The sequence below is a fragment of the Chlamydotis macqueenii genome, chromosome 1, assembly GCF_036417535.1.
Source record: "Chlamydotis macqueenii isolate bChlMac1 chromosome 1, bChlMac1.mat, whole genome shotgun sequence".
Taxonomy (NCBI): Eukaryota; Metazoa; Chordata; class Aves; order Otidiformes; family Otididae; genus Chlamydotis; species Chlamydotis macqueenii.
The window spans coordinates 204,345,493-204,464,739 of NC_141556.1; the positions used below are offsets into that span (position 1 = coordinate 204,345,493).

The following is a 119,247-nucleotide window of genomic DNA, read 5'->3' on the forward strand; positions in this document are numbered from 1 at the left end:
TGCACTGTAATGCTGAAATTTAGATGAGATGAATCATACCCAGAGCATGTTCCTGATGCTTGATAATGTATCTTTCCTCTCGCAAGCCGGGCTTATGACAATATCCAGTGTCTGGAAGTTAAAACTAGACAAATTCAGACTACAAACGAGGCTCAGCTTTTTAAATGTAAGATCCATTAAACATTAGAACAATTTGCCAAGGATTGAGGTGCATTCTACATCACTGAAAATGCTACAGTGAAACTGGAAGATTTTCTGAAATTTATCCTCTGTTTTAAGGAGGAATTCATTCAGGAGAGGTCTAGGATATGTGATGCCCAGCCCAAAGTTCAGGCTGGCAAACCCAAGTGATGTCTTCTGTTCCTCATTTCTCCCAGTCCTGCCGGAGGTGGGCAATCAGGTAGCATTCGGGTAGCCACTACCACTTTTAGCTTAATGCCAACAAATGCTCAGAACCCTGCTTGGTACTCTCAAGCTCCAACAATGGAGAAGAAGTCAAGCCCACAGTATAACTTGGATTTTTAAATCTAAACTGGGTCCTGTATCAGCAGACCCTGTATACTCGACCCCAGGCTGTCTGTATGAAGACAAGGGAAGAGAGTGTGATTATTACAGAAGAAAGTAGAATTAAAAAATGAAACATATTTACAAGTCTGGAATTGCTGCTATGCAACTGCAAGCTGTGACACTTGCACTGTGTTGCAGCAAGGGCATGACACGATTTTCTTTAATATAAATGTGGGATTTATTTTCTCCCAGAGTTCAGGTACGCTCTTAATTCAGGAATAACAGGCTTTGACATAATTACAGGATTGGAGAGAAATCTCATACAGTCGGACTAAAGCAAAATGAAAAACTTCCAACTTTTACACATTTACAATTTGGGTGCACTGTGCAATGTTGTGTTGCACATCACATAACACAGCTCTGGCCAGGGCTCAGGTCACAGCGTGATGAGCACAGGCTGAGGACTGATACGCAGCAGAACTGAACAGGACAGCTTGAAACAATGCCTGGCAGAGATTAATTCCCCTGCACATCCCTCAATCATACTAAGTTTTCAAGCCTAACTAGGATAATTAATTACAAAGATTAACTATCTAATTGATGATTATCGTATTAGATGGAATTGGGAGGAACAGGTAGGGAGCCCTTCCAGTTTGAAAGTGTTTGTTGGTATGGGCAAGGAAACAAGAGGGAAGAGCAGAAGAGCCACAGGGAAGAAGAGAAACACACAGGAAATGGAATTGAGGAGCATAGCGCAGGAGAGTCATATGGTGCTGGAGGTGAGAGTATTCTCTCCTACGGGGAAACATCCCCTCCTGGAGGATGCTTCAAGTGACAAGATACTGAACAATGCCCAGAAGCTCAGCAACTAGTGACATCCACCTTCACCCGAACCTGCCTTTGAGATCAGAAAAAGGACTGTGTTGCATAAATTTACCCCATTGTACCATATCATCATTAACTAAAGGAAATCTGTGATGCAGCAGCAGAAAGTTTATGAATGGTAAAGGGGAACCTTGAGGATACGCTTTCCCAAGTAATATTCTTCTCAGCTAGATACCACACACACTGGACCTTGAATATCAGGAACTATGCAGTTGTCATCATTTCATTGGGTGATAAAACAGAGATAAAGAAAAAGGAGCCCATTTAGGTACTGAAAGAACATTTTAAAATTTTTAATTTCTTGCCCTCACTGCTCAATTACTAGTTGTAAGTGCAAGAAGCACTTTATGGACAGGGAATTATACACTGGACATAAACCAGAGACATTTCGTTTCCAGAAACAAGATCTTTTATGCACCACTGGCGTGTAGGTTCTCCTTGGATGGATGTTGCTGGTTAGAGAGAGGCTTTCGTATCGCTGCTCTGAACTCAAGAAGAACAGATATGGAAAGCAATTGGGTCTGTAGCAAGAATGTAGCCAGGCTGTATTAACTGTGCCCTCTCTGAGATGCTCTGATAACTGCAAATAACACATTACTCTGAAAATGAAGTCCTCAATGTCTACGAGGACTGGTGATCACCTGAGCACTGGTGGCCACCTAAATGGCAGAGCATAAATGAAAAAATGTCCTTTAACTGCACTGCAGTCGCCAGAGGCCATGCAGATGTTGTGTCCTGACATAATTCAAGGAAATTAATCATAGAACCATATGCCACCTTATCATTAATTCATGCTAACTTGCATGCAATCTATGAAAGATTACTGCTTAATCCCATCAAGGGAGATCTAAGACCAACCTCGCTGAAGCTGCTTTGGCTATATAACACGCTTGTCAGGAGGAAAGTCACCTTTGCAAACATCAGTCTGGGAATAAGACTGTGAAAAAAAAGTGGAAATGAGGCAGAAATCAAACTTGCAATGTCTGTCCTGTGGCTCCTTCAGTTCAGCAAATTAAAATACAGGTCTTCCACAGGCTTGCAAGAGGTTTTCCCCAAAGTAAGAATCAAACTTCAAACAATTAATGAGGATCACAGATGAAAATAGATTGAATATCAAACTTTTTCCCTCAGTTGCTCTATTGATGTTGTTACACCAATTCATTAAGAGACCACCTTTCCAAAGCCCTTCCAGGTTCAGAGAACTGTTTAGATATTTAAAATAGAAATCTGGGATACAGAATTGTACAGTTAAACTTAAATTTGCAGAAAACACTAAAATCACAGAACTAAAAGGCCTCTTAGAAAAGTAAAAGCTACAGAAAAAAAAAATGCTGTAGATGAAGGCTGGGCAAGCCTTTCAAGAGCACTAGGTGAACTGCCCCTGCTTGCTGTGCTTAGGATCAAGCACTTCTTTTGATTCCATATGCAATTTAATTTACGGGAGTGCTCGCATTTGCTTCGTGATGAGGATTCATATCTAGGAAACACAACACAAACTAAGGCCATGGCTCTGCTGTGGTCTCTGCATGTGAGGGTTAGTGCACACACATGAAGCTCCAGGAGACCCTGGGACTTTGGACGAGGCTCTGTGCTGATCAGCTGCACGTGCTGCTGTGTAGCCCCTTCTTGGAAATGCAAAACAAACCCCACAGGGTGGCAAGACCACAGCTGGGGAAGGGTGTAGAAAAGGCAAGGGGCTACAGCTTGCAATATGGAACATAGGTTGGGTCATGTTAGGCTTTGCTTTTAACTTTGCAGTGGACATAATGTCTGTCAGATTGGCACACTACTGTTACAACCAACAGTAAAACTTCAAACTGGCTAGCTGGACATAACACCAGGAACTTCTAGCTGTACTTCCACCGTGGAGTCCAACATCATCATACACTGGCCCTGTTGCAATGAAGGATCAGATTCTAGCTCACCAGGACTATAAAACACCCAATAGGGAAAGGATGTTCACCTTCAACAGGTGAATGTGACAATGAAACTCACTCAGGCTCCAAATTCCTGCAGGCAGATTCAATAAGGAGAAGCCCCGTTGTGTTCTGCCAAAGATGAACACGACCCTACCCAATCCTCTTCTCCCCTGCACGACTTGCAGGGCAATGCAGACCCCTGTTGCCAATCCTGATTTGCATGGCAAGAAAAAAGAAAGGGGTTTCTTAGGAAGCTGGAAGAAATAGGACCAGCAGGAGAGGTAGGATAAAGGCTGCGCTCGCCGCTTCCCCAGCCATGCTATTGCAGGCGAGAGAATGCATAAGCCACTGTTTGGTTTTTGAATTTTTATTTGGACTGTATCCCTCTAAATATCCCTCTGGTGGGAATGTCAGGGAAGCATTCTGTCACTGGATAAAACTGGAGGGTCTCCTGTTCTTCAAATCAAGTTTCGAGAAAGTACTAAAATGCGAAGACAATTTAAGATTCCTTTTCCACAAACACTGCAGCCCTGGAGTGTCCTGTGTGATGTGCCTTACTGGGCAGTGTTGAGTCCACCCCATCACCGTTCTTCACAAGATGTTTTAGGGACAAATGTCACCGAATTCCTCATGTGGACACTCAAATTGCAGAGAGGCTTTAAATATTTACTCTCTAGCACCACCTACACGCAGCCTCAAGTAACACAAACCAGAGCTTGCCTTTCCCTGCTCCCTGAATGTGGTTCTCCCAGTATCACCAGAATTGTCCTCACTAGGAGATGCAGATTGCCACCAAGCACCATCACCTACCACTCGCCAGTCAGATGTAAACCTTCCCAAGTGGCCGGTGGCCTTTGGGCCCTGGCAAGGCACCCACAGCCCATCCAAGGTCACCATGCACTGGGTGCCCCTGTGAAGGCTGTCAGGAGGTCTTCTGCAGTCAGTGATGGTGCTGCATGGCCTCTTCCACCAGCCACCTACTCACACTGCACTCCTGCAAACTAGAGGCAAAAAATAAATGAAGTTTCCATCTCTGATGTGCTTGGAGCAGTTCCCAAGTCCTCTCCACACACAGGCTGAGGCGAGGAGTGGGGCCAAGCCTATAATTGATGTTGTGATGTCTGTGGGGCTCCATGAGGAAATCACCCACGGTGCACATGCAAGGGTCTGAGCTGTGACTGCCCTGAGTTACCCACACTTGCTTCCACAGGAGACACCGTAATTATGCCACTGTTGCTCAATCATGGTCATTATTTGAAAGGCAACATGCCTAACATGCTTCAGCAGTCATTCTGCAGGGCTGGATGGGCTTGACTTGATTTGCTTCGGTGAGGCGTATTCCCAGCTGCCCTGTGGGTGCTGTGTCCAGACATGGGAGCCAACACGGGCTCCTGCAGCAAGAAGCATCAAGGCTGGCTCTCTGGAGAGACCTTGTGGGCAGCCCCTGCTCAGCCCTTCTGCAAACCCAGAGCGAGCCTAAATCAGCGGTAGAAAAAGAGGGGTTTGGTTTCAGCAGCTCAGTTAGACCATGTGAGGGCATGGCTGTGATGATCAGGCAGGTCAAAGTAAATTCTTTGCACCAAATTTATGCCAAATGAAAGGAAGAGGTGCTCAGGTGATCCACATAAAAAGAGCTGTTGAGACGAAAGTGTAGATATTTAAATGATCTATTTCAAATAGACCAGCTTAATCATGTTTAATTATTGCTTTGCTTAATTACTACTCATGCTTAATTCTATTTAAGTTCTCACCCGATCTGTACATATCACTATTTCAGCATCTTAGGACAGTGACCAAATTGGAGATCGGAGACAAGCTTGAGCACCTGAGAAGTCCCAAGATTTGAGATGACAAAAGCTTGTGCTATTGTGGTAATGGCGAGGATAGAATTGAAACTCGCAGGATAACGAGGGCAGACACAAGAGTCCCTTTTGTATTTGCCCCTTTTTGAGACTATTTTTGTTCTGCACACAGTACACCGATGTGCCATTTGCTTTGCTGAGATCTGTAATTGAAAATACTCCCGCTGCTAATGATCAACAACCAACAGTACCATGGGTCAGCAAAGTAGAAATAGAGTACCTTGGAAAATGCTCAGATGATTCTTACATGTGATAAAAGCTCCTTTTATGTTTTCTTTGTATGGTGTAACACCCTTTTCTACACAACCAGCAATAACTTCAGACACTGATGTGAGGTGAAGGGTTATATGACTGACTGGCCTTCTGATGTCCTGGCCAAAATGGAACATAAATATTTTTATTTAATCAGAAGTGTATTATTATTTTGCTATTATTTTTGCCGCAACGCGTAGTCCAAGGACAATCAAAGGAGACTTCAGGGCCTTGGGATGGTTGGTAAGGGAATCTGGAGCATAGGTTATTTTTGCTTCTCTTTCCTTCCAGTTGCAGGCAGCAACTCTGGAAGAAACAGATGGACTCAGCCTGTTAATACATGGCTCTGTGGTTGGTGTTACTGCCACAGTTTTGGGGTTTTTTTTATAAGAAGATGGCTGACACGGAATCTGGCTTGCTGGCGTCAGATGGGATTCACCTTTCCCAAAAGGGGAAGAGGGTCTTTGCTCACGAGCTAGCAGGGTTCGTTGACAGACCTTTAAAGCCCCCTGAAGGGGAAGAGGGATAATATCAGGCTGCCCGTGACAAGTTGTGGGATGACACACTAAGGTCAAAGGGAGGGGATGCTAGTGAGGGCTCCCAGCCCACTACTCTGAGATGTGTTGGCTACAATGAAGCACACCTGAACTCTTACAGAAATGAGCCAGGGGCTCCTGAGGCAATAGGAGCCAACAGGGAAACACCAGTAAAATACACCAAATGAATTAAAGGCTGTTCCTCTAAGAAGATGCTTACTTTGTGCTGCAAGGCTAACATTTCAGGGTAAAAGAAATGGGCATCCAGTTATTCCCCTTCATCCCAGCTCCCCAGAAGTGTCCACATTTGACCTGGGTCTCCCATTTCTTGGGTGAGAGCTTCTACCCCTGAGCTGTTGAATACAAGGCAAGAGGAGAAAGACAGTAAAAGCTGCTCATGGGCTTTTGGACTTTAGCCCAGGAAAAGAATCGTGAAAATATTCAGCAAAATGGATTCAAATTCTTGAGCAGCTTTAGATGAACCAAAACAAGTTTTTGAGAATAGATTTACCTACTGGTTGATGCTTGGGATTCTTTAAGCCTCTCACATTTATAGAGCTGGACTATGAAATCTGAGAAACAAGCCTTCGAGTGACACACATACAGCTTTCTGGGAGAGCCAGCCTGCCTATGTCACCAGACACAGCATCTCCAAGGTCCCCAGAGCCATGGATCAGCTGTGCCATGCTGGAAATCCCAGCCCAGCAGCTGTAGTAAAGTGAGGCATGGATGTTGCCATTACCTTCCTTTGGTGTCTGGGAAGATCCTGGTGGCACAGCCATACCGGAAAGCCTTTGTAGCCAACTCCTACAAGATTCACTTTTAATTTTGCAGTATTTGAGCATGTTTTCATGGCAGTCACACCTGCCCTGATAGGTGCCATAGCTGCTTCTCTGAGTCAAGCTGCTTTTCTTGGCATTGCTTGTGGCACAAGAATTGGAGGTAGGTTGATAATCAATGCCCCATGTCTTAGGTATCATCTGCAGGCAGGTGAATTGAGCATGATGAACTGGACAAAGAAGGAGGAGGGAAGACAGAGAGAGAGAAATATGCCAATGAAGACCTCAACGAATTGCAGTGGTCGTATAATGTGTCCTGCTACCGTAGTGCAAGCCTGCAGGCACTGTCCCTGTGCTGGCTGTGCCCTGTGCTCTTGCCACTGTCTGGAAGGGATAAAGGCCCCCTCAGAGACTCAAGAATTGAGGCTTTTTTCTCTCTGTTTTGCCATACACTTCCTAGAAAAAAGCAACTTCGTGCTTTGGTTTCCCGTTGAAAGAACATGGGGGTATTGCACTCTCTGTAAATACAGAAGGAGGATGTGACATTCTGAAGAGTTTTAATGCCACAGCAAAAGTCTGTTTAATTTCTGACACTGAACAGTGCCTTGTGGGCGAATGCAATCACCCGGCTATCCCCACTCCCACTTGTGAAAAGCTGTTTCCAAATGTCTCCCTTCTGCTAAGCATCTGTGCGTCCTCAGATGTCCATTTCTGCAGCTTTCAAGGTTGAGTTTCACTTCATTTCATTTTTTCCTGTTTTCCTAACCCCCAAAACCACGGACCAAACCACAGAAAGATTCGGGCAATCTAGCTACCTTAAAAAGTGGAGGAGTGCTGACGGACCAGGACTGCCCACGGTCTCTCCTCTTACAGCTATTGATTGATTTGGGGCAAGAGAAGGGCTTCCTCTGTGCCTCTGCCAGAAAAATAAAAGGTAAAAAGAAACCACTGACAAACAAAGTGCAGATTTGGCCAGGTTCTACTTCAGATGCCGAAAAATACTTTTTGTCATCTTATGTGGGTGGAAGGAATGTTTTTACACACCGAGACCTCCCAATGAATGTTCTTCTCACTTCCAAAAGACCAGAATAAGGTAAGCCTGGACCATCAACTTCATGTGAAAGAGGAGGGTCCAGCAGGATGTCACCTATGTTTTCCTCTATACCCGTGCCTGGTGCATATTTCTGTTCCCATCGACAAAAAGCATCTCAAGGCAGCGGTGAGCAGCCTCCGCAGCCCCCTGACCGGGCAGATGCAATGCCCTACAGTCCCCATTAACATTTCTTTGCTGAATTTTCTCCCATGGTTTCTCACAGGATGAAATGATCTCTAAATTGCTAATGCAGGTCTGGAATCTCTGTGAATTTTTAACTCTGGTGGTTTTTATCTTGTCTTCAGCAAAAGACAAGGTCAAGCATTTTGTCGAGTCCAAAAAGACATCAAAGGAAAAGGGCGAGAAAAAAAAAAACAACAAACCTTCTGTATAAAGCACTTCAGAGTACTCATGCAGCATATTAGAGAGCAAAAGGAGCTTTCTGGCTCCTATCTGGCTGTTGTTGCAATTGTTAATGTGGTTTTGTTCCATTATTAATGACACCAGAAAGAGAAATCAGGCCTTCCAGACAAACTTGAGAGACTCTCAGACGGCAAAGAGAAGGTAAAAAAAAATCCTTAAAATAATGGAAATAAGAAAGAGAAGGGGAAAGGAAATTTAAAACACTGAGCATGTAGCAATAAAAATCTGCAGATGTCTATAGCAGTGTAGGGATGGTGAACTGAATCTTTTGCAAAGCTTGTAAATGACTCCCAGAGCCAGTTAGTTTAAGGGTGCTTTGTAATTAAACAAGGAAAAACTAATTTCGTATAGCCTGTACTATATTCCTTGATACATTCATGTTTCCTAGAACTGCCGTTTGACAAGCAGAGAAAAATAAAACCAGAAAAGCAAGATTAATGGGTGAAATGTCTATAACCCGGAGTGGCTTATCATTACCCTCATCTGAATGTGGTTGGACAGGATTTCAATAAAAAGCTTTGTTAGGAAAATACATCACGAATATGCCAAGGTAACTAATCTCAGGATTAACACTCCAATCTGGCTTTCCTGTAAATGCGCTCCGAGTTAGCTACTGAATCAGCATCCCTGCAGAAGAGCCGGGCAGGATGCACCCCTTTGCCCCTACTCAGCAGAAACAGCTCCACTGCTGAAGCCTCGCACCAATGGCCAAGCGCCAAAGCCCATGACCCACCACCAGTTCATCAGCAGCATCCTCTTCAAACCCCATCCCAACAGCAGGAGAGAGCTTCTGAAGCTCATCCCCCATTGCATATGGGGTGCCGGGAGGCAGGCAGATGCTGGGGGGTGAGACTCAGAGGGGCCAAGCATCAAGGTTAAATTTGGTTAGACTGGCTGCTAATCAGCCACACATCTATCATCAGTACTCCTTGAAGCCAAGTGATTCGCTCTGCAGTCACTTGTTGATGGGGCTGCACATCACGGTCCCAGGTACCAGTCCCTATGGTGCTGCTCGCCACAGCCACGCTCCTCCCTAGGCTGCTAGCGGGGGGCCTGCCCCGAAAATCCCCCCTGCCCTCCACTTGCCCACCAACGGGTTCCCACCCTGCCCGAAGTGCTCGCCCGCTGCTGCCATTTCGCACCTAGCTGCATTTCTGCAGGCCTCCTCCTCGCAGAGGGGACGTTTGCAGCACAGCGGGAGAAAGCGTTGGTGGCAATGGGCTCTCAAGGAGAGAGGAACCAGTTGGCTTTCAGATAAATAGAGTTTATAAAAATCTGATCAAACGCTTTCTTAATACTGGGCATTTTGTCCTATGTGGCACTGTATTTCTTGAGGTGCAGTTTGTATTTAAAAAACCCCGACCTCTAGATACTTTATAGTTTTCCCTTTAAAAAGAAGGAATCTGAAAGTTCTTTGCTGTTAATTATTGATGCTGAAAACAAACACTTATTTCTTATTCCAAGACTGAACTTTGATCTATACTGCAAAGCTGAAACTGCCAATATTTGGGAAGAACTCCAGATCTGGATTTCAATTGTGTGACTAACACCTGTCTTTCCAATAGAGGGGATTAAATCAATGCAACTAGTGTGATACATTTGAAATTACTCAAAGTCCAATTCACTTTATATAAGCGTATGCCCCGTATGTTGTGCTGGCAAAATAAGTCACTGGGCCAAGAGCTCAAAAAGAATTTAAAGGTTTAAGGAAACAAAAAAGGAAAATGACATAAATTTACATTGCCATGAGACCTTCTTTAATACTTTGAGGAATAAAACTGCCGTGAAGTGATGGGATCAGGAAGAAGCTTTGCCAGTGGGGATCTCTCCCAAGAGAAGGGCTCCTCTATTTTCTCCTGTAATCTCGTTTTCAGCAGGGACACCCAGACACAATCGTGGCCTGATGCAGCAGAGGGACTTTGGCAAAGCACAAGAGCCGCTCAGACAGATGGGGTGGAAGGGAAGCACTTTGCAGCTGCCTCTCCAGCTGAAGTGCAACCACACTTTCAAGCACCCCCTGCACCACGGCATGCTGCAAAACCTACCTGAGAACAGATATTTGGGCAGTATGTCATCACTGACCTCTCTCTCCCTGTCCCTTCATCTGACTTGCATTGCTGAAGCTTCAAGAGATGCACCAGAAGTCAGAGAAGCTGGAGATTTTGTCACACCCTGAATAACAGACGGGCCCTGGGGTCCGTGCAGCTCGCACCCTCTCTTGCCAAGGCCTGACCTAAGTCTTAAAGCCCCTCATGAAGTGTGCGAGTAGGAAATTCCAATGTCACACAGAGGCTTTCCAGCGTCACCCTTGTTTTCCTGCCCCAGTGGGAGCAGGTCCCCTGCAGCCGAGCCCCAAGCAAGCCCAGCCCCGCTCCTGCCCGGCTCCTGCCCGGACCTGTGCTCCGGTCCCCCGGACCCCGCGGGGCTCACTTCGCACCCTCACAGACAACCGGTACGGAGGGAAACCCGCACCAGCCCGCACAGCGCAGTGGGAGAGGTGGCTGCCCGGGGCAGGGGGCTCCGGCAGATCCCAGCCGACCATCCCAGCGTGGGCAGCTGCCCTTTCCTCCCTCCTGCCCTGAGAAGCCTCTTTTATCCACACCCTGCTAAAGGAAACGGGAGGAGAGGGAAACACCGGGGGCGGGGGGGGGGGGTGGAAGGTCTGCAAAAGGGGGACCCTGGTGTGTAGCTCTTCCCTGAGCGGGTCTCCCGGGGGTGCATATGGTTTCGGAGAGCACCCGCCCCTGAGTGAGGATGAATTTTCAGGAGTGGGGCACTGGAATGTTTTCTCATCGTGTTTCCACCTAACTCATGCTGTCCCATGGTTTCTGAAAGGAGAGCAAGCGCTTCTGGGGACTTCTCCTCTGAAGGGAGAGAGGAGCACCCAGCGCTTGTACTGGGTGGGGTGGGATGGGAATCGGGCTCATTCTCCTGCGTGGCCATCCCAGATGGGGACACGGAGATGCTGCTGCCCCGCCACCTCCCTGCAGCATCACCAGCTCCTCGGGGCAATACAGTTGTTTTTAACACCGCGAAGAGAAATTTCCCTTGATGGGAAGAAAAGAAAAAAAAAAAAAAAAAAAAAGGCAAGCAGCATCCCCGGCGGGTGTCCCGACCCTGGCTGGGTCCCTCCCCGTGGGCGCTCATTTCCTGGCCGGGGCGATGGCGGGCGGCCGGGCAGCGCTTGCCCTTCCTCAGCCAATTGCATCTTCGGTCCGGACCGCGGGGAGCGAGGCGCGGGAGAGCCCGGGGGCCGGTGCGGCAGGAAGGGGAGGAAGAGGAGGGAGAGGAGCGAGGAAGACGAGGCCTGGGGCGGGCAGCCCCCGGGGTCGGGCCGCGTAAATGCAAACCCCTCCGGTACCGGATTCTCTCTGATGAGGTCGCTCCGGGGCTGCCGGGGACGGGGAGCCGTCGTGGGGACTGTCACCCTCTGCCTGGCCGCCGGCTGGGCTCTGCAGAGTAAGTGTCCTTTTCTCCCCTCCCCCCGGCCCCTTCCTCCTCCTCCTCCTCCTCCTCGCCCACCGGACCCCGCGCTGCCGCCAGCTTTTCCTCGCCCGCTCTTAACCGGGAGGGGATGGGGAGGGGGCTGGGGGGGAGGGGGCATGGCTGCTCTTTGTGGGCTGGAAACGCTCGTGGAGGGCTCGTCCCGGCTCCTCCTGGGGGAAAGTGGGGAGAACTGAGGTGGGACGACCCCCACGCCCACTCCCCGAGCAGCTGCCGTGCCCCCGTCTCTCAGCCCCACCGCTGCTTTCCCGACACAGACGGAACAAGGCGAGGAGGAAGAGGAAGAGGAGGAGGAAACAAATCCCGGTTAACGAGCCCGACGGGCTTCGGGTGTCGCTGGGAAAGGCAGCGGTGGGGAGGGAAGGTGGGCTTGAACCCGGTCCACGGGGGTCGGGCAGCGCGCAGAGAGGCGGCCGGGCCCCCCCGAGCGAGGGCTGTGAGGGGCTGCAGCCGGGCCCCACGCCGGGGAGCTCGAGTGGGCAGTGCCACCGGTGGGTTTGGTTCGAAGCTGTCAATGCCGTCTTCTTCATCAGCAAGGTGACGTGCAAGCTAAGGAAGAAATTCTTCACTGTGAGGGTGGTGGAACACTGGCACAGGTTGCCCAGGGAGGTGGTTGATGCCCCATCCCTGGAAACATTCAAGGCCAGGTTGGATGAGGCTCTGAGCAACCTGATCTGGTTGGAGATGTCCCTGCTCCTTGCAGAGGGGCTGGACTAGATGACCTTTGAAGGTTCCCTCCTGCCCAAACCATTTTATGATGCTATGACACCGAAGGGTGGAGGAACTGTCCCCAGAGTTTCAGAGCTCCAATTTAGAGCTGTCCCACTCATTTTAGAGCTCCTGTGTGGGGGCTCCCGGCTGCCAGCCATTTCCCACCCACTCCCCAGCATGCTGCAGGCCCAGCTGCATTCCTACGGCCGGCTCTGGTGTACACGGAGCTGCGCTTCCAGCTTTGGCTCTCGGCCAGGCCAGTACTTCGGAGTGCAGCAGGAACAGGAAAGTCACCACACTTCGGGCAGCACCAGTACCCTCCTGTCCTCCGTGCATGTTTTACTGGGCCTGAAGGGTCTGGTTTCACAAGCAGCCGAGCACAGGGCGCTGCGGGTGGGTGTGACGTTTGCTCTCAAGGCTGCTGCAGCTCTGTTTGGATTAGACCGGTCCAGGTCATCTAGGCAGATTGCATATTAAAAAATATTTCTGGAAGGTTATTGCGTTGCCTTTTTTGGCTTTGTGTGCTGGTTGGGACAGAACATGTTTGCAAACAATTTAATGGAAGGATTATTAATTTTTTTAACATTAACCCTGCAATCACATATCCAAAACAAAGCCATGCCTTTATCAAAACAGAAAAGTGTCACTATGGAGAGACACTCAGCTCCTGTCTAGTCAGAAACAGAGCAAAAGGCCTTTAAATAAACACACGGAGCAGAAAACAATTAGAACAATTTGCAGCGATTACCAAGGTTTCCGTCTGTTCTGTTTCTCTAGCTGCCACAAGCCCCTTTTCCACAGCTCTGGTTCGTCTCTCCCGCACACAGCCTGAACGGCAGCCCGCAGCTTGGCTCAGGATGCGCCGGGCTACCCAGCTTTCCGTAGTGTCTCTGCCAGGGGACCCGACAGCACAAGCTTGACAAGATGTCCATGAAGGGGGAATCCCAGGAATCTTATCTGGAAAAAGCCTAGATCTCATCTGATTAATTTACCCATCTCTCCCCATTTGTGGCTGGGGTTTTGCTGGCCATGGCAGGGTTCTTATCTTTTAATAAGATTTTTAAAAATAATTTCTTTCCCTTGAAGACTTTTTTTTTTCTTTGCCTTTTTAACCATTCTTTTCCCTGAAGTCTCTGGAGAAACTCCAGGAGCATCCCCAGGGATCCTGCTTTGCACTCCTTCAGCGTAGCTGAGGGTCCCGTCCTCCCTCCGTGCTGGGTCAGAGCCATTTCCCGCTCAGCGTGATTTTTTCAGTTCTGCTGTTGCAGCCAGGCTGCTCCCACAGTACGAGGAGAGCAGGTGAGCTGTGCCAAGCCAAACCAGGAAAAGGCATTCAGCAGTGAGGCTGACTCTGTGCTTTATCTGCCTTTTGCCTAGTTTGATTTTTGCAGGCAGATAACAGGATTTCAGTCTCTAGCCAAGTGTCCCAAACATGCCACCAATTAGAAAAAAAATATACATATGCCAACTGAAACTGGGATGTTTGGGGTTCATCCAAATCTTCATGCAGAAACGCTCACACACGTGCAGAAATTATTGCAGTTACACATTAAACAAAATGGTTAGTGCAGTTTCACAGTGGTATGAACAGCTTCATAATCACATCCGTGGGAACTGGGTGAGAATGAAATTTTTTTGTGTGTGCATTTTTGCCTGGAAATCATCAGGAACATGAAGTCCCTGACTTTGCATGAGACTGGGCGCCATTGCTTACATGCAATTTATCTGCACTGGCATATAAGAGAGTAGATTTAGATTAGATATAAAGAAGAAATTCCTTACTGTGAGGGTGCTGAGGCACTGGAACAGGTTGCCCAGAGATGCTGTGGATGCCCCATCCCTGGAAGTGTTCAAGGCCAGGTTGGATGGGGCTTTGAGCGACCTGGTCTAGTGGAAGGTGTCCCTGCCCAGGGCAGGGGGGTTGGAACTGGATGATCTTTAAGGTCCCTTCCAACCCAAACCATTCTATGATTCTATGATACCTGCCTTTTTGAAGCTGTTGTCTCAAACGTTGATTTTGCATCCTGAAAACATGATGAAGTCCTTGCCAAATCTTCACATACTTAAGCCTGCTACAGTTCTTGCTTTTAGGGGATAGTAATTAATTAATATAATGGGTTACCTTTGCCATGGCAATTAAACTTCCCATTTAAATGCAGAATTTTAAAGGAAAGCCAGTTACTGATGAATACAAAAGCATTGCTGAGAGTTTTCAGAAAATGTTACGCTTCCTTTCCCGAAAAGACATGTCCAAATTCTCTCCTTATGGATACTGAAACACTGAAACACATGCAATTACTTGTCCTGAATGGTGGAACTGTTTCTCCTGACTATCACCAATTTAAAATGTGTATTCAGTCTTTAATTTAAGTATGTATGCTCCTTTTATGGTCAGCAGAAGGAGAAACTGCAGAGCATAATCCATCCTGTCCTAAAAGAGACCACCGAATCACCCCCCAGAGGTCCCATCCAGGATAGTTGGTGCAGCACCACCTCCACACTCATTGCCCTCCTTTGTCTTTCAGCTCCTGGAGGAGTATCGTTAGTTGTCCCACAACCCAACATCAACGCAACAGTGGCACAAAACATCTTGCTGTCCGTTGAATACTCTTGCAGAGGTGTCGCCACCATTGAATGGAAGCATGTGTCCAGCTGGGGCACCACCAAAATTGTTGAGTGGAAAAGTGGGAATTATGTCAACATATCCACGGTATACAAGGACAGAGTGACTACTTTCGAAAATGGCTCTATACAGCTTCTGAACGTGGGCATGAGAGATGCCGGCTACTATTTTATCACTGTAACAGAGGAGTACGGAACCAACACCTACGGCACCATCATAGTCAACATTTACGGTATGAATTAGATGGGAGTTCTTGGCTTTACCCTATGTTTAAACATTAATCTGCTCATAATCAATTTTATAATATTATTTTTTTTCTGTCCTCCTTGCAGAGATTATCTATGAAGATTTACATTTTGTAGCAGTTCTCTTTGCGTTTCTCGCGGCAGTATCTGCCATTTTGATCTGCTTCATGTGGCTGTGTAACAAATCTCTGCATCTGTTCCAGAAGAAGACGACACACAAATTAACAAGTATGTCTCTAAGAATGCAGTCAAGGTGTAGGGTTTTCAAGTCTGAATTTTGAGCCTAAAATTCCCTTGTGATTTGAGCCATAAAGGTGCTAAGCAGGGACACTGAGAAACAAGACTGGAAGGGCTCAGCTCAGTTATCCTGTTCAACACTTTACTAGTACAGGCAGCCGAATAATAGGTATTTGGTTGCAGAACAATTCACAGGACATCTACCTTATACACTTTGCATCAGAAATGAGAAAACACTTACCAGCACTGCTAACTACAAAACTTAGAGAGAAAAGGCCAGAGCTGCAATACCCCCTCCACATCAGAGGCACGAGTCAAAGTCAAGAGCATCAGCAGCGCTCTCGGGGTCTGCACCAGAAGGGTATCTCCTAGGGGAAAATACTCAAATGGCCTTTGGGAGCGGCTCCCACCTCACTTCACAGAGGACTGCACCTCTTCTTCTCTCAGACCCCCCTTTCACCTGTCCTCACGTTTGATCCTCTTGCAGACTTCAACAAACACTGACTAATATCAAAAGCAGACTCCCAACGTGCACCAAAGATACCAGTCATGAAAAGCAGGTCAAGGGAACATTCACCTACTGGAGAAGAAACTTGCAAGCCACAGCCAGGGACGTACAGCCTAGGCAGCAAGAGAAGGTGCCACACTACGGGCACCGGCTCAGGCTCCGGGCACATCCTCAGAACAGGTGGTTTCTTTTGCCACTTCAAAACATTTCAGGTGTTTACCTCCCTTCTCTGTAAGTGCAGATCCACTAGTGGTTTCTTGCCCTGTAGGTAAAACGTTTGTATCTCTTCTCTAGTAAGTGCTGATTAAGCTGTTAAATTACAACAAGCGGTCAAAGTATCAATATTTTACTAGACCAACGCAATCCTAAGCCTCATGGCCCAGACTTCGTGTCAACTCTGCAAAACCTGATACAAGAGGAGATTAATTTGGCTCAAGCTCTCTCCTCCTTTCTGCTGCTCACCAGCTCTAAGGGCTGTTGCTCTTTTTCATGGTGCACACAGCTCACAAGCTTCTGTAGCTACTGAAAATTTTCTTTTCATGCCAGAATATACAGGTTTTTGTTTGGATAAAGCCTCTCCTTCCTCCCGTAAAGCCAGTCTTCCTACAGAAGTGAATCAAATACAGTTATTAGGCAGAGTTCAGGAAAACCACAGTTCTGGAGACTTGCTCCATCATCCCCTGGAACATGATCCAGAGCACGGATCTGCCCAGATTCCACCCTAGAGGAGTCCTCCTTTCCAAAGTCACAAAGAAAGGTGTAAGGTGTAAGGATGGGCCTTACAGACTTTAGTTTTCATAGCGTCTTCAGTCTTCTACTTGAAGAAACCAGTGTCACTTTACAGATAGTGAGACACTTTTAATGCAGTTAAATATTTTGAAAAGATGTATTTAAAACCTAACTGTAGATGAGTAAGCTTGAGCTAATATTAAAAAGTTCAGAACGTCTTGGCTATTAACACAGCGTTGTTAATTTTGGAACGCTGGCCTTCCAATGCACTTCCCAATCAATAATAATATCCTTTTATTTGCAGCAAGTACAACTGAAGAGATTGAACTGGAAACCATTGAGTGTTAGCCTGGGACTGTCTCATAACAAAAATAACAATTCTACCTCAGGAGAAAGTACTGGCAAGGAAAGCAAGAGGAAACCTAACAGGTAAAAATGTTTGTGACTACTGTAGAACCATCTTGACTTGCAAAGCTAATTAGACCTGAAATCAGCAGTGTCTGATGGAGTTGTTTTGACCTGTTAAGATTTCGGGTCTGCTAGCCAAGGTCAAAGTGAAAAAGAGTATGCATTCATGCTGAGCACGAACACATTTTTGTGGCTAATTAATAAAACCTGCAGCCTCTACCATTGCTAAAACCACCAACCAACCGTGCCTCTAACATCAGCCCATAAAGGAAATGATCATGGTCTTGAACGACGCCTGTGTTTTGGCTACAGCAAGTCTCCTATTACAGACAGAGCAGCCATTAGCATCCTTCAACATATTACATTTAATGTCTAATTACAGAATTACATTTAAAAGTTAATTGCAAGGATTGAATCCTGTTTATTGCGTATATGCTGCTACTTTTGGACATAAGGAATTTCCCAAACCTCTGAAGACAAACTGTAATTCTTCATAAGACAAAACTGACTTTGAAACAACGCTGAGCTGGTCAAAGTTCCCCCATTTATGTTTCCAATTGTTTACACTGCCCCAGGTTATTAACACACATTTTATGACATTTCTAGAGAAGGTTGTTAAACAAGGAACTGTGCACAGGCACGGAAGAAAACACTGTCTGTAATGATTAGAGCGGTCAGATAAAATACTGACACACCACACCAGTGGGCTGGCAAAACACTGAACAGTTTCATTGTGAAAGATGTCGAGTCCTTTGCAAACTTAGCCCACCAACAAATAATCTATCTGGGAAGAAAAGTTAAAATAGCATTACTTTGAAATGTAATATTTAAAAATACAGTTCTGAAATTGGTCTTGTTGAGAAGAAACTTTTGCTTTCTTATGCTGTATGAAAACATGACGTGCTCTAACTAGTATTTTCTGGAATGTGCATATTGCACTTACATTTTCCACCTGCAAATCTGTCGGGTGGAATAACATTTGCTTTTTTGAGTGAAAATACGCTAAACTGACCGAGCTTCAAATTAGCATGTTTTGCTTTTGTAAAGAGAGTAATTTTGCAGTGTGAAATAAACTTTGAAAATGTAAGAGACTATGCACTAGTCTGTGTCTGCAGATTGCCATGTGACTTCTGGAGCCAAACAGCTGCTACCGCCTCTCACACTTCAGCTCACGTGTTTGCATGAGGCTTTTAGATGACAGGCTGACAGAGTTTCCCCTCCACTCAGGGGCTATGATGCTCAGGTGCAGAGGTACCACAGGTTAGATCTGGAACAACAAGGAATTTCTCACCAAGCGCCTAACAATGCGAACAGGCTTTTGCTAAAGCAGCCTGTACCCAATACCTTTAAAAACTCATCCCCGGATTGAATTGGCCGTTAGTTGTACAAAGGGCCTCTCACTCACTCATAAAATCGGGTACTAGTTTTATCTGGTTGCTCCTTCCTGCATCTAGGAGAGGTCAAAAAAGGTGATAGACTGTAAAAAAAAAACCCAACAACCCAGCTGCAGCACAGCTTAGCAAAGGAACAATTTGTTCCAATTCTTCACTTTAAGTATGTACGGCCAGTCTTTTGTGTCTTTGAGTGAATCAAGCTTTGATGACACAGAAGTTTTAAGTGCATCTCTTTTAATCACCAAGCTTGAAGTATTTTGTAAAGTATCCACATAGCATAGGGAAAACATTATTAAATATATTGGGGTTTTTTTTTGCAGTTTACCTATTTCAGATTTTTTTTTTAATCCCTAAATTTTAGAACTTGAATGTGAAGTTACTCATTAGGCTGAGCTGAGGATATAGGAGGTGCTCTGCCAGACTTACAAAGTATGAAAGATGCAGCTTATGGGTAACACCATTATTGCCTGCTAACATTGGCCTGAATACTGCAATTGCCACAGGAGAAGTCAGGACGTGTGTACAGACATGAATGACCATTTGAATGCACTGCTGTAATTGCAGAGATCACTTACACTTCTAAATTACAATATCTGAAAGCTGGGATGAAAGTAGGAAATGACCACTTACAGTTCTTCAAACCGTAACAGCAGTAAGAAGTTTCCAGCCAGCCCAGTCGTTCTGCCTCTCTCAGCTTGGCTGAAGACACAGCAACTTCAGGCACCCACTCTCGGCCACAGATGCTGGTGCCAGCCTCGCTTTTAGGTGGCAATATCCTCGATAAACAACAGGGATTCAAATAACATTCAGAGGACATACAGTACGGTAGCCTATGTACTGCCTTTCTTATCGACAAGAATTTTCTTACAGACAATAAGATTTTTTTCATCCACAAATTTTACCCAGAATTTAACACTCTTACTGTGTAGGTAGGGTCACTTATCAAATATTCACATTTTCTCAAACTGATGTTTGTCAATATGCATTATTAACGTCAATAGTATTTGATATACAGAATGTGAGGCTGAGCTGTCTGCAGCAGCTTCTTGCTACAGCAGAGGTGCCCACGGGATCTGAAGTCTTACGGCAAGCTGTTAAAGCAGAAGTTAAGAAACTAAGAGCTATTCTTGCTCCATTTGTAAACTCTATGCAGAACAGCAGCAAATTTAATATTTAGAGCATTCCAAGTGATCAAAGGGATAAAGGCATTTTGCATTTAAACTTTAATTAAAGAGATGGCCAAGTTCACAAGATTGCTTTGGCAATCAATTGTAAAGGTCTTAATTATCCACTAATGTCTTCATTTCATGTTCAAAGATGCACTACCAAGAACTTAAAGACTGTCCCTCTGTTAGACACCTAATCAGACTGTTTTCCCTTAAAATTAGGAATCCCTACGTATTCAACACTAAAAGACAGACTCTCCAGGTCCCTAATAATTCTTTTAATTTTTTTCTTTTTTTTTTTTTGCAGCTAAGCCTGAAGTCTTGACAAATGTCTTCACTGCTAATGTGCAGTACTTGTACTTTTGCAACACAAGAGAAGTCCTCTTGCATCCATTGTTTCTTTTCAGAAGTGGACAAATCTGTCAGCTATGAGATCCTAACAGCTCCACAGTGATCCTGTTACGTGCTAATGCAGAGCTTATTTGACAAGAAGGCCATCACTACATGCAGACCTGTCAATTTAGGTTAGGAACAATGAAGTATAAAGACACATAGACACGTTTAAGCGTCATATACTCATCTTCTAATTATTAGTAAGAGATTTGTTGTGTTGCCAGGAGTCAAAACAGCCTCACATACTCAGAGAGTTGCATCAGGCCAGTGGCTGGACTGTTCACCGAGGAACGAAATCCCTCTCTGCCTGTAATCATACAGTGTCTGCTAGCCACGCAACACGGGACCTGGCATCGCAGGTGTTGCATAAGTCACCCATCTTTCAAGAAGATAAAGAGACTATTTTCATTGTCATAAGTTGTCCTGGGTAACTCATCAGAACCTGAAAGGAAAATTCTTTCTCTCTTGTAGTTCAGTTGCACAGAAGCAGGTACTCCAAGGAACCGAGAGAACAAGATGTTCCATGCTGGCAAGCACCAACGTAAGTGCAATAGCTGCTCTGGATACACTGAGCAGGAGCTTGCCGCAAGCAGTTGCTTAATATGTATTTCCTACAACTATTCTTTATTGCTCAAGAATACAGCAAAATAACAACTGTCACCACAGAAGTATGATGTTGAATTCGAACATGTTCTATGTGCGAGAAGTTCTCATATATATACACACCTCATAACACACAATATGGGCATACTGAACCGGTTCATACAGACAGGTTTCAAAAAGATCTTTAGCAATTAATCATCACACAAAAGAAAAGCTTTGTGCAACACCTTACTAGAAGCTTCAAGAAAGCTACAATTACAGCCAAAAAGACAAAAACATGACTATTTTTATTTTAGAACTTAAAAGAGCTGATCTTCAGGATGTTATTATTGTTTCCCTGGATGATAATCAATAATCAGTACCAGTGGGAAAAAAAAAAACAAACAAAACCAAAACACCACCATGAGTGTGGAGATCCAAGATCTACTGCACAAGTTACCTGCTTCTATCCAGACATGAATTTACACAACTCATCCACAAACTCAAATTATCATGAGAATTTTGCAAGCAGAGTAAGAGCCTGTCCTCTACGTGCTTGCAAAACACAAGGACAGAAAACACAAGCAAAGTAACTGACACCACACAGGCTCCTCATCTGTAGCCAGAGAGGAAAGACATTTGCCACAAGCTGTGACTTTGTAACACTCTCAGTTTAAACAAAAAGCCACATCAATGCGGCTCCAACAAACTCCATCTTCGGAACATCATGCAGTGAAGACTGTTCCTTAATTCTTAAGTTTTGTTTAGCCTTAATTCTTGACAAGGGAGCTCTGCTTCTCCTCTGCTGTCCCACTTCTCATAAAGTAAGTCCATTGGCTTCCACAACGACAGCCCTTCTCTGTAGTATGAGCCACTTATCAATAGGACAACTCAATTCTAGTAATTTTCTTCTTTCAGAAATACTTGCAAAGATCCACTGAGAAAAGGTAGGGGCATAGAGGGAAAGGGAATAACTCTGAGCAGAGAGCTTTCACGCAGGAGAGACTACTGAATTTCATTTTATAAAAGAAAAATACATTAATTACTCAGCTATGTTACTCTAGATAGAGCAATCTGCAAAGATACAGCTGAAAGGAACTTTTTGAGGAAGTTGTATTTTATATGTCATTGAAAAAAGTTTTATTACAAACACTACAATGGACATATCTGTACAGGAAGGAAATTTGGTTTTACTTTGTGTTGCCCCACAGGTTCCATTTCCCTTTGCTGCACGGGCAGTGATCGTTCGCAGCACAGCGATGACTCAAAGCCCCCCGTGGAGAGGCTGACAGATCATCAGCATGGAGTTAGGGCGGCCATGAGGAGTTCCATTTTATACACAAAGTTACGCCCTTCCATTTTATTCCACTGAACTTCCTTGAACGGCCCTCGAAGATGATTCCACTTGTTGTCTTGCAGGACATCGCCTTTAGGGAGATCCTTGCACTGACTCCGTGGAAACTGAACCATAACTTTGCTGCCACTTTCCGGACCATTGCGTACTGTGATGAAGAGAGATTCTGATGAGCATTTTTACACTGTAGGAATTTCTCATGTTAAATACCATTCCTCAGGTATGCTATACATTACTCCTACTCAATTCCAAACATGCTGAAAGCAAACAAGGGAAATTATTTATTTTATTATTTTTTTAAAAAGAAGTCTTTCCCTTTGAATTTTCTCTCTCATCTCCCACTTATTATTTCGTTGCTTTAGCACTGCATGTTCTTGGGTAGAGCAAACAAGAGAAACATTTGACGAAAACACAGCCACACACTCCTCCTTACAAATGCATTTAATTTTCCCTAATGATTCCATGACGGTCAAGACGTTTTTTAGCCAATTCTTACCTTGGATATATTCTCTACCATTCTGTTGAAAAAAGTGATCAAAAAAGATTTTTTTTTCTAGTGGATTTATCTCAAACGGACAGGAATGAAGTCACTCAGGATAGCTGTTGCTTTTAATCACAAAATCCTGCAAGACTGGTAGAGGGGTGCTGGTTTTTTGTTTGTTTTTTTTTTTAAATAAGCAGTTAGGGAGATTACACTTTCCCCTCACTTACCAAGCCAGTCTTCTACAAAGAGATGATTATCAGGCTGATTGAATTGTAATTTCTCCTTCATAAATCGATGCTGACTATTTCCCATCACCACCTTCTCCTTAATATGTTTGGAAACTGCTCCTGGGGACTGTTTTTTTTGCCTCATCTTCCCAGTAACTGCAATGGGGCTGACCAGACTTGTAGTTCCCCAGATTCTCCTTCTTGAATACTGGATGTGACATCTGCCTTCTTCCAGTCCTCAGGAACCCTTCCTGATCACCATGCTCTTTCAAAGATGATCAAGAATGGCCTTACAATGAGATCAATCAGCTCCCTCAGCACTCATGGATACATCCCACCTGGTCCTGTGAACTTGTGTATGTCTAGTTTGTTCAAAGGTTCTCTAACTCAATCTTCCTCTCCTGAGGGTAAGTGTTGCTCCAAAATTTCCCACGAGTCTCAGGGACTTGGGATTCCTGAAGGCCAGCCTTAAGACCAAAGCAAAGAAGGCACTGAGTACCTTGGCCTTCTCCATGTCCTGTGCCTCCAGGACCTTTCCTCATTTGACAACAGGCCCATGTTTTCCCTAGTCTTCCTTTTGCTGCTGACATACCTGGTGAAGCTCTTCGTGTTGCCCTGTATGTCCCTCACTAGATACAACTCTAGATGGGCTTTAGCTTTCCTATCCCCATCAGTCTATCTTCCTCCCAGGTCAACTGATCCTGCTTACAATCTCTTACAGCTTCCTTTTTACGTGATGAGTTCAGCCATGAGCTCCCTGTTCATCCACATAGATGATCTGTCACCTTTGCACAATTTTCTGCACATAGGAGTGACCATTCTTGAGCTTGAAAGAGGTGATAGTTGAAAAAAAAAAAAAAAAAAAAAAAATCAACCAAGTCTCTTGGACTCCTTTTCTCTCCATCCCATAGGATTCTTCCAAGAAGATCCCTGAGGAGACCAAACTCTGTTCTCATTAAGTTCAGAGTTATGATCCTGTTGTTTGCCTTGTTCCTTTCTCTCAGGATCTTGATGGGTTTCTGTAATTTATTTTTTCTATGTTAATTCTAAGAAATATTTTCAAGTCTATGTAAATTAAATCAGGTTTACATTAAGTGGCTTACTGGACAAAGTACTGATTCTATTTAGGTGTCAATTCTATACACAAAAGATTGTTTCTAGAATATTTTGCTATAAATTCACATTATCCTACAAAAGTCTAGAGACTATCTCAGAAAGAGACTTAAAGCCTGTAGAATTCCCTTAAGAACTGTAAGATTTTCCATACGTTTGCAACAGAAAACACTACCTGAAATGGCATAGTCTCCATTTGGTGATGCTACAGTTATTGCTGATGCATTGCCAATGCTCTCCACTGGCCCCAGACCAACATGATTACTGAAACTCAGCACGTGCCATCCCATAACTTTTGCAAGCTGCTGAACTGCATGTACTTGGTGCTGTGACATCTGAAAGATAACAAAAGGTTCGTCTTGTTTAATATTTGCACACCACAGAAAGAATTGGTTACTGGTTTTACCAAGTTTTTTTTCTTCTGCCATACAACAGTTATTTATAAAAGTGACTTTGTCTTGTAAATTCTCTAGTTTCAGAGGAACATTGTTTTTTTTTAAACACGTATGCTATGTAAGTGCTAGTAGAGCTTTGTGTCATTGGAATTTAAACTAGTTTATTTGCAGACAGAGAAGATCACTGCATGAAATACACTACGTATTTAGATGGATTTTTCAAGGGTATATGGGCTTATGCATTTCATTTAAGTATTGTTTTTAATTTACAAAAACCTTTGTTTATGTCTCAAGAACTTATTCAAGTGACAGGGACAGGATTTTGAAAGAATCCTTTCTTTGAATGGCAATGAGACTTCTGCTGTAAGAGACATAAAATCAGTGAGACTATTATCAGAGCAAACTCAGAAAAAAAAAAAACAAAAAAACCTTGAGGTTCTCAGATGCATGATTATCTCCATTAATGCTCAAGTGTAAGCATGGAGTTTTAACAGCTTAAAAGTTGAAATGCTAATGTTTTCCCGTATCACAACTTAACACTTGTAACAAGGAAGTATCTAGCACTGTGCAGTAGTTCTCTGTGAACCAGTCTGAAAACACTTGACCAAAAAGACATAACCTCAGCAGAATCTGTTTCAGCTTGTTTTCTGTGTCACGGAGTTTCGTATAGCTGCACCAGGCCAACCCCTGTTATTAAAGATTTGTAATTTGATTATAATGCATAGTAGGGAGACTGTCACTTCTGAATAAAACCAGCAGCTTACTCTAAGCAATTAAGAAAACACAGTTCATTTAAGTATCAGCTGATTTAGTAATGGCTGGTGCAAAGTGAACGTTACAAGACAATGTTGAAATGACAGTAATTGTGGGCTTATTAAGATCTCTGCTCTAGACAGTACTTGGTTACAGTGAGTTTCATATACTGAGTACCTTATTGTCTGCTGTGACTTTCAATGACTTCTTCTGAAGTAAGCAAAAATCTTAGTGCTCCCATAACGAGCAGCACATAGAAATGTATTTTAAATAGGAAGGAAAAAAATTATTATTACTATTGACCGTAGTAAAAACTGGCATTATATTTTAGTAACAGTTCCTAAAGTCGCTGTACAAACATAGTGAATAATTCAGTCATCTACCTTCCTATTTCCACTGCCATTATTTGAAGTTTTTTAATATTTTCTACATAGATGAAGGTGATATTCTAATTTCTTGTTTCCCAAACACTACAAGAAAGGGAAGAATAATGTATATGAGTCTACCTGAGATAAAAGGAAATCCTGCAGTTCTTGCTCTTGATGGGACAACGTAATAACTCTTCCATCTCTATGCACAACTCTGATCTGTTCAACTCCGATGTTCAGCTGTAGTTGAATGGATCTTTGAAGATAAGATGCATTTTGTTCAAAATGTATTACAACACTTAAGAAAACAGGAAACTAAGAACAGAGAACCCCTCACATTCATTGAAAAGAACTCCAAGATGAGGATGGTGCAAAGCCTGTGGAATACGACAGCAGCTCCAGACATTTCAGTTTCATCACTTACCACAACAGCTCCCTCTGTACTGCAGGGGACGTATTCTGTGGCATGTTCCCAGACTTGGTCCACTGCTTGTCAGGTCAATGAACCTCCTGAGGTGCCTCACAGCTCCCTGCCTGCCACTGTGCCCCAGCTTCCTTCCAGAAGTGCAAGGGAAAATAGTGTGTACTCAGGGCCTGCTCTATCCCACAGCCAAGACCTGGGCAGCACGTGTTCTCTGGAACTGAGACTGCAAACTGCACCAAGGACCACAGTCTGCTCCACGCTGTGGACACAGCCACAGAGGACTGCTCAAAAATGAAAAAAGCAAGTAGTTCATCCACTGTCAACACATTAGTTAATTCTCTGCTGGTCAGACATTAATTTCATGCAGACATTCACTTCTGGAACATGAAATGTCATATTTCGATGACAGTGTGGATAACTAATAGCATGAATTACGTGAGTTCCACATTTCAGTACCTAGGCAGCCAAGCTAGGACTGAGCACTGACTACTCTCCATGAACAGACTGGAAGTTTAGAGTCTAGCACATATGAAGATACTATATATTCAGCTATCTCTATACAAAGTAAATTCCCCCCTAAACATCCACTTTCACCTTCAATTCCTTATTTCAAAGGAAACTCTGCTAGTCTTAGTCTTACTTAGTTTCTTCATTAAAGTGTAAAGTGGGTGAAGAGTTTTCTTAGGGTGGCTGTTCCTCCCACAACTCAGAAAAAACAAATACTCGCACACAAATAACGGGCTCCTACTTGTCAGTCTGAAGAGAATCTAAACCTGTAAAACACAACCTGAATACACTCTGCCATTGTTGCACACACTGGAAAGTTACATGCATTTTCATACTTACTTGCATATCTGTTCATATCCTTGAGAAGTTATTAGAACTTTAACACTGGATTCATAAACATCGTTTATATTGGACCAGTGGGCCTGAATCTGAGGATCCTCAATACGACTAGCCAGGCTGTCAATGGTTCGAGCAGTTCTGGAAGATAAAGACATACTCCAGCCACAATAATCTAGACAGTTTGTGCTGCTACCTTGTGTAAGGAAAATGAGTTGGTTATAGGTTTGGGAGGCTTTTTTGTGGCACACGGTTCTTAGTACTTAGCAGACTATTTTAACAATGAAGGAAGAAGTAGTTACTGTTCAGAACACTGAAAAAAGATCAACTGTATTCTACATAATGGTCCATTTTATTGTAACTTTAACAAGAATAGCTTGTGACCTACCTGCGTCTCAAAAAGATATGTTTTGCTTGCTTTATTATCTTTTCCAGAAGTCCTTCATTCGACTGTAAAGAACTGATATCATTTTTATCAAAAGCCTGGGGTCCTGCAAGTCGCATTCTCTTATGGCCAAAAGGCGCACTGGCTGGATGTGGCATCACTGTTGAGCTCAGGGTTTGCTTATGACACTGTAACAAGAACACAGATGTTGTAAAAAAAATGACCAAATAATATAGCTGCAAGAAATAACATGTATACTAAATATGCTGCTTCACATCAAGCTTTTTAAGTGTACATTCTTTCAAAAAGTGCAACTTTTTATCAACTTGACAGCACTTTAAAGCCAGCTTTACACTCATACTTTGCCTCCCCTGTTTATGCAGGCCTTTCAAACCTTATGGAAAGTGATTTTTTTTTTTTTTTTTTTTAAAAAGTGCTAGCTAACAAAATTTGGTAGGATGGCAGTAGTGCCTACTATCAAGTCTGCCTGGTATACATCTCTGGAGACAGAGTGGTCAAACAAAAATAAAGGAAGCATTTTAGAGAGAAAAATTGAGGTACAAAAAGATTTAGTCATCTGTTCAAAGTCAAGAAAGGAAATTCACAACAGAGCTCTGTACCGAGCCAAAGCTTCAGGAAACCTAGTTCAGTGTTTAAACACTGGACTATTCCACACAACTGCATGACTTGCAAAGCCATAGGAGGTAAACATTCTCTGGAACACAGTTTCACAATGGCTTAGACATCTAAAATTATGCTCCTTTCCTTCTACCATCAACCTTCTATCCCAGGTCCTTCTGCTAGATTATATGGGAAGCTAAAACACTGAAGCGGAGAAGGGGACCTCAAAAGAAGATAAGTTATTACAGTAATCGATTGTTCTTTCTTCGTGGGAGCATGATCTGAACAGATGCTCACTTAAAGTACTTGACAAACACTAATTAGACACAAAGGAAAAAGGGAGACTGATGAGCTGTACTGGAAAAACCTCACATTGCTTTTCTGAAGTGGGCAGCCAGGCCTCAGGTTAAGTAACGAACTACCAGCATTCTTTACTCAGTAAGGAACCCCCTAAGCACCCATACGTACTAAAACTGAACGGTAGGTTGCCTTACACAAATGGATAGAAAGTGACTGGCCTCTAGCGGCACTCTGTTGTTAAAACAGCGCCGCACACTACGTAGAAGTCTGAACAAAAGCCCCAAAACTCTTCAGTACTTGACCATAAACACATTACCTCTCTGATAAGTTGATGCAAGTTATGTTCCAGAACATAAAGATGATCCTCGGGATTCTGTTTTTCAGAAGCAGACTTTTGTGATTTTTTGTCATTGGAAGAGTGACACAGAGAAATAGACAACTGCAAACCTGTATAAAGCAGATTTAAAAAAAAAAAAAATTAAAAAAAAAAAAAAGAAGACACTGACAATTTTCAAGCAAGCTACTGAGAGCTGCTTTTTCTTAACGTTTTATAGCCAGTAGTTTTACAACAAGTATTCACTGTTATCAGAGAAAAATCAATGGTGCTGGAGAGCACAGCACCAAAGGTAAGTAAGACTTGCTACTCACTGCAGTTTTGACAGGCCAACTATTAACTCACTAGGTGCACTGCACACCAATTTCTATGACTCAATCCCATGCCAAAAAAAGAGTCCCCAGGACCCTATTCCTTCCTCAAAGAAGGAATGATTTATCATCATATAAATTTTAAGCAATCCAGAAACATATTCTTCACATGATATAATCAGTTGTGTACTCCTTGGAAGAACAGAGGACTCATTAGCCGACTCTGAGTCACCCTCATGCTGTTTAATTATCCTCACTGAAGAGCATTAGCCTCTGCTCTTCTAAAGATCCATTAACTCAAGACTTAAATTTCACCTGCATGCAATCCAGGAGCAATGACTTACACTCAGCTCCAAACTGCAATGTGCGCATGGCACTACAGTTGACAGCTTTAAATGCTGCTGACAAAAAAAAACAAACAATCACAAAGAAAAACAATCCAAAACCCATACAATAAAATATGAGTAAATGAGAAACTAAAGTGTATTCTATTTTTCTGTAATTAGCAAGAAAAATTCAAATTCTGGGAAATGTTTTCAAAACTTTTGAAAATCAAGGAGATTACTTTCCCCTCTGCCCTGAATTTCAGTTCATTTTTAAGCAAATAATTGTAGGTTAAGAAATCTAAAAGCTTCCTACCTGGGAAAGGCTGGGAAATTATCTGATTTTTCACAACAATGTGAGGAATTTGTGATTTAATTTGAACAGCTTCTCGTGACAGCTGGGCAAAAATTTCTTTACATAAAAGAACATTCTGTGCAGTCTCCAACTTTGTCTGCCAGTGTGGAGAACCTGAAAAATAGAAATCAATGTTTGCGGAAGGAAAGACTAAAGAGAAGCTACAAAGGGAGCTCCAGATACTAGACACTGTGCAGTAGCTATAACCAATTGCTATGATCAGGTAGTCAGTGTCTTCTATCCAAGTTGAGTATTTTCATCTCATCTCAGTAATTTTATCTCAGTTAAGCAAGCACTTTAACATAACACTACTGCATTTTACTTCGATTTTACACGTATGTATGTTGTGAACTGCACCTCCCTTCTGGCACTGCCTATGACATTCCCAGCCCTCTTGTGAGCTCTGCTTATGAACTCCTACTTCTAAAGTTGCTATTTACTTTCAATGATACTTCTCGTTTTATTAAACTCACTCTACAATGAGCCAGCACACAATGTTTAATTCATGCACGTGCTTTCACAGGATTTATAGGCCAAAAATTACTGGAAGATTCTGGCCTGAGGAAGTACACAAGCTCTGTACTGTACCCTGAATGCCATATGAAACATCTGCTTAATACAACATCCTGTCTATGTCCAAGACAGCATAAACATCTGTGCCACAGATCACTGTGAAATAAAATCCTGCCAGTTCTTTTTTAATCCTAAGGAGCTAAGGATGAATTTTTAATCCCAAAGTTTTACACCTTCAGATACCATCACATATCAAATGAATTAAGCTACTATCTGCTAGGTGAGCTGTTGGTAATTAATGCACGTGCTGCAAGCACACTTTCAGATTCACAGAAAACATACAAGCCACAGAAACAAATGATGTATTTTGGGCAAAGTTAAGAGTGAACAGACATTTAGTCCGGTTGAGCCAAAATACCTTGGTTTGCTCTGGGTTATGTGCTCAAACACTTAATGACTAACAAAAGGTGCTCCAGAAAACCTAAAACACAATCCTTGTAATTTTATTTCAGGAATTGAGTAAACACATATGAAAAGCTGAAGGAATACACTTGGAAAGCATCATCTTTCCAAAGCCCAAGGAGCACCTACACTGAAAATTTCAGTTTAAATAAGAATATTCTTGTTCACTCTTCTTTCAAGCTAGAATTTTCAAATAAATATCAGATGTAAACCCATTTCTTGAGAACGTGCTCATAAAACAACACACAGCTAGTTATACCTGGTTTTGATTTTGGCATGGGTCTTTTAAAAAGATTGACTGTCCCAAGATCACCAATGTCTGGAGCTTGTTTCTGAATGGAAACCTAGGCAAAAGAGAACGTGTTTGTTCCAAGCATACAAATAACAAAACCAAACCCAGGCTGTATTATTAAAGTTTCTCTGACAAACCTTTATATAGGCTGATCCTTCTAAATCACTCGGAATTTGAACATCCAAAGGACAGTAATCCTCGGGTATCTTTTTATCCAGGTCAATGTCAGTGTTCTTTATCACCTCAAACGTGCCATGATGAAGAAAAAGGGAGCCTAAGAAAGGAATGACAAAGACACACATACTACATATAAAGCGTCTTCTGCAAATAATGAAGCTCATGCCTCTGTTTTGGAAGAATACGTATTTCTAAGTCTCTAAACCTCCATAGTTGCACTTGACTCAAATTTCTTAATGACTTCTTAAAAACAGGTAAATTAGAAAGCTCATTTCAGCACATCACCATCCTAGTCCTCCAGTGTGTGATGTGTAAGATTTTACAGTAAGTTAGCAAGCAGAATTTAATAATTATGGGACAAAACCAACAGTGTTTCAAAATGGTGTCAGTGGAGCAATGGTGGTGGATGCAGTGAAGGAGAAAAAAAAAAAAAAAAAAAGGATTTAGTTAAAATAAGACAAAAAGTTAACTGCCTGAAGTTTTGCAAGCAAGTAGTTTAAGGCACAACAGTTCTACTAATTTAAAGGAATGCCAATGATGTTTGGCTTGCAATCTTAAATTACGACAATGTTCTGTCTACAAAAAACAACTGTACCGCCAGCCATTCAAGTGAGATTGATAAAAGCAGATGCCCACATCTGTCCCAGCTGCATCCCTTTTATATCCAGAGCACGGTTCATCTACTTTAGGACAAAACATTTAAAAAGAGACATATCCTGGGTTACATCCTTTACGTACACAAGATGAATAACCCTAAATTTGTCCTTCCCCTCCTTTGCTGATGGCAGCAGGAGCCCAACATAACCAGTTCAGATGCCCACTTTGTACCTACATCTTAAGTTTAGTGAGATTCTGTATTTACTCCTTCACTCCATAACTGGCTCTAGAACTATGAGATGGTTACCCTCACTCATTGTAATCCACGAAACCAAGCTGTCTGGTGCGGTCGACATGCTGGAGGGAAGGGATGCCATCCAGAGGGACCCTGACAGGCTGGAGAGCTGGGCCTGTGTGAACCTCACGAAATTCAACAAGGCCAAGTGCAAGGTCCTGCACACAGGTCGAGGTAATCCCAAGCTGAGCGGAGAACAGATTAATCACTTTCTAGGTTGAGGATGGCAGGATATTTTCCCTGATAATTAAAGAAGTTTCCTCCTTGTCCCATAACTATACTAATATTTTATCTGATATTGTTATTAAAAATATTCCAGCTGCTTTTCCAGTTACAAAAAAAAAATTGTAAAATATAAATATCCATTCTTGAGAAAAACAAAAGACCCTACTGCCTACCTGCACTTCTGTAGCTCAGATCACCAAGAATTTTGTCTCCTACTTTTCTCAGCTTCCAGTGTTGTCTCAGTCTTAGCAGTTCAGAGTTGAAATCTCTTTGTCGCTTATTTTCCTGGTTTTCTGCAACCGATTTGGATAACCTTTCTGCACCTTTCAACAGGATTTGAGCTGCTCCAGCTAATGACTTCTTTTTTGAAATCAACTGTAGAAACTGAGGATTCTAGTAAAAAATAAACACAAAAACTTACTGTATCTTAATTCTCAAAAAATTATTATTAATGGAACTAACTGACAGTGACTGATAACTTAGTTTTGTTGGATGTTCAGTAACTTATTCAGAGTAACTTTCATGACAATATTATATAGCCACAAGCAGCATTTTGACTTACAGCTTCAGCAAAGAGGCCTTTGAAAGCAGCCTCACCTTCCATTCTCAGCCTTTCCTTGACCCATAAAGCACTCCACCAGCACATCGCAAGGAACATTTTACTAAATCTTGTATGTATCATACATTAAGAACTCCAGTGAAATGAAGTGTTTGGAATCAAGTCATAAAAACTACACAACTAGGGATATTATACCTGTTTTGGAGGAAGGGGATCCTGCACAACCGGATCTAGAGTCATGAACTTTTTATCCTTGACAATGCTAAGAACATCATACAACACACACATCTCAGTCAAGGCGCTTCTTAAGTTGTTCCTCACTGAATCCCAAGGCCACAGGGATGGCTGAAACTTCACCAACCCTAAAAAATAAAACAAAAGAAAAGAAAGCAAAAGATTGACAGGGTCAGGCTCATTCTTAAACCAGAGATCGTAAGGGCATGAAACGCAACATAACCGCATGGTATCTGGATCTATCCTTTTCCGCTCTACCACTGCGGTTCGCTGGGACTCGGTCCCGAATATCCCGCCCTGATCCACGGCCAACCGCGGCAACCCACGGGGGAAGGCAAGCCAGGCCCAAGCGCCTGTGGGGCTGCAGGCCGGGCACCACCACAGCTCGGCAGGCCTCCGTCAGCTGCAGCCTGGCGAGAGAGCTCAGGCTCTGGGCCCAGCCGCCCCTCACCTTCCTCATCCTCCGTCTCGCTCGGCTCGGCCCAGGCGCGGCCCGCCGAACCCGGCTCGTCCTCCTCGGAGCCAGAGCCCTGGCTGAAGTCGATGCGCTGCGCCAGGCGCGCCAGGTTCTGGGACATGGAGAGCGGCTGGAGGTAGGTCTCGCTGCCATCCAGCCCCACCTCCTGCACCTGCTTCTCGCACGCCGACTCGATGCTGATGCGCACCGCCGGCACCCCCGCCATCTTGGAGCGACCTCTCACCGCGCCTGCCCTGAGTTCCGCGTCAACTCCGCGACGGCTATGGGTGCCGGACGGGGGCGGGGCCAGCGTCGGGCGGGCTCGGCTGCCTCCGGAGGGCGCTCGGGCGGGGGCGGGGCCAGCCCCGGGTGAGCTCGGCTGCTTCCGGAGGGCGCTCGGGAGGGGGCGGGGCCAGCCCCGGGTGAGCTCGGCTGCCTCCGGAGGGCGCTCGGGAGGGGGCGGGGCCAGCCCCGGGTGAGCTCGGCTGCCTCCGGAGGGCGCTCGGGAGGGGGCGGGGCCGGCCGGGGAGCGGCGGAGGGCCCCGGGGCGGTGGCAGTGGCAGCGGAGTGGGAACCCACAGTGGCACTGGCGGGGACGTTTCCGTGGCCGGTTACAATACACGGCCGCTTCCCTTCGCCCTCTCACCTCGCAGGCAACCTCCAGCCGGGTTTTCTCCTCAGAGGCAGCCGCGCAGCTCTGAACTGCTGCCGTTTTCTTGTACAGCATTATTTTGGACCAGAAATTGGTTTAATTCTCCGTTCTAAACATAAATTCACTTCTGGTTCCCCATCATCAGCTACGACCACACAGGAAGCCCAACCAAGAGCAAAAAACCACACCATTAATGATATGACAATGGAATTACTGTTTGAATTCAGTCAGAACAATTTCAATTCCACGTACGCTCTGGAATTTCTCGCTCTAACAACATAGAATCACAGAATGGTTTGGGTTGGAAGGGACTTTCAAAGGCCATCCAGTGCAACCCCCCTGCAAGGAGCAGGGACATCTCCAACCAGATCAGGTTGCTCTGAGCCCCATCCAGCCTGGCCTTGAATGTTTCCAGGGGTGGGGCATCCACCACCTCTCTGGGCAACCTGTGCCAGTGTCCCACCACCCTCACTGAAAAAAAAATTTTTCCTAATAGCTAATCTGAATCTACCTCCCTCTATTTTAAAACCATTACCCCTGGTTTTATTACAACAGGCTCTGCTGAAGAGTTTTTCCCCATCTTTCCTGTAGGCCCCCTTGAGGTACTGGAAGGCCACTATAAGGTCTCCCTGGAGCCTCCTCTTCTTCAGGCTGAACAACCCCAACTCTCTCAGCCTGTCCTCATAGGAGACATGAAGAAGTCGTCAGTTTAGTGCTCTCATGTTTATTCTTGGCTTTGATAAGTGTGCATCATTAAAAGCATTAGAAAAATCAGCATGTGTATTTTAGAAAGATGAAAAGGCTACACCTTCCCCAGCGCCTTCCTGTCTCAGTCTCTCCCGATGAGGTGCGTCTCCCGGGGCCGGTCGATGCGGAAGAGCAGCTCAGCGGGCAGGAGGTACCCCAGGTACTGCACACTGTCTGGGCTGGTGTCCTGGTGGTAGTGCCCTCCTTCCCCGTGGTGGCTGAAGCAGTGGGTATGCTCCACACGCAGGTCAAAGCCCTGTCACCGGAGAAACGCCCGTGAACACGTGTTCATGTGAACAGTATTTGAAAGTCCTAGGATAGTCTCTCCTTTATACAGTGTATTCCCACACATCTCTCCAAACACTAAGCTGCAAAAACTTGTGCAGTTTTGCAATACTCTTGTGAAATTGATAAGACAAAAGAGGAGGAGCTGTACAACGCTTTACCATAGGACATTAGAGACAAAATAATTTAGAAACTCTGACAGACCCCAACTTTTGGTGTTAGTCTCCCAGATATTTCCTTTATTTCCCCTCTTTTTTTTCTGTTGGGATTAAATAAAGCAGTCACACCAAGGAACCTCTACTGGAAATCAGAACCCATTCGCACGGAATGCCACAGACCCATGTGATAAAGGGACAATCTCTATTCCAATTCTGAGCGCCAGCTTAGATCAAAATGGGAAGAATAGCGAATAAAATAACAAACTAGCATGCTAAACTGTGCAATCACCCCTACCAGTTTTATATGTCATAGAATCATGGAATGGTTTGAGTTGGAAGGGACCTTAAGACGACCTAGTCCAACTCCTCTGCCCTGGGCCGGGACACCTTCCACTGGACCAGGTTGCTCAAAGCCCCATCCAACCTGGCCTTGAACACTTCCAGGGATGGGGCATCCACAACTTCTCTGGGCAACCTGTGCGAGGGCCTCAGCACCCTCATAGTGAAGAATTTCTTCCTTATGTCCAGTCTAGATCTACCCTCTTTCAGTTTAAAACCATTGCTCTTGTCCTGTCACTACATGCCTCGGTGAAAAGTCTCTCTCCGTTTTTCTTGAAAGCCCCTTTATATATTGAAAGGCTACAATAAGGTCTCCTGGAGCCTTCTCTTCTCCAGGCTGAACAGCTCCATCTCTCTAAGACTTTCTTCATAGGAGAGGTGCTCCAGACCCTTAACCATTTTCATGGCCCCCTCTGGACTTGCTCCAACAGGTCCGTGTCTTTCTTGGGGCTCGAGAGCTGGATGCAGCACTCCGTGCGGGGTCTCATGAGCGGGAGAATCACTTCCCTTGACCTGCTTGCCATGCTTCTTTATATGCAGCCCAGGATACGATTGGTTTTCTGGGCTGCAAGAGGATACTGATGAGAAATGCTACGGCATCTGAATGCCAGCTTCTACTCCTGTCTCTGTACTGACACTCGAACATTTCCAAAGCCATAGGCTCAGCTGAGTGCTGCTGAGGTTGCAGTGGATACAGATGGGAATAACCCAGCTGCATCCACTACACAAGTTGCATTGGTTCTGAATGGAGCAGCTGTCGATGGCTGTTTTCCAAGTACTTCTGCTTTCCAAGCAGACTCTGGGAAGATGCAAACAATTTAGCTTTAGGTCAAAGGCTGAAACATAATGACACAATAGAGCTACATTCTGGAACACATTCAAGCCTACAGCATGACTCATTTAACTCTGGAAAAGTATTTTTGATATTACTTATGACTGCATTGTTATTTATAAAAATAGTAATTTTCAGCTATGGTTTTCTGGTTACTTTTAAATGAATAGTCTTCCTAATGATGAGCATCTTAATGGCTTTTGAAACCAGATTGTTTTTTTTTTTTTCCTGAATTATTTACTGTTGAATTTAGTGCTTGTGAAAGATGCTAGGTGACTTTATAGCATGAGGCTTTGCAGACTTCAATTTGCATCAGCAATTATGAGACACATGCTTCACGTATTTCGACAGCATTAGCAGAGACAGTTCTTATGAAAGTGAACTACACAAAAATATGGCTGAACAAGCTTCCATGCTTTTGACATTTCTCCTGCTGTGGCCAGCAGTGAATGCAAACGGTGCTGTTGGCTTTTGGACAAAAACACTTGCACACTTGCAATTGGAACTGAACCATTAAGTTCGCTATGAACAGCCACGAGGTTTCAGAACAGATTGACCTAGCCTCACTTCAAACCAGTGACAGAAATGAGAAGCTTCTACTTCATTATACCACCTCTGGAAGCACGTAACATAATATATACATACTCCTGTTCTTAAAATGAAAATCACATGCGAGACAAAATTCATTACAAGTCTCAGTTTACACTTAGATATCAGAAAGACACTCACTGGATCTCTGGAAACTAATACTGTCTGACAAATCAGTGGAGCCTTCATTTCAAAGAACTTCAGCCAGTTATTCACCTCCTCATCAGTGTTCAGAGGACAGGCAGAAAATTCTGGAGGCTACAGCAAAAGTAAAAGCTTTATAAGTGAAAGGAAGACACTTGTATCAAGACACGTGTTCTCTAGCAACTTTCCTTCACTTTTCCCCTCCCTACTAGTCTGTTCACATTCCTTCTTGCCCAAAAGAAGCCCACCAGTGCCCATTACTGCATTTCTGCCAGAAATAGAAGCAACCAGAATATTGCTTCTTTTATTGCACAGGTAGTGGGAGAACTACTGAAATGAGGATTTCTTCCTGGTATATTCTAGAAGCTCAGTTATTTTTTTAAAAGTCTATTGCTTCTTATAGTTATCATCTCAGTTCATGTATTTCATTTCAATTCATTTTACAATAGCTCTACAGTTCTTTAGCTGCCTGCATATTTCAAAAGAAAAGATGACAGTATTCAGGTCAAGTAATACAGCATCACTAGTTTTGTAACATCAGTTTTGTAATGTCAGCTCCTTACTTTAATACACTGCTTATCCTAACCGTCTAGGCATACATTTAAAAGTACAAAACAAAGTCAAGGCACTAAGATGTTACACCCTGATTTATACTTCTGTTTTCAGAAAGATGAAGAAAGTTAAATGAATTGAGAACTTACCATAATGTGAATCTTTGCTTTCCCCTTCTGAATGACAAACGTACCACCCATCCCAACTGGCTTTTCTCCATAGTGTTTCTCTAAAATTTGTCTCAGACAAGACACAAAGTTAAGTTCCCCAGTTCGTCCATTGGCTTTCACTTCAATGACCTGGAGAATAAAGTTAGTTTGTCACTGCTGTCTCCTGCTGTAACAGTCTGCAAAAGTCTGTGGAAGCTGCTCTGAAATTCTCCCAAGCTTATAACTCAAGATTACTTTTTGAAAATGTGAGCTTCCCTTGCATCCTTGCAACCTGACCAACACTCCTGACTTTCTGTTCAATGCTAGCTTTGCCTGAGAAGGGTGCTGGGCAGCAAGTCATTTACTCACACATGAGACAATGGTATAAGCAACCCCTTTCTGGGGTCCACTAGCTGGCTTCAACTCTGTTCTGAAGAAACTCCTGGAAGTAGAGAAGATTGCTCAGTTTCCATGCAGTAGTCAGATTTTTGACTGCTCTGCCAACACCTCTTTGCGCTGCCTGTGTTTGGGGAAGCACTTCTACAAATACTAGACAAGTGCCCAGGCCTGATTTACACAAGTACATTGTACAACCATTATCCTAAATCACTGCTAGTTTGGTCTGGATGATTTATAATGGAAAAGTTTTAGTAAACTAATACTTATCCCTCAAAAATTCAAATGCCTCTCCGTTTCCACCAATTCTTCCCCTCGTAAACAAGCATCAGGTCCTTATGTTTGGATATTTCTTTAATGGAATCACTACTTTACTATTACCACAGAAAACTGACAGGAGAACACTGAAACATGGGTTTCCCTTCAGCCACAAAGCTCTGCAAGCAAAGTCACCTTTGATCCAAGTACGTACCTTACCAGGTTGGCCCTCACTGGCATAAAGGTTGGCCAACAGCCCAAACTCACAGTCAGTATATTTACTGCTGTACTTCTCTAGAAGGCACCCTTTATCTGCAGGATTTATCTGAGCAATGTAGCTCCCATTGACAGCAGGCTTTTTTTCACTCTTAGTTTGAACAATAGGGATAAGCTGAGAAAAAGAACATGTAAGAATAAGTCAAGTAAGTAATTAAGAACATCTCAGAGTCAGTCAAATGAATAGAACTCACATAAATGCAAATTAAGCTTTGGACCATGATGCCAATAAATAATTCCCTTTGTTACACAGCTCTATCTCTCAGGACGAGGTCTGTACTGGTAAGAAAAATGTACTAATATTGTAATGTAATTGAAAACTCCAGAAAACAGTTTTACGTTTTCCAGAGGGTTAAATTTAATGTTCTGTGAAGATGAATGCTAGTTTTTTTCTTTTTTAAAAGTCTAACCATTGAGATCTGAGGCCTGCATGCAAGTATTGGAATTCTGTGTAATCCTTTCTCAGTCTACCGTAACAACCACTATGGTAGTAGTCCAAATGTAATGCCGAGATGGACTATCTCATCTGCCAATAAATATATCAAAAGGAGATGGCAAGACCAGGGATTTATGCTTGAAAAGACTCTCACCAACCAAAGCCTCCATAGGCAGTAGTTGTCATCTTCTGCCTCTCCTGCAGCTGATCATTTTGTATGTGGCATCTTTAAAAGTCAGGTAAGGACTAAAGGTAAAGAAGGCAAAAGGCAGGGAGCATTTCAAAGGCATGTACCAGTAACTTTGACAGACATTTCTTAATCTAGTCATTAAAACCTCTGGTCAGGTCTTTGGCAATCAGTTTGAAAAAATCATGTTTCTTGCAGGCTTCAAAGCAATCGCATGCTTCCTGCAGAATTACATGTTAAAAATTAATCTCTATTATCTCAGCAGTACGCACCTCATTGGATGAACCCTCATCTGAATTCCTTCTAATGTATTTTATGTGCTTTTGGCATGAAAGGTGTTTATTAAATGTATTGTTTTAAATGGGAAATACCCAGCATGACATTGCTCTACTATTATGATACTTCCATGAACTCATTGAGAAACATCACACTTATTTACTGACCTCAGCATTTACTCCAACAACCTTAGATGAGGCAGCTCCAGCTCCAAGAATGAAAGCTCCAGGCAGCTCTATGTCTTTTGCAACTGTATTTAGATCATAAACCTGCAAAAGATAAATAATCCTTTGGTTTTGGTGTGGTGCTCTGATTTGGAATTGTCATTCTGTTCACTGTAACCTCTGGATGAATTTAATTCCCAACACCCTCATTACTATTTCAGATAATTAGGTTGAACATAGTTTCTGAACTACAATATTTGGTAGTAACAAATTGGGTACATGTCCATCTTTCTTCTGAAAGGCAGAGTCTGCCTTTATGTTCCCCTGTCATTTTACCCCCAAAACTGAATTATTGTTCTTATTGAAAATTATATGTGTAAAATAAAAAATGGAAGGGAATATCATATAGAGGCAGATGGGGTGAGATGTCAGAAAGGAGGCATGATGTTCCTGGAAAAGAACAGTAATGTGAATCCAGTGTTGGCCTGAAAATGCAAATACTGCTAGTTTTTAGAGAGAGGCATGGCTGTGACTTGAAATCACAGACATGCAGCAAGCCATATATAAACATGCAGACAAGTCCCTTGTTTAGTAGTTCCTTCCATGGCTCCTGTCACAGATGGCACGTTTCCAAAACTATCTTGTATTAGAGGGCAGGAGAAGATGAACCATCAACCATTATATGCTATTTTTGCTATGATGTGTAAGATTTCCTGACAGAGTCTGTGTTTAACGCATATCAGAATCGATCTCATAAAACACTGAAAAGTCAGTCTCTTTCACAAGTGGAATCTTATAGTATCTGTTAGTCCTTAGTTTTTTTCATATTTCAACAATATATTGCTTTTCTTTTAACAAACATATTCAATCCCACAGTTACAGAAAAAAAAAACTCACTTTTTCTTTCTGTACAACAGGTATGAGGTAGGGAACACCTCCCACATCTGCTATTCTAGGCTTTCCGCAGATTCCTGGAACAATACAGCCAGTTAGCTTGGCAAAATATTTTTTCCTAATAATCTTAAATGAGCATGTCATCTAACCCACTGAAGAACTGGTTCCTCAAACTTCTAAAACACTTTGAGAACACTATTTGCCTAGCATGCTTAGATAAAGTGTAGCACTATTAAGAAGTCCAAGGAGAGTGGATTCCCAGTAGGATTCACAGTAGGATTTAATGCTAGGCAACCTGCTGTAAAATTAACATTCTCTAGGCACAAAAAAATATTACCGTGAGCAACAGCTGCCATTTGCCAGTTGTCCAGTAAGATGCTCTCACCACACAGTGGATACACCCACTGGGATTCCACTTGCAAAATTTCAGCAAAGCTGGATGCCCAAGTCTCAGGACAATTCATCACACTTATTTGGACATGTATTTTAAGAAAGGATGAATCACCTTCTGGAGGTGAGTAGCACAGGGGAGTAGCACAGATGATACGTCTGTCTTCCAGACAGCTAATGTCAAAGAACATGAATCGCACTCAGAATAAGACAGTTTCACTTCGCCAACATACACAAATGGCAGGAATTTAAAAAGAAGCACAGCTCCTTAGGTTCAGACAGTGATTGGCATGGATCTAAAAAATTTCTCTATCTAGAAGATAACTTATTTTCAAAACCTTTTCAGTACACTAAATAAAGCTTATGAAATAAGTATTGCAATCATAGGTTAAGAAAAAGAATACAAGTACTTGGTAATGACTTGTCCTTGTTCATACATCAACTAGGAAGCAAATCCAGGATTAAAAATGAAGGTTTCCTCTCATGCATATTCTCTACCTGAAAAAACAATTTAAGCTCTCCCAACATCTTTAGAAGATCAAAGCCAGTAGGATCAGGTAGAAAGAACTGGAGAAGTCTTAGTGGAAGACGGGAATGCTAGGTTACCTTTAGCAGGAAAGTTGAAGGGTTCCTGAGTCAGATCAGGACAGTCTACAACAGACACTTGAGCATCAGCAAAGTTTTCTTTAAGCCCTTTCTGCAAAACTATGATAAAAAATAACAGCAAAGTTATTTGCAATGAAAAATTACCAAGAGTTTGACAAGTTACTAACAACAATAAATATATTTGCTTAGGCTTTATTTCAGCAAGATACATTAAAGGATTTATGCTTACTCTAAGTAACTCCGTTGATTTTAATGTTACTGTCTGTAAGCACTTGTTTACTGAGTCAGAGCTTCAGAGAAGAACAAAATCTTGTTCAGATAATTGTTAGCTATATTCATTCACTTTTAGAATTCTAAAAACTTTTTAATTGAAATACAATAACTGATTGTTCCTAGTAGCACTAGGAACGGCACAATGTGAAGTAACATGGGTAAACTTAAACCACATCCAGCAGTGGTTTTGCTTCACGAAAGCAGACAATTATGATCACGGTCAAACACCATGTGAGAGCAAAGGAAGAAGAAAGTTTTAGCTGAAGTGAGAATAATTTCTTTAAATATAACTAGACTGTTTGCAAGTGCTTAATTATAATCTCAAACTGTCTCTGCTGTCTGGAAACTTCTGCTGTCTCAGGATATCGCCTGTCACCTGGAGATTTTCCAGCAAGTGCCATGTCACTACAAGATAGATAATGAATGGTGCTGATAGTAATGAACAGCCCCAAATCTAAACTTTTGGTTTTGCTTCATATCCATGTTTTTAGGCTCAGAACCTGCAACGTCACTCAAATAACAAGAAGGATTCTGACTGAAACAAGTTCATTGTTCGGAAACAACTTGCAAACCTTAATTGAGGGCATGATTGCCTTCACATACACTGCTTCAAATACTGTGTTAAAAGGTCAAAGTTCTTTCATGCCCGGGGGTCTGGTTTGACAGATGTCTCAAACTAAAGAATAGAAAATCCAGTCTGTGATCTCAAATCAGGTAGTTCCTTATTTACTTTGAGGGTACTGCTGGGACCATACTTTCTTAAAGCATAGAAAAATCAAACTGACACAGATTTGGAAGACTGGCAGACTGAACTTGAGGACCACTCTGAAAGGGAAAAAAACCCACCCTTAATATATCTACTGCAGGAGACAGACTAGCAGAAGGAATAATGCCTTTCTACTAGGGCAAGGAAAGAAGCTCATGAGCAGATGGGTTGGACCAAATCACCTCCAGAGGTCTCTTCCAATCTCAACCTTTCTGTTATTCTGAGCACCTTTTGTGAAGGCTTTGGAAAGAAACAAACTAAATAAAATGTTTCCTGTAGCCTGGTTCGAAGGCAATCACCAAAAGAGGAGCCAACTAGGTTCAAGCAAGAGGACCTGCCATGCTATACTGCATCCTGTCAGCTGTGTTTTGAGTAGTCCTGAAAGAAAGAAATACTGGAGGGCAGAGGAGGACAGATGATCCCGTATGTGTAAGTAAGTTTGGCCTGTAGTTGTCAAACTTTCACAACCGTTGCACAAATCTGCAAATGCAGCAGACTGTTTTAAAGGGTTTGAGAGCCTGTTTATGTGCTTAAATATCACTTGGGGGTTGGGGGAGGAGTCATTGTTTGTTTTAAAGAAATAATAGCATATAGAAAAAGAGTGCTTTTCTTTACATCTCAGCATGCTAAGAGCAGGAACTTTATGTATGTATTACCTATACAAAGGTTTTGATAAGATCTTTAAGATAAGTTATAAGAGTACATTATAAGTATGTAAGAAGTTACACGCTGCATGACTTACCCCCAGCAAGCTCCTCCAGACTTGGAACGTGAAAAGCAAACCTTTCAACTTTGGCCATTTCCTAATTGGCGCTGGTTTCTTCAGGGAAGAAATTACAACGCACCACGCTGTAGGAGTGACTGATCTGTCAACAAGGATAATAGTTTAACGATTAAAAGAGGCTTTTAAAAATTTGTTACTTATTTTTCAATTTCACTCAAGAATACATAGACAACAATAGAATTGTAGTTCTACTGTCAAACAAAAGACTAACAGCTTCAATACTAATGTCAATTTTCTTACGTGCTTTGGAAGAAGATGTGTCTGTCAACTCTATAGCTGGCTCAGAGCATTACATATGCCAGTCCTCAAGTTTACAACTGGGTGTAGGCAAAACATATCCCACACTGTCCTTTGTAAGTCTGGAGTCATAATTTATTTTTGAAAGAAAGCTGGGCTTTTCTGAGCACATTAGCTGCCTCCTCAGGTCTTCTCTCCCTTAATGTTTACTATTCCAGCATTGGCTACGGTGGACTTTCAACCTCAGCTGTGACATGGTTTCCAATTGATTCTGGGCATGCATTTTCCATTCCAGGGGGGAACAAGCTAGCAGCAAAACAGAAAACAACAGCAGCAAGTTCTGCAGTATCAGGTTCTGTATGGGTACAGAGCCCGTAACAAAAAGTTTTGTTTGAATGTAAGTTTAAGAACACCTTTACAAATGAACTATATTTCAGTCAGCTTTGCAACAGTGAAGTCAACTACTAGGGTAAAGGACTAGCTCAGAGCAGAAAAAGCTGATTATGTGCTATCTCTAAATCAGCCACAGCAATCATTAACTCCTTAGACACATGACTGCTGCACACAGCAGAAAAATAAAATGGGTCCCACTCATCCAGATCTCAGGCCTCAGAGGAAAAAGCCAAAAACTTAATTACATTTCCAGACCTGACAGAGCTTTTGTTAGGAAGGACTATGATGTGAGCTAGTTGTTTATGTATACTCTTAGCTTCTATTTTTAAAATTTCCTAGCTTTTATGATTGTTGAAAATCCTAACTGTCCTTATACCATAGGCCTCTCGAGTCTGCATAAAGGAAAAAAAAACAGTGGAAAAAAGAAATAAAGAGTTGCGAGATCACAGCAGGCACCTTACTGAACTGTTAGAGCTCAAAGTGCTGTAGCAAGCAGTAGAGAAAGGGAAAAAGACAGCTACCTGTGTTTAGTAATTCTCAGTCTTATCCACCTCCACAAGTGACTCCCTCCCTCCTCTGGCCGTGGAGGAGAAAGTAACAGGCTGGGTTTGGTGTCTCTAATAGAAGCCTACTATCAGATGGAGTAGATCAGACTCCAAGACTGTAAGTGTGCACCAAACACTAAAAGCGAGTAATTCAGAGAAAGAACGTGGGAAGATGGCTTTGGCAGCATTGTTTTAGATCATCCTCATGCCCTCAAGAACCCTTTGCCATCTCCAGAAGAAGGCTGTGCCAGTACTCAAGACACCAGTTGAAGAAGTCCTGAGGCAGACTGAGAAGACAGGCTAGAACTGCTGTTGTGGAAAAGGCAGAGGCAAGACTTGGACACCGTTTAAATAAGTAGGCTCAGATATAACACCTAGACCATAATCTGCTGTTTAAAGTACACCAATCAGCTTCTCACAATCAAGAAAGGAGGGAAAGACAGTGGCAAAAGCCTGATGTACCATAATAGCCCTGCTCTGATTGCTAGGCAGTAGTCCTTAGCAGAAAGGAAGCAAAAGAGAAGTAGATCCCTGAGTTGCCACCAGACAGAAGAGTATTCACAGGGGAGTTTGTGTGGTGTGGGAGAGGGAAAACCTGAAAGGAGACAACAACAGACAATTAAGTTCCATCATGGAGGGGTGGAGTGACACGGAATGACTACAGAAGACTTTCAAAGAAAGAAAAAAAATGCCAAAGGGATAATAAGATTACTAGGAGGATATCTGGGATGGTGCAACAATAATGGAGAGAACAAGCATTTAAAAATACTTTAAAAGTCTATCTTTTCCAAACAGGGAGGAAATATCAGAGAGTGATTGAGGACCAGGAGAATGCAGATTAAATGGTAGCCCTTCTATTAATGGGGTAGGGATCTAGTATCAAAATCTGAATTAAAACTAGTTCGGATGACAGAAGCCAGAAAGGAAAGGTTACAGGTGGGCTAGATGGGTCAGGGTCGGGGGAAAGAAATATCAGGGAAAAATTGAAGATGGCAGTCAGTGAGAGAAGAGAAATTTAGCAATGGCACCAAGAAGAGCAAATCATCTACAGCTGTGTCCGCAGAGGTTGCATTGCTCAGCCGGGGCGATGCAAGGAGATCCCGTACCTGGCCGAGGAAGGCGGCAGGACAGCAGCGACACCTGCTCGAGCGGCGGGGATTTGGGGAGGGGTGGCTGATAGCAGGGCAAGAGCAAAGCGGGCCAGGCGGGACTGCCATCGCCAGGGGGAGCATCCAGGCAGTGAAAGGCAGCAGAGCGCCGGAGCGAAGAAATCTTAAAGCTGAGACCGGAGTCAGCATGGCTGCGAGAGGAAAGCGGGGATTTATCCAGGCTGGAGCCGCAGGCTCGGGGGAGGGCGGGCGGCAGAGAGAAGGAGGGGCAGGACAGCAGTAACGAGAGGCCGACCGGTGCAACGAGCAGCGCCTCGGAGCCTCACACCGGGCGGGAAGCGCTGGAGCTGCGCCCTGAAGGGAAGCCCGGACCCTCCGGGCGGGACGGGGAGCGGCCGAAGAGGAGAGACAGCCGGGAGCTGCCCTGCACTGCCAAAGCACCAGCGGACGATCCCCGGCCCCCTTAGCGCCCAGCTGCACGTACCTTCCCCGCCGCCCGGGCTGCACGACAACAGTGCCCGCCCCTACCGCGGGCCGGCCCCGGGGACCGCCCACCCCGCCACCACCAACATGGCGGCACGGCCTTTCCCCCTCCCCTCCCGTCAACCCGCGCGCCTCTCGCGAGCGCCCCCCCCCCCGGTGCTATTTAAACTCTCGGGCGGCCATTTTGTGTCCTTTGTAGCGGCAACGGGAGAGGCGGGAGGCAGGCGGTAAGGGCGCCCTCAGCATCCGCTGCCATCCGCGGCGCTGGGGCGACAGGAGCCAGGCACCCGGGTGAGGTGGGAGAGTCGCGGCGGTGTCGAGTCATGCCCGCTCGCCGAGCGCCTCCGCCGGGGAGCCTGTCTGCGGGGAAGGGCCCGGGGCAGGCTGGCGGCCCGCCCCGGCTTGCTCCAGCGGGAGGTGTCCTCGGGAGCGGTGCCGGCGGGGCGTCCCCGAGCGCCGTAACGCGGGGGTGCTCACGTACAAAATGTCTGCCGCGGCCTCACGGCGCTGCTGGCAGCCAAGCTCGGCGAGTTTGGGGGGGCGGGGGGGGCGAGTGATGTGTCCAGCGCCTTTTCAGATGTTGTCGGAGCAATGAATGGCTCTTTTGGGAGGATAGAAGTTTGTGTGAATTAATCAGCCAGTTTAATCTTGTTGTTTTTTCTTCCCTAGGAGATCTGGCTGGCTGTTAGGACCAGAGCAGCGGCAGAGGCGGTGAATGATGCTGAGCTGCCAAACCGTGAGTACCAGCCTCAACCGGTGTAGTTAGCAGTGCCGTTATTGCATGTGTTGGTGCTTTGGTGCTAGGCTGTTCTGATACCAGACTGAAAAAGCAAATTGTTCACAGATGCTCTTCTCTGTAGAGGTAGTGCAGAGATAAGTTCAATAGTTACTGAGCTTAACTAGATAACAGATGGATTTGTTTTTTTTTTTAAATAAGTGGCTTCTTGCTCAAGGGCTGAGCAAGGAAGATAGTGGTTTTGAACCCGTTTGGGCCAGTGGATATTTGGCAACAGGCTTGTGCCTGGGATTGCCCAGCATCTTAAATACAGGCTGGGCGGAGAATGGATTGAGAGCACCCCTGAGGAGAAGGACTTCAGAGTGCTGGTGGACGAGAAGCTCAACATGGGCTGGCAATGCATGCTTGCAGCCCAGAAAGCCAACTACATCCTGGGCTGCATAAGCGTAGCCAGCAGGTCGAAGGAGGTGATTCTACCCCTCTGCTCTGCTCTGGTGAGACCCCACCTGCAGTACTGCGTCCAGCTCTGGCGTCCCCAGCATAAGAAGGACATGGACCAGTTGGAGCAAGTCCAGAGGAGGCTCACAGTTGATGAGAGGGCTGGAGCACCTCTCCTATGAGGACAGGCTGAGAGAGTTGGGGCTGTTCAGCCTGGACAAGAGGAGGCTCCAGGGAGACCTTATAACAGTCTTCCAGTACCTAAAGGGGGCCTACAGAAGAGACAGGGAGAAACTCTTTAGCAACTCTGTTGTGATAGGATAAGGGGTGGTGGTTTCAAAATAGAGCGAGGTAGGTTCAGATTAGATATTGGGAAAATTTTTTTTGCAGTGAGAGTTGTAGAACATTGGCACAGGTTGCCCAGAGAGGTGGTGGAGGCCCCATCCCTGGAAACATTCAAGGCCAGGTTGGATGAGACTCTGAGCAACCTGATCTAGTGGAAGATATCCCTGCTGCTTGCAGGGGATTGGACTGGATGGCCTTTGAAGGCCCTTTCCAACCCAAACCATTCTATGATTCTGTCTATATTGAGCACGCGCCAGCAAAGAGTTCAGCTAAAGACGACCAACTTTTGGGGGCCTGCGACCACTAGAGACCCCAGAGGACCTCTGATCCATTTTACTACGCACGCACAAAGGACATTTAAATATGCTAAATAGTTCCAGGAAATGTGATTAATATACTAATGATATCTTGGAAAACTAATGAATATGTATGTATAACCTCTATACGTATTCTTTGTTTTTGGACAAAGGCACACACGTTTGGGCGGAGCTATCCCCATGTGTCCCCAGTGCTGCAATAAAGAATGCCTACTTTCTAAAACTCGGAATTGAGTCTCAGGGAGTTTCTTTAGGCTGGTGTTATGGTATCAGTTCTGTTTCTGGACGTTGTGTTTGTCAGATCTTGGGTGAACTGATGTTGGCTGTGTGCCTGCAGTTTGTTCAGGGTATAGGTGCAGATTGCTGTCAAAAATCACCTTCCTCACAGTGAAGGGCAGATTAAACTCCTGTGCTGCTGTTTTAAGTGCATTAGGATGAGTTTAAGGTATAGTGTACTTCTGAGCCTGTATTTAATGCATATTTGGGATGAAATAGTTTCATTTTGAAAAATGCAACGGGGTGGGTTCTGCCCTGAAACAGTTAGATCATGCAAAAAGTCATCTAAATGTGGACTGCTTAAAAATCAGTCACTGATGTATGGCTGCAGCAGATTTGTGATACTTTTATCCTCTTTGTTCTGAAAAAAAACTTTAAGGTCACTGTAGCTGAGAGGTTAGAGAGGAAATGGAGTTTCAGATTGTGAGGAGTCATAGTTATTCGTGTTCTGTAGCCATTTGTTCTGACCTGCTGTTCTTAATTTTTTACTGCTAGTCTGTATATCTACTGTAATTTCAGACTTCTTCATTTGCTGTTGCATACCTTTGTCTTCCTATGCTATTGGGAAGTTTTCTTCCTGAGTCTGTGCAGTAATCTGTGGTCTGAAACATGAAATTGTTATCCAGGCAATAGCAGGTTATCTGAGGACATTAGATGAGTTCTGCTGTAGTGTCCTCACATGTTAAAATGCGTGTAACTACATTTGAAATACTAATGGGTATGAGGAGAGGTTTGTGAAACTGTAAAAAGCACGGTAAAATTGCAAAGATAGAGATCTACAAGACTAGTAAATGACTAAAGAGCAAGTAAAATAACTCGAGGCTATTACATAGGAAGGACAGGTTCCTCTGCTGCATCTTTCAGTCCCTGTTGTATAGACCTGAGAAGCTGAAGGGGTGGATTGAGTTGCCTTGCAGGTTCAACTGAAAATTAGCATTTTGTTAGTGGGACTAGTCTCCAGTGAACAAAGGGTTGATAGTTAGAGCAAGAGGCTTTTGGTATCATGTAGTTAGCAAAAGAGAAGAGGGCAGATAGCATTACTTCTCATGAAGTAATGACACTGGATTAGTTTAAAAGGTTGTAAACCACAGTGAAGGTAGGTATTTGTGTATGACTTAAAACTACAACATCCTTGCAAGTATAAAAAACTAATGGCTACGTGTATATGTGCTTAAATAAGGGCTAACGTATTCCTAGTAGGGAGAGGGTTGAAACAGTCATAACTCATATCAACAAGTTTCTGAACATCTGATGAAACTTTGAAGTTAACTTTGCTTTGAGCAGGAGTTGCGCTGAAAGAGCTGTAAAAATCCCTTCTGACCCTTGCACTATCGATATCTCGAGATAACTGGCTGCAACTTAGCTGTTACTCTGAAGGTTAATACATTTGCTCACGGTTTGTAGGAGAATCTATGTTAAAGTTTACTCACAGATTGTTCTTGTAAGTTTACCTTGTAAGGTGGAGTGGTGGAAGGCTTGTTACCTGATTAACATAGAATTTTCTTTAATTTCTTGAATTCTCAGTGATTTTTATGGCAAACTGAAACATGAGTGATACAGATGAACCTCAGGCTTGTAGCTCTGATTACCCTGATGGCCAAGAGCTGATATGCAGCCAACAGAAAGAACCATATAAGGAACGTGCATGTGAAACAAATACAAGAACGGAGTGTTCATGTTCAAGGCAGAAGAATGCTGCTCCTGAGGAGCCTTCAGATAAGCTTAACAGTATACATAAATCATCAGCTGCTTCAGTTGAGGTTCTACTGGACAGTAGTGATTCAGAAATGTGAGTTTTTGTCTCTAGTTTAGAATTTTTCATGTGAAGAATCTGTGTCATGTATCATAAAAGTATACATTCTTTTGAAAGTAAATATTTTCATTTTTTCTTCAATGATCTCTCTGCTGCTAGTGACAATGAGTACCATCCTAAGTGCTCCATCACACCTTCAAAGCAAAGAAGATCCGTGTCTTCACGGCAACAAGCTAAATCAATTGCGGGAATGCCTGACAGCGAAAGCTCTTCAGATTCTTCTCTATCCCCTCAAAGTCCAGTGAAATCATTGGGAACTTCCGGGAAGCAGAAGTCGAAACTCAATTTGAAAGCAATTTTTGCCTACCACTTCAGGGGAAAGAAGTTTAAGGCTGCTGCACACAGAAGATATAGCGGTGGCTCAGGCAAGAAGAAGATGAAGAAGCATGAGAGCACACAAATGCCTAAGAGGAGGCCACCACCGACAGCCTCACCTCGAGAGCGAAAGAGAAGGCTTCTAGACAGAGGTTTTCAATTCCCTTTTGTTGAAAAACATTATGGGAAGAAGGATATTCCCTTAAAGATGGTTCTTGGCTATGAGGTGAGTCCTCTATTTTCTGGGATAAATGCTTTCTTTTTATATTTATTTATTCTGAAAACAGTGAGTTCAAATTGCATATGTTGTGCTTCTATCTGATGTAAAACAGTAAGAACAGTGAAACAGTTTTACTTCTGTTAAATAGGACACTTGATGTTGTCTCTTTAATACCTTTATGATAGACACAGCTAAAATACAGGTGTCAATATAATAATACAGTTCAGTTCATGAGGAAGACATTTTTTACACTGAGGATGGTGGGACACTGGCACAGGTTGCCCAGAGAAGTGGTTGATGCCCCATCCCTGGAAATGTTCAAGGCCAGGTTGGACGGGGCTCTGAGCAACCTGATCTTGTTGGAGATGTCTCGGCTCCTTGCAGGAGGATTGGACTAGATGGCCTTTAAAGGTCCCTTCCAACCCAAACCATTCTATGATACAAATGTTTTATTGTGCTGTTTTTAAGATCTCACCTGATGCATTTTTGTTTAGCAAGCAGCTGCGAAGGGATATTTCCAGTACATTGAGGTGCTTAAATATGAAGAACATCTTAAAAAAGCTTTAAAAGATCTTCAGGCTAGTGAAGATTTAGAAAAAGAATGTCTGGTGGTACGGAAACATAAATATTTAGATGATGAAGGCCCCATTTCCCCTATTCAGGAGACAAAGTAAGTTCCTCTTTATATTTTCAGGTGGTATAAAACTTGCTGTTTAATTTTTAACTAAAATGTAAGTTTGTGCCTCCAGCCTGTTTGCTGTCGTGGGGAGGGCATCACCACTATTTTAGTTGCAAATCCAAAACAGCACTATGCAGGCTGCTGTGAGGAAAGCTAACTCTGTCCCAGGGAGACCTGTACGATCTGCTGCTGTTACAGTTGAGGAATTCAGGAGGTAGTACAGTTGCTTGTAGTAGCATGTGATTTTGTGGCAGTTGAAGGTGTGTCAGGTTCAGTTCCTATGCTGTGCTTTTAGCCGATTATCAGCATTGCATAATCTGAATATGAGTGTCTGCTTATGAAAGCATTGTTTATTTTGGGAACAAAACATTGAGCCTGTGCTTGTAAATGTGACTTGGAACTTACTGTAGAATGAGATGTTTTTAATCTAAAGACTGATCATTGTTTCAAGTCGTGATCTGTACTGTCTCATTAAAATGACGTGGTAGAAATGTTTAAAGAAAGTATTTATTGAAATTTCTTCCTCTATAGTTACCCCACATAAAGATGTGGAGTGTTTTATGGCAAAGACTAAAGGATAGTTTTAAATTTTTTTCACTTTTTTTAAGCATTGAGTATTTCTTTATGGTCACTTAGCTTAAATGCAATAAAGGGGTCAGTAAATAAGCAAGATAATTAATGTTGTAAATATACTCAGCCCCTTAAAAGTAGAAAGCCTAAAAGACAGCGTAAAGGTACAAAGCTGTCTTTCAGTTATTGTTCACTTAAGTGATCACTCACAATGCTAACTTATGCAAGTTGAAGTATTAGGGTGAGCCTATAAAATGAGTAACAGTCATTAGCTTGTTCTTTTAAAAAAGAACCAAAGAAACAAAATTCTGTAAATAAATGGAAGCCAGCTCATCCAGACACTCAATTCTTTATATAAAATAAGTACTAGAAGACTTTTGAGGTTTTGGAACCAGTCCTTCTGGTGCCACTTGTTGAAACTGTAGTACTAAAATGGCTTAATCTCTTTCTGGTAGTTCTTTCTGTCTTGAGAGAAAAACCTGTGTATGACAGTGGAATTTCATGGCAGTATGGAGATAATATTTCTCAATTGTATTATCAGTACTCTTGTTAGCTGAGGCCTGTCCTCTTACTTTCTTTGTTGTATTGTGTTTGTTTTCTAACTTGCTGACTTTCTAGCTTGTTTGGCAGTGTAATCCTAAATATTTCAATACTGCTATTGATGTCTACTTCTAAATCTTTATTCTCCCACTAAACATTGCTTCCATCCTGACAGTGTTGCTAGTTGGGATGTAATTCTGTGATCAGAAACTGTAATTTGAGAACAGCCTTGTGTAGAAGTAGTATTATCTTACACCTACAGGCTGTAGCACTTCCATATGCATGAAGAGAAACCAGGGGTTGTGGTAGGAAAATAGTTTATGCATTTTAAGCTGCTATAAACGTACAGAGCTGGATTTGCGTTTTTATATTTCAGTGATGATGATGACAGCTTGAATTCTGATAATCAAGACGACCTTGATGCCAGAGTAGTGGTGAGTAAATATTCCTTAACTTCAGAAATTCTCTAACCTTCTCTCTCTTCTGAGGTTAAAGAATTAGTAGATAATGTTTTGAGTACTTAATTATTGAGCTTAGATCCAGACTTGATGGTATGATGCCTATGAATCCTGATCTGTAATGTAGAAGGAAGTTGTTTGAGAATCCATGCTTTCCTCTTTGGAAATAATGCTGGAATGCATAGGAATTCTGGAGTTCTCTCTTAGAGTCTGCAGAGTTACTACCAAAACCTTAACTTTTTACGGTATTTCAAAATTAGACTTGTGAACTGTCTTCTGTTTTCTTAGGAGAACAGCTCTTTCATTATAAGCAGCAAAATTCCCAGTAAGAAAAAATCAAAGCCAGAAAAAAAACATGTGAAATCAACTGAAGTGATTGAAATAGAGGAGGAAGATGACTGTACTGCTGAGAACTCCGGGATTCTGCAAGATTCACCTCAGTGAACAGAAAACTAACAAATGGTGGCAGTGGTTGCTCTTCAGATATTTCATGGCCTGAAGTCAATGTCCAGCTGTCAACCAAGCAACCTAGTCATGTTTGGCTTAGGGTGAGTGTATTTGGCTTGTGTCCGAGGCTATCGGAAAACAAATATAATGTGTCTTTTTGCTAAGTTTATAAGTGTCTTCTGTGCTGTCCTCTATCAACTGTATAATAGCCTTGATGCAGTGGCTGATAATCCTGCTGAAATGCTAGCTTCTGCAGCTTGACTTCTGTTAACCAGTGGATCATAGGATTTATGTAATTAAAAATAGGAAAATAAGTTCCAAATATTGTAACATAGCAGCAGCACAGTGTAGAAAAGTGTATGCATTTGCATACTTGTATATATATACTCACATTACAAAGGGCAATTTAGACCTCTTTCTCTGACTTTTTTGTGACTGGTACTTGAAGGATTATTTTTCTGTATCTTAAGGAAATGCAGGTTATGTTTTTGAGAGCTGAGTAAGGGTGAAGACAGAATTTAAGCTTAATGCAAGTGTTTGTGCCAACATTAAAAATGCAAAAGTGGTTAGTCAGCTTGGACAAAAGTCTGTTGCAAAATATGGTTAATACATTCAAATGATGATAAAATCAATTTGTATTATTGAGATTGTCTATTCCATGCAGAATAACTTTTCAGTAAACTAATTCTCTGCTCCTGAATCTTAATACAATAATCTGAAGTTATACATTATCGCAAAAATAACTGTAGCAGCATAGCAAGTCTTAGATTAAAGGATTCTTTTCCCCCTCTTGCCTCTCTGTCCAGGATGGGATCTGATGTGAACATGACTAAGCTGAAAGGGAAAGCTCTTTATGATGGCAGTACTTCACAAGCATTGTCCCAGTTGCAAATACCTTTCTCAGAGGTGTTGGAAACACGACTAGTGAATGTTTAGAAATGGTTTGAGTGTGGCTAACTCTTAGATGACAAGGCTGGTAGAAATTTGTTTGAAAAGTTTACCTGTGAATCGATAGATGTAAATAACCAAAGGGTGATCTGTCTCACTCAAATACTTGAGTAACCAAATCTGTCAGCAACAAACTAACAGCTCTTCAGATAAAAGTAGCCTGTGCTGAACAGGGATGTTGTCAGAAAAAGACCTAAGATCTGCTGGCTTAATTTCCTTCAAAATGTAATTGATGATCTGAGACTAAACATAGGTGCTGTACACATAATGAGAGCAGGTCAAGTTGCATTCCTTATATGCTTGAATTAATCTTTGTAAAGGAAGTTTGGGGTTTCTCAGCTGCAGCTTGGTAGCTCTAGGGAGTAGGACTGCAAAAATTACTCTTCATTAGTTGCAGATTACAATACTGGTCCAAAATTCATGGCTAAATGTGACTCTTCTAGGCACCTACCTGAGAAGTACTCTAGCTTGAAAGACTCCTCCTGGATCTAGAAGTGGGACTTCTTCCTTGGTAAGGCATAGCGAGGTGGTGCGTGGAGTCTTGCTCATTCTGCAGTTCGTGTGATGAATCTTTCTGTTCAACTGCTGAGTGACTCAGAAATGAACTAAATTTCAATTCTGATTAGAACTGGGTAAATAAACATGAAATTCAAGCTTATTACAACTGTTAAACGGAGTGCTGCAACTTAGCTTTTGTCTTCAGGAACCTTCAGTTATTTAACCATATCTGATAGCTCTTACTACTTTTTTTCTTGTAGTTTGTTACTTTTGGAAGATGAAATACTGCTCAATTTTCTTGATGTGCAAGGTAAGCTGTTATTTGGTTCACAGTTCCTATTTTCTTCAGGTAGCTTTTTTTTTGCTGTGCTTCACAAAATGTTTTGGAAAAACAGTATTCCATGATTTGAGTATGAATGCGTTAGTGTTTCATAACTGTGCAGCTTCTGTGTGAAGCTTCCAAGGTATTGAGTTCTGTGCAACATCTCTTTTGTCAATCAGTCTGACCAAAATGAAGAGCTTGTAGCCTCTGCTTGAATGAAAAGTAAAACTTAAGAGTTCTTGAATACTTATAAGTGCAGTTTTTGTTAGAAGTTGTATATAAAAATGCTTTGGTTTCACTTGATGCTGAACGCTGCAGGGAAACTTAATCTGTCTGATCTGGTTTGGACACTACCTGGGATCTTCTCTGCTGAAGATGCTGGAGAACTACTGCACACTTGGTCTCCTGGTGGTGCCCCACCCACACTTTCTGTACTGGGGTGTGTCGTAGAGCTGAAGCTTCTGATCGTTTCCCTGTGGTAAAATTTCCATGCAAGAACAGTGGAGATAGTAGAAAGAAGCTGGTTTCTTGCATGTATCGCTAAAGCTGTGAAACTTCTTACTGTAGGGTGTTACCAAGTTTGTGTGGCTTCAGGAGAGTCTAGGAAGTAGCATGGAAGAAAACGCTGTGTAAGATTACTGGAGAGGAAAACATCCTTAACATGGGAAGCCCTGAGCTGAAGCTAGGCAAGTAATGAAACCTTACAAGAATGTACTTAGTAAGAGGACAGGAGTAGGGCATGTAGTAAGGATGCTGGACTAGATAACATACCAGTTTGACACAGTATAAATTGTTCTTGTGACAGCATGTCTGGTATTGAACTTTCTTGCCACAGTTACCTTAGTCCAAAGTACACCTGTCTCTAAAAATAGAAGAGACAGTTGTGGAAGGTGACAGTTTAGTGGTAAGTATATAGTAAACTGAGAAATAGCTTCAAATGCTGTTTTAAAAATAGTGGAGAAATGAAAGCTGATGCATTCAGATCTCTTACAGCACGTGTTCAGTTTTTGTCTGTTGCTGTAGACAAAAACCTGGAACCTAGTGCTTAGAAAAAACCCTTCTTTTGCAACCCACAGCTGATGAACGTATTAGCTGTGTTACTTATATGAAGGGATAATATTCAGACAGCAGTTCTTTCAAATACTGATGAATTCAGGGCATGAGTTTCATGTTCCAGATTTGCAGAAGTGTAGTTCAGTTCTATCTATTTATTTCCAGACTTTGCAGATGCATGCACCATCTCTGCAGCACTGGGCAGTTGTAACTTCTTTGGACTACTTGAATTCTAATGGCTGTTTGCTGGCCTTCTGATGTACAAATTCATTACTTCGGTGGACTTTTGTGGAACACATTAGTGAAAGGTAAGCTTTGTGTTTCTGCGTTTCAGCATGAGAGCAGTGATTTCTTTACTTCCTGTGGAAATAGTACTACTTTAACCAGACTCACTTGTGCACTGTATGGTATCTGCACCCAGCAGTATCTTCCTGACAGGGTGTTCAAAAAGCAGTGCTACAGTATTTCAGCAGCTGGCATTGTTGGTTTTCATGCACATGTGCTGGTTAAACTTGGTATTTCTGTTGAAACAAGTAGATAGAAAGTTTCTTATTGGGAAGCTTGTCAAATACAACACTGAAGAACTGTTGAATTGTTTGTGATAAAAGTATATTTAAATCAATGACCTTGTTCCCAAATACTTCTCTTCTTACAGGGACATTTCTGTGATGTCTGGAACACATTGGAAAGTTTCCACCTAAGGGTAAGTATTGAGGAAATAGTTGTTTTTTCCTAGGTGGAGGTAGTTGTATGAGGATTGTAAAAGTTCAAGTCTTTAGCTTTTTGGTTGCCTTTTACATAGAAGCAGGATTTTATTTTGAAACACAAATCAGTACCTGATGGCAGCTAGTGACCTCTTTCTTTTAGAGTTAACTGGCTAGGCTTCAGAAACAGAAGCTATTCTGCAGGCATTGTGGAGAGTTAATTGTTATGCCTCGTTATTCTGCAAATAGACACAACTCGCTGTGTGTCTGAATTGAAAAACGTGGCTAGAAGAGTAACAGGTTGTGCTTTCCTCACTGTAAAGTTGATTGCAGTGGTGACAATGAGGCCTGTAACAGGTTTACTTAGTGGGACAATTATGCAAACATAGTTCAAAATGCAGCTACTGTAAAATCCCCAGGATTAGCTTGTTTTGGTGTTTTTGAATTGTGCATCCTGCCTACTAAAGGAAGTAGAACTAGCGGGTAGAGGAATACACGCAATGCTGCATTCTTGTAGATGGTTTATTAGAGCATATTTGCAAGCTTTCTTAAAATGGTATATCATATGTGTTTTCTTTACATCACAGTACCAGCTGACTGTTGGGTAACACCCTTCGTTGTATCTTCTGTGACATGGTCCTCCTGTTCCTTAAATTGCAGATAGATTTTGTTGTAGATGTGTGAGAGACTGGGCCATGGCTCTGATCTCAAAATACATGATTTGTTCTGGCATTAGCATTTGGACAGTGTAACTGGACTATACTCTGCCTGCTTCATATTCAGTAGAAAAGTGCCGAAGTGTTAATAAATTACTAAATGCTGAAGCAACTTAGAACTATTACTGAGACACAATAATTTACTCTTTTTAGGATGTCCACGGGATAGTGTGTCTGAACTCGCATGTTGGTAAGTCAGTGTGACAGATTGTTTTCCAACCCTTGCCTGTTGCAAGTTAGCGGCATCTCTTTACCTTGGTGAGCTTGCTGTTACATTGCTGTTTTTTCTTGCTGAGAAGATGTAATGTTGCTTTAGAAAATGTAAGAGCTTATCTTCCCCTAAACTTGAGAATGCTGTGAGAAAATTGTTGTGATGATTGGCAAAATGTTCAACTGCTCTGAAAAGAGTGAGTGAGAATAGCCTTTCTGAACAAATCTACATGTGTGTCCTTCTCGTGTGACTCACTGTAGGCATCCATTCTGAGTATTGAACAAGCAGTGGTTTGTATCAGTGAGCAAAGTTTGTGACTCTGACTTTCCTGAAAAATAAACAGGAAATTAAGAGCTGTCAAATTAGGTAGGGTTAGTATTCAGACATTATAGTAGCTTTAAGTGTGATGCCAAATAGAGGCTATTGGGAATGTCTGTGGTTGTTAGAACCACTTAAGTGCTGCTTTAGGTTCTGCTAGTTTGTATGCACATACATGTCCGTTTGTAACCTGATCTGGCTTTTTTTCAGGTGCTACGTAATTAGAGAAGATGAGAAGAGATGCAGGATGGCACTTCACAGAAATCTGAAGCCCCTTCTAGGGTTAGTATGACATCTGAGGTTGTGTATATTCCTTAATGTTTGAAGGGCTCTGCTTTTCAGTGGCTGGAAGTTTATATAATACCAAGCTTACTGACTTGTGGAGGGTTTCAGGGACTTGTTTCAGCGTTACGTTACCGTATTTTAATGTGGGGTTCACTATAAGGGAGGAATTTCTTTTAACTTTGATTTGTCCAAAGAACACTCATACAAATTTCTCAGTTAAAAAGGAGGTGATCAGCTTGACTGCTTAAATTGGTAGTTTTACTTCTAAAAGTAATTTACACTTAGCAGGAAAGTTACAGAAAGGATTGTGTTAAAAAGACACTTAGTAGGATCTGTACGAGATACCTTTCCAGTCTGGTTGATTTTGATCTGTTGTGTTATAGTATCAGAAATGTTGAGGTCTATCCCGATAGGATCTCTTCTGTAGGTTCGTGTCGTTGGAAACGCCTCACAGAATAAACTTGTGGTTCCGCTTTACCCACTGAACTACCTGTTAGCTCTGTGGGATAAAAACTGCAAGACAAAACTTAGTGTAGCATCCTAGGAACCGCAATAATGCATTATGTTCTCCTTCAGGTACTGACTTACGCTTTTGATACAAATGAAAAAGTGGTTCAAGTGGAAAAGCTTGGTAAGCGTCAAAAGATGGTGTGTTGTGGGACCTGATGTATAACTAACTTGTTGAATGAAATGGGCTGAACTTACTCTTCAGGCTTTTGTGTAGGTACCTGATTTGTAACACAATATTGTGTGGTTTGAGTTTTCTGGATGGCTTAAAACAATCTGTTTCCCATGTGATCATGGAGTGATTCTTGTTTCGGTGGCTTATAGCTAAGAAGAGACAGCACTGTGGTGTCTGTCTGAACTTGAAGTAACTTCATAAACATGCTGCATTTTTGTCCTGTGTCAAGTAGATGCTTGATTGTTTCATACTGAGCAGCAGTATTTGGGTTATATCTTTGGGTTTTAAAGAGTTAATTTCTGAACAGCTCAGCCAGTTTACAGTGGTACAGTAATAACCACTAAAATTCCTGCCTTTTCTTCCTAGAATGCAAGGTTTAAAGTAAAACAAGCGAAATATTCTGGAAGTATAAATCCTTCACAGTAGGAATATATAAAACAGTAAAAGAACTCCGAAGCTGCTGTTTCTGTTCAGTGAGATTCATGGAGTCTGTTTTTCCTCTTAGTTGCATGGCAGCTTTTGTGCAATGAACAGTGCATCAGTGTAGTTTATCACTAGACACTGGTGCATACGGGAAGCTTGGATGTTAAAATGAGCAGTTACGGATGAAGAACTACTGCACCTCTTGCACTGTATGGTATCTGCACCCAGCAGCATTCTCCTGCTTGGATGTTCAAAAAACAGTGCCATAGGAGTTCAGCGTTTGGCATCGTTGGTTTTCATTCTGCTGTGTCTGTTAAACCTGGTATTTTTGCTGATACAGTCCTTGTCATCTTCAGGGATTTGAGTGTACTTGTTCCCTATGTTCATGTTCCAGTGTGAGAACTGGATAGTGGTCTGTGGAACTCAGCAAGTGCATTTGGTTTCTTCTTCTTAATAGGTGCTTTAGGATTCGGAACAAAGTGGACTTTGCTGTGTTAAAAGGATGAGCTGTGGAAGATGGTAACAACCTGTCTGACGGGTAAGCACTGAGTGACTAGTCAGGTCTGATGGTTTCATGCTACTTTACAGTTTGTGTGTTAACTTGGTGTCATTGAAACTTCAGTGAACTGTTCTAGAAAAGTGTAGAAAAGGTTGTCTGGCAGCAGAGATTGCTGGGCAGCAGTCACCCCAGACTTTGGCAGTACCTCAGCAGGTTGCTTATCTGTGAGTCGTTCTTGTGTGTGTATAAATACTTTAAATGGATGTCACAGTTGTGCAGCAATTTGTAGTACAAGTTTCTGAATTGGACTGCTGCTGGATGTGAGGAATTCATCTGTACTTGGAGCTTCTAACAGGTTTTAGGCTTGCTGGTATGCAGCTTGCCTTACATATTGGCAGTATTGACTGGTCCTTAAGAAAGGATGAGCAAGTTGAATATTGATTGAAGTCCCAGATTTAAGTTGGTGGTAACAGCAGTGAGAGGAGAGGAGCTGGTCATTACCAAGGCTGCTAGGATGTTGCTGTTTCTGGTGAGCTGTGGACATGACCATAAAGCAAGTCCATCAGACTCTTGCATTGCCACATGATGTGGCATTACGTCTGCTGGAATAAAGCTTTGGTGTAGGTCACAGATGCAGTGCTCCCTTCTGCTGTTGAGGTAAGAGCAAGCTCCTCCTGAGGGGGAGGGAGGTATGTGGCACCTCCAACACTTAAGCTCCAGAGGAACAAAAGTTCTAGTTAGAACCTTTGCAACTTGGACTGCAGAAGCTGCTGTTGAGAGGATGGCGGTTGTGCACCCAGAAGCAAAAAGGGGAGACAAAAGGCAATTGACATCAAACTTCTGTTTCAGCTCTTCACTTACACAAACCAAACCTGACTCTAACAGTGTCTGCTGCCATGTCAGTGCCTGTCAGAGGGCTGAGGAGCACCACCTGAATGCCACCAAAGTGAGCCTGAAGGTAAGAGAGCTCAGCAGAACTGCTGGTACTAATAAGATCAAGGTCACTTCAAAGAGGGTTTGCACGGCTGAAAAACCAGCAGCTCTTAACGCGGTGACCGCATATTGAAATCCTCTGCAGGATGCCGTGGACACTCAGTGTGTGCTATGGTCTATTTATGAGGAGATACACCTTGTGTAGTGGGGCCTCTTGGAGGGAAAAAGGATGTTTATCTGCTGCCCTCAGGTTTTTTTGAGATGCTGACGTGGGGACAAGGCTGCTCACTTACCGTCTGAAACCAGTTGACATTTGTTCTCCCATGTCACAGGCTGCAACAGGTTGTTGCAGTTGTGGCATGAAGAGTCTTGCAGTTGCTGCTTCCTTTTCCCTTGGCAATACATACATTCCTAGAGCTGCATGGAAGTCTTACAGGGGATAATCCTGGAACAACTAGGAAATGGAGAGGTGCATGGGCACTGTCAGTAGCTACAGGAAACAGAAATGATGATAGTTGAGGAGCTGGTGTTGAAAATGATGCTTTTGCTCCTTAACAGCTTAGTAAGGAGTGTACACACAGGTTCCCATGCTGCTGCTTTTATACCAGCACAATGTCCGGAAATTAAATTGCTTCAGAGTAGAGGAAGACATGTTACACTAAGTAAGATGAGTTCAAATAGAGTTCAAATGGCTTTTTTTTTGTGTGTGTAGAAGTGCTAATATAATGCTTTTTCTCTCTCAGGTCCTGGTGATGTAGCTGTGAGCCTGCTGCAAGGAAGAACTGCACAGCTCTTAAATACAGGAAGACCTTACCTAGAGTGTTTATTGCAGTAATTTAGAATTAACGATTCATTTAAACTTCCTGTACTGCTCTGTAAATTAAAATCATGCCTGTTGTTTGGAAACCAGTTTGGGAGCATTGCTCTTACCCTGTTTTACCCTCCTGTGGCAACGGGGCCTACTTGGGGTTGCAGAAGAGCTTACTGAGCTGACTGTATCAGGGCTTTAGTGGCTCTTTTCCCTCACTTCCCTGCCACTGAACTCAGCTGCCCAAAAGCTCTGGAGAGGTTATTTATTCTGAACATGTCATAGCATTTAAGTAAAACTATGTCAAAGCTACAGCCTGGGATTGCTTCCTCTTGCTATTCTAAGAAAACTAAGGGGGAAGGGGAATAAGTCATGGCTGATCACCTGTGGCTTGCTGGTAGCAAAATGTAGGCTTGGTCTCTTCCCTTCAGATCATAGTGTGAGAAATGAACAGAAAATGGAGAAGAGCCTGAGCAACCCTTGCAGAATCACTAGGGTGAAGATGGGATGCTATAACATACTGTACCTGCTATCTTTGCATTGCAAAGCTCTTAATACCATGGAGTAGCAAGCTACTTTTGTCTTACGCTCTTAGGCAGAGGTAACAAATTACTTTTAGCTACTGCAGAACATGCAACTGCACCATAGACTGAAAAAAGAAATAAGCTTTTTTTTCATGGGTTTAAATTGTAATTAATTGCTCATCCAAAATAAGCTTGCTAAGACTTTGCTGCATTTTAAACAGAACCAGATTTAATGAAACAGCCCTGCTAGTCTGTGTGCTGATAATCAAATCCAGCTTTAGCAACAATTAAGCTTTGAGTTTGTCCCAATGATGTAGAAGTACTTAGCTCTCATAGGGAGCTCAGGAAACTTGGATAGAAGAACTGCATTTGGACATAGTATAAGGTTTTTATTCTCTTCCTAACTTTAAATGCTTTTAAGCTGCAGCTCTGGACTTCTTAAGTTACATAGTGTGAATAACAAATTTTAGCTTTACAGAGGAAATGAATGTCTTCCATCCTGAGGATTCAAGTCTTAAAATAAAACTTTATTTGAAAGTGTTTTATACATGTATATTACAAGAGTTAGTACAGTCTCCCTTTAGACCACTAATGCACATGGAGAAAGGCTTTTCACACTGTCTACTCAATTTGATACAAATTATGTTTAAAGGAGCAGTCAGGGTGCTTCTGCACTGATCAGAGTAAAGCATTAGGGTTCTACACAGATAGCTTTAAGCTGTAGGAAAACGAAGTAAATTGTGGAGCCATTAGGAATCCTCTGCGTTAATTTAATGAAGTCTTCATTCCTCAGTGGTCTCTTTGATTGTACCAATACAGTCATGTTCCTTGTTGCTCCAACTCTTCTGCTAGTCATGGTGCTTTCCAAGTCTTCTTGGCTCGCAGTTTTTCCAGCATTTTCTGCAGATAAAACCAGCCATGAGATGACAGTAGTGCAGCTTAAGTGACTGTACAAGAAGCAGTGTAATAGGGTGGGCACAACCGAGGTACTACTCGTGTAGACTGAGCATCAGTAACAGACAGTGCAGGCTGGAGCATGGCACAATGAATTCAGCCCTACGATTCATTTTATATTATTAGCACGCACAAACATGGTGTTGACAAGGAAAATCAGGGATACACCAATAGCATCACTGAAAATTCAGATTGGTTTGCTGGTCTCTGTTTCGGTTGCACTCACACCACAGAACTGTGTCTCAGTTAGTCTGGTTAGAAGCTCAGTGAAATGACAAGAACCAACCAGGTCAGAAGACAGTGTAGCAGACTGTTACCTTTTGAAACTCTTTAGCCTTTTCTCTGTTTTTAGCGTAAGTTTCTTGCCTTGCTTTTTCTTCCTTTCTGATTTTTACTTCTCCAAGTTGATTATAAAGTCTGTCAAACAGCAGGAAAAAAAAACCTGTCAGGAAGGGAAGCGGCCAAGCAGGATTAAGTTAAGAAGCTTAAAAGTTTATGTTGTCACAATCACTAGGAATTAAAAAAAGCAATAACTCAGCTCCCCAGTAATCTAGAATCACTTTAGATTCCTCTTCAGCTGCCTGTATCTAACAAGCACCCTAATCAGGAGTTGAATTTGCATGTTACCATTAATAAGTGCCCAAGTACAATTTTAAACTTTGTTAAAAGTTCCATCTGATTTTGTGGCACAGCTGCCTCAGCACTATGAGCTGAGCAGGCTGCCAGTCATGCTTCTTACTGACAGCACTGCAAGCAAATGTCCCAGCAGGTACATGCATCAAACACAGCATGCTCCCTCCCCACACTGCAGCGTTAAGCAGCATTGCCCTAGGGTCCAACTGGAAGATCACAAACTGCTCTGACTGACTGTCAGCTTTCAGGAGACAGAGGTGAACTACTTCTCTTTTCTTAATCCAAACTTCTCCCACTTGTGTTCATGCAATACCTTGAAGTACGCTGGTACGTTTCAGTTTCTCCAGAGTTCCTGTCCTCTGGAGAAGACACCTTCACTTCTCCTACTTTCTTGAATTGATTGGCAACTGCACTTTTTTTGTCTTTAAAAAACAAAGAAAAAAAAAGCCAAACATCTTAAATCTCTAGTCCAGCTAACTCAAAAGCATGAGAGGTTTCAAAGATTTTAAAATGGCATTACAAAAAAAGAAACAGGCTGGCAGAATGGACACAATGGAGATGATGTCTTGTGTTAAAAAGAAATCTTCAGTCCCACTCATGAGGCTGCTGCCTGTACTTGGAGCCCAGCCACGCTTCTCAGCGGCCAACTTCCAGCTCCTCTAACAGACATTAGAGACGCATCAGTTCGCTTCATACGGTTGTTCTTTGATAACTTAGGACTACAAACGTGGGCAGACTGTGAAAATATGAAAAGGACCCATAAGGGCTTTCACATGGCTGAAGAGGATACCAGACAGTGGGAAAAAAGCTCCCCACATACCTGAGAAAACAAAGAATATCCCAGTCTGCAATAGTAAGGAAAGAAACAAAAAATGTGAAATTTATTCTTTGATATAAAACAGCAACTAAAAGGATACTTAATGCTATGTCTTGTCTCCAGATAAACCTACCAGAGATAAGGAAAGACAACTTTTGCCTGCTGAACTTCTCAGACTTCCTTCTTTGAAACTGTTTGGCTTTTGGCTTTTCATTTTCTCTCTCTTTATTTTTTATTTCTTCTACTCTTTTCAGAGATTTCTGGATGAAGTTCTTCTTTCTTTTTAAAAAAGACTCCTGCAGACTTCCTGGTGTAGCTGCAAACTCCAGCAGCATCACTGAAAGAAAAGAAAACGTCTGAACATTTCTCAGTTTCAGCAATGAGCACCATAATTTCTAATAAGTCATGCATTTCAATGCATTTCTCCTAAAATGCTGAGCTTGACAATTTATGTAAATCACATGAGGAGAATGACATTGTGAATGATGAGTAATCTTGCAAAACAAGCAGCAGTTCAGACCTATGGAATCTAATGTAAGCAGGTCTGCCAAGACAAACACTGTGATAAACACTGTACTCAAAGCATCTTGATGCCTCAAAATATATAAAAAACGTGAGAAGTCCCCAACGCAGTTAAGTTCCGTCAATTCTTATCTTTCATGTTACTGCTGTTCATCTTGGACAAGAAAAAAAATTTCAACATTTTATGAATGTTCCACGCTACTATCAGAAAACTAAAAAAAAAAAGCTCCGTACCTGAAGAATGTAATATTTGAGCACTAACAGGAAATGCAAAACAAGTGAAGGTGCATAAATTATGACAAAAAACCCACAAAACACCACAGGACTTTTCAAAATTTAATAATTACAACCCAATAAAACCAGTATATTGTAGATATTGTGAACTTTAATGAAGGACAGCCTGGCATAGGAAGAGACAGGTCAGTATTCCCTTGTCAGTAAGACACACGTTAAACCTGGGTCAGATGTATGGCAAACCAAGCCTGAACAGCAAGATGCATTGCTTAAGTAAAGGAAGCTCTATGTTTTCCAAAGGAGACGTGTATTTTATCAATTATTTTAATACTATAAAGACCTCTATCTCAACTTCAGTATACTGAAGTGACACGCAATACCTGCAGTCCGATGTGGTGGACGGTGACTGTCCTCGGGACTCTGGGCTATGGAGGAACTGTCAGGCCTTACGAACCCTGAACAATCCACATCTGCAGCTAGCGGTAAAAACTCTCTCTCCTGTTTCAAAAGGAATTAGTGATTGGAAATGCTTAAAATATACCACAAATTTGAGTGCAGTGTTGTACTGTTCCAGTAGCATAGCCTCAATGCTAATAAAAGACATATTCTTTTGCCTTTATAGCAGATGCAAGAAAAACATCAGAAATGGGTCTTGGTAGCAAGTATTAAAGAGCTACTTTCTAAAAACATTTTAAAACTAAAAAAAAATTCCACTAAAGACCTTTTGCCCACCAGATTTCAATTGCTTGTTCTTAATTCAGGGCTACATAACTTCATCTCAACTGATGTGTTTCTCTTTCCTCCTGTTCTCTCTAGATCTCCCCCCAGTGCTCTGTCTGCTGTCTCTCCTTCCCCCGTTCCCAGCTGGAAGGCAACGCTCACTCCGAAGCACAGCCTCCAGCTGCCAACCTGCACCTTACCACACTGCAGTCGCTTTATAAAGACCCATCCCTAGGCACTTATAGGATCTTCTCTAGACGCTGCCTGCAATTGAAACATGATTTCATCTAATCTGTCCACCTAAAAGACACACATTAGTTGGTTCTACCCAAACTATTCTCTCATTATAAATCAGTCCTTCTATAATTTATGGCCTTTGCTTTATACAAGCAAACAGCACACCACAGGCAAGTTAAGTGTGGCAGTGTGACGAGCCCATCACATTTACTCCATAAACCTCAAAACTGCTGTGCGGGTCTGGTGTAGCTCCATCCACCAGGCTGGAGATTTTTCCTTTTTTTTTCCTCCTTAGTTTGTAGCTTTTCTTTGTCCCACTCTCTCCCCTCATTCCAATCTTCAACAGAACAGGATACAATTTAGTCTTGCAGACACAGGCAAGATGATTCTGTTTCTCAGCAGCAGTCTTCTCAAACTGTTTACACTGATAGGACAAAGTAGTGATGTTATGGAATAGCCCCAATTTAAGTCCTGTTAGATCTGTCCAGGAAACGTAATATCAAACCAAGATGATCCACGCCATTACTAAGCTGAGATAACCCTAACTTTCTCTCGTCGGGGCCTCTGATTAAGTTAAAATCAGAATTCCATTAGACAATACAGACTCACCTCAGTAAAAACATTAAAATCAGACTGATCCACACATGCCGAGTTATTGATTTTATCCTTCTTAATTTTCTCTTGATTAGTATGTTCAGTGTCTGATTCTGCAATACTTATGTCATTTGAGCTTATGAGAGTGAGTTCAGGTTCTTCCATAATACCATGCCCTGACTCAGTCTCCTAGAAAATAAATTATACAAGACATTAGTGTAAAAAAGAAAAAAAATAAACAAATCACTATTTCCAGCAATAACAATAGCTATTATTTCTGTCAGAACGAGGAGGCTCAATTCAACATGTAGAAGAAAGAAAACCCACCCCCAAACAATAAACAAAATACAGAAAGAGCGCTTTGCCTGAGGTACTGATGTACACAAAACCTGGAACCTAAGTCCAATACAAAATATTTTATCTACCAGTGTTTAAAAAACCAAATAACCCAAAGTAACCAAACAACAACAAAAACTCCACCTCTCCTCCACTCACCTCAAGTTTAAATTACTTAGTTCTTTTTTTAAAGCAAAACTATTTCCTTAAGCTCGTTTATGCTTTGGTTAAGTTGTTTACCAGCTTCAGGCTTCTCACTGGGGACAGGGACTGTTCAGTTATGTAACTGTTCTGTGAAACACAGATTCACCAACCGATGCTAAGAGAGGGAGATGCAATAGAGATGCTATAGCTCCTCCAACAACCATAGGAACCCCAGCTCATTTTAGCTACTGCTAATTATTTCAGTGCTATGATCTGAAAGAAGTGGTAGGGCAGAGGTCTAGGAAACATGCAAGTCTTACGCTAGAATTGTAAAATCAACGTTTGCCAAGCTTTCAGATATTGAAGGTCTAAAATAACTTGATGCAACAACAACAAAAAACAACAAAAAAGCCTGCACAAATTACTGCCTTTAGAAATTTGTTCTACTCACCCAGACTGGAATATGACATGAACTTCTGGGCACAGAATTAGAATGTGTTTCACATCTTTCCAGGAAAGAACCATTCTGTTGTATGACTGCCCGTAAACAGATGTCCGAGTCTTTCAAACTGGTTTCTCTGGGAACCATCAAAGATTTTTTTACTTCTGTAAAGCCTTGATCTGGCTCCTTACTATTTGCATTGCACGGAGAATCCAGTTCCACAGCTTTATTCGCTTCATGTACATAAACTGATTTTTCAGGAAGCTTCACATATTTCTTATCAAATGCTTCCACAGGTAATTTTTTAGAAGACACAGTCTCTGTTAATAAGTATTGAGGGAAAGTTTCATCCACTGTAACTGTTTCAGGATTTAGCTGGTAAAATGATTTTTGCTCTTCCAGTGGATTCACACCGTCATTTTGCAGATCTTCCACTGAACACTGGAAATTAATACATTCCATATTTCTTGCCAGTTCTTCGTATTCTCTGGCAGATGAAATACAGTTCTCATTACCCCATTTTTTAATTCCAGGGGTCTGTTCAAAAGATCTCTGTAACACAGTGTTAAGGTCCACTGGCTGATCAGCATTCTGACAGTGATCACTCAGAGTAGATTCTAATTGCAGTGGGTGAAAAGATTCTTCAGATCCTGTTTCAAAAGTTAAAGAGTCAAAATTCTAGCTAACACAACAGAATTTCAACTTTTAAAAACCCCTCCATAATGAGACTTTCAGTAGTGTATAATAAGGAGTCTAGTAAACAGGAAGAAACGTTTTGTTTAAAAATAAGTCTGCCTAAGTTTGTTCAAACATAACACCATCAACATTACATAAAATGATTCCTTAACTGTACACAAAACCATGTCCAGAAACAATACTTTTTGTTGCTTCTTAGAATACGTTTCAGGACAGACTTGATGATGGTGCTGACATAACTACATTGAAAGGCAATGGATCTTACAGTTTATACTCTGTAAATGGGAAGCCCTTTGAGTCCCTTTTGGGCCTCCAATAAAGGAGGAAAATAATCCAAAACACCGCTACTTGGGCAGAAACTCTTCAAAGTGGAAGAAAACAACTAAACTGGAACAATGATTGCAGTTCCTGCAAGTTACAATATTGCACACCCTAAATTACCTTTCCCTCAGGATCTATACATACAAATCAAGCTGTGGGTTTTTTTTTCCTCTCCCTCCCTCCCCCCCCCGAAGAGGCTGGGAAAAGAGAAAGATCGGGTATCAACATTGCGATTACTGGGGAGGCATTTCAGCAGTACTGATTTTCAGCCCCTTTAAAAGCACAAGAATAATTGGTTTAGGATTATAAAAACACTTAAGAGATGGGGAGATATTGTAGTTACATTTAGAGCACAAACACTGTTTCTAGAAGCAATTTAGAAATAGAATGTTCTGAGGTTAGAAAGGAGCTTCCTAAATCTTATTTGCTGTGACCACAGATAGTCTCAAAGTGTAAACCTCTTCTGGCATTTTTATTACTTTTTTCTGTGTACCAGCATCTACCATCTAAAGAGAAATATAAGTAGAATAGACACAGAATAGTTGCTTGCAGCTTTAAACATGAATAGTGTGTGTTTCAAAAAATTATATGTGTATATATATGCAAATAACAAAGATAACTGGTCAGTAACATTTACGTTATAAATACATCTGCTCATTAAAATACAGCGTTGTTTTCCTGTTACTGTTCAGCTTTCTGTTGGAGCACCTTAAGACGCTGAAACACCCGATTCTTGGTAAAAAAGAGCTTCAGAAATATTTAGATTACTACTAGCTGCATTTGGAATTTCAGAGTGGTCCTTTTCTTCAGAATATGTGAAATATCAAGTTAATCCAAATTCAACTGTAAAACATTAAAAATACTTTTCCTCCTATGAGCTGCAGTTAACTCAATGTTGCTGCAGAATCATAAACTTTTACTCTACTGAATTAATTACTACATTGTAATCTAAAAGTTTATTCCTTCTCCTATCTTCCCCTTTATTTTGTAGATAGGTAAAGCAATTCTATAATCAGACCAAATACCACAGTGTGCAGTACATAATGACTACTGGTGTGACTTAATAGCGGAAAAGGAAGATTCAATGGTTTCTTGAAGCAAAATTAGTAAGATCAGAGAGATTCTAACACATATACCTCAAAAAATTTTAATCAATTTATGGAACTTCCTTAATTTCCTCAAACTTAGAAAATGATGGATACACATGAACGAATATTTGGAAAGATACTTAAACTGACAGTTTCAGTCAGAGTTGATATTTCTTCACTACCATAATTACTGCACAAGTAATAAGTAACATAATATCCATTACAGTGACTTGAATATGCGGATCTCCTTTTGTATTAAAGTCATAACTGCTGAGGAAAAAAAAAACCACAATGAAATTTAGGAGTTCTACTCATTAAAGCTGGTGGAGAAGACTGTGTGAGAGAGCAGCAGCAGAGTTAAGACATTTCAAAGCAGGTCTGACAGAGAAGTGAAGAATTCCTTCCCAGTTTCAACACAGCAAACTCACCTTAAAGGTTGGTACTTATATATTGGCAATAGGTTGATTTTTAATGCATTGCTCTGACCATACTGTACATACCCAGAGTAGCATTTTCCTTAACAGACTCTTCTGATCCAATGTTGTCTGGCCCGTTTGTTTCAAGATTAGAAGGCAGACTGCTTCTTTGTATATTCAAACTGGAGTTTCTCACTTCTAGAAATGTAGATGTGTTTTGACTTCTTGCTGAAAATTCTGAAGTCTAGTGGCAGAAAAAAAAAACAAAAAAAAAATCCTGATTTAAGATTCATTTCCTCAAACATGCAGGATAAAAAGTTAAAGGTAATATTTGATTTTTGGATCATAAATCTGTTACAAACAGCAAAACAACTTCCAGTTCTAAGTATATAAAAAATTATTATTGTGTTTCTTCTAAACAGAAGACAGTATAGGGACTACATATTTAAATCTTACAGAAATCTTAAGCCAACTCCATCTGAGTTTCTTCCATAGTACCTTGATAAATTCTCTCCTGTCTTGTGAAATTCTGTATTGAGAACAGGATGATGAAGTATCAGAGTCAAGACTTGGTTCCAAAGGCTGAAAGAGCTGGTGGAAGTTTGGAAAATCTCTCTCCATTTCGGGAAAATTAAGTTCAGCCGATAGAGCTACAAGAAAAGAGGTTATTTTAAAAAACAAAAACTCACTCACCCCAAACCAACTTCCTCAAAAAACTAACAGACGTATCACACCTTGCTTCTATATGCAATAAATAAAGCATATAGAACTCTCCAGGTTTACAAATATTGGCTTGTAAAGAAAAATTTAAAAATCTTTACAACATCCAATTCTTTCACTCTGATACAATGCAGGTACAAAAAGCAGCAAGGGACTGCTACATGGATGCTTTTTTTTTTTTAATGAAAAGCTGAAGTCCATAAGATCTCAGTTGAGCACTTGTGACATTGCATGAGCAGCAGTGTGGGCTTCCCTGTACAAAATACACAGTGACACAGTGAAGCAAGTCCAATGAAGAGCCACAAGGATGATTAAAGGAAGAATAAAGCACATGATGTTAAAAGAGAAGCTAAAAAACTGAATATGTTCAATTTTAAGGAAAGGCTTGGGGGTATGGGAGAAGGGGCACAAAAATCTCTGCTACCTACTACGTCCTAAGAGAAAGTATGGAGAAGATGCACTCAGTCCCCTTGAATATGCTCAGTGAAAGAGATACAGCAGACACAGGAGGACACACAGGAAATTCCAGTTGGATGCAATTAAAAAAAAAAAAAAAAAGAGAAGAAAAGAAGAATGTTTTTCAAGTGTTGCCCAGGGGCATGTGGAATCTCTGTCCTTGGAGGTATTCACAACTTGCGTGGACAAGGCCTTAAGCAACCTGGCCTAAGTTGGCTCTGCTGTGAGCAGGAAGGAGAATTTGGACCGCATAACTAGAAGCCCATCCTGGCCTAGATTAGTCTATAATTCTACAATTCTAGGTTTTCAAACGTTCCAGGAGGAAGTGGTTCAAATCAAAATGCTGCGTTGTCTTCACGACAGCTAATAAAGATGTTCTTGTTTTCACAAATTGTTACATTTTTCTAGAGAGCACAGAACTCCCACCACTCTGTTAATCAGTGTTTCATCAACTATGTGACCTTACATAGAATAGTTTGAGTTGGAAGGGACCTTCAAAGGTCATCCAGTCCAACCCCCCTGCAATAAGCAGGGACATCTTCAACCAGATCAGGTTGCTCAGAGCCGCATCCAACCTGGCCTTGAATGTTTCCAGGGATGGGGCATCCACCACCTTCCTGGGCAACCTGTGCCAGTGTCCCACAACCCTCAGTGTAAAAATTTCTTCCTAATATCCAATCTAAATCTACCTCCCTCTATTTTAAAACCATTACCCCTTATCCTATCACAACAGGCCCTGCTAAAGAGTTTCTCCCCATCTTTCTTAGAAGCCCCTTTCAGGTACTGTAAGGCCACTATAAGGTCTCCACAAAGCCCCCTCTTTTCCAGACTGAACAGCCCCAGCTCTCCCAACCTGTTCTCATAGGAGAGGTGCTCCAGCCCTCTGATCATCTTCGTGGCCTCCTCTGGACTCACTCCAACTGGACCATGTCCTTCTTATGCTGGGGACTCCAGAGCTGGACACAGTACTGCGGGTGGAGTCTCAGCAGAGCAGAACAGAGGTAGAATCACCTCCCTTGACCTCCTGGCCACACTTCCTTTGATGCAGCTCAGGTTGCAGTTGGCTTTCTGGGCTGCAAGCACACATTGCCAGCTCATGTTGAGCTTCTCATCCACCAGTACCCCCCAAGTCCTTCTCCTCAGGGCTGCTCTTGATGCATTCTCTGCCCAGCCTGTATTTGTGCTTGGGATTGCCCTGACCCATGTGGAGGACCTTGCAGCACTTGGTCTTGTTGAACTTCATGAAGTTCTTGTGGGCCCACCTCTCCAGCTTGTCAAGGTCATTGTCTCTACCTTCCTGACATGAAAGTTGTGCATAAACAAGCGGTAAAACTGGCACAGATAAACAGCGTAGCCATGGTAGCAGGAAGCTGCACAGAACTAGACTATGATCAGATTTTATTTTGTTGGGGTTTTTTTTTTGTTTTGGTTTTTGTTTTGTTTTTTTTTGTTGTTGTTGTTGTTTTTTGTGGATTTTTTTTGTTTTTGGTTTGTTTTTTTTTTTACTACACTATGCTATGTGGACATACACATAAAGCATGAAGAACATCAACGTTCTCGCATGTAGAATCCTTACTGACTTTAAAATGTAAGCTGAACATACGTAATACGAACTAACATAACATGGAGTAAACTCCTCATTCGGTATGATAACAGTGCAACACAAAAATGCTTTAAAATAGCAAATACCTTGGAAACATGTATTGTCATCCAAGTAAGAGTTGAAGCCTCCAGCACACTTCCCCAAGACCAGCTGTTTCTGATTTCCTTTATAAAGGTACATCTCTCCTCCTGGCAGCCGAGTTTCAGATACTGCAGACAAATTCTCTTGCCTCTGCCGCGTGGTAAACTGCAGCGAGGAGTTCCAACAGCAGCTTGCTGTTTTTCTCAAAATTCGATTTTCTGTACTATCAGAAGACAATCCTGAAACAGTAAGCTAAATGTTCGCACTTTTGCATAATTTAAGTTTTACTTACATTAAGTAATCTGAAAAGACTCTGTTTAATACCCTGAAATATTTATAGGTATACATAGGTATTATTTTTACGCCGCTGCTTCATGGTTGGGGGAAGAACTCCTCGCATTCCTCCCCTGCTCCGTTGTGGGGTCCCACCCCTACGCCACAGTCCTTCGTGAAACTGCTCCGGCGTGGGTCATCTCTTCCATGGGTGCAGTCCCTCTAGAACAGCTGTCCCAGCGGGCCCTCCACGGGCCACAGCTGCTTTTAGGCATCCACCTCCCCCGGTACGGGGTCCTTCATGGGCTCCAAGTGGATCTCTGCTCCTCCGTGGACCTCCATGGGCTGCAGGGGGACAACCTGCTCCACCATGGTCGTCACCACAGGCTGCAGGGGAATCTTGGCCAGGAGCCGCATTACTCCTCCCCCTCCTTCTGAACTGACCTTGGCGTCTGCAGCCGTTCCTCACAACAGGCTGGCAGATGTCTCTCAGGATCTTTTTTTACATCTTATTCACTTCTCATCTCCTCTCCACTTCTTGCAGCCGGGCTGGACCGAGTCGGGCCCAGTCGGCTGCCTGGCGAGAGGCCAGAGGGTGAGGCCTGCAAGGCCCATGAGGCCTGCGCTTCCCTCTCTGCACCTCTGTCCCCGCTCAGCTTCTTCACATCTTCTCGCCTCTCTTTTTTTTCTGTTTTCCCCTTCTTAAATACGTTATCACAGAGGCGTTATCACGGGACATTCTGCTACCAATTGGCTCGGCCTTGGCCAGCAGCAGGTCCGCCCTAGGCCTGGCCAAGTCCACTGAACAAAGGGGAGCAACTTCTAGCAGTTTCCTACAGAAGCTGCCACCTTAGGCCCCCCCTCACTAAACAAAACCACGACAGTAGCTCTGGCGTTTTGTTTCTTTAATTATCTCCTGTCAACGCTCTCACAAACCTTATCACAAATTTCCACAAATTCAAGTTGATAATATCTAATTAGATAGTAGTCAGTACAGCTTAGCACTTTTAGAGTATGTAGACTTAGGAAATACTGAACAATAAAATCAGAAATAGTATTTATGCTCTTATTTTATGCTAGTTAGCATATTTTTCTTCCTATTGCATATAAATTTGTTGATGCTTTAACATGATCTTGAACATCTTTACTACATCAGGCAGTAGTTCCCTTCATGCCTAATAACAACACAAGAAATCTGGGGGAATCAAGGAAACCAAAATAATGTTTCCTAGTTAGTGTCCTAACCCCTCTTTGTCTATACAAGAAGAACTGCACACAGCTATCAGAAAAAAGTCATTATTAAGCACTGAATGTTATGAAGAAGACACAGCTAGACCTGCCAAAATTATCTATATAGCTGAGTAACCAAAATTTTTGATATTTTTCTTCCACAACTAAAAACCAATAGAAAATAAAAGCTACAAACAAGTGGTCTTAGAATTTGTCTTAACTTTCTTACATCTCTTAAGATATCAGATCATGCCAGATTAACACAATATTAAGCCTTAAAGTAAATAAACCCACAGATCACCATCTAATCACTATCAAACTTACTTCTCATGTTTCCAAGTGAAAATTTTCAGTATACAGAGGAGCAACTACATATTTACTATAAAGGAATTATTTTCAGTTTTAAGAAAAGCTAACTTAAGATCCAGAGGCAGACTGCAGAAAAGGATATGAACACTTATTTCCCAGAAAACTATTAAAGGTCACTGTGGCACTCAAATGACAGTTTCACAAGTTATTAACAATGTCTCTGGTTGACAAGCAGATATTGCAACAATTCTCTTATCAGCAGGACAACAATCATAGCTCTGTACCAATGTATGATACATATTGATTAGAAAACTTTTATCAGTGTATTGATCTGGGAATCAATTTATTTTTTTTAATTTTGCCATTCAAAACCTGCCACTGTTCCAGTTGCTTAATAGAGTCAAAACATCCTTTGCCAAAGCTGATGTGTTATAAGGCTAAATGATTATAAAAAGTAAAAAAGTCATAAGCGTATAATGAAATATTGTACTTATATTCAACTCTGTAAGACATATTAATCATTAAGTGAAGTTCCCCATTAGCCTGTTTCAGAAGAATGTATGTCCAGTGAGTCAGACTCTTTCCGCTACAAAATAAAGACACAATTTTTCTCTTATAACAACAAAAAAAAATCAAACACTTACCAGTGTCAGAGCTTACATCCAATGTTTCACTAGTCAAAAAGCTTCCAGTGGAAACTGTTGAAGATAAGTCACAGGGTATTCCTTGCATGAAAGCCTTTGAACCTAGGTTGGTGGATTCTACTTCAGAGAGTACTTCCTAGGAAGAAATAACACATCTATTACCATGTATTCAGACATCCATAATTAAAGCTTTAAAACCACACATCTTGTTCTGAGCTCAGTTCAAGTGTAGAAACCTTCATGTTCTGCAGAGTCAGGCAAATACAGATTCATCATTGCTCAGTACAAAACACTCACACCCAACGTCCCAGACACCCCACTCCCCAACAGCCCCCTCCCCTCAACACACACACACACGCGCACTCACACACTACTATAAAGCCTCTCAGAACAGCATACAAATCATGACACCTGGAAGATTATTGTATCTCCTGGTGGTCAGATTTGGCTATTTCTCATCACAGACCCACTTCAGTATAATTGTAGATCTCAGAGGAACATACATGGAATATATTAGAAACTCAGGAATTTCACAAGTACTTGCAAGACTGAACCTTCTGCATGCAGGAGACTGACTTAAACACTCAATTCCACAAAATTAAACAATAATACACAGAACATCCTAAAATATGACCTTCCTTAATTTTTAGATAAGCTCTATAGAGTTACAAAACAGAGAATGAAGGTTCTTGTACTTCAAAATTTTGAAGAATTAGATGGGAACATTTCTTCCCAAACTCTGAATTAAAATGTGCACTAAGAAAAAAAAACCCACAAGAATCTAAAACTTTTCTCCTACATTTTTCATTATATACTACTGTATATAAATACATTTAACACATAAACCATGTACATTCAGTTAGTAATGTTATATACACACGTTACACATGGCGCTTTTTAAATACTGTTTTTATCTCCTGACAGAATAGCAGGATCTCTGGGTGAGGGAAAAGCAGGGAATATCACCGGTGTTGATCTTGGCAAGGCTTTTGACACTGTCTCTCACAACATTATTGTGTCCCAGTTTGGATGTCACAAACTGGGCAGAAGGACGATGAGATGGGTAAAAAACTGGACTGATAATCAGGCTCAGAGGACAGAGATTTAAGTGTTACACTCTTATCTGGAGGTGGGGAACAAGTGGAGTATGACACAGCTCCTTAGCATCTGTCCTCTTTAACACCTTGGTGATGACCCAGCGGAGGCAAAACCATACTTTTATCAAGTTTGCAGAAAACATTAGGTTGGGAAGACCATCTGATATACTAAATGGCAGGGCTGACATCTAGAAGGACCTCGTGAGGCTGGCTGTACAGGAATGTTAAGAAACTCAGCAAGAACAAAGGTGAAGTCCAGCACTTGGAAAGGAAGAACCTCATGCATCAGACCAAGCTGGGGCCTGCCTGGGGAGCAGCCCTGTGAAAAAGGACACGGGAGTCTCGGCAGACAGCGAGCTGAATGTTAAGCCCACAGTGTGCCCAGGCAGCAAAGATGGGCAACAGAATCCTGTGCTGTACAAACAGGAATATAGCCAGTAGATCCACCACAGTGATTGCCTCTCTTAGTGCTTGTTATACTGTTACATGTAGAATACTGCACCCAGTCTTAGCTGCTCAATATGAGACACACTTTTAATCACAAAAGAAAGATTAAGATACTATACAGCTATTTTGATATGACTAACCGTATGAAGTCTAAACAATGGTCCAGAATGCGTTTTAACTGCTCCTCCAATTTCAGCAGCAAGAACTGGTGAATCTTGAGCCACTTGAGAATCCTGGGACTGGCCTGAACACAAATGTAATAGAAGCAGTGAGGAATAGAAAACAACTTTCTAGTTCAGTGCTAGCAATTTTTTTTTGAACACCAGATGGCAGTAATACTCTACTACTGCTGCTGCCCTCACTATTTGGGCATTGATCTTGTCCATCCTTACCACTTTCTTCTCACCTACAACATACTTTGTGCTCCAGTGTACCACCAATTTAATTGACAACCGCTGGTTCTCCTTGACCAGCCTTCCTACAATGTATAATTAGCACGACTGCTCTCTGCAGGAAGAGCTACAAATTAACACTTTGGCTTTGCAGAGCGAAACGTGGCTGTGCCAGTGTTCCTACAATCATTTAATCGGCATGGGGGGAATCTTTTGCCCTCTATTATTACAATGATTACAACGAAGAGCAGACATTATAACTAGATCAGAGAAATCAAAGACACTGAATTACTTAACTATAGCACGACTACTACCACAGAACCAAATCACCTTTGCCATAACGCCTACACATAAAAATAAGTAAGATCGTGCAAAAGAAGTACCATAAGCAGCATCAGAAAAACGCAATTTCTGTATTCAGTGCTGACAAGAACCTTCAAAGTTTGACAATTCTAAGTTTGTAAATTAATTGCCAAGCAACTGTAAAGTAAGCATTCTTATTTACAGTAATATTTTTTTTTAAGAAAAAAGCACTAAATATCAAACTGAAATTAAAACAAAAGTTAAGTAGGTATGTTTTCTCCCAATGGCTGCTAGTGACAGAGATGTTTAAAATCCACGGCATTAGTAAGGCTTTATACTTAGGCAGATCTCACAACATTTTGTGAATCCTAACAACAGTTTGTATCTTGTATAAACCAAAACTCAATTTCTTACTAGAAGGTGGAGCCCAGTTACTCCATTTTTCTAGCATATAAAAAAGGGGGAAGATGTTTCCTCTGTGAGGCAACAACAGTGAAGTATCCATATAATGTGATACTTACGTACATCAATCAATATGAAACATTCTGAAACTCATTTCCGGGAGGGAGAAAAAAATTAAAAATCTAAGTTTCCTGTATCATCCAGTATTCTTGTACTTTCTCCTAAAAGATACAGAATCATTGAACAGTTTAGGTTGTAAGGGGCCTTTAAAGATCATCTAGTCCAACTCCTCTGCAAGGAACTAAGACATCTCCAACCAGATCAGGTTGCTCAGAGCCCTGTACAACCTGGTCTGGAATGTTTCCAGGGATGGGGCATTCACCACCTCTCTGGGCAAACTGTGCCAGTGCCTTATGATCCTCACTGAAAAAAATTTCTTCTTATATCTAGTCTAAACCTACACTTGCCCTTGTCCTATTGCTAGAGACCCTAGTAAAATATTTGTCCTCATCTTTCTTAGAAGCCCTCTTTAAGCACTTAAAGGCTGCAATAACGTCTCCCTGGAGCCTCCTGTTCTCCAGGCTGAACAGCCCCAACTCTCTCAGCCTGTCCTCATAGGAAAGGTGCTCCAGCCCTCTTATCTTCGTGGCCCTCCTTTGGACCCTCTCCAACAGGTCCATGTCCTCCTTATGTTGGGAGCTCCAGAGCTGAACACAGTACTCCAGGTGGGGTCTCACCAGGGCAGAGTGGAGGGGGAGAATCACCTCCCTCGACCTGCTGGCCACGCTCCTCTTGATGCAGCCCAGGACGCGGTTGGCTTTCTGGGCTATAAGGGCACATTGTCTGCTCGGGTTGAGCCTTTCATCCACCATCACCCCCAAGTCCCTCTCCTCAGGGCTGCTCTCGATCCATTCTCTGTCCAGACTGCATTTGTGCTTGGGACTGCCCCGACCCACATGCAAGACCTTGCCCTTGGCCTTATACTGGGGATAATACATCTAAAATGTATTTATGTGGATTAAAAGTGAAGTTAACCTATTCTTAATTAACTTACCATGTTATTACATTAAATGCTAACTGACTGATCTCAAAATAAAAGGTAAAGTAATTCTCAAATGGCTTCTTTCCCCTCCACACTCACAAGTTCTCCAGAAACTTCTAGCAGGCTTGATCTTGATCATTTATGACATTTTGATCGGTAACCAAACAGAGCCTTTGGCAACAGAATTTGCAAATAACACAAAGAGTGGAAGAAAAGAAACATAGTACCTCAACATCCTGCAAAGCTGGGTCTGTTAAACAACACTGTTCCTAAAGAGATAAAATTATAAATCTAAGAGCATGTAACACTGGCTTCTGATCCCTTTTCTATAAATATGTGACAAATGTATTCAGGTTCACAAGACAGGTAACTTAAGGGTTGAGTAGAACAAGGAGGCAACAAACTCCTTGGTTGGATGTGGCAGTAGTATGACTGAGTCTAGATAAATTGCGGAAGTTTGCTCTCCTCCTTTGGAGTAGAATACAGGAGACAGAGGATTCTGAAAATGAGTAAGGCCTTAACAAAAATCCCTTGAATCAGCATGAAAAACACAATCACACTATCTCTTGATATTTAAATATCTCCACAGTAAAAAACCAAAACAAAACAAAAAACCCACACAGTCCAAAAATATTTCTAAACTCAAAAAAAGTAATAACAAGAAGCAGTGGCTGGAAACAGGCTGTCAGACATTCAAAAACTGGAAACAGACCATTTATTTTATAATTTGATAAAAAAATAAATGCTAGAACAAACTACCAAAGAATTTTTCATTTCCTGATACCTTTACATCAAGATTAGATATTTTCCTGAAATAAACTATTGTATTTTGTAAAGGAGATCAGTGTGACAGGTAGTAATTTAGGATACATATGAGATTCAAGCATTTAATACTCTCTTGTACATATATTCTATGGAGAGCTATGCTACACCTTTTTCATTACTATACTGTAATAACCTGCATTGTTCTTGTGATATTAACACAAGGGTTGAACAGCAGCAATTTCATGCTGTAAACCAAATTATTTAATTGAAAATAGAACATGCTCTTATCTCACGACTTTACTACATTAATATCCTTGAAGAAAAAAAAAAAAACCAAAAACTATTGGGTGACTCAAAGGAGGGGTTTTTATTCTCTTCTCCCTCCAAAACAATAGTGCAAGGTTCTTGTTCCTCCCAGCTTTCCTCCAACAATGATATGAGACTTTCATGTCTTAATCTCCGAGCCATCACACTGTGACAAGGAGTTGTAGTTAAAAATTGAGGTTGTAATATCCAGAATAATGCTTTTTCTTTTTTTTTTTTTTTTTAAACACTAGTTGCAGTGAAACAGCAGCAATTATTTTAGGGTGCAATTTGAAAGACAGAAAGACAAACTACCCAGTGAAGACAATATGAAAAACAGGGATTAGTCCAAATCCAACCATGCAGACAAACAAAAAAAAAGTTGTACTCCACAATTTGTTGCAATAATGAATTATGAACAAATATTTGGGATTACTAAAAATAAATTGAAATCTTAGGTTAGCTTGGATGACACAAAAAATAATAATGCTTGGAATAACATCTCTGCATAGGGTAGCAGTACATGAAGATAATCACACCTGGACACCGCTCAAGGGGACCATTAAAGATAAATAAGATAAAAGATAAATAAAGCCTGTTTATATGTAACGAAGGAGAACTGTGAAAGAGATGTATGTACCAAATCTAATCACTATTTGCAGGGTGACTTCCTAAGGAAATTAGCTTTATGCCATCAAACTGCCTATCTCATCTGCAGGTTCACTCTGCAATTCCATATTAACAATCTGCATTCTATTAGTCCCTTTTAACCGAACTGGACTGGGAAGAAGAAATAGCGAGTCTCCAAAGTTCCTAACTCATCTTATCATACATCAGTGGCATAGTAAGAGAGCAATCTGGATCTTAGCCTCACTGGTGGCACTTAACTGCAACATCACTTAACAGTTACCTGTCCTCTCTGGCTGCCAACCAGCTGATCCCTTTGTGTAGCACTAGAAACCACGCAGTACTGAGCACAGGGATTCTTCCCCTAACCAGCAGCAGCCCCTGAGATTCATTTTATGTTCAAACATGTCTGCCTCTAAATTTGATAGAGATAATGTTATTTTTCTTCTTGCAGTAACTTGAAGAAAGAAATACTGACAATTATAGACATTTTTTTTTAAATTGTCTGTTACCCAAGAATAAGTCTCACATCAAAAGGAAACACATCTTTGTTGATAAAATATCCAAGTAGATTTACCACGTTTATCTTTTTAGAAATCTGTTAACTTTTACCTTTTTATCTTTAATGCTTTATTTTGAAAAAGCATGTAAGCAGTGACTAAAAGGCTCTGTGCACCTCTAGTGGTTCTTCAATCACAAAAGCAGTTCAACTCATAAGTTGTAAAGCTTTATGTTATTCGATCGAAAGCACAAATGACCAAGAACATAACTCCAAAGAATAAGGTCAAAGATCACACGTACAAAGCACTCCTTTGCTCTCACCTTTAGAGACACAATTACATCTTGAAAACATAAGAAAACTGCAAGCATGTTCTGGTTAGAATCAAGTACCACAAAGAAATTTTTAAAAATTACATTAAAAAAATAATCAAAGCTACTATCACAAGTAACAACCTAAAACGCACCTTAACTTTCCTCTTCAGATATTTTATATTTAACACAGACTGTAGATTTTCTTGCTGAAGATACTGTACTAGTTACCAAAAGCTGCAGAGGGTGCGTTAACAGCCTTAAAATTACAAAGCTACTGTTGACAGTTTTGGTATTCGAACTGCTCAAGAGGACAATCCCCTCAAATACATAATCATAGAAAGCTTTTTTTTTTCTTTTAATAAATATAGGTGTTTACATGAAATTCTCTAATCCTTTTGCATAAGCCATTGCACTGTTCATATATAACACTAATGGAAAAATAATGGCTGATCTAGCAATGCTTCTATAACTTACTGAGAAAAATTAGTACGTTTTCTTTAAATATTGTTAAAAAAAACACAAAACTCTTCAGTGATAACTTAAGTTTATATATAGGTATATTTCAAAGAGTATTCTGAGAATTAAAGGAAGCGGTTGAAAGAAAATGAGCTTGTATGTACTTACTCAAAACAACTTCAATTCTTAGTAAATCTGGATTGAATTGTAAAGGATGTCTCAACAAAAACTAAATGAAAAGTTATCTTAAGATTTGGGGCAGCGGTGAAATTCAAAGCAAAACCAGGAGGTGCATACTACACAGCTGAATTGCTCGTAAAGATGTACACATAAGGGAGCAAAGTTGCTGAAAACTCCATTGCAGCTCTAGTAATATATCTATTTCAGATGGATACTGAAAAGTGTACTGGACCATGAGATGCTGTTATCTTGTAATAAGCTTGAAATTGCTTTAGTCAATGTTTTTGCAAACTTAGTGTAACAGTTCCCAGCAAGTCAGGTGTAGCATTTCTCAATTATAGTGACAGTAAACTGCATTTCAATCTGCAGGAAATCTGAAGAGAAGCAAGTGCATCGTAACTGAAAGTACTTGAGCCTTTGAGTTAACAGTATTCCAAGACTGGAAAGACAAGCTAAATTTATACAGGCACGGAAAAACAGTAGGAATTAAAGACCTTGACATACACTTGTTAATCCAATATCTTGAAAAACTTCTTAGTAATGCACTTTCTTTGTTTACTTAAGACTAGCCATTTTTGTCCTTTTATAAGCCAGTCAAGCTACCCATAACATGCTTAGCAGGTTTCAACAACCTTCTAACAAAGTTATTTTGAACATTCACAAACCACTGTATAATAAAACCAACCTTTTTTTTTTATAACAAAACCAACTTGGTTTAATTTATGGAATCAGACTGACTTTGTCACATAGGGACACAGCCTGTCCTCAGAGGTGTGATATCAAATAAAAGCTCTTCATAGATGAACAGAAAATATCATAACTAAAGTAACCCTTACATTATTGCACTATTTTTATTTCTGTCATAACTAACAGCTGATTCTTTCAAAGTTATTCTTTGAGCTAAGGCTAATACTCAGCCTTTTTTTTTTTGTCTAAATTGTATTTTTAAGCATTTTTTTTATATATACTGATCTTTCAGTGGACATCTACATCAGCATGTTAACACTCCAGAGTTCTTTTAAAGCACTAATTACCTTTGTGTCAATATAAGGAATCACTGGGTACTGAATCAGGCACACCACTTGTCTCCTCAACCCACATTCCCACCCGATAAAGGTGCAAACCTGAACACCCCACAGGAGGAAGACACACCCCTGGCTTTCTACAGCAGTTCGCTCCCTATGCACACATGGGATTCTGCTGGTTAAAGGCAGGGCAATCACGTAGTACAAAAGAAGTTTCCTTACAGACAATTCTACAAGGTACAGATACAAAGCATGTGCCTTGGATGAGAAACTGTTAACTAGCAATGAAGTTTACAGCACCATGGACTTTTGTTACTAGAATAGTAATGAATCACAAAAAAAACCCAAAACCATAAAAACTCAGTCATTCTGAAACATGCTTATGGGAATACCCTTTTTTATACTTAAAATTAAACAGTATTTAATTAGCACTGCATGTTCTTTAACAAGTCAGGTCACATGCTACAAACAAACACCACTAAACTCAGAAGTGCTAAGCGGGATTCACATAATTCCTCGAAGGAATAGGATTTCCTCACCTGAATCATATGAATTTTCAGCAGTCATCATCAGCACCTCTTGTAGTAATCTACCTGACTGTTTACTTTGCCTTGGACTTCCACTAGAGATTAGTTCCTTGTTGTTTGTTATGCTCGAAGGTGATCTGCCCTCTTCATGAAAAGTGTGACCGTAATGGTTCACATACGCAAAGTCCCCAATGGTCGAAATAGAAGATTCTCCTCCAACAGAATCTGTTTTATCTGAATTTAAAACATTTATAATCAGTTTAGGTATAGAAATGCAATGTCGGCACTTCATTAAAAACATTAAGATGCATATCCTATTCTACAGAAACAACCTGCTGAGTTTGTACAGTACTCTATTTTAACAAAATTAGCCATGTCAGGTCAGTAAAATCCTTTGCATTAGACAGTTTATGGATTATACAGGTTGAAAGATTATACCTGACTTGTTAAAGGTCATGGACTTCTCAAAAAAATAACTCGTAACCCAACTGAAATATTTCTTCTAAAAAAATTCAAACAAATTTTCCCATGTAACAAATCCACCAAAACTTTCAGTAATTTTTCCAAATCCAGAGGTAATATAATGTTTCTGCTCTAGCTTAAATTTTTTTTTCCTCCCCAACTCGCCCCAAACAACAGCCCTTTTTGGCCACTCAATCCAACTGAAAAACAAAACAAAACAAAAACAAACAAAAAAAACAAACAAACAAAACAAACCAATCAAAAAATCCCCCAAAAACCTTATGTCGAACTTTTACTACCTACCATGACCAATGGTTAGATAGTATAGAAATAAATCACCTGTGGACCGTAATGGAATTACACAACAAGTGAGTATTCCCTATTCTAGAATTCCACTGGATTGTATTTCACAAAACTTTTTTTTTTAATTAAGACATGTAACACTAAGTCAAGTGCTTTTGAGAATATAAACATATTCTTCAATCAAAAACTTCACCAACAACTTATTGTCTAATCAAGATACCAAATTGGTCCAACAAAAATAATTCTGCATAAATTGATGCTAACATTAATTAATTAGAAATGTCTCATATCACCTATTTGAATGAAATACTATTTCATTATTTTGCTCAAGATGAACGCCAAGATTCATCAAGATGAATCATGGAAATTTTTAGTGTTTTGTATTTTAAAAAGACAGTCTAAAATTTTCTATAGAAGCTTGATACTAACTCCTTATTTAAAAGATTTCACACTCACTTTCTTAGTATGCTCAAAAGCTATAAACACCTTTAAATGCCTCCATCAACTCTGATAGTTCTCTTTACAATTATTGTACAATTGTCTACAAACAGTCCCTGCCCAACAGAAAAATCAATGGGGAACATAAGTCACGGAATTACAGTGAATTTTATTTTCTTTGTGAATTTGAGTGAATTATGGCAAATTTCCTTTTCTTGGTGAATTTTTGTTTTGATTATGTTTTGCTAAACAGACACTGACAGGATTAGCTTTTCTCAACTATAACTCACTTGGCTAATGTATGAATTATATCTTAAAAAAGGCAACAGCATCAGCTATTATTTCATAATCAATCATCTCAAAGACTCTTCTGAAAAGATTAATTTTCTCCAATCTGTATTTAATTTTCTCCAATCTGTACTTCTCAGGAACAGCAGCACTTATTATATAGTTTATATTCATACATACGTATTTTACCTGCAAAAGAAACGTGGCAGGTCTTCGGTGTGTCTACCTCTGGTATAACACTAAGTTCATGTTGTTCCAAATCAAGCCCTAACTTGACTTTTGTCACAGGCGGTTTGGAAGATCTCCATTTCTGTTCTCTACATAGAACTTTCTCAGACTGTTCTGTAAAACAAAGTTCTGCATGTTGTGTGTGTGTGTATATATATATATATATATTTATATAAATTAAAAATTAACCTAGGGAGATGCAAGAGAACTCCATCTCATCTGAAAAAGGAGAAAAAAATGAAATGAGAAATACTATACAGCCTTACCAGTTTGCTCAGCCGGACTGACGCACTGTGAAATCATTTCATTTTTGTGAAATTTACTCCTGGCACAATTCTCCTGCTGGTAGTTTTCTGAGACTTGGAAAAAGTCAGTCCTATTAATGCAGTCAGGCTTTTGTGCGTCTGTCATTGCTTCATTTGTGCAGATATATCTCACCTTAGAAGGGGGAGAAGCAACTGTAAATAAGGTTATATTTATACTCATTTATCAAACCAGCATTTTCTTGTATGTGTATTCCAAGTAGGACAATATTGAGCACTTTCAGAAAGTAGTTCAAGTATGCAAGATACTGGACAGACTTGCTTAGATTACAAAAACATTTGGACATACAGGTATTCTACTAAGCTCTACAAACCTAATGTGCTAAACCATAATTATTTACATTTTCAAGGCCTTTGTTAGATTAGATCATAATATTCAACAGGAACAATTCCTGAAAAGTCTGCTTTTAGTTTTTTCAGGTCCTGAATTCAGGAATTTTAGCTGTTGGACTCTAGGCAACACTTATTTTTCTAAGATAGTTTCTGTTTTAAAAAAAGAAAAAAAAAAAGAAAAAAAAAAGAAAAAGCTTTAGAAATTTTTATTTTTCTTCTGTTACCAAAACCAAGCAAAATTACAAGTCAATAGTGCAGCTGCCAAACCAACTTCCTAATGCGTACACATCAAAAGACAAACTTTAAAAAATAATCTATTAAAAATGCTTATATCCTTTGAGGTATAGCTTGAATATTTTTAATACAGGAGCTGTTTTACACAGACAGTTGCATTTCTAGAACTGAAGAAAACTATACCTGCAGGTATTTCAGACAATGTAACTCTTCCAACGGGCATTCTGTTCAGAGACCAAGCACAGAAGTTCATAGTATTTCTGTTAGACTCAACAAAACAGTGCTCTTGCGGCTTACAGAAAAGAACCACTGATTACAAATCACAAGTCCTAATTAAAATTTTCATTACAGTAAATTACCTAAAACTATCAACACACCATGGGATACTTTGCTAATTGGTAGCTTTCACTCTTAAGTTTAATCACCTACTAGATGACTCACCATGCAAAGCATTTATAAAGCTTACCTGCTTGTTCAGAAGTTGTTTCAAAGCTTCTTGCTGTCTCTGCATCTGTTCCTTCAATTTATCTTGCTTCTCTAAAAGTAATTGTTCCTGTATTTTCTGTCTAGAAAGAAGAGCTTCTCTTTGTGCATCCAGCTGCTCTTGCAATTCTTTCAAATGCTTTTGCTGAGCTTGGATGCTTTCTGACGAGGCCAACACTCTGTCCCTTAAATTCAGTATACCAGAATAATTTAACAAGGATGCATCTCCTGGTTTTGCTATCAAGAATTCCTCAACGCCCTGGGCTTTAGATTCTTCAAGAGATAAAGTCATGGGTTCAGAAAGACTGAGGGGTTGTTCAAGGTTTGTTTTGATGCTGCTCTCTGCAGATCCCTGCCGACATGCCAAAGAATCAACTGAGACTGCCTGAACTATATGAGAACCCTCTGTTACTGGAATGAGAGATGTCTTAAGTGGAGGCCCTCCTTCAGCTTCTGTCTCTGTTCGATAGCTGGACATCTTATGAGACAACTCTTTAAAGTGCACTCTTTCTGAAGGCTCAGAGGAACCTTCTGCAGGCAAAACAAATCTAACGTCTTGTACACATGCTTCTGGTTGTGTCCTTACTGCAGTGACATCTTTCATGTCTAACCCTGAGGGTAACTGGAACTGAGATGGTTCTCCGATGTGTTTTTTGGAGGTTTCCAATACTTCCGCTTGTTCCTGCGAACGACAACCACAAGGCAAGCAAAACTCTCCATTCTTCAATTTTGATGTTTCTAAAAACTGTACATGTCTTCCAGAACAAATATTACGCATTTGCTCTTCATGTTTCTGTGAAGATGGTTTTTCCAACATATGCAATGTTCCTGAAAACACAGGTAGTGACCGTGCATACTCTCGTGCATGAACTTGTTCGGATGACTGGTACTGTGTGGGATGGGCTCCTTGCCTCTGTGAAAGTGGTTCTGAGATAGGCTTTAAACTAATTGATATTGTTTTCACAGAGCTCAGAGGTGTTGCAGAATTAGATGAGTATCTTTGCTTCAACTTATTCTGATACTCCTGTAGACGCTTTCTAGCTTCTTCAATGGTCTGTTTGTGCAGCCTGAGCAGAATGAAAACATGAATCTTTCCAGAGTGGTGCAATTTCAACAATCAATGCAATTCAAATTATTTTGAAACAGGCAACTCAGATTTCCATTTCATAAAGGAATTTACCTATTTTGCTGTAGAAGGCGTTGTTGATAATTACGAATCATCTGTAAAGAGCTGTCTTCTCTAGGACTCTTGGTTTCTGATACAGTAGTATTTCCAGTCTAATCAAAATAAAATAATTTTAAGTGCACATATACAAGTAACTCACAGAAAACTATGAAAGTAACAACCTTAAGCTGTATCTCGTAAGTTCACAGAAGCCACTCTGTGAAGTCTGTGAGATTTCAGCCTGAGGCAATGAAGCTAAAGCAGCTTCTGGAACAGATGGCTTACAGCTACAGTCTCTCTTGGCAAGTCAATCATATACCGTAAAAGTCAATGGTGCTTACAGCAGCTCGGCTAAAATAGGTAAATGTACCCAAGTGGCAAACCCAGGGAGCAACGATCCAGAGCTGCATTTTGAAGGCAGATTCTCAGAAAAGTGCAGGTGGTGCAAACGATTCAAGATTTTTAAAAAGATTACTTTCCTTCAACATTCTCAATAAATTCCCCTCCTTTAAGTAGCTGTTTGAGATTTAGACAAGCAAAAACGTAGGTGGGTTTTTTTCTTGCTTTTTTTTTTTATTTTTCCCCATTTTTTTTCTTCTTGAAAAAGGATATGTGTACATGCATAGTCATTATACAACTGTAATCAAATTTGACTACCAGCTATTTTAAATAGACATGCTGTCCCTGGGACTATGCAAAGACAATCCTAAGTCCAGTGATACAGTGTGAAATAAAAGCTTCCACATTAGATAAAAGGAAACTTTTACATGTACACACTTCTGATTCATAGCCCAAGAATTAAAAATTTATTGTGCTGATTGACATAATTTAAAATTGCAAATAATGGACTTGATTTTTTACAATTGTCCTGGTTCTGGCTAGGATAGAGTTAATATTCACCTGAGCTAGGTGGAGAACTGAAGCTGGTAGCCCCTATGGCTGGGATAGTTAACTAATTAGCTAACAGCTGGGGTTAATTTACCCAAATTAGCCAAAGGACTATTCCATCCCATCTGACATCATGCTCAGTATATAAGTGAGGAGGGTGCTGAAGGGAGCCTCCTGCTACTTGGAAGAAATGAAGTGTGGATATTTGTTGTAAACCATTATACTGTATTTGTATTCCATCACAGTTTTGTTTTCTTCTGTCATTACTGTCAAATTTACTTTTTGTTCAATCTCAACCCATGTGGGTTTTTTTTCTGGTTTTCTTTTGTCTACCAATTCTCCCCCTATTCTCTCGGAGGGTGGGGGGAGTGGGAGAGAGACTGTGTAGTCTGGTCCCGATCGGGGCTGAACTACGACAACAATACAGATAATTTTAAAACTACACACAGTTTTCTACAATTCTTCACCTCATGTTCCAGTTTGCTCTGCCGATCTGTAGAAGGAACACTGTGGCCTTGTACCAGCTGATCTTGCTCTTCCTCCTCTTTTTTTTTCTTAGCCTGCTCCAAACTGATTTGCATTTGGATCTTCATAAAATCAGCCTCCAAACATGCTCTCTCTTCTTCCAGTTGTTTAAGCAAGGTCAGCTGCTCCTGTTTCTGTTGCTCTATTTGCTCATTCTATTGAGAAGAAAAATGAGGGTGAATCTCCAGAACTGAATGACAAAGAAATCAAAGACCCCTCACACACACCACACAAAACTTTGTTTCAGCTTACAGCAGAAATGTTATTGCTCGTGACAGGCATTTCTGAATTGTAAGAGGCCTTCAAAAATAGTTCCAAAGTTCACAAGAATAATTTTGGTTTACTGGCTAGATATTTCTAATAGTCCCTGAATCCATTTACTATTGCACTATTATCTGTTCTCAAAGTAACAGAATGGATAAAATCAGAATCTAACTGTTCAAGATACATTATCATTTTCCAGAGACTGCAAAATAAGTCCTTTTCTTAATTTGAATTCAGATACCTACTTTGCATTTTATAGAACTTTTCATCAAGAGTTCAACACATTTCAATGTTAATCAAAGCCTTACAAAACTTCTGAAATAGCTAATGTATAACCACTTTAAGAGCACTTCATATATATCTGAAGTGGTTTGTTTATTTTTATTCTCTTTCCATCTACTAGCTATCACTTAGACTCACGTATATCAACAGCATATATACTTTTAGAATGGAAGCAAAGAAAAATGTCAAAGTACTGGCAAAGATGAAGTGGACAACAGCCTTTAATGAGCCTGTCTGAACAGGGATGGCAGGAACAGCAACCTGAGAGAAAGCTAGACCTGAGAACAGTTAATCTGGACATAGCCATATATACACCTGGGAAGGTGCAAAGTGGGAGAAAATGGTTAAGGAAAGCAACCACACTTTCACAGAGGATCTGCTGCTGCTTCCTTTCAGTTTGGGTTTTTTTTGGTGTGGTTTTTTTTTCCCTCCTAAAACCAATATTACTTTGTCAAATTTTTGGTTCCTGAATTTCTGAACCTTAACTCTACAATTTAAAGCTGTGTTAAGTACCAGAATTTTAACTTTCTTTTTTTAAATGGATAAACCACCACATAATAGTTGGTAGGTATAGAAAAAGTTGCAGTCAAAGTGTTAAAAGCATGTTAAAAGGGTCTACAGCTGCTGTATAACCTGAAGCATTTTAAAGTCTTCTGTAAATCAATTTTTTTTTTTTTTTTACACTGTAACTGAGATAGGAATAAAGTACATACACGCACTTACCCACTTTTTTCTCTTTTCTTCCATTCTAATTTTAGCTGCTTGTTCTTGAGGATGGATTAGAACTGAATTTTCAGCTGCAACTGTATTTTTCAACATTTCCAGAGAGTCTAAAATACACGTTATTTCAGTGTAACTGCAATCAGAAAGGGCCTTCAATCTTCTTTACATCTTGCTTTACAGTTTCCCAACCTCTGAACAAAATGTATAAGCTGCTCTTGAAAAGATTACCATCTCTGTCCCACTACTTTGCCTGTCTCCATAAGCTGGAAAATCAGGGGTTTGTATTATTTAAGCCATTAATGCCCTCTATCATCTGTCTGTCTTGAATATACTGTAATGGCTCAGCTTCAGTGGTACCAAAGTTTTGCTTCTACCCAGATTACTTGGTAGCCTAATAGCAAGATCATACTGAAGAATAAAAAGCAACACATTAACCTCAGTGAACAAACGAGGTCTAAACCTGGTACTCTCTGGGGAAGCGATCTAACATTTGGCTACCGCACAAAAAGCAAGTCTTCATCTTCTACTATCAGCTTCAAATAGCAGCACATTTTCCCCAGAGCCCCGTTTTCACTCATGCTGCAGTCTCCCATCTCCAGGAATTATCCTAGTGTATGCATGTATATGATTGAACTATATTGCTTAATCTCATTTAAAAAAAACTAAGTACCCTATGAAAGAAAAAAAACCCACCACAACTTAATCACTTTAATAGACTTCAGAAATTCTACTTAGCTTACAAGTTCACCAACTACAGCACTAGCAAAACCAAAGGAGCAGAAGTGATAGAAATTAAAAGTAAACCCCAAATTATATGGCTAGCAAGCAAAATCAAACATGCAATCGCTATAAATTCTAGTTTTACAAAAACAAGACTTTTCAGAATGGTGTCTAGAAGCAGGGGAAAAAAAAAAAAAACAAACAAAGAAACAACATTATTTCAGACATATCAGCTCATGCTTGACTTGCGCATTTCTAGCTGTGAATCTCCAAAGCATGAAGCATCTGGCTTTTCCAGTTCAACAGGTACAGAACTTCAAAGTCCAATTTTGCACTGAGAATTACACTCCTGGAGGCAAACAGCTACTAAAGCATGGCAATACCAAGTGTGACCACAATTTGGGTGAGATCTAAAAGATACAAGAGTATTTTGGACATCTTTCCTCAACAAGATCTTAATGGGCAAGTTGGATATAAAAACAAAAATCTCTCCTATTTGTGGATTTGTTGAAACCACAACGCACTGTGGGCAAAGACAGGAGAATTGTACTTCCTGGCCACATGACAAACCACCACTGAAAATTCATTAAACAGTTTTGTTATAGTCCACCCTTACAAGTCTTTTTGCTCCTACACAGCAAATTTTGATGCAAGTATGTATTACGTACCTTTGGCTTCACATACTGTATTTTTCTTTTGCTCACGGTTAAGTTCTAAATCATGTAATGGTCTCTCTTCGCTAGCAATTGTGCCCGATTCAATAGTCTCAATTTCACTGTGAATCTCTTTCTCACTTTCTGATGTCCACTCCTCTTTTTGGCTTCTGATCTTGTTCAGCAACTTCTTTAATGCAAGTTTTGACTTAGGTTGGTGAGTTTTTGCTTCTTCACGATCTATAAAGAATACATACTGTTAAGAGTTACAAGTAATTAATATCTTCACATCATAAAAACCCTCTTTTAATTTTTTTTAAATTTGTTTACACAGTTGGACAAATAGCTCAGTTATATTACCAAGTTTTAAAAGCTTAACAACATTTTCTCTTACCTACAAAAGAGAAGCAGTAATTTGTCTCTGCATGCTATAAAAGGAGGGCTAAGCTAGTTGTAGTGCTTCAGTGTCAAATGACTACTAGACTGTACTGTGGCAGAAATAAGTAGTACTACCCCCCCACCTGCATGTTCCTGCCCTCTCCTTTATATTAGCACTGGCAACACAATGCAGATCAAAAATGGATTGTGCCAGCAAAGGAATGTGGCAGAAATGCTTGCCCAAGCAATACGGTTCACTAACACACTTCTTGTTCACGCCACAAGCAGACAACGCACACACAACTGTTGCAGCCTACTCACAATATGGAGCAACTTGATCACAAACCTGCACGTTAGGGACGTACAATAAGCAGACTTTCATACAAAGTCTAATTTTAACTTTGAAATATTTCAAAACACAAAACAAAAACTTAAGTTCACATACCGGCATCATCCCATAATATGCACTAATTGTATAGAAATTCAGTTACTAACAGTGTAGTTCTTACAACAATTAAAAATATCCTTAGTGTACTAATGAACTGAAGTATATTTGAAAAAGAAGTCACATTTTCATTTTTAGGTTTATAATCATTAGAGTATTATCATTCATGACAATCATCATAAACCACTTGATACTTAATGCCTGTGAAGTATTTCGGGAATTTTAGTATTTAAGACATTTCAGTTAATACTAAAAGTTAATTTTTCTCATATATTAAATGAAATCTCTTCTTTTCTACTATAAAACCCAAAAGTTTAACCTAAATATAAAGTTTAAAAGCTTTACTTTCTGATCCATTGGGGACCTCCTCTTCTATCAGCTGTCCTGATTCCTGTTGAGTGTCACAAGCAGATTCTTGCTCCAAAGAGATATCAAGATCATTATCTTGAGATCTATCGGAAGGAGCTGGCAAAGGTTGTGGCTCAAACTGCAAAATCAGGTCTCCTTTAATTTCTAATTAAAAGAACATAACCACATGAAACAACCAACTGGAATAAAAACCAAACAACACTGCATGACTACAGTCATCATACAAATCCCTAAGAACTTCAAATACCAATAGCTTGTTTCATAACAGATTTAATTCACCTTTTTTTTTCCAAAACAGAAGATTCAAAAGTGTACAAATGATCAGCCATCTATTACTTCAGAAATTCTATAGTGTTTTCCACTAGAATATTACAGAAATAGAAGGTTATGTGATAAAAGGCTCATCTTTACACAAAAAGCAGCACACAGGAACAATTACGCACAGGAGGATCTCAATAACTTCATCAGGGAAAAGGCACACCTTGACCTGACTGCTCACAGGCCTGCCACAGGAGAGGGACTGATCACGTGGTCCAGAACTCTCCCACAATCACCTTAGCGACTGAAGGAGTTACTGACTACAAGGGGTGTGGGACACATGGAAAAATCACCTTGGGATTGTAGGCTTATTATAGCTATTTAGGGGAGGAACCAAAAGCAGGGAAAGGAAAGGATCAAGCGTGAGGAAAAACATAATGAGGAGATAAAAGGGGCCAGTCAGTACACTTGTCTGGCTGTGCACTCTGCCTAACAGTCCATCCTGTCTTTTCACTAAATTCCATTTATAGCTGTTTTTCCTGGATGAATAACCTTCTATTTTGTATGCATGTGTGTGTATGGATACATAACCACCAGCAACTGGAGTAGGGACCAAAAGTCACAGGGGCACCTGCATCCAGAGTGCTGCCAACAACTGCAGAGACCAGAATGAGTGCACTTATATGTGAGTATGAGTATCAGCATGCAGTGGCTAGCAAATCGCAAGCCAGACTAGCCAGCAAGAATGGTAAGAGGCTTAGGAGCTAGGTGGCAATCAGCTGTAAGACTGGGCTGGATACTGGAGAGGCCAGGGGATCAGCAAGTTGGCCAGTGGAGGGATCAAGAGATCCAAGCCAGATACAGGGCAGACCATGGGGTCTCAGGGTCAACTAAGAAACCTGACAGCACACATGTATGTGTCTCAGACAACTAGAGACAAGAGCATCCAGGGTCAGCTTCTGAGTAGACTGAGTATTTGAGGTCAGTTACTGCAGTGATCCACAGTGTGTGCATGTCTGGGTGCATATCCACATACCCCAGCTGGGTCTGTATAGCAACAACTGGGGCAGAGCAGCAGGCCTTACAGGGTTCACATGCCCAGGAGCCAGCAACTGGGAAGACTAAGGACTGAGGGCAAGCTGCTAGGTAGAGTGAGTGTCTAAAGCCACTCATTGAGTGATCCATAGCATATCTTTGAGCATACCAGTTCATAGGTGAACATGTGAGGTAACTGGAAGGCTACAGGGTCCAGGATCAATTACTGGATAGACTGAGTGTCTAACATCTGTTACTGGGGGACCCACAGTGTGACAGGTGGAGACCTGGGACATAGGGGACAGCTATTGGGTAGACTTGAGTGTCTAAGACAAACTGCTGGAGGGATCCATACTGTATATACAGACACAGATCCCACTAACAGGTCTTCATCCTGAGCAGACAGAGCAGTGAACAGGATGAGGTCATTTGTACTGTTTGTGTTTAACACAAGTGCCATTTTCTGTGTGTATGTGTACTGAAAACCTACTTGTGTGTGTGCCTACTGTGTATACACATGCATACACACACAGCCTTGCTACCAGCTGGACCTGGGAACAGGCAGCTGCAACAGCCTCTCCTCTACTGGGCTACCAGATTAGCAACATCTAACAAATTACTTACTCCTGTCTTCACTGTACATATCTTCAAATGCAAACTCCAATTCTCTTTGCCGTTCTTCTTTTACTTCCATGCATTTGTATGCAGGCACAAAAAGCTGAGGTGGCATCTGCGCTACAATCTGTCTTCTACGCATCCGATCCATATTCTGCATTTGTTCAAGTTCCTTCAGTAGTCTTTCCCTGTCCTTCAAGTATAAAGATGGGATAACATAAACATTTAGTGTTCACATTCAGCCAGCCATATACGTCAGGACTGATAAAATTCTTGCATTTGGTTACCTTGAAGTTTGTTTAACCCTTAATGTTTAAAATTAATTTTATTCTAGTGAGAAGGTGCTTCCTTGGGAGAAGCTGTATCTGACCTTTAAAACACAAGAGTCATCAATACTACCTAAAAGATCTAATGTTAAATAAAGGATCAGACTGCACACCTGTAGGCCAACTGTAGGTTTAAATCTTTTGTTTTACAAGGTAAATGGGTACTCCTTTTAGCAAGTTACTTTGTTAGTATGTACTTCAGCAACTGCTACTTTTGAAGATGTGAACTAAATACAATTATATATGACAGCTATTTTTTTTAAAAAGCTTTATTTGAAGTTTAGTTGTTTTTTTTTCCTGTTGACTTAAGGAACATCAGTAATATTTCCATAGTTCCCCATTTTAGTTAGGTTATTCATTCAGGGCCAATCATATCTCAACTAGAAAACAGGAAGCTTTTGTTATTTCTAGCCTCCAAAAATATGTGTAAAGGTAATAGACAGTAAAACAAATTTCAGAGTATACCTCTAGGTACAAAGACTTTACTTAATAGTTCAGTTTCCACTTCTTAAAGGAAACAATTTCCATATTTCTAGACTTACACACTAACAGAACCCCAGTCTTTTAAGTAAAAACTTTGAAAAACTTTTAAAAAAACCTGTTGTCTTCTTAATAATAAACTACTTTTTCCCCTAAAGCACAGAATAATCAACTCCAACTAAAGCTGATATAAAAAAGTAGAGCTCATCACTTATTAAAAGAAGTTTATCTTTATTATTACCAATTGGTTAATAGCTGGTCAAACATTAAGACAACAAAAATTAAAGGATGTTTTTCTAAAAGTGGGTCTTAATCTGTGTGCTTTTATTCTCCCTCCTTCCAGATAGTCAAAATAAGCAAACAGAGTTTGGCAGTTTTTAAATGCATTCTGAAAACTCCATTTAGTCCATTGATTCTCCTCCTGTAATTATAATTCCTTTACTAATCAGTTACCTACAACTTGCTTAACACTGGTCATTTTGACATTAAAACCAGGTGCAACTACTTTGCCTACCTGAGTCAAATGGACTTTCTTCAAGGCATGACTTCCTCTGAGATGGGCCTTTTCAAGCTGCTCTCTTCTCTCCCTCTCTGCCTCTCTGCGTAGTTCCTCCAAACGTTTTCCCTCTTCTTCAGCAGCTAACCGAGCATCTGGCTGGCAGTCAATCAATAGTTTAGCCCATGAAGTTCTTTGTTGTAGTTTAAAGCATATGTAACAATAAATAAATGAATAATTCTGCAGCAGAAGCACTTAAAAAAAACCCCAATATACAATCGCACATGAACACCCTTGAAGGTTTATAATTCTTGGTTGCAAGCAGGACCAAACTAGTTTTTTACCTTTTTTTTTTTAAAAAGCATATTTACATATTCCGTAAGTATAGGTGTCAAAGTGTTCTAGTTTCAAGCTGTACTTAAGTAGAAAAAAACAAAACAAAACAAAATCATTGCACATAAGCACAAAATAAACATTTCGGAATTTTCTATTTCAAAGCTGAGCAAACAACAGCATCTCCTCTTATCGTTTAGGCCTACTCCTTCAAACATTAAGAAAACCTAAAACTTCATGAATGAAAGCTTCATAAATAGACTGAAGAAAATATTCACAAATACAAATTCATTGAGAGCGCTTTTTTAGCCTAGAAGAGGCTGATCCAGAACAGGAACTTAGATTATGGTCTCATATCACTGATAAGCCAAACTATTGTTTGGTTCACTTTTCAATAGCTTTACCTTAATTCAAAAAAATCACCTCTAAAAGCTGAGCTCTTGCTCCAGCTTTCACTTTTCCAGGTCCTCCCTTTCTTCTGATCTGACTTTGCCCTTTGTCTGAGTGTACGGTAAACTTGAGTAAACTTTCCCATTTGGCAAAAATCTATTCATCGTTCTTTTTCCCAAATTAGACTTCTGCCATTTCGGTAAGCTGAAACCATTGACTGCACCAACAGATGAACACAAATACAAGATAAAGACTGGGAATACATAGCCAAAAGAGAAGTAGAGAAAAAAAGCAGGGCAACTGCAACTATTAACACAGCATAACCCACAAAGCAGAAGATTTAGGTGTCCTAACACTATCCCAGTCTTGTGAACTCCCCTCTTTAGGAGGTCTGTTCACAGGGGAAAGACTGTCAGGTGTGATCCCACAAGTGACTGAGCATATAACAGGCCTTGCAAGTTTCCCCAAGATTCTGATTAGTAAGTTGTGTAATGGCTGCTTTAGACAACTTCATATTTTTAAACAAGTTCTTGAAAATGGAATTGCTGATACCCAAACACTGTATGCAATATAAAGCAAGATACATGGAAGGACATTTCACAAATACTTGGAGTTAATCACCTGCTCTGCATCTGCTTCTCTGTCCACATAAGGTTCAGCAATATGATATCGTGTAACAGAAAAGTTGTCAGCACTATAAGGCTTCACTGCAGGAGTCTTTTTCACTTCAAAATTCTAGGAAGAAAAGTACAGGTACAGCTGTATCAGAGAACAGCATCTCTAACAAAGCATCTAAACGAAGTGATCTGTACACTTAAATTAGCATTAAAAGAAAGCCACTCTCCCCAGTTTTCTGCAGAAAATACTGTTGTTTAAAACTTTACATACATTTAATAATTAATAAAGCACATCAGCACAAAGCAGATCTAGACGGCTTAACAACTGAGAGCATCTAACAGCCCAGGGCAAACTCCTCCACACAAATTGACACTCAGAGACCTCTACTTTCATGTTACAAAATATTACCTTAATTCAAAAGCATTTGAGCATAATGTACTAATACAAAGCCCACTTACAACAGCTGTCACACTCACCTCAAAGCAGGGCAACCACAGATCCACAATATAATTATGCCCGACTGCAAAATTACACTTCTCAAGTCCAGACCTTCTTTATGAAACTCAGAACCCATTACATCCAATTTATTAGTTGACCAGAGAAAAGAGCATTTCCCATAACTTCACTGAAGTGTCTATTCATATAACACAAAGTATCAAAGGTTTTGTTTTGTTTTTTAAAGTTTTGGGTACACTACCACATTTCAACTCTTGAAGTTTGAACATCGAGCAACCAGACCCCTCCCTCTTCTTTGGCTGAGCCTGGTGCTCTCAGTAGTGAGGCAGCCAGGTTTGGTAAGGCAACTCAGTATTCTGTAGGACCTGCCTTTGTAATTCTAACATCTTCTCCATTAATTTTCTCTCAACTTCCTTTTCCCTATACTTTCTCCTAAAAAAAAAAAAATATTCTTAGCCACATTAACTAAAAGAGCAAGTTTCATAGCCCAAGCGGTTTAAAACTAACATGACTGTAAACAAATGCAGATACACAAAGAGCAGCATTAAGTCTTGGGAATATCTTAAATTTATCTCAATGAAAGACGAGGCATACAAAATTTCAGTATCAATTATGTCTTGCTATTTTATAAAGACTATAAAAGTGCAGTCTTTAAATTAAAATCCTATGATATGCAACTAGTTTTAGCCTTACCAACAGAATTTCAGTAACTCACTTATTGTTCTTAAGTAAATGCAAGTTATTCTAGTAGGAAGAAAACAAACAAGACATACAGATTAAAGCACACCATCAAAAATTTCATTTTTACTTGTACACAATAACGGTGTTTAAAAATTGCTAACTTTCTTAATCAAAAAAACACAGTAATTGTAACAGATCAATATCAACCAAACTGCTTGTAGATACTGATCATAGCTCTGAAAACAGACAAGTCCCATGACTAAACCTCATTAGCCAGATAAACAACTGCTTGACCTATACTTTCAGAACATTTAATTAAGCCTGTCTTCTGAATTATTTTTAAAGATTTGAACCAACAAACTAGTAATTAATAATTACAGTTAATCAATTAAATTTCCAGAGTTTTATTCAAAACCTGTGAAGCTGTGAGAATTCTGTCGGAGGCTGCAATTTTCCAATTAATGTCAAAAGCAATTTAGGTTCAAAAAAATAATACTTGTAACATTATTACACTTCATGGTGGAATCACTGCAGTTAAGAATCCACCTGCTTTTCCATCAAGAGGTTTGTAATTCCCCCCTCAACAAGAAGCAAATAATTCCATACTAAGATCTGGGAAAACTGGCACAGCCATGTATCATGAAATGAAAAACCAACCAAAAAACCTCAACTCTACAAATGTTATGAATACTCAAGAAGAGTACAGTAACATTTTTAGGTTGTATTTCCATTACATACAAATCTTATAGATCATATTAAAAAAAGTTCACAAGAACTGTGACACTTGTCAATAAAATGGTGTTTACAGTTTAACTTCAATCAAGTAACTTAACAGTTGGTCTAACTTAATAAGGTCTCAGTTCCTAAAAGCCATTCTTCTGAGAATTAAACTTGATTATGACAATATATCGAGAGTAAAACCACTTCTTTTATAACTGGGTAAAATAACAATAATAGTATCCTCAGAAAATGTTTGTAAGATTACTTAGACTGTAAGAATGAACAACACTGCCCTAGCTCAATTTTATGAAATTTTATTCAATTGTTATTGCAACAGAGCATCAGATTATGATTATAGTTATGTTTAGTAAACTCTATGTAAATTGATTCAAGAAAATAAGCATGCTTATGCAGATGACCTTGTAATTTGCTGCAATTCACAGGATTTAGAGTAAAAGTTAAGCAATTCAAATTCAGTGCCTTTTGAGAAATGCATTTGCAAGACAAAACCCCAGATTTCCTCCCCCAAAAACCTGACAGTTAACATCTTCTGTTTTCTTCCTCTATACAGAACTAGGAATAAGCCACAGCTCTAATGAACTCAGATCTTGCAACTACTTAGCATTTACTCCATGCAGTCCATGCTATCCAGTTACTCTTTCAATAAAATAACTTTGTTCCTCACCCTGTGCCCTCCCAGCAACACAGGCCTATGACAAAAGGATTAAAATCCATACAGATATGAAAACTAGGAAAAAGGGCTCAGTCAGCTAGTCTGTACATGGATCAAATTGACACACTATGCTATATTTAAACAATGCAATGCAATCCTTTCCCTCAGCAAAAATCCAATGTGTCTGCAGAACTGTTGATTCAATCTGCCATTATCAGAACCTGAACTTCTTAAAAGAAACGAAACTCATGTATTGTTGAAAATCCAGATGTTTGCAAACTCTGCCAAAACCAGCTAAAATCATGTTTGCTGAAGAGGTGGGTAAACTACATTTGTTCATAGGTGGAATGTATTAAGTTGTAGAATTTCAGGAAAGGAAATTATGATTCTGCAATACTTAAACAGGATAGTGACCCAGACCTGTCATAATCGCAAATGCAAATGTACTAGAACCTGGGGAAACCTGGACAAAGTCTTCTTGCCTGCCCTGGTGAAAAACGACTAAAGAATAAGGAAATGCTGCATTTGTAAAACGGAAAGAGACACACATTACTGAGGCTGCTAGATGAAAAGTGTTATATAGCACTGTGTCTTTTATATCATATACAAATACGCATGTTAACTGTGCCTGACTTTCAGTCACCAATTAAAAACTTCTTTTTTTTTTTTTTTTAAACACAAAGCAACACAAAACACATCCTAAACTGTAAAGGTTACTAGAAAGCAATGCTGTAGTATCTCATACTTTCCCAACAACGTGAAATTGAGCAACACAAGCATCTGAAAACCAGGAAATTAAGAGTTAACATTTTAACTGATATAGCCTTCATCTCTCTACAGCAGATAAACCAGGAACACATCACGTGGAACAGCACAGAGGAGAATAACAGCACGAAAGAGTGTTTGAGTTTACCTCAACTGTACCATACAGGACCTTCTTCCACCTGTTCTAAATTCCAATATTGCATATACTTCACCAGAAATAACCCCAAACTTACTATTCCCTTACACATTTGCTTTAACCCTCACTTATATCCAACTTCCACAATAAGAAAACCCTTGGGCAGCCAGCAAGTACAAAGGGATACAAATGAAAGTATATGCGCTCCTTCTAATCATTCCAAAAACTCTGATGGTCAAACCTTACTCATTTTCTTGAGAGGCATCAGTACCAAACCCCTATCATCCAACACACTAACCTATATATAACATGCTGGATGTAGCTGGAAAAAGCTTTGATAACCACACTGGCTCTGAAAGCGACTAGCATACTTTAATCCTTTTTTTTTCTTGTCAGTAGTCTGAACATTCCTGAACCTGATGGTCTGAAAGGGCACAACAACACATAAGGCAACTTAAACTCTGTACTAATAAAGCTTGATTAAATTAAATTCACTGAAAGTTAAATCCAAAGTAAAAACGTATGTAATGTTCTTCCTGCAGTTCAGATCTTCAGTCTTACAGTGACTTCTATACCTATGCAGAATCTCTCTGAAATCAAAGCAGCATGAAGGAGGTACAAAGTTGCCATCTAAAAAGGGTACAGCATAGAATTAAAAAAAATGGTTATCACCTACTTTCCTCTGCAATAGTCTTACGTACTGACTTCCTACAAAAATTAAACAGCTTACCCTCCATTTAGTATTCCCTACAAGCAACAAAGAAATTGGAGGGAAAAAAACAACAAAAACCCTCATAGCTAGAAAGGTAGAACTATCTTTATTAGAGAACTAAACAAAACACTATTATTGCATCATTTCAGGTGTCCTGTTGTGAGGAGTCAAACCAATAAATAAATCATTACATTATAAGGTACCCTGAAATTGTAATCACTGTTGCATCATGGATATATACCTCAAGAGGATGTGGTGGAGGAGGTGGGAGGCTTGCAACTTTGGCTGCTCTTTGTCTTTCCACTTCCAGAGCGTGTTTACGTGCATTTGTTCGTCTTGGGGAAAAAGAAAAAACAAACAAACAAAACAAAACCAAACCACAACCCACCCCCCCCAACACACACAAAAAAAGACATACAAAAGAGAAGAGAGAAGGAAAATTATTCAAGTAATAATGACAGTACTGTGCAAAATAAGAGGCAAATCTAAATATAAACAGATTCAGATGTACCTGAATTGAATGCTTGGGAGATAGGGATGGGCAAGCACACTAAAAAGTCAACAGAACTTATGCTGGAAGGCAGCACTAGAAAATTAATTTCTCGAAGTAATGCAAAAATGTTAATATACACAAGCTTCTAAAGAACAAAGCCAAATCCCTGCTTTTCACCTAAGTTTTCAGAAAGCACTCCATCACTTAAACATATTTTAATTTCTCAACTGTGGACAAAACTAAGTATTTAATCAATAGGTCTCAGCTCTACTCAAGCACAACTATCCACAAGAGTACGCAGCTCATTTTTCATGTCAGCTCAAGATTGATTCAATCTCCTTAAAACAAAACAAACAAAAAAAAAAGCTGAGAAGGAAGACCATGGCAAATGCAACAGGTCCTTTTTCAAATGGGTAACTCCATCAGCAACTGGCCTGAGAACATTTCCTTTCATATGTCACTGAACAGCTGCCAGTCAACAATTTAGACTGAAAATAGCAAGAGAAATTAAAGGCTCCCCATTCATTGAGAGTTTGTAAGGCCAGCTGAAACTACAATTCTTATCAAAATCCACAAGTGTTAATTCTCTAACACATAAAATTTCAAGATTAAAAAAGCTCAAAGCAAGAAACATCAAGATCTCTGCCTCTCACCTTGTGACATTTTAAAATGCATTCTGGTTTAATAAAATGAGGCAACTATTGCATACCGGGCTTGCTCACGAAGTAATTTTTCTTTTTGGTACTTCTGCTCTTTCAGGGCTTTCCTATGTCTCTTCTCTGCTCTTTGCTTCCTTTCCTCTGCTTGCTTTGCCAGAGCTTCTAAGTCAGGTTCCTTAACAATAAAATATCGCAAGCACTTAATACGGGATTTTACCCGCTTCCCATACTATCAGTGTGATATTTCAGATTAAGTATTGCTGGTAAGAATCACAAGCTCAAAATTAATTTCTACTGTATTAGAGTAAAAATACTCTAAATAATAACTTTTTATTCTCTGCCATTTTCTTTACTCTTCTTCTCTACAACCAACAGCAGCAAATTTGCCACCTTCCACAGCCAGTGTAACCAAATATTGTTGATGTGGAAACCTTAGCTTCTCTTTGTCTTTGATAAAGAGAGTAATATAAAGTATACTTACACATTTTAGTAAATGCTGACTAAACTGTACAGAGAAAGCAAGTTACTACCTTTCAGTCATTAATTACACCAATTGTGTACATTCCTTTGTACTTAGTTCTCTGATCCTATGACATTGGTACCACAGTTTTCTACAACCTCATCCACCCTAGCATTGGAAAGGACTCTACAAAGAAGTTGATTTAGAGACCCTGAGATACAGAAAAGTATAACGCTATTTTACTTGGGTTAAAAAGCCTGACTGATTCAGGAAGTGAACTAGTCTGCAAAGTTCATGCAGGAAATCTGTGGCACTACTGATTTTATAAACCTAGTTCAGAGTCAAATCTGTAGAAGATTTCTACGGAACAACCTCAGTGATCTCTCAAAGAAAGCCTACACAAGTTTTAGGATTTTAAAGAAAGTTAAAATAGCTTATAGGTGCAGAATTAAGAAGTAAACAGCAGTTTACAGTCTTGGCAAAGGCCTCTGAAGCCCTTACCAAGATTTCCAATGTCACTTGAGCACTGGGGAAAAAAAAAAGTTAAGTCTATTTTCTTAACTACAGAAAAGATGCTGTCACATGGTAGAGAAAAAAGTTACTACATTACTGGCACACTTGAGACAATGATTCACCATGTACAATTGGCAGTCAAGTGCAAATATACACTATCATATCTGTGTACAATCCAACATTAATAAAATAACTTTTAGAGTTTGCACAGCAAAAGCCTTAGCAGATAGGCCTGCTAGACCATTTAATTGCGGTCTTGTGGCAGGACAGCTGCAAAAAAGTACATACACATTTCTAAGAGGTTTCCATTATTAAAAACTGTCAGTTTAGGTATTAGGACTGCAAGATCAAGAATATAAAACACCAAACAGCAATGTTGGTATTTTTAGAACATCAAGAATTTCTCTGACAACAATATTAAGCTGTTTCACTTACGTTTTCCTTGGCTTGTCGGTGAGCCTCACCAATCGCTCTCAAGTTTGATAAATACAGTTCTTCTAAGGCTTTCATCTTTTCATCCTGTGCTTTCTGCCACTCAGCTCGCAGTGCCTCCTCTAACCGATGTAGTTGTTGTTCTCTCCTCTGCTTTACTTTCTGTCTTATCTGCAAGGCGATATACTTCTGTTGCTCTCTAACCTGTGGAAATAGTATTTATGTTTTGTCAGCTGCTTAAAAAAAGTGCAATATTTTTGGCAGTGAGTCTTTTCACAACATACTCTACCCTCCTTTCAGCTTTCCATCTCATCTACTATGCCATTAACAATCTGTCCAGAAAATAAAGTTGCCATTACATTTTTTCCAAAATTAGTATATTAAACACTTAAATAAGGTCGAATTTATTATTTCAGTTAATGTCCAATGAGCAACATACAACAACAAAACGCAAAAACTGCTTGGAATATCTTTCCCTCCAAAAATACAACACAATAATTTATTAAAGACTCCTATTACAATGCAACATGGTTTAAAGAAAATCAGTAACTATTCTGATAAAGTAAAGTCTGTTTACTAAGTTTGTTTTCCACTTTGTCAGTAAAATTCTCTTTGCTAAAGAGAAAAATATCAAGAAAGAGCCCAAGAGTGGTGAAAGACTAGTACACAATAAATGTCTTGAAGATGTATATTTTTTGAAGATGCAGAAGACCTGAACAGCTTGTGTAGGACAAAGCAGAGGAAGGCTAAGAAAAGAGTAAGAAGAGAAATGGAGAAATAGCTCTGCATCCTAACAGCAGGACAGCGAAACAGAAAAGGACAAAGACAAGATGATCAACAGGCATGTTCTGAAGAACATAAAGGTACTCTGCTCAGACATTCTTCTAAAAGCAACAGCACTAAAGCGTTTAAGAGCTACGACAAACTGTAGCAGTTCTGTTCATCTAGTGGAAAGCTGCGAAGATCTGTATTCCCAGTAGCTGCCTTATTTCTTCTGTGTGATCAGTGTGAACACATCTAGAATACTTTAAGAGGTATGAATCCTCACACAAGCGACACATCAGCAAAAGAGAGACAACTACATGTTCACAGCCAAATAAAAATGGTAGATACTGGGAAGCTGGCGGGGGGGGGGGGGGGGGGGGGGGGGGGGCGGGGAGAGATTCTAGAACAGATGCCAGAGTGAATATAACAAACAAAGTATCACAAGCAAAATATGCACTTAGTAGTAAATAAACATGAGAAAAAAAAAATTCACAAACTAAATACAAATGTAATATACAATATCACAAACTTGAAATTTAGTTTACATTAAATAATTTTTTCAGTTAATTTTCCTAAATTATTTGTTACATCATTAAATGAAATATACAATGTGCAAAAATACAGTCATACTTGCTGCAGCCTCAGTTTCCTTCTTCTTTCATATTCTTCTTTCAGCAGCATGGTTTCTTCGTTAGGACTAAGCCTCAGTTTCCCAGCTTTTGCAGCTTTCCTCTTCATCTTTGGAAATGCCAAATAATCAACTTCTACAAGAACAACATGAAAAACAGGAATTGTGCACACATGATAAAGGTAACCAGCTGCGAAAAACGGGTACTGCCGTAATCTCACAAATCTGTCATGGTACACAGAAGTGTAAGCTACAACTGTTCAGATCTGTTCCAACTGTACTCTACAACACTGACATTCTTTGTCACTGCCACAGAAGGTACTGCTTTTGAACTATTATTTTAGGTAGCAAACCCTGCAACAGTATCGCATTCACATTTGTTATAGTTCAGCCCCAATCAGGACCAGACTACGCAGTCGCAGTCTCTCTCTCACTCCCCCCCACCACCCTCCAGTGGGACAGAAGGGAGAATGGGTAAACAAACAAAAAAAAAACTAAACAGCAAAAACAGGTGGATTGAGATTGAACAAAAAATAAATTAAACAGCAATAACAGAAGAAAACAGAAAACTGTGATGAAAAAACAAATACAGCATAATGGCTTACAACAAATCTCTACACCTAGTTGCTTCCAAGTAACAGGAGGCTCCCTTCAGCACCCTCCTCACTTAACCCCAGTTGTTAGCTAATTAGTTAATTATCCCAGCTGGGTGCCCCAGCCATAGGGGCCACCAGCTCCAGTTCTCCTCACAGCTGTCCTAGCCAGAACCAGGACAACATTCTACACTGTGGACCAGACAGGCATCTCTGCAAAGTGAATAGCGAACACCATTCAACTCCTAGGAAGATAAAAAAAACCAAACAAACAAACAAAAAAAAGAACCCCACAAAAACAAAACCACAAAACAAAACCAAAACCACACTACACAGTAAAGTAGGCTAGTCACTTAGGTGATTTGTACTGAAACATTCTCATAACAGTTGTAAGAAAGAAGATACTGAGTTTGTTAAGATTTTTGACTGCAGTCCGAGGTTTTACACCTTGAAGACTCTGAAACCTCGACAGCAGCCTGCAGGCCAAGCATTTCACTAGAACACTGGAATTCCTCACTGACAATTTTGTTGTTTGAGTTCTTTTAAGCAACTATTTCAAATGACATTTCCCTGGAGATTTTACTGTGGAACCAAGATCTGCTGGTTCTACATATTCTTTCCTGTTTTCCTCGCAATTATGATTTTCACCTGCATAGCAAAAAAAGACTTTTCCAGCCTGATATGTAGTTTAGCCCAAAACTGCCTCCCCCTCCAGAGAAATCTTTACTTGATCTTTCAATATTTAAGACCCTGAAAATAAATTCCCAATTAATCCCAAGTTCATTACAGGACAAACAGGGACAAGATATCATGGCTCCTGCTACCCTTTCCTTATTCAGCTGATGAAGCACAAACCAGAAGTTTATCAATACACATTATTAAGGAACAAATTACTACATTCCCCGCTAGAAAAAAAAAAAAAAGAAAATTTAGAAGATGTACAATACAAAGCCAAAAGATTAGTCAACATTTGCACAGACTGAGTTGCAATACAAAATAATCAGTAAACACACAACAGTTAAAACTAAGCCAGCCCTCGCTGGGAACACTGAGCCACAGAGGTTTCCGTAAGCAACTTCAGCCCCTCTTATTACCCTGCCCAGAAGAGCTGGCAAAAACGCTGCTTCAGAGCGGGAAAGAGCAGCAGCCGAGTTAAAACGGAACGTCGAGAGCAGTGCGCCGGCCTGCGGCTCAGGCCTGAGGCGGGCGGCTCGGGGCGCAGCTACCTCGGCGCCAGCGAAGAGGATGGAGCGGGCCCCCAGGGAGAGCCCCACCGCCGGCGAGCTCTGCGCAGGAGGCCACGGCCACCTGGGACGGCTCTCCCATCGGGAGCCGCCACCGGGGCCGCGGCCCCTGCAGCAAGACCTGCCCGAGCTGAGGAGGGACAACGCGGAGGGAAGAGAAAGGAGAGTAGGCCCAGGCCCAGCTATGCGAAGGGAAGGGAGCGACCCCGCCGCATGGCCGCCCGTGCATGGCCGTCCGCACCTACCCGCCGCTTGCTCCCGCCGCCGACTGGGCCCTCCCAGCCGCCGTCGCCGCGACCACCAACGGCTGCCTCCTCCTGCTGCTGCGTCACCCCCGACACTCACCCCGAGCGGCCAATGGCTGCAGGCGCGGCGGGAAACCAAGCGGCGCGGCGGCACTCGCTCTCTGCGCACGCGGAGTGTTGCCCTGGCCCCTTGCCGCCACACTTCCCAACGCTCCAGGCTTACAGCAGTACGCATGCGCCACCAGGCCACCCTACCCCGCCTCCCAGCGTGATGAGCTCCGCCCCCGCCTTCTGGTGGCCAATGGGAACTGAGGAAAGCTGTGACTGGCCGGTGAGGCCGCACGCGGCGAATATAAAGTGGGCGCTGGGGGGGAGGGATGCGTTTGACTTCCTTCTTCTTCCTCAGTTTTCTCGGTCAGTCCCTTCCCAAGGGCTGATTTAAATGGGGTTAGTGTTTTGCCTACTTAGGCGATCTCAGTGTGTATTTGAAGGGGTTTGTTGCCTCCATCAGGAGGTCTCTCAGCCAGGGTTTCCTCCACGCGGGAGGGGCATCTGCTGAACTAGAAATAGCGAGGGGGCAGAAGCAAGCTCAGCGCTGCCGGTTTTACCTCACTAAGTTTACACCTTTTTAGTCCAACACTCTTTTTGGATACGCTGTGTGAATGGAAGGAGTAAAATTAAGCTATGACAGTACCCCTAGACTGGTAGTGCTGCTGTGCCTGTCTTGCGGGCGCGCATACTGCTAAGTTGCTTCTACAATGAGCAGATCTGTGCTGCTGCCTCGACCTCATCACTAGTGCTGACCTTACTTTTACAAACCTCTTCTTCAACTAATGTCTGCTACTGGTTTGCTTATTTGCTTTCATCCTTGTGTTTCAGTGTTCCTTCTAAAAGGGGCCATTTATTATATGTGGGAGACTTGCAGCAGTTGGGATTTGAAAGTAGAGTCGCCTGATATCTTTGATTTATGAGGAATAAAAAACTGAGCAAAAACTTGTTATTCATGTCGAAAGAAACAGTTCTGCTGCACATATGGATGAAGCAAGAGAGGCGGTGGAAGACTGCTTCTTTGCATCAAGTATCTTCCCAGAGTCTGAGCTGCTGCTGCAAAAATGGAAGACATGCTTGTAACTTACAACCGATCAGGCACAAAGGAGACGATTGTCTTACGCTGAAACTTAAGTGCCAGAAATAGCTACTTTTTATGGCAGTTTCTTCCAGAAAAAGGAAAAAACAATTTTGTACTAGGAGCTAACTGCCCTAGTAACCCCCCATATTGTGCCCTACAGGACTGGAACCAGGAGGGCTGAGATTACTCGGTAAAACTTAACGGTTTGGTGCATGTGGATGCATGGCCACAAAGGAAATACACTAAACAAATACAGGATTGCAAAACAAAAGACGTGAGCATAGGGAGAAGAGGTAACATAGCAGCTGAATGTGCTTTCTTCCCTGCCTTCTGCATTTTACTGCTAAACTGGCTTCTTATTCACAGATTTCTGTGCTATAGGATCAGTTAGGGAGATAATTTGCTTTCTGTCAAGTGCTTGCAACTTGTCACAAACTGCTGACTGTAATAGTTCATACCAAGTTAATACCTGATGGTACATTTAAAGCCATCCAGATGTTTCACAGTATGCACACTGAATAAATTAAATGTGAACAGTGTGCTTCCAAATGTGTTTTTCCATCTCCTTATTGGATTTTTTTGTCCTTCAGCATTTTCATTATGGCAGTGCTCTCCACAATAGCATCTCTTCTAAATAGCTTTATCCTGCAGGTCAACAGGTAAACAAAAAATTGAAGACAGTCTATTAAGAGAGTAATTAAGATTATAGATTTTAGAATCCTCTACTTATAAAATGTGAAAGGGGTCAAATACATGCTCCTCAATTATACTATTGAAAAAAAAAGGAAGATTATGGAACCTACATGTGCTGGGTAAGAATTTAGTTTCAAGGGTGTTTTCTGGTCAATGTATTGCAGAATTATTTCTGCTACTACTTTATTTACATACATATACTGAAAAGCAGGGATTCAGCAGTCATTTTAATACTGTCATGTTTTCTACTTTTTACTACACCTGTTAGAATTACAGTATTATGGGCCTGCATTAATTCTTTCTCCTTATGAAGCAGAAAGTGTTCCTTTTATAGAAGGCAAATAGTGATGCAGCAGTATCAGTGCATCTAGCCAGGCACATATAAAACTGGAGATAATGGCTCCCCTGTGTTTCAATTACTGGTCATATTTCTCCTGGGGAAATGAATGATACTTGGGAGGAATTATCTACAAATTCCTAAGATAGTTAGGGGAAAATCTGAATTTATTGTTAGGAACAGAATGCTTTCCGTACATAAAATATGTCTTGTAGTGCAGAATCTATGTGAAAACACAAATAATTTTTGTTTCATGTATTTGAAATTGAAATGGGGTTGTATGACTGAAGCCTGCTGCTGAGGTGGCCTACAGCTCACAGTCAGGGGCTCAAATCACAGTACAGGTGTTTTGCTGTCCCAGAAAACGGCTTTTGAGAGTGAGACTGTCCGTACTTCCCTATTACAGAGGATGTTTATTCCATCAGCAGATGAACCACTGCAAAAGATGTTGGCACAGGCACGTTGCCTGGGTGTGCTCTGTGGGACTTGAGCATGGACATAAGATCAGCGAGACTGGAGTTGCCTTTGTGTGCCTTGAGAGAACAGATTCTCTGTCTTGTAGGCAGGTCAATCAGATCAGCATATGCAACCTCAACCTCTCACTGCCACACAGGAGCACCAACTCCTTTCTTCATTAGAAATTCTTAACTGACCACTTATTTCTCTCACTCTCTCTGGGGAAGGATGACCTTGCAGGCTTTTCTGCATCTTCAGCAGAGAAGCACTGGTTTTATAGGTTTTCTGAGATCCAGTAATGGAACAGTACAACCACCTGACAGCTCACCCTTGGGCAGGGCTTGGCACCCTGCAAGAATTAAGTATTCTCCTTGAAAAACTCTGAAGGAAGAGCTTTAAAGAAAGTGTCATATTCAGACACTAAGCCCCCTGCCCCAAGTCCTCTAACACCTCCTTAGACAGTAGTGCGGTTTTATGTTTCTTGTGTCCTTGCTGATTACTGAAGTATCTGAATGAAATGAGAACTTCTCTCAGTTTGAATTGGCCTTTCTCTGCATTCAGTATTCCTCAGTGTCATATACCACATTATCATATGGTCTGAAATGTTTCCCTATGGTTCATTTTGGTTTGATCTGTGATTACTTCTCCCCTGCTGTTTTAGCTCTTTCGGCAGCTGACACTGAATGTCTAATTATCATGACCGCCAGGAATTAACAGGATGTGGTTTAACAAAGGTTTGTAATCCTCCAGTTCATACAGTCTCACAACTGCAAAGTGCTTTTCTTAAATAGTTTGCATTAAGTGCATTCTTCACATGTAAGCTTTTTAAACAAAGATGGAGCTTCCTAACAAGGAAAAAGGGCTAATCTGTATTTTTCAGACTGACTAATCTACTACGGTCAGCTCATGCAAGCACAACCTACAATCCTCTCTGGCTGAGACTGATTTGGAGATAAATTTTCTTGACATACGTGGACGGGTAGCCTTCGTTATTATACTCTGTGTCATGTAATAGAAGGCTGCAAAGCTATGCTTTTTGGTAGCAAAGAAACTGCAATCCAGAGCTCTGCCTGCATAAATTCTCAACTTGTGGATTCTATTCATAAAAAAGATGCTACAGTTAAAAAGAAAATGTAGCAAAATATGAGGCATAAAAAGCTAAATAGCTAGTAAAAGGATAACTGCATGTAATTAAATTAAATACAATGCACATCCTAAAATTATTGTCATGGAAAGACAAATAAATGGCTGCAAATTCAGATCTAGTGTTAGATATAAATGGTGTTGTCTTACAGAGAAAAAAAATAAAAAATGTGCATGCTTTCTTATGACATTAGTCCAGAAATACTTATTAGGGAACCAACAGCAACCTTAAGCAATTGCCATTCTCTGTCATGAACGTACCTGAGACTTCACCCAGCACCCTTAGCCCAGCTTAATGGTTTGGGTCTCTGGAAAACAACCTGCCTCGGGACGGTAAGAGCAGCACCAAGCGCTTAAGAATTTATTATTCATGTATGAACCATGGTGCCACATAAGGTCATTTTAAAATGTGCCCTCAAACTCTCAAACAAATGAACTCTCCCAAAGCTTGAAGCCAACAGAACTGAGCTGGATTCAGTTTTTTTTACAGACAAAAAGGAGCTTTGTGTAGCCACACTGCTGCATGTCCTCAGAAAAGGTCTGCCTAATTATTCAGTGATGCCAATGTATGCACAATTCTACAAGACAAACTTGATGTGCGAGCATTCATTTACTAAAATTCCTGTAATCTGTGCTCAGCCTTCTAAAATATACTGGAACCATACATAAAATTTTCTCCAATTGTTATAATATGCAGAGTAACTACAGGCAAAAAATAGGCCAACACTGCTCAGTCCAGTGAGTTCACAGCTGGTCTTTGCCAGCTTTTCTCAACTACTGTGCCATTGTGTGGCTGTTTTTAGCCAACCTTCCTTTGTTTCTTCTTGCAGTATTTACTTTTATTCAATTTCAGAAACTATACTGAACATTACTTGCTTTATTGCTTGTTGTTTCAAGCAGAAAACAGAACAGTGCTCTATTTTCTGCTATTTCCTTCAAATAACAGATTCTACTCTAGCAAGATCTCTTAAACGGCTTAAAATTTTACCTTGTAGAAAAAGACTTTTTAATGTGATTAAAAATGCTTTTTTGGTTTAGGCCTACATAGTAGTAAGCATCATATTTTCAGCATGTAATACAGTTTAAACTGGGAGAAAACTGTTTTTTTTTTTCTAATTTTAAAATTATTACTTTTTCTCCAATCTAAATTGGCTTGGTTTGTATTTTTTTGCCTCCTCCTTTTGATTGCTTATATTTATTACATTGTATACAGGAGGTGCTGGAGCTTTCACAGGCTTCAGTTTCTCTCAGATGTGCATCCAGATGCTGTCCTGTAGGCAATAAAATTAATGTAAGAACATCCTGAAGAATAGCTTAAGGCTTTAAATCTACAAAGAAGAGGTTAAAGGTTCTGGATGGAATCATAAAGAACAACGGAATGGTCAGGTCCTGCCAACTTAATGACTGATTCAATCAGAATGCCTTTTGATGTCTTAAAAGTAATTTAGTCATAAAGCAACTAAAAATGTGTGGTAGATACTCCCTTTCCTTACTGCTGGCTTCTGCCTTCTCTGACAACTTCTACAGTGGGTGATATAGGGTAAGATGCAGAATGCAGGTCTCCTCTCAGGAAAGTACATGCCATTATCCTTGGATATCTGTTACAATATCTTAATATTGTTTATGAAATACCAGCAAAATACTCACAGTGTGAAAGAGTGGATCCTGGTTTGATCAAGATCTTCACAGTCTAAATAAAACAGACTATATGATCAGAGAGACCTGTGATATACCAGATTACACTTCTACCACAAATTAGCTTTGATATTTTCTTTAGTAGAAAGATACTGATTATATAGATGGAGTCGTTAAAAGGCTTTATGGAAGAAATAAGTTTCAAAGAGAACCTTACAAAAGGAACGGACGGTGAAGAAAAATTTACAAGGAGTGAGAATGAATTTGCACCAAGAGGAGAAACTTGGGAAAAGCTGCAGACTGAACAAACATGTTAAGAAGACAGCAGTCAACATGGAGTAGTGATATACTGGGAAGCTGATTAACAACTTAGATGCTAGTTTGGTAAACTGGAGTCTAAGCTTCAGTTTTCTGCGAGACCATAGATTTTTGTGCGTGTGATCTTGGCTTAGTCCCTTTGGGATCCATCTGATACATGGAACTAAGTCCCAGAATCCTGATCCTGAAAAGGTTTGCTAAGCTACTGAAGTCTAGAAGAAGTTAGCATTTTTTAATCCTAAAGATCCCCGAGCTTCTAGATTTGCTGACCTTTACATGTTCAAGCTGTTCTAATGCTGACAGGACTTAACAGCTCAGAATCTAAACCTGAACAAGATTCAGGAATTATATTGTTTTTTATATTGTTCAACATCTCGTGTATTGAAAGTACATGCAACACAACAACGCACAAGATTCTGCACAAAAAAACACTACTATTTTCTTTTTTGATTGGAGAGAAGAGGCAGTTGGAGACCAGGCCTCCTGTTTTCCACGGTTTTATCCGAACGGTCTGATTCGAGTCATCGGCTCACTCTCTCTATGGCCAAATTAATAGTGAATTACATTTTGCACAGCGGCATGGCTTCACAGGAAGAAGCAGATGATGCTGTCTTCCTAGAAAGAGCTATGCCTGGTGGATAGAACATTTCTGTGGGAGTTGACTGACTTGTACAAAAAAACATTGAATCTTTCCCACTTCCTCCACAAGTGCCGTGACCACCAAACTGCTGCTAAGTTGATGAAGTTCCTGCTGCCTGCTCCTGTTGAGGGGGGGGGAGGGTGGGAGAGCTTTGCCCAGCTTTTTTTTTTTTTAAATATGGGTTCCTATATTTAGTGGAGGTTGGAGGCTAAAGATATGTTTTCTGAAAAGCATATCCCTACAGGTCTGAGAAGTGGAATTTAAGATACATTCATTTTCTCAGTAACTCCCATAAGCTAGTGCCAGACAGCTGCACCTTTATTTAAGTGGTTCCCGAATGGTGATCGTACCTCGAGGTTCCAGTAATGCTGAGGTGGTGCACCCACCAGTATGAGCCTACATCAGCCCTAAAATAGGAGGTGTCTATTGGATCTGGCCCTTTGTTTCAGATATTAAAGTAATACTGAAGTCAGTAAAGGGGACAGCAGCAGTTGTGGAGAAAGACATGGACAGCACTATCATTGCCTCTGTAACGTCCTTGGTAAAGCAAAAACATTTTTTTTTCCCACTGGCCCAATAAAATTGCCTCAATCTGCTACTTTGGGTGATCAATGCTCATCTGGAATTTTATCACTGTCCTTTTTAGAGGATAATTCATTGTTTTACATCTATAGAGGCAAAGTAATAACCTTAGATTTACATAGAGCTAATTCCTTTATTTGTGAGGGGTTCTGCAGGATGTGAGCAATTAAGCTTCTGTGGGAGGATACAGGAAACATGATTAATGGATCAAAGAGACACCATCCAAGGGAAATGGGTATAATACCAAGGGAGATAATGCTCCATTTCATAATAGTTATGCAAATATGCCAAATGTTGGAGAATTCAATTAATATTTGACAAATGGATTTTCTGTGATGCAAAGTAAACACATACTGGGGAAAAAATAAAGCGCTGTAGCACATTATCTGTTAGCTTCCTCTCACGCAGGCTGGGCTGGCTGGTCAGGCATCTCATTCCACTGCAGGTGGCAAAGAACAGTGAGGCACAAATCAGTGCCAGACAGTGATATTGTTTGGATGAAAAAGATTGACCAAGGTTAAATTCTATGCACACAAGGGCAATCAGCGCTTGTCAATGTGCTGAGGCCTATTGCTCAGTCCTCTGCTAAAAGTTAAGTTTTGATCCATGTAAATGAAAAGTGGTTTGAGAATGAAGACAACAGAATCAAACAATGTTTATGTTCTTGGTTTTCTTTTTCACTTCTCTTTTCTTATCTGTAAAAGCAACATCAGTAGAAAAAACAATAATCAAGTAAGAACAGAATGCCTGAGCTAGTGGAAAACACTGGACTGGGACTCAAAAAACCTGAGGCTCAGTTAGCCAAGTACAAAATGAGGTTAATACTAACGATATATAAAGGTAATGACTCATCCAGATCCTGTAGTGATGGGAGACACACAAATAGCTAGATTTACTGAAAAAAAAAAAGTTCTGATCAAGAGACTCCCTTACATGATTCTTACTGCAGAATTGACCAAACTTTACATAGACATTTGTAAAGAGGCAGTAGAAATTGTTCCTACATATGCAAAACCAGTCACAGATCTTTGTACATACTTACGACGGTTAGGAGATGTTTTGTATGGAGTTTAAGATAATCTCTAGGAATGCATCATATCTATGCTGGAGTGGTCATGCAGCACCACAGGACAGTTACATTATTTAACATCTCAACAACAACCAACCATCCCGTTTGAGCGATCTAATTCACCATGCAAGTGTTACCCTGTGCCAAGACCTCAAGAAGCTATTTCTTTTTAGCCAATACTGAGTGTCTGTGCAAAACAAATCCTGGGCTGTTAGGACATCCCATGCCTTGCAGTCAGGAGGAGTTCTAAGGACATTCCTTCAGTGCCGACAGACAAGAAATTGGGAAGAACTTAAGAAATTAATCTTCAAAATCCGATGTTCCTCAGAAAACCCAGTATTGGAGATAGCATGCTCCTACTTGACTTGGAAACTCTCTCAATGCTTCAAAGAAGAGTTCCGTTTATCACTGTTTTCTGTGAAAGTAGGTGCCTACTCTGTGAAAACACCTGTCCATTCTCATGCAACCAGGAATTATGAGGCAAGCTGTAAACTTACATATATCACAGAAGGACTGTATTTTTCCATTGTACAGCTCGACAGCCAAGCTACCCTATTTAAAAGTGATACTACTGTTGCTTCCTCAATGGTGTTGCTTGGTGGTCAAAGCAGTTATCCCAGGCAGTAGATTTGTCGTTGATCCTTAGCTGGCAAATGCCCTGTCTCAGGCTAGGAAGGTCTCTTTGGGGCATGACCTGTGCCAACTGGGCTGCTGTGCATCCAGGAATGGGACTAGGAAGAAAGCAGACAGGGCAGTACCAGGCTCTGGAGGCATGGAGAGAAAGATGATGGGACATGGAAGTCAAGCAAAGATTTACTTCTTCTCTGCTGCGCTCCGAACTATCAATGCATTTTACATTAAGTAATCATGAGATGAACATTCAAAGCTAATGACGGAGTTGAGACCCCAGGTTATGCTTGTCCTTCAGCCATTACATTCCTCTAAAAAGAACGAGCCATGCTCTGTCAGGCCACTACAGTGAGGGGAAGGCTCTGTGCTGTGTACCCTGAGCAGGCAGAAGCTCCAAAGTCCAGAAAAAGAGAAGCGCACAGACACCTGTTATCCTCAGGTTTTTATACTGGCCAGCCACCAAGCCCTCGTGTGGTATTCTGGGCTACCCTGGGAAACAGTCTAACTCTTTTATTTGAAAATATGGACCTTGCATGCGTAATTTCAGTTCTTTGATTCACCCTGCTGAGGCCAGACTTTGTGATGCCTTTAAGAAATGCATAAATAGGCACTTTGGATCTTATCCTCACATCATTTAAGTGTGCATTTTCCCTTTGCTTTTGACTGCAGGGGAGGATATAAGCTTTACTTTCTACTTGGAAGGCATATGTTCATTCATTTTGATTCACTATGGTCAAGTTACAAGATTCCAAGAAAATCCTGCTCTCTTCTACTAAGCCATCTATTTAAATCAGAGATAATAAATTTTAATAAACATTGATATTTTCCTGAGTTTATGATTTCTTTTAACAAGCAATTTTGCTGTGATCTTTGAATTATTGCCTCTAATAGATGAGTTCCCTGTTGTCAGGGCTGATTCTATCTCAAAATGTATTAATCTAACCCACATGTACACTTTAGTTAAATGTATCTTGGCAGACATCCACCACTGGAATTAGTGCTGAACACCACAGAGTATTTTTCTAATTGGACATAAAATTCATAGTTTTATCATATGATTCTTCACTATACAGTGTGTCCAATTAGATTTAATGAGCTCTTTTTCAGGACAAGTTGGCCAAACCAGTGCTATTGCTAATTTATGAAGGCTATAGAAAAAGTTACTTTATTAATTTCTTTCCTGAATTAAGACTTTCTAGGAAATATTGTTGCTTCCTTTCCTTTTAGCACGTGAATATACGAAAGCCTGATTTTGGAAATTAAAGGTTTTCCCAGTGTGTAATTTCCAATTATTGTTGTAATGTCTTTGTTTTTTCTTGCAAATGTTTTGTCAACAAAGATAAGTCTAGGATATTTTTATATCAAGCTAGGTATCATGACGACTGAGTAACCAGCAGCAATGTGGCTATCATCACCTGAATTGAACAAGCCAGCTTAAAAACCTGTGTAAATACTTAGCAGCTGGCACCCAAGCTACTGTAGCTAGATCACCAGCTCGAGAGTTCAGTGTAAAAACATTCTCGGTTAATACAGAACTGGTTTAACAATTTTTTCTCTGGAAAAATTATCTCACTGAACACAACCATGCTCGTGAGAACAGAAGGAAGCTTTAGCCATTACTGTCTGAATTCACTAGACCTTGCAAGGTACACAAACCTGAGCTGGTCCACGCTGGAAAGCTGTGGACTACAGGTCTAACTCAAGAGATCATAGACAAACCCCTGGAAAGATTAGAGCATGGGGAACAACACAGAGGAAGGACTTCATTTGGCACTAGCAGAGGGGATAACGAAGTGGACTGGTAAGTTGTTAGTTGACAATGCAAAACAAAATGTCAGTGTTAATCCACGGTTGAGAAGAGTGGTATCTGGAAAAAAAAAAAAAAAAAAAAGGAGATCCAAATACTTGAGACAGATGTTCACAAGGAAGGGTTTTCTAAGAAGCTGATGCTTTTATGTGGTACCATTCTGTCTTCTACCTTTCATCTACTGTCAGTGGACAGATGATGGGAGCTGGTAGGCCAAGGTTCTCTTCCCAGTTGTGACTGCAGGGATGGAAGCAGCTCCATGGGATGGCTGTTGCTGGAAATGACAGTGTCCCAGGACATGATCGCTTCATGAATTGCTAGTTCTGAGCTATTAAGAATTAAACAGTTACAGTTCTGTTTGTATTTGATAGATGTATACTGAGGCTTTCATGCCCAGTATCCCCGCTACTTCTTACAAAGATGTTTCTCATTTATATACAGAAATAACGAGACAGAAGAATGTTAAAAGGATTGTGTGAAAGCTGCAGATCACTTCTGGCAATAATTATTTATCTGTCCACCATTTTGGCTGTGTATATTTGATTCTCTCTCAGTGTATATAACAACAAATTAGT

At 40.9% G+C, this 119,247-nt stretch overlaps 5 protein-coding genes and 9 non-coding genes across 22 annotated transcripts; 10 read left to right on the forward strand and 4 right to left on the reverse strand.

The window, feature by feature from the left end:
- Positions 1-11,611: 11,611 nt before the first annotated feature.
- Positions 11,612-17,286, forward strand: VSTM5 (V-set and transmembrane domain containing 5). Of its 2 annotated transcripts, XM_086742704.1 has the most exons (4): positions 11,612-11,715; positions 14,997-15,326; positions 15,427-15,567; positions 17,118-17,286. In XM_086742704.1, the coding sequence occupies exons 1-4, from the start codon at positions 11,631-11,633 to the stop codon at positions 17,159-17,161; spliced, it is 600 nt and encodes a 199-aa protein (XP_086598830.1). In that variant the 5' UTR covers positions 11,612-11,630; the 3' UTR covers positions 17,162-17,286. The 2 variants fall into 2 exon arrangements, with proteins under 2 accessions (XP_086598830.1, XP_086598823.1); XM_086742697.1 differs by lacking the exon at positions 17,118-17,286 and having other exon boundaries at positions 11,631-11,715; positions 15,427-16,876.
- A 1,542-nt stretch (positions 17,287-18,828) lies between these two features.
- On the reverse strand, positions 18,829-33,414 carry MED17 (mediator complex subunit 17). 3 transcript variants are annotated; one of them, XM_086739636.1, is made up of 12 exons: positions 33,152-33,414; positions 32,662-32,828; positions 32,081-32,300; positions 30,751-30,887; positions 30,581-30,665; positions 29,308-29,460; positions 28,340-28,470; positions 27,106-27,290; positions 26,721-26,858; positions 25,589-25,706; positions 24,110-24,269; positions 18,829-22,258 (listed from the first exon to the last, which is right to left on the reverse strand). In XM_086739636.1, exons 1-12 carry the CDS (start codon positions 33,381-33,383, stop codon positions 22,053-22,055), a joined length of 1,932 nt encoding a protein of 643 aa, XP_086595762.1. In that variant the 5' UTR covers positions 33,384-33,414; the 3' UTR covers positions 18,829-22,052. The 3 variants fall into 3 exon arrangements, 2 of the variants coding, with proteins under 2 accessions (XP_086595762.1, XP_086595763.1); XR_015257509.1 differs by lacking the exon at positions 18,829-22,258 and adding an exon at positions 25,875-26,005 and having other exon boundaries at positions 24,134-24,269; XM_086739637.1 differs by lacking the exons at positions 18,829-22,258; positions 24,110-24,269; positions 25,589-25,706 and adding an exon at positions 25,878-26,155.
- A 1,099-nt stretch (positions 33,415-34,513) lies between these two features.
- BKGD (beta-keto-L-gulonate decarboxylase) lies at positions 34,514-46,131 on the reverse strand. 3 transcript variants are annotated; one of them, XM_086739639.1, is made up of 9 exons: positions 46,078-46,131; positions 43,268-43,391; positions 41,487-41,585; positions 40,494-40,567; positions 39,600-39,701; positions 38,472-38,648; positions 37,604-37,753; positions 36,900-37,016; positions 34,514-34,812 (listed from the first exon to the last, which is right to left on the reverse strand). In XM_086739639.1, the coding sequence occupies exons 2-9, from the start codon at positions 43,323-43,325 to the stop codon at positions 34,639-34,641; spliced, it is 951 nt and encodes a 316-aa protein (XP_086595765.1). In that variant the 5' UTR covers positions 43,326-43,391; positions 46,078-46,131; the 3' UTR covers positions 34,514-34,638. The 3 variants fall into 3 exon arrangements, with proteins under 3 accessions (XP_086595765.1, XP_086595764.1, XP_086595766.1); XM_086739638.1 differs by lacking the exon at positions 46,078-46,131 and adding an exon at positions 44,947-45,075; XM_086739640.1 differs by lacking the exons at positions 41,487-41,585; positions 46,078-46,131 and adding an exon at positions 44,947-45,075.
- Positions 46,132-46,309: 178 nt separating this feature from the next.
- Positions 46,310-61,944, forward strand: TAF1D (TATA-box binding protein associated factor, RNA polymerase I subunit D). 4 transcript variants are annotated; one of them, XM_086739641.1, is made up of 18 exons: positions 46,310-46,372; positions 46,746-46,812; positions 49,713-49,977; positions 50,059-50,542; positions 51,031-51,206; positions 52,702-52,759; positions 53,072-53,331; positions 54,622-54,689; positions 54,937-54,986; positions 55,317-55,476; positions 55,566-56,359; positions 56,707-56,754; positions 57,625-57,661; positions 58,211-58,282; positions 58,862-58,916; positions 59,848-59,928; positions 60,739-60,847; positions 61,566-61,944. In XM_086739641.1, the coding sequence occupies exons 3-7, from the start codon at positions 49,736-49,738 to the stop codon at positions 53,225-53,227; spliced, it is 1,116 nt and encodes a 371-aa protein (XP_086595767.1). In that variant the 5' UTR covers positions 46,310-46,372; positions 46,746-46,812; positions 49,713-49,735; the 3' UTR covers positions 53,228-53,331; positions 54,622-54,689; positions 54,937-54,986; positions 55,317-55,476; positions 55,566-56,359; positions 56,707-56,754; positions 57,625-57,661; positions 58,211-58,282; positions 58,862-58,916; positions 59,848-59,928; positions 60,739-60,847; positions 61,566-61,944. The 4 variants fall into 4 exon arrangements, with proteins under 4 accessions (XP_086595767.1, XP_086595769.1, XP_086595768.1 ...); XM_086739643.1 differs by having other exon boundaries at positions 56,217-56,359; XM_086739642.1 differs by lacking the exon at positions 55,317-55,476 and having other exon boundaries at positions 56,217-56,359.
- On the forward strand, positions 54,734-54,805 carry LOC147602390 (small nucleolar RNA SNORD5). Its single transcript, XR_015257604.1, has one exon. It is a non-coding gene; the product is annotated as a small nucleolar RNA SNORD5 (small nucleolar RNA).
- Positions 55,990-56,116, forward strand: LOC147602391 (small nucleolar RNA SNORA40). Its single transcript, XR_015257605.1, has one exon. It is a non-coding gene; the product is annotated as a small nucleolar RNA SNORA40 (small nucleolar RNA).
- Positions 56,448-56,586, forward strand: LOC147602392 (small nucleolar RNA SNORA8). The gene has a single exon (XR_015257598.1). It is a non-coding gene; the product is annotated as a small nucleolar RNA SNORA8 (small nucleolar RNA).
- Positions 56,983-57,114, forward strand: LOC147602393 (small nucleolar RNA SNORA1). The gene has a single exon (XR_015257595.1). It is a non-coding gene; the product is annotated as a small nucleolar RNA SNORA1 (small nucleolar RNA).
- On the forward strand, positions 57,835-57,907 carry LOC147602394 (small nucleolar RNA Z40). Its single transcript, XR_015257593.1, has one exon. It is a non-coding gene; the product is annotated as a small nucleolar RNA Z40 (small nucleolar RNA).
- LOC147602395 (small nucleolar RNA SNORA18) lies at positions 58,679-58,811 on the forward strand. The gene has a single exon (XR_015257596.1). It is a non-coding gene; the product is annotated as a small nucleolar RNA SNORA18 (small nucleolar RNA).
- On the forward strand, positions 59,594-59,732 carry LOC147602396 (small nucleolar RNA SNORA8). Its single transcript, XR_015257597.1, has one exon. It is a non-coding gene; the product is annotated as a small nucleolar RNA SNORA8 (small nucleolar RNA).
- On the forward strand, positions 60,888-61,017 carry LOC147602397 (small nucleolar RNA SNORA25). Its single transcript, XR_015257599.1, has one exon. It is a non-coding gene; the product is annotated as a small nucleolar RNA SNORA25 (small nucleolar RNA).
- A 975-nt stretch (positions 61,945-62,919) lies between the features above and the next one.
- On the reverse strand, positions 62,920-108,367 carry CEP295 (centrosomal protein 295). The gene is made up of 29 exons (XM_086739645.1): positions 108,234-108,367; positions 106,154-106,287; positions 104,762-104,962; positions 103,404-103,528; positions 102,443-102,536; positions 98,062-98,175; positions 96,736-96,876; positions 95,425-95,608; positions 93,484-93,651; positions 92,331-92,555; positions 90,943-91,049; positions 89,616-89,828; positions 88,276-88,373; positions 87,079-88,162; positions 85,989-86,160; positions 85,684-85,836; positions 84,016-84,237; positions 77,309-77,412; positions 75,625-75,760; positions 73,174-73,407; positions 70,807-70,958; positions 70,393-70,552; positions 67,797-68,437; positions 66,881-67,054; positions 65,695-65,812; positions 64,692-64,895; positions 64,055-64,163; positions 63,426-63,525; positions 62,920-63,054 (listed from the first exon to the last, which is right to left on the reverse strand). Exons 2-29 carry the CDS (start codon positions 106,259-106,261, stop codon positions 63,007-63,009), a joined length of 5,589 nt encoding a protein of 1,862 aa, XP_086595771.1. The 5' UTR covers positions 106,262-106,287; positions 108,234-108,367; the 3' UTR covers positions 62,920-63,006.
- Positions 76,008-76,091, reverse strand: LOC147602398 (small nucleolar RNA U2-19). The gene has a single exon (XR_015257603.1). It is a non-coding gene; the product is annotated as a small nucleolar RNA U2-19 (small nucleolar RNA).
- Positions 108,368-119,247: the final 10,880 nt, after the last annotated feature.

Coding starts and splice junctions, on each gene's coding strand:
- MED17 (XM_086739636.1), bottom strand. CDS start 33,383: ATGGCGGGGGTGCCGGCGGTGCGCATCAGCATCGAGTCGGCGTGCGAG. Junction 28,471..29,307: donor AATTTCCCAGCCTTTCCCAG/GTAGGAAGCTTT, acceptor TGCTTTATACAG/GTTTGCAGTTGTCTATTTCT. Junction 22,259..24,109: donor TGGAGACTATGCCATTTCAG/GTAGTGTTTTCT, acceptor TCTTCATCACAG/TACGCAATGGTCCGGAAAGT.
- VSTM5 (XM_086742697.1), top strand. CDS start 11,631: ATGAGGTCGCTCCGGGGCTGCCGGGGACGGGGAGCCGTCGTGGGGACT. Junction 11,716..14,996: donor CGCCGGCTGGGCTCTGCAGA/GTAAGTGTCCTT, acceptor TTTGTCTTTCAG/CTCCTGGAGGAGTATCGTTA. Junction 15,327..15,426: donor CATCATAGTCAACATTTACG/GTATGAATTAGA, acceptor TCCTCCTTGCAG/AGATTATCTATGAAGATTTA.
- BKGD (XM_086739639.1), bottom strand. CDS start 43,325: ATGGCCAAAGTTGAAAGGTTTGCTTTTCACGTTCCAAGTCTGGAGGAG. Junction 41,586..43,267: donor TCTGGAGGAGCTTGCTGGGG/GTAAGTCATGCA, acceptor TTTTTATCATAG/TTTTGCAGAAAGGGCTTAAA. Junction 37,017..37,603: donor AAGCAAAGATTCACATTATG/GTAAGTTCTCAA, acceptor CTTTTGCTGTAG/CCTCCAGAATTTTCTGCCTG.
- CEP295 (XM_086739645.1), bottom strand. CDS start 106,261: ATGAAGAGGAAAGCTGCAAAAGCTGGGAAACTGAGGCTTAGTCCTAAC. Junction 102,537..103,403: donor TTACTTCGTGAGCAAGCCCG/GTATGCAATAGT, acceptor TTTTTCCCCAAG/ACGAACAAATGCACGTAAAC. Junction 88,374..89,615: donor AGAGCAAACTGGAACATGAG/GTGAAGAATTGT, acceptor TATTTTGATTAG/ACTGGAAATACTACTGTATC.
- TAF1D (XM_086739641.1), top strand. CDS start 49,736: ATGAGTGATACAGATGAACCTCAGGCTTGTAGCTCTGATTACCCTGAT. Junction 50,543..51,030: donor AGATGGTTCTTGGCTATGAG/GTGAGTCCTCTA, acceptor ATTTTTGTTTAG/CAAGCAGCTGCGAAGGGATA. Junction 51,207..52,701: donor TCCCCTATTCAGGAGACAAA/GTAAGTTCCTCT, acceptor TTTATATTTCAG/TGATGATGATGACAGCTTGA.